At 35.0% G+C, this 144,179-nt stretch overlaps 1 protein-coding gene across 1 annotated transcript; it reads left to right on the top strand.

Moving 5' to 3' along the window:
• Nucleotides 1-28,628: 28,628 nt before the first annotated feature.
• On the top strand, nucleotides 28,629-106,517 carry OSCP1 (Organic solute carrier partner 1). Its single transcript, XM_081728867.1, has 7 exons — nucleotides 28,629-28,809; nucleotides 45,280-45,434; nucleotides 47,948-48,112; nucleotides 50,918-51,077; nucleotides 63,169-63,322; nucleotides 78,946-79,188; nucleotides 91,496-106,517. Exons 1-7 carry the CDS (start codon nucleotides 28,698-28,700, stop codon nucleotides 91,677-91,679), a joined length of 1,173 nt encoding a protein of 390 aa, XP_081584993.1. The 5' UTR covers nucleotides 28,629-28,697; the 3' UTR covers nucleotides 91,680-106,517.
• Nucleotides 106,518-144,179: the final 37,662 nt, after the last annotated feature.

Here is a 144,179-nt window from a genome sequence, read left to right as displayed (position 1 = left end):
TAACCTTTTGAAGTTTCAAAGGATGATAATGTCGAGCTGGACATATATTTTTGTCGTCATAGTGAAACTGATAACTTGAATAATCAGACTAATTGAACTCAGTACAGAAAGTTAAATTCTCCATTTTATAACAAATTGATTATGCTATTGTGCATAACTACTAAATTTACTAATCCAAAACCAAAGATTCTCCGTACAAGATATCAATTTAATTGTCTAAAAAGTTTGTTTTATAACAGTCGTTTGTATTGTTTATTTTGGTAATCAATTTCTGAAATTAATACTATGCTATTAAGATGCTTGTAATACTTCGATTCTAACTTTTATTTAGAATTTTAAAATTTATTTTGTATTGTGAGTAATAGAGATTTTGACAATTTTATGTAGATTTGGAGATTTTCAGATGATGGGCCCCTTTATCATACGGTTTCTATTCATTACTTTCAATACATTGTTCCTTTGATCCACTGTGTACGCATATATGATCCACTGTGTACGATGGTGGTACACAGTGAATCACTTTACAAGCATTAGCGTTAACTGTAACTGTAAAATACAGAGCAGCGCTTCATATTAATAAATTACTTACGAATGTAGTGGAGACATGTGTGCATGTTCTACACTAAACAAATTCCAGTAATAGTTGCATTAAACGGATTTATGCTGAAAGTTTTAAAAAATTGATCCACTGTGTACTACCCTCCCCTATATATATATATACAGAGGCGGATCCAAGGGGGCTATAGCCCCCCTTTCACACTCAAGTATACACTGCATAAAATGGGCTTCAATCCTGCTTTACACTGGATAAAACTGCAAACTATGGTTTAGCCCCTCCCTTGATCATATCCTGAATCCGCCACTATATATATATATATATATATATATATATATATATATATATATATATATATATATATATATATATATATACTGTATATAATGCTCAAAAAAATTAGGGGTTCAGCTGAAATATCACACAAGACCTTAAGATAGTGTATGAATAAGCTTGTGTTTGACTCATATATATCATACAAGAAGGAATGCTTTAAGATACACTAGAAAAATGGGGCACATACTGGTGTTGGGGCACGGAAAACCTTGTTCACATGGCTCATGACACAAGACGGTTATGTGTGCATCTCTCGAACTGCCCATAAACAGGCAAAGCAACAACACTGATTGTTCCTTAATATGTCATATGATCACTTCGAAATGCCAACAGAGCCTCGCACCTGCGTGGCATGGATTCAATCAGATTATCGATGAGTTCTTGGGGGATGTTGTGCCACTCATCCAGAAGAGCGACTTCCAGCTCTGGAATGGTTGTTGGATTTACTGGCCTAGCGGCAATTCGTCTGCCAAGCATATCCCAGACATGCTCAACTGGAATGAGATCCGGAGAGCATGCTGGCACTTCATCCGAGCGATACCCTCAGCATCTCATCCACTAACCGAGTTCTGTGAGGACAAGTATTGTCATCCATAAAAAGGAACGAATAACCAATGGCACCAGCATAAGGAAGAACAAGAGTTTTCATGATCTCATCCCTATATCTGAGAGCCGTCAAAGAGCCATTTCGGATGATGTGGAGCTCAGTACGTTCACCAATGCTGATTCCTGCCTACACCATCAGTCCACCACTATGATGCTGGGATCTTTCTCGCACAAACATGGAATTGTGTCGTGTTCCACACTCTCTCCAGATGAAAACACGTCGATTATTAGGCTCTACACTGAATCGAGACTCGTCAGAGAACAAAACATTGCCCCATTCATTGCGTCCCCACCCACGATGTTCCTCCGCCTACGCTCTTCGATCAACACGGTGTCGTGCAGTTAATGGGACACACACCATAGGCCTACGTGCGTAGAGACCACCTTCTCGAAGGCGATTGCGGACCGTTTGAGTAGATATTATGCGTCCTGTTGTTGTTGGGAAGGCTCGCGGTAGCAGAGTTGTATTCTGGTTTCGACGGGCTGTTAACAACAGATAACGATCGTCTCTGGCTTTAGTTGCTAGTGGACGGCCCTGTTCTTGTCTTCTTCGAACACTTCCAGTTGTTTGAAATCGATTCCACAATCGGGAAATCACACTTTGTGCCACTCCTATGGCATGTGCCACCTCCCGCCATGACTGACCAGCTTCCAACCTCATTGGGGGCCGCGGTGGCTCAGTGGTAGAGCGTTCACCTCTGGTGTTTGGGGTCCCGGGTTCGATTCCAGCCCCTGCCAAGTAAACTTTGTGGTGTACAAACACCGTGTGCGTGGGTTTTCTCGGGGTTCTCCCGTTTCCTCCCACTTTCTTCATTCCACCCTTTCACTCATCTCTCATCATCACCGTCTCCTTTAGCCTAACCGGCATAACCGTGGGACGTAGAAACTTAAAGATTCTTCCCGGTCCGCATACAATTATAGCTGAATTTGCATATCATCGCTAATGGAATTGTCACCATTGATTTCAGCGACTGCGAAAACTATGGATTTGACACTAATATCGGTCATTTTGGATTACTTTTACTTGTCTCGGTATCCGATCCCCCCGGTGATCCCCGGCCCGAATAGGGTGAATTTGTAAGTTAATGTGATCAGAGTTTTCAGCGACCGCGAAAACTATGAATTCGACAGTAATATCGGCCATTTTCTACCACTTTTACACGTCCCTGTAAGCGCCCCCTGAGACCTCCTGGTCCGAATTAAAAAAAAGAGAATCGTCTTGATCTGGGGCTTGGGCCAGGGTACCCCTGACTAAAATTTGGTAACTCTCGGTCCACTCGTCTGGTCGCCAGACCGCATACAAACAGACAAACACAAACAAACTATTTATTTTATATATATTAGACTAGATAGATTCTTGCAAATTACGCCAGATTTTCATATTATCTTTCCGAACTAATTTTAAAGACCCACTCCTACTTATCTTTATATATATATACGCAGTATCTCTATACATATCTATCTATATATGTATATAACAAACGTAGGAATTACACCCTCAATAACGCTCCTGGAGGACCCCTTTCTCAAAAAAAAAATGCTTGGGAAACACTTGTAGAAACTTCATTTTTCGTGCCAGACAATTACCGAGACCTGGTGAACAAAAAAAAAAAAAAAAAAAAAAAAAAAAAATAGCGATCGAATTAAAAAAAAATAGTTCTCCATAATAGTATTCACTGAGAATAATGTTATAAAATTTAAATTTTGTGGGTAAATCAGTAGACTTTGAATACATCCACATCGTATCCACTAAGTTGCTAAATTGTGTACCTCCAGACATGGACGGCCGAAGAAAATTTTCTAGGGGGGCATCTTCATGTTTGCTATATTAGTCTGGCATTTAATGTGCATGATTTGTTATATTACGTGTACATTTTCGTGAACCAGGGAGGTTCATTCTTATCAAACACGGAGATTAAGAAGGAGCAGATCTACTGCACAAAATATAATAAAAACATCTCTTTCGGATTTCTATCATCCCGCAGTCCAACCCCGAGACGGAAACATAAGAGATAGGCTTTTTGTTTTTAAAGATAACGTGCCTAGCGAATGCTTTACATTGTGAAGATTATATTAGTGAAAATTAAACGAATATAATTTTACAACTTAATATACATATCACTTAATGTTGAGCTCCCCGTTGCTATGTGGTTAGCGTATGCGCCTTTCTCGAACGAGTTTTGATTCATGGTAGGAGCTCATGTGTTTCAAATCCGACTTTAAACTGTACGTTCACGTCTTGTAGAGCTTTGCTCCTGAAAACGACGCTAAACTATAATCTAATTTAATATTACTAAATATTAAAAAATAATGACTTACCAAGGTGACGTCAATTTGGCAGTCATCAAATCCATTTTATTCTTTCACTTAATCCAGTGGATATTAATATAACAATTACAAGACACACGTCATCATCTTCTCATGTATCTGCATTATTTGATTCATCCATAGATTTGTTATTTGTACGCATCATTCATTTTTGCATTTTCGGGAGGGTTCAGGGTTCTTTCTTCATTTAAAGAGTCGGTTCTCTGTATTGGAAAGAGAATCAGGGGAAGAAATATATACAAAACATGCCGCTTCCGACGCAGCACTGAAGCATTTCTTTTAGCGGTCATACCCCCCTCCCCTCTCAAGTTGTAAAGTGAGAAGGGGCAGAAACATCCCAGACACTCAGGGTTCAGTTGACAATAATAAAACTATGGATAAGTAAACATCTTGTACAGTCACGTTTTGCTTATTTTTGAACATTTCTGTGATTTCAACAATACAACAGCGGAAATACTAACTGGTTTTATTACTCCAACCATTGCTTCAACTAAGGGTAATTCCCAACGCTCAGTGAGCCATCTAAATTTTCGTTCTTTTTCTGTTCTCCAGAGGAAACAATGAGATTTTGCCAAGATGCTAAAGTCAAGATGCTAGATGCTAGATGGGAGTGAATTATACTAGATCTAGCACCAAGATGCTAGATATGGCTTCACTGGCGGGCTTCGATATCTACAGAACTTTCTGCCAAAGCATACAAAAAAACACAAAGCACAATAGTTTCGATAACATCTGTGTGGTCCTTCGGTAGGCTACACATCCGGTAAGAAGCTCAATCCAAAGAGTAGTTTGCACTGCACCCGTAGCCGGCTAACAAAAGACTCGTAGCCGGCTTGTATAGATAATTGAGTTCAAATTTTCAAGTATCCATTTACTGAATGCCCATATCGTGTATGCATGCATTTGCATGCATTATTTAATAAGTAAATAAAGTACACACACAATTAATTATGTCAGTGATAAACGGTGTTTATTGAAAAAAAAAACTCTCCAAACAATGAAGATTAATCTTAGACTGGAGAAATGGTTATCCTTCGTTTTCATTATCATTTGGCCATGAAACAAACGCCTGACAGATATACAACCCCTATATACAACTATGTGATGTTGGAATATATAACTCGTAGGGTATGATGCTTTACTTTTTCAAAAATTTCAGTACTTCTAGTGAAATGAAATCTTTAGTTTTACGTCCTACGGTTATGCCGGTTAGACTAAAGGAGACGGTGATGATGAGAAATGAATGAAATGGTAGAATGAAGAAAGTGGGAGGAAACGGGAGAACCCCGAGAAAACCCACGAGCATGGTGTTTGTCCACCACAAAGTCCACACGGCGCGATCTGGGATCAAACCAGGGACCCCATGCACCGGAGGTGAACGTCCTACCACTGAGCCACCGCGCCCCCACAGTACTTCTTGTGTACCCCTATAAATGCAATAAAGAACTAATGGCCATGTTTTTTTTTTTTTACAAAAATATTGAATTAGAACTGGACAATTTACATAAAATTTGGAATCGACAAATGAAAACGGCACGTTTCTAGCAGTTGTGGGTTCGAGGTCTCATTGTTGAAAGGATTGGAGACAAACATATAAAGTTTTCTGTGAGGAGAAACATATACGCGTAAATCTAGTATTTTAATATATAGATAATAATTGGAATAATTTTATTTTCGAGTGCTATTTTTTAATATTCGCAATATTGAAATTTTTGAACTTAAATTTTTCCCGTGTTTGAAAAAAAAAAAGATATCATTACTAGTAAAATCAACCTAATACAAACATATTTATTTTTTTCAATTTTTCCAGAAAATCGAAAAAAAAAACTTTTTTTTTTAAAATACAGGTTCAAAATTTCCGGAAATTTGACAAAACTAGTTCAGATACACTTGTACTTTGCCCAGCATTAAACTCTGATCTTAGTTCCGACGCAGTTCGCCGGCTGTTCTGTTTTACCAATCTGCCCAGACTAGAACGTTCGACATCTGTAATGAGGTGGGGCACCCAACCCCTCGACATTTGGACGTCTTTTCCCCTTGGTTTCGCCACTTGCTGAAGACAATCACCACGGCACTCCTCGAACACCTGACAAGTCCTGCAGTTTCCGAAATACTCGTGCCGAGTGTTTCTGAGCGAGCACTTTCTTCAAAATAATATTAAAAATTATAGAAAAATTTTCGAGACATTCGAGTCGAGTCGAGATTTTTAGCAGCTGTCTCGACTCGACTCGAAAATTCGAGTCGAGAAATACGTTTGTCTCGACTCGTCTCGAATTTTACAAAGTGTGTCTCGACTCGAATCTCGACTCGAATCCGAGTCGAGTCGAGTCGAGATTCGAGACATGTCTCGACTCGTGCGCATCCCTAATTACTTCTAGTATGCAAACTTTAAAAAATGTCTAGAATAATGCAAGTCTTTGCAGGTTACGAAATAATATGTTAAGTTTATGGTTCCTAATAATACTGTGTAGGCTAAATGAGATGTATCTTTAATAAAAATGGATTATTATATCAGAATTGTCCTTCCTTCTGCCCCCAAGGTACCGCCACCCCTAAGTTCACCTGTTACGACTTCCTTAATAGCAATATTTACGTTAACACTTCCTCAATGGTTCTGTTTAGTGTTCCTACAAAACGATACATTTGTCATCTCTATTTTCGTCTCGATTTACAAGAAGCACGTTTTCAAATTGGACATGAAACAAGAAACGTGACAATTGTCGTCTTGTTTCTGAAACATTGTTGTGTTACATGTTCATAATATGAAGACTATAAATTGATAAATTAATTGTGAGAATACTATGAAGAGCATTTATCAACGTCGGAAGACATGCAATTCATTACACAATATACTCCAATAATACATATGATATAAATGTTATTACATCACACCCTTCATAGATCTATACAAAATACATTAAGAATAAATAATAAAGAAACATGGATAACAATAAGCAATGATATAGAATACAATGAGCTGATCAAGACAGTACTATATACCTACTTTTGTGCCACCCTATAGTGATGCGGAAAGAGTTTGATAACGTATAGATGAAACCAAGAAAAAATAGCACATACTTTATGCACATAAATTTACAAAAACGAGACGGAGGAGATTGATATAATGTAATATGATATTATCGTGTCTGTGTAATATAATATTAACATCATGTCCATGAGTTTTCTCGGGGTACTTCCGTATCCTCCCGCTTTTCATTCCGCCAATTCTTCCATCATCATTCACTTGTTTAACCATTGTCTCCCTTAGCCTAACGGGCATAAACCTGGGACGTTAAGCTCTCTCTCTCGCTACATATATATATATATATATATATATATATATATATATATATATATATATATATATATATATATATATATATATATATACAGGGGAAAAAGTGGATCTGAAAAGGTAGGGGACGGTAGGTAGTGGCATGATGTTACGCCTCCCCTGCGTATCTTTGCCCATTGTAATTTCTTAGGAACTAGGGGGACGCCATATATATTTTTTGGAGGTGGGGGACGGCGTCCCCCGCAATGCCCCACACTTTTACCCATATATATATATATATATATATATATATACATATATATATATATATATATATATGTGTGTGTGTGTGTGTGTGTGTCATACAATACAAGAAGTTTAGCCATTTCTAGCCATTTTTGAAATTCTATTTAGCCAGTTTTCGTGTGCAGCTGTTGGCACACACCTAAATTAGGAGGTTCTTGTTGTCTAGAGTTGGTGGTGAGAAGGCGAAGTGTTGTGCTGTTCAATCAAGGATGTTATAAAATAGAGGATCTGCCCATACAACAAAATCGTGAAGCCATACGTCACAACTTCGCCACACCTACTCTGCCCACTCTGCGCCACTAAAATCGCAATGTTTCGAGCCTACAATCATGGCGGAAAGGAGGGTAGCAAATCAGACGTGCCGGCTCAGACGATGCTCGGTTGTTCCTTGGCTTCATTGAGTTCATATGATGAAGATACGTATGGGCAAATCCTCTATTTTATAACATCCTTGTGTTCAATACACTTAGAGTAAATAATATACCTTAAAGGAATTTCTGACAGTTTGTTCTTCGTGTTAAAATTGATTGCAATAACTTGATATTCGGATACCTGTATAGTGAAAAGTTATGTAGTTGTGAACAGTGAAAATATTTTGTTCAACCAGTAACTGAGAATATAAATTAAGTGGCAATAAATACTAAACGGAGAATCTGACAAGTAAACCTTACGTTTAGGTGAATCGAGTTGCTGACGGAGACACATATGAGAAAGTAGTACAAAATGTGGTCAGTATTTCAGTGAAGTTATAGGTGCGAAGCTCCAGGGGTTTAGGAGATATAGCTACCAGAACATTACATGGAAGTACAGAATAGTCTTCATACAGTTGGAGGTAAAAGTTCTATAAGACCTCTTGTAACGACAAAAGATGAATAACAAATATATTGGTACATATTAGGACTAGTGGGAAGTCATATAGTAAGGGTATACCTGACGGCGGCCATCTTGAAATCCGCCATTTTGAATTAAGGTTAAGTTTTTAAAATAGGAATAGGGTCATGTGATATATGATTTAAGACTCGAATTTAATCAGAAGAACAATGGTGACGTTAATTTTGATTTACGCACAATTGGTAAAAAGTTACAGGGAAATTAAATATTGTTGCAGCATATGTATTAGTCCTTTACCCCACCTTGTAAATTTTGTGTTAATGATAATAATTAAATAAAAAGCAGGTGGATAAATATTAGGTCTATGGTAAGAGTTGCCTTGATGGCGGCCATGTTCAAATCCGCCATTTTGAATCAGACAAAAGTTTTAAACAAAACGCATAACAGTGACATCTTATTAATAGCAAATTTGCCATAAATCCAACGGTATAACCATTTTTGCCTTATCATTATTCAGCACAAAATTAAATGGGAATAGAGTAATGCAATAGATGACTTCGGGCTAGAAGTTAATCAAAAATAGAATGTTGGCGTTACAATGTTAGTTGTTTGATGCTGTACTTGCACGCCATTTCGTTGTTTTTCTTGTATCCTGTTCACATCTATTTCTCGTTCGCTATTTAAAACTTTGTCTGATTCAAAATGGCGGATTTGAACATGGCCGCCATCAAGGCAACTCTTACCATAGACCTAATATTTATCCACCTGCTTTTTATTTAATTATTATCGTTAACAAAAATTTACAAGGTGGGGTAAAGGACTAATACATATGCTGCAACAATATTTAATTTCCCTATAACTTTTTACCAATTGCCCGTAAATCAAAATTAACGTCACCATTGTTCTTCTGATTAAATTTGCGCCTTAAATCATGTATCACATGACCCTATTCCTATTTTAAAAACTTAACCTTAATTCAAAATGGCGGATTTCAAGATGGCCGCCGTCAGATATACCCTTACTATATGACTTCTCCCTAGTCCTAATATGTATCCATATATTTGCTATTCACCTTTTCTCGCTACAAGAGGTCTTATAGAACTTTTACCTCCAACTGTATGAAGACTATTCTGTACTTCCATGTGATGTTCTGGTAGCTGTATCTCCTAAACCCCTGGAGCTTCGCACCTATAACTTCACTGAAATACTGACCACATTTTGTACTACTTTCTCATGTGTGTCTCCGTCAGCAACTCGATTCACCCAAACGTAAGGTTTACTTGTGAGATAGATGCATACGACTGTTGTCACAACTGTGCAATTATATAGAGCAAGATCACCGAGTAAGTGTGTTGCTGACATGATAAATATTCTGTATTGAACTATATCATATTTTAGTTTTTTTTTAAAAAATACTTTTGATAAAAATTAATCAACGAAAATCGATAAGAGTGACAGTGGAAACAGTAAGAAAATAGTGATGAAAGTCAACTAACCTTAAAAAAAAAATCCATTTCTGCATCAAGAAGACTCATCGTTCTATCGTCAGAAAGGGAAAGAGAACTGTGTGAGAATTAGTAGAAGATTTAACTTGGGGACACTTCAAGAAAGAAGATTGAAATTGAAATTCCAAGTGCGCACAAACTTTAATATTTTTTAATTGATAAATCTTCAATTACTGCAGTGAAAATTTATATTAAAAGCGCTATATGAATAAAGTAGTAAAATGTGTTAAATATGATTCAGTATTGAATAAAAGTGTATGTATCTCATAAAAGGATTTCATCTATTGTACTTGGATTCTTCTAGCCGCTAGGTGAGTACTTCATTTATGTAATAATGTCTCTCTTTCAGATTGAGCAACATGATGTCTGACCAATGTTTCGAGTAATCTCCTAAAAATTATTTGGTGGAAAACTCTCCTGAATACTGAAATGGTAGATAATACGAAGTCGTAAATCCATGTATCCAGGAGGAGTCACTAACGGGGAAAGTGACTTAAAATCTGAACCCACATATACAGGAATGTTGACAACTGTGCAAATTATATAACATTACTACCTTTTTGGCAGAAGTCATTATTAGATATCGTTTGTTGCTTAAAATTATCTAAATCGTTTTAATATTTGACATGTAATTAGAAACAGGTCTCAATATTCCATGGTGCAGGACTAGCGATTCGTAATCTGAAAACGGAAAAAAAGAAAAAAGGAAAGAAAGGGCAGTAAATAAATAAAGAAACAAAGCTCCACTCGCTCTGTAACAAATGAGATGCATGGAATAAGTCGTGAGTGGGAACCCTTCACCCCTGGTGGGGATATTCATGAAGCTATCAGCTTATGTCTAATTATATATGAATATATTATCCATTTCTCAATTTCGAACATACTAGGTTCGACCAAAATGAGAAAACTTTTATATCGGACTTCTGAAGAAAATAAAATAAAATAAATACATGACCGTGTTTATTATAAATAGAATTCCCAGTCACGACCCCCTTTTCAGTTTTATTAAAAATAGAAGAAGTAAAGAAAAGAAGAGGAAGATGGGATAGGAGGAGAGGAAAAGAGGGAAAGTAAGGTGAGAAAAGAGGGAAACTGTTACTGGATATTTTTTTTGAGAAATATGGTAAAGGAAAGTGAATAATTATTAAATTGGGATCATTTCCAAGAGCTATTGGGTGAATATTTGGTATTAAGGTGATCAAAGGTAGACACATGTTAACCCCTACCCCCCAGACCTAGATCAATTTAACCCCAACTACCTAATTATCCCAATCGAGCTCTGAGATAGATGAGAAACTTTAGTATAACAGTTTATTCAATATTTCCGAAAGTTCTTAACTAGCATCCAGTACTTGAAGTATCAATGGTGAGGCTAACGGCATGCTATAATTGACCACAGAGAAGAACAAAAAAATCAAAGTAACACACATGTTTGTCGAAGATTTTGACTTTCGAAGTTCTCCCATGATGATCGTTCGTTCAGGTCCCTTTTTGCTTTCTTTATAGAGCCAACTTAAATTGAGTTAGTATTGACCTTTCAAGACTTTAATTGTCAACTACCATTAATTACAGTAAGTCACACATATATGCCAAAAGATTTGGTGCACTTAATACTAAACCTACATCTCACTCACACTCACATTCATACAGGACAATGTATACTTAAGGTTGCATTTAGTCGAATTAAACTAACCTAACTACATTTCTATAGACATTTATTACATTCCAAGAAAACGTAATTTGACAGCACAGTGAAAAAAATTGATACATGAATTTAAAAAAATAAAATAGTAATAATATGGTTCATAGGCATGCACAGAAATGTGTTCCTTTTCAATATCGAATAACACATTTCTCTTTGTAGATACATTAAGAGTTGGATTACGTTAAAAAAATCGACAAACAAAAAAAGAAGAAGAAAAAACAAAGGTTAACATTGCACATATTTAAGATTCAGTACGAACTAATACATATCAATGTGAAAGAGGAAAGAAAAAAATATAATTGGTTAATCATTTAAAAAAGCACTTTGGTAGCATTTTTATTCAGTCTCTGTCCCAAGAGGAGAAATTTCGACAATTTTATGAGTCCTTTTTCTCACGTCAATAATAACTCCTTTATCAACTCTCTTTATGCACTATGATTGGCGTCCATGAGAGTAGTTAGTCGTTTTTCTTAACTACAGACAAAGATAGTTGCTTCACATTATATATAATTTTCATTTCGTCACTTGACGCACTTGGTACGAAAATTCAAAATTTCTCGAAATTTAAAATATCGATTCCAGTCCCAAACATTGGGAACATATTTCCATTCTACTATACGATATCTCAATGGAGCTAGGTCTCTGGACCTATCCTAGGTCCTGTATTTACATTACGAAATTATTAATCAAATTTCAGTTCAATTTAATTTTATTCCTGGTCTAGATCGTGAAGTCAAGAGATTCTAGTCACTGAACTGGCGAATGACAAATAGTTATGTTTCCAGTCGTAGGGGAAAGATTTGGGGCACACTGTTTCATAATTCACTGATTTCGCTATGGTTTCACAAAATAACTTTAGATACGGATTAGGTTTTTTTACGACCTGTTACTTGTTCTACTTACATGCAACATTTAACATAGTATTAAAAAATTTAATAGTTACGAACATTAATAACAAATCCGTAAGATGTTATTCATTACAAGTTACGCGGTAATACTCTACAATCACAACTAGTTGGTCAAAATCGGGTGTCAAAAATCTATGGCAACCTAAAACAACCAGGGTATATTCGCTCATATATATATATATATATATATATATATATATATATATATATTACTCAATATAATAAATTTTATTCTAATATCAATCTTAGTATTGCGTCGACACTTAATTTTCTACATAATCTTTTAATATTCAATAAGTATTCATATTTTCTTGGCTGAAAACAAAACAAAAACCCTGACTAACAAAATTCTTTTCTTTTAATAAGGTTGCAACATTGAAACCCGATAATCAATAATAATTCAATTTACTAAGATCCGATATATATAAACCCGATAATCAATAATAATTCAATTTACTAAGATCCGCGTATAGAGAAATGGTTGATATTATTTAATAAGTTGGTACGAGAAGTGGAAATACAACAAATAGAACAGGCACGTAACTTTTCAAACTATGTAAGCATACATATATAAATGTATATACAGAGAAAGAATAATCAAGATTGTTTGAAATTAGTAGGCCCAAACTACTAATACATACACACCATATAACCAATCAATAGAAAGAAACCAGAAGTCAGTAATTAATGGGTATAGTTTGTACGATCAATGAGCGATAATCAAGCTTCTAGGAATCTGAAATCGTAGTGTACCTTCTCGTCAGTCCCTCCCATGGTGGGTTGAGTATCGTGAAAGACGGTAGTAAGTTGTTCTGAAATACCGGAAATACCTCCACGAATTGTATCCCTTAATGTCTCAGTTAGTACATACGATCGAAATAAGTGATATGAACATTGTGTACTTTCATGAGTTTCAGAACCGGGGGGAGGTTAAAAAATTAAAAACAAAAAATCTTGAAGTAAGAAGGAAGAAAGAGACAAGATAGAGAAAGTGACGCCAACGAAAGGAGAAAGATTGAGGTACTACTCACTACACAGACGAGTGATCGAATTTAAGTATATTACAACTCACAGCCAAAAATGTTCACATATGCCGAAAGAGGGTGACTTACTTAAGTACGTAGTCTCGGAGGCGTCCTGCTGCCAAGGATGCAAGTCTGTGTCCATCAGATCCCAATCCCACAAGAGTTTGCTTGTAAGATTGAAATCTGAGCCCCGAATCCGGCCCAGACCAGCAGGATAAAAGGAGAGGGGAAAGGGACCAGGTAACTGTGTCCCCAATTTTGAAATTTCTAAGTAAAAAAATATTCGACCCCTGAGAAGAACTAAGAAGGTTCAAGGACAGTAAAGAAACTAGAGTAAAAGTAATAGCTAAGATATCCCTAACTAGTAATTTGCCAAAGTAAAAAAAAAAATAAAATAAATTTTGGATCGGTGATTTCAGTGACCAAACATCACCGATGGCTACCCTGCGCAGACATGCCAAGGTCTTGGATGTCGATTAATTTCCATCATCATCTAATTAAACTAAGAAAAGAAACGAAAATACTAAGAGGACTAGGGGTCGACATCCGGGTACGCAATGGACCTAGATATTAATTTAGTAGCGGTTGATTTAATTGGATAGCCCCATCCGATCTATTAGCTATATGAACACTGTATGGTAAATAATGTAAGCAATGTAGAAAAGAAATCTCGGAGAGTCAATGAATGTTAAAGGTACAAATGACTTAATTATCATTTCTGTAAACCTTCAAAGGTAATTCCTACATGATGCTACCCTATCTGATGAAATTCTTAAGAAGTGGAGCTGTTAACATGAGATACTTAAATGTGAAGTAACATATAATTCCCACTACTCATTACTATCCAATAGCAAACTCGGTTGGATGAATGTATCGGTGTAGAAGTCAAAACGCGAGAGATTTTCAGTAAACATATTCGTATTCTCAATATATAATATACATTGGGCCTATATATTTAAGTACAGGTGTCCTATCATCTTATTCATTTTATATCATAATCGTATTATTACTATATCATTACATTTATTCATTATTTACTCATTTCCACGCGAAGTAATATTTTAGACACCCTAATACATACATTTACACGCAGGCCATACACATATTACATTATGCACTAATAAATCTATAATTATCACAATCCGTCACACTTAAACTACTATACGATAACATTCATTGAACCACGAACTCTTTGTTCCGAAACACCAACATTTATATTTACTTCGCAGTTTAAAAAAATTCATACGTGTATTTACTGAAAGTTAAATTGTCAACGATTATTTTATTTCTGATTTGCTGATAGAACTAAAGCAACAATGAAATCTCTCTACAGCAACGGGAAAAGAGAATTTAACATTGCATTTCGAAACAAACAGTAAGATCATGTAGGCTTACTTCTATTAAGAAAATATGCATTGTTGATTTCGGCGGATATTTAGGTTTCTAATTGAGGTAACGAGCTGTAATTTTCAATACTACAAAATCTCATGCTATTTCATCGAAACGCATACCCAGATGAACCGAAAACCATGTCCATTGGATGTAAGTTAAAAATAAGGGGCCAAAATCAAACAACCTAGATCGCTAACTCATGCAATTACGTAATGTCAACAAACAACTAATTGCCGAAAACGGATACGATGACGCTGCAGTAAAGAAATAATTTACTGTGTACTAAATTATACCCTTACACTTATTAATCAAGTAGTATTGGCCCCACTTCAGGAAACTTTTTGGCCCCTGGGTCCCTGCCTCAGAACCCATGGTCCCTGGCCCGGGGTCAATGACCCAGGGGTACATAGGACCACCCCCTCTAAAATTTGGCAGGGTACCATGGCCCATCCCCTAAATTTTGGCAGGGGTACATAGGACCACCCCCCTTAAATTTTGGAAATTGCCAAATCTAAAAATTTGGTATGGTAGCCTAGGACCACAGTATGTACCTCTATCCGTATTGGGTGTCTATGTCGTTCCCTTTCATGGGTAAAAAATTGCCAAAAAATCAAATTTCGGGGGTTTTTGACCTAATTTATCCCCTTTGATGAGGTGTTATTACCCTATATGGTTATATGGGCGTATACAGGGATCCATTCCCTTTCATAAGACATGGGTATATTAATGCACCCCTTGAAAAATTTGGGAGGGGTACCTTGACCCACCCCTTAAATTTTGGAAATTGACCAATTTAAACATTGGGTATTATAGTACAGAACCCTAATATGTATTATGATAAATTTGGGTGGTCCACCTTGTTCCCTTCTAGGGGTACAAAATTGCCAAAATATAAACGTGAGCAATACGTAGTACCACGTGTTTGGTTTTTGGTCGATTTTATCCCCTTTGATGAGGTGTTATTATCCTATATAGTTATATGGTCATGTATAGGGGTCCATTACCTTTCATAAGATATGGGTATATTTGTGCACTCCTTTAAAAATTTGGGAGGGGTACATTGGCCCACCCCTTAAATTTTGGAAATTGCTCATTTTATATATTTGGTATTATAGTACTGGACCCTAACATGTATTATAATAAATTTGGGTGGTCCACCTCGTTCCCTTCTAGGGGTACAAAATTGCCAAAATATAAACGTAAGCAATACGTTGTACCACGTGTTTGTTCTTTTGGCCCAATTTAGCCTCTTGGATGAGGTTGTATTACCTTATATGGTTATATGGTTATGTATACGGGCCTATTCCCTATCATAAGACATAGGTACATTTGTGCACTCCTTTAAAAATTTGGGAGGGGTACTTTGGCCCACCCCTTAAATTTTAGAAATTGCTCATTTTATATATTTGGTATTATAGTACTGGACCCTAACATGTATTATGATAAATTTGTGTGGTCCACCTCGTTCCCTTTTAGGGGTACAAAATTGCCAAAATATAAACGTAAGCAATACGTTGTACCACGTGTTTGATTTTGACCTAAGTTATCCCCTTGGATGAGGTCCTATTACCTGTAAAGGAATCAATGTGTCCTTGCTTCGATTCACAAAGACTGTTATTAATAATGCATTGAGTTATGCAGACAATGATGTTGGTGACAGGTTTCTATTAATTTTTATGTGTTTTATGGAGTTTCTGTGTAGAGTGCTTGCGTCCTGAACTGTCAACAGTCAACTGGTTGTTGTTTTGCTACATCAGCAATTTATGAATGTTATGCATTTATTGTAATAAAGTTACGAGAGACACCTTCCTGACTCCTCCCAACACCTACAACCACACGTCCTATGACGTCTGGGACTCGCTTTCGATATCAACCAGAATAGTCACCGAGCCTGGGGGCCCTCCTTAAATAGCCCCGGTTACTTCCGTCTCGAGGAGTAGCGATATAGATTTGAAGCCGGGAGTAACGGTGCGGAGTGGAAGCTAATCTCGGACTTCTCCTACGAACTGGCGGATGCCCGCGATATCCCGCCAATAGTCCAGGACCAGATCCATAGCAAGATACCAGGAGACCAGAGAGGGACCAACGCACGCCCGGACGTCATGAAGGTACACCTTCCCTAACCGATAAACCTAACCCTAACCCTGTCTCTCTTCTTTCATAGAATTTCTTCGTTATTAACTCTAATATCCCAATGATCTATTACTTCAAAGGACAGCCGTCCGAATCCAGTGCCTGTGAACTGAGCTAAATTCCCCACTTTAGTTCTTCTGACGGCTTGTGTGTAGGTGGAGTTTCCTTTCATTTTTCCTCCCCCACACACCCTTCATATGGTGCAGATGTGGCTTTTTACTCTTTCTTTTTACCCCTGCTAGTGTCCTAATTGGTGGAGAATTGTTTTTGCCCTGTTAGTTCTATCTCTACATGTTTTTAGTTCAGTCTTCTAGTAGTGCATGTTTTTTTGTTTTCTTTTCTGGCCAATAGCTGTTGTTGGAGCAGGCATTTCAGTGCCGAGTCTAGACTGGTTTTCTTGCGGGAGTGTAGCATACGCACCCCGATCGAGACCAGTTATTGGGCGTATCTCCGCAACAGACGGATGGTTTCACCAGAGTGGAGGCCAATAAGCTCTCTTGTCTATAGGGTCTTTCGCATTTCACTACTTTTGCAGTGAGGCATTTTTGCCGAGTCTGTGCGAGGTTTATTGCGGAGGTATGGACGTACCCCGAGCAGAACCTTGCTAAGGGCGTAGCACTGTACGAGGAGGGTTTCACCCTATTGTGAATGCTCTTTTGGTGTGCGTCTTACTTTCGAGCGAAAAGTACTACTTTAGCGTCGAGGCCTTTTGGTCGAGTCCGCACACGGAGGTCATTGCGATCAGATGGAACTTCTGACCGATCCGACTTCCTCGTTTAGGGGCTTTTTGCTTTTTGCTTTTTTTATATATATAGATTTTTAACGCAAAAGACACACCATATAAAGGGTGTGTGGGGGATCGGCGTTTTAATCTCGAAGGACGAATGCTGGAAATTCAAATTAATGCTCCGACTAGTGACACAGATATTGTTGAACAGTGAAACGTAAAATTTTTTTAGTTTGAAAATTTTTTGTTTGAAAGTTTAGACATAGGTACATTGATGCACCCCGGGAGGGGTACCATAGCCAATCCCTTAAATTTTGGAAATTTTTTCAATTTAAGCATTCGCTATCATAGTACATGACCTCAATATGTATCATGATAAATTTGGGTGGTCCACCTTGTTTCCTTTCATGAGTAAAAAAAAATGCCAAAATATAAACATAAGCAATATGTTGTATCACGTGTTTGGTTTTTGGCCCAATTTATTCCGTTTGAAGCGGTCTTATACCGTATATGGTCATATGGTCATGTATATAGGTTCATTTCCTATCATAAGACATGAGTACATTGATGCACCCTTTAAAAAATTTGGGAGGGGTATCTTGACTCATCCACTCAGTTTTAGAAATTGTTTAATATAAGCATTTGGTATCTTCGTACAGGTCTTCAATATGTACCACTATAAATTTGGATGGTCCACATCGTTCCCTTTCATGGGTAAAGAACTACCAAAAATCAAATTTCGGAGGTTATTGACCCTTTGATAAGTATTTATCACGTTATATGGTTTATTACCTTTATATGTTTATGTTCTCTTTTAAATTTGGGAATTATAAAATAACATAATTTGGTAAACGTTTTCTAGGACCCATTGTAGATGTTGGTGTTCCTCTTATGGCCAAATATTCAAAATTTAAAGGTTATTGACCGGCTTTATTATTGAATAAGTACAGGATTTATTACTTTTTCATAAGACACAGGTGTATTTGTGTACCAATCTTAAATTCGGGAGGGGTACATTTCTTATTGTCATATCAATAATTGGTAATTGGATAGTATCTCATTCATTGGGTAAATCATTATGATCACGTGATCAGTTATTGACCTATGATGGGATTAGGAGTCCAGGACATTGGTACATTTAAACTTTGTAGGATAATTTGAGAATGCGTCATTGGTATTGATTATTACAGCCAAATATAAACGTAAGCAATACGATTTACCACGTGACTGACCTTGATGAGGTAGTGTACAGGGATACATAGCTAACCTTATTGAATCTTATGACTCATAGTCTTAAGGGAATACATGCTACAACACTGGCAAAGTTATTGTTGATGTAATTTGATTGGTTGATCACTATCTTTCGTGCAATCTGATTGGCTGATCACTATCTTTCGTGCAATCTGATTGGTTGCTGATTTTCAAATCTTTGCTGCATTCAGTTTTAAGTTTTGTTTAACATTTAAAAAGTTTGAAACTTTGGTTTGACATTTTTTCGTTTGATATTTTTAGTTAAAAATGTTTGTTTCAGAATTTTGTTTGAAATTTATGTTTCAAAATTTTTTGTTTGACAATTTTTTTGTTTGAAAATTTTTAATTTTTTTGTTGCAAAATTTAGTTTAAAATTTTCGTTTGAAATTTTTCGTTTCCAAATTTTTTTGTTTAATTTTTTTTGTTTCGAATTTTGTTTTTTCAAAAGTTTGTTTGAAAATTTTTTTCGTTTTAAAATTTTGTTTGAATTTTTCGTTTCCAAATTTTTTTCGTTTCAAAAATTTTGTTTCAAAGTTTGGTTTGACATTTTTAAAAGTTTGTGCACTCATTAGTAAAGAACCGGAACTGTTTAGAACTAAAACCTCTGGCAACATTGTGGTGCAATAGTACACATCAGAATGTGGGGTTGTACTTGAAATGAAAAAACACAATTCATTGAAATGGATCATTTTATTACACTCCACATACATCCATACCAGATAGTGGTTCTGGATATTGTCGATACAATGTATTTTGAACTTCTTGCACTAGTTTGTCTTTAGCGTATAATTTTAATTCCAATTGAAGTCTTTTAAGGTCTATTGCGATATCAATTGGTGGAAACTCAATGTCCATTTGATCACAAATAAACTGTTTATCAATACAGTTATGCACCCACGAACGATGTTGACAACCATCACAATATCTAGATACATGTTGTACAATATGCATAACACATTTTTCAAAATAGTACTTTTTCAGGAATATACTTGTTTTGTTGCACACTTCCACTGCATGTTTCACACACTGAAATACGCTGATGAATTTGTTCCATTCCGTTTGTGTTAGATACACCATGTTGCGAGGGACATGGAATGTACTCTTTTTACGTAACAGCACCATCTTCTCTTCGAGCACTGTACGCAGTACCAATTCATGATTTGAGCCTAATGATTTGACTATGGTCACATTTAGCTCATCATGAAAATAATCGTTCATTTGGTCGATTCGTGAACATAATATTTGCCATTCTTCACAGGTCAGTTGTACACCAAATTGTTCTGCTTTGCCCAATCGAATTACTGGTTCAAATGTTCTAGCACTGATACCAATCATCACATGTTTTGTTTGAAATATATTTATTGGATAATAGCTTGCGAAAATGAACTCTTTATCGTTAGAAGTACACATCTTTCCACCTGAAAAGCACTTGCTCAAATGATTTCGTGGGATGACAGTGTATTGGTTGATTTATAGAACTACGGCTGACGTCATTGGAAAGGAATGTGCTGACGTTTGAATTTATAGTTTCATCACAGTTGCTGACGTCATGCTGACCAACCAAATTCATACAACTATGTCTGACGTGCTGACGTTTGAATTCATGATTTCATCACAATTGCTGACGAATCTGGCTGTGTACTAAATTCAAATTGATGACTTCGACCCAAGAATCCTTTGTAACATAAAGATACAGATCCAGTACTTAAGAAACGCAGCAGTTCTTCTTGTTTTGATGCTTCCATGGGTAAATATCTTGCTGGTAAAATTATATTCTTATCATTTTCAAGCTTCACTACGATTCTTAATCCAAACTTTGTAGGGATCATTTGGCTAGCTAAGATTCTATAAGGTACATTTTGTTGTAAATCAGTAATCTTGGTAAATGATTTCATCACATCACGTGTGTTTAGAAACTGCAGACAAGTAGCCATGATGATGTTATCATGAATACTAACTCGAACGATACTTATATATGATGCAAAACTGATGACGTTGCATTATCATGTTCTGACGTGTACTATTGCACCACAATGTTGCCAGAGGTTTTAGTTCTAAACAGTTCCGGTTCTTTACTAATGAGTGCACAAACTTTTAAACATGTCAAACCAAACTTTGAAACAAAATTTTTGAAACGAAAAAATTTGGAAACGAAAAATTCAAACAAAATTTTAAAACGAAAAAAAATTTCAAACAAAATTTTGAAAAAACAAAATTCGAAACAAAAAAATTTAAACAAAAAAATTTGGAAACGAAAAATTTCAAACGAAAAAATTTTAAACAAAAAATTTTCAAACAAAAAATTTTCAAACTAAAAAAATTTTCAAACAAAAAATTTTGAAACATAAATTTCAAACAAAATTCAGAAACAAAAAATTCAAACAAAAAATTTGAAAGCAAGAATTTTCAAACAAAAAATTTTACGTTTCACGGTTAACCGTCAAACTTTATCCGGTTTTTAACTATTCGATTAACAAATAAACGGTTTTGATCATATTTATCAGTGAGTGCAAAATGTTAAACGAAACCAAGATTTTTAAATGTTAAACAAAACTTAAAACTGAATGCAGCAAAGATTTGAAAATCATCAACCAATCTGATTGCATGAAAGATAGTGATCAACCAATCAGATTGCAGGAAAGATAGTGATCAGCCAATCAAATTGAATTAACAATAACTTTGCTAGTGTCAGATTACATCACCTTATGATTAAATTTCAAACTGTTGTAGCATGTATTGCCTTTCGTCTATGAGTCATAAGATTCAATAAGGTTAGCTATCAGATTTCAAATCAATCACCACCAATGATCTTATACTATAAGCTGTGACTAAAGTTCAATGTATTGTTTCAAATTTCACGCCTTATGTTAAAATTCTGTTTATCACCATTCCCAAATTTAAAGAATACTTCTCTTGATATACCTAAGTCTTAGAATTAATCATATCATTATATGTTCAATAAGGTCAATAATGTCCGTCAATTGTTTACCTGAGTAGAACCAACTGTTTAAGTGTGTACTCAAACTTAAGAAGTACCACAACAAAGGAAATGAATCCCTGTACGCTACCTCATCAAGGACAATCACGTGGTACAACGTCTTGCTTACGTTTATATTTGGCGGGAATAATCAAAACCAATGACGCATTCTCAAATTATCCTACAAAGTTTAAATGTACCAATGTCCTGGACTTCTAATCCCATCATAGGTCAATAACTGATCACGTGATCATACTCACATTTGACAATGATTTACCCAATGAATGAGATACTATCCAATTACCAATTATTGATATGACAATAAGAAATGTACCTCCTCCCAAAATTTAAGATTGGTACACAAATACACCTGTGTCTTATGAAAAAAGTAATAAATCCTGTACTTATTCAATAATAAAGCCGGTCAATAACCTTTAAATTTTGAATATTTGGCCATAAGAGGAACACCAACATCTACAATGGGTCCTAGAAAACGTTTACCAAATTATGTTATTTTATAATTCCCAAATTTAAAAGAGAACATAAACATATAAAGGTAATAAACCATATAACGTGATAAATACTTATCAAAGGGTCAATAACCTCCGAAATTTGATTTTTGGTAGTTCTTTACCCATGAAAGGGAACGATGTGGACCATCCAAATTTATAGTGGTACATATTGAAGACCTGTACGAAGATACCAAATGCTTATATTAAACAATTTCTAAAACTGAGTGGATGAGTCAAGATACCCCTCCCAAATTTTTTAAAGGGTGCATCAATGTACTCATGTCTTATGATGGGAAATGAACCTATATACATGACCATATGACCATATACGGTATAAGACCGCTTCAAACGGAATAAATTGGGCCAAAAACCAAACACGTGATACAACATATTGCTTATGTTTATATTTTGGCATTTTTTTTACTCATGAAAGGGAACAAGGTGGACCACCCAAATTTATCATGATACATATTGAGGTCATGTACTATGATAGCGAATGCTTAAATTGAAAAAATTTCCAAAATTTAAGGGATTGGCTATGGTACCCCTTCCGGGGTGCATCAATGTACCTATGTCTTATGATAGAAAATGGACCCCTATACATGACCATATAATCATATTAGGTAATAGGACCTCATCCAAGTGAATAAATTAGGTCAAAAACGAAACACTTGGTTGTACTAAAATTTGGCAATTTCGTACTCATGAAAGGGAACGAGATGGACCACCCAAATTTATAGTAATATATATATATATATATATATATATATATATATATATATATATATATATTAGGGTCTTATACTATTATACCAAATGTTTAAATTGGGCAATTTCCAAAATAAAGAGGTGGGCCAAGGTACCCCTCCCAAATTTTTAAAGGGTGCATCAATATACCCATGTCTTATAATAGGGAATGGACCAATATACATAACCATATAATCATATAAGGTAATAGGACCTCATCCAAGGGGATAAATTGAGCCAAAACAAACACGTGGTTGTACTAAAATTTGGCAATTTCGTACCCATGAAAGGGAACGAGGTGGACCACACAAATTTATCATAATACATGTTAGGGTCCAGTACTATAATACCACATATATAAAATGAGCAATTTCTAAAATTTAAGGGGTGGTCCAAGGTACCCCTCCCGGGGGTGCACAAATGTACCTATGTCTTATGATAGGGAATAGACCCCTATACATAACCATATAAGGTAATAACACCTCATCCAAGAGGATAAATTGGGCCAAAAGAACAAAACACGTGGTACAACGTATTGCTTACGTTTATATTTTGGCAATTTTGTAGCCCTAGAAGGGAACGAGGTGGACCATCAAATTTATTATAATACATGTTAGGGTCCAATACTATAATACCAAATATATAAAATGAGCAATTTCCAAAATTTAAGGGGTGGGCCAAAGTACCCCTCCCAAATTTTTAAAGGAGTGCACAAATCTACCCATATCTTATGAAAGGTAATGGACCCCTATACATGACCATATAACTATATAGGATAATAACACCTCATCAAAGGGGATAAAATCGACCAAAAAACCAAACACGTGGTACTACGTATTGCTTACGTTTATATTTTGGCAATTTTGTACCCCTAGAAGGGAACGAGGTGGACCACCCAAATTTATCATAATACATATTAGGGTCCTGTACTATAATACCCAATGTTGAAATTGGTCAATTTCCAAAATTAAAGGGGTGGGCCAAGGTACCCCTCCCAAATTTTTAAAGGAGTGCACAAATATACCCATATCTTATGAAAGGTAATGGACCCCTATACATGACCATATAACTATATAGGATAATAACACCTCATCAAAGGGGATAAAATCGACCAAAAACCAAACACGTGGTACTACGTATTGCTTACGTTTTATTTTGGCAATTTTGCACCCCTAGAAGGGAACAAGGTGGACCACTCAAATTTATCATAATACATATTAGGGTCCTGTACTATAATACCCAATGTTGAAATTGGTCAATTTCCAAAATTTAAGGGGTGGGCCAAGGTACCCCTCCCAAATTTTTCAAGGGGTACACCAGTATACCCATGTCTTATGAAAAGGAATGGACCCCTGTATACGCCCATATAACCATATAGGGTAATAACACCTCATCAAAGGGGATAAATTAGGTCAAAAACCCCCGAAATTTGACTTTTTGGCAATTTTTTACCCATGAAAGGGAACGACATAGACACCCAATACTGATAGAGGTACATACTATGGTCCTAGGCTACCATACCAAATTTTTAAATTTGGCAATTTCCAAAATTTAAGGGGTGGTGGTCCTATGTACCCCTGCCAAAATTTAGGGGGTGGGCCATGGTACCCCTGCCAAAATTTAGAGGGGGTGGTCCTATGTACCCCTAGGTCATTGACCCCAGCCAGGGACCATGGGTCCTGAGGCAGCGACCCAGGGGCCAAAAAGTGTCCTATAGTGACGCGATTACTACTAATCAGAACTCTAATATTTATTCTTGTTTAGTGTACTTCGAGTTAGACAAATGGTACTAAATTAACACATGTTATATGAACTGTCCTAACAGTAAAATCATGCACTCACACAGAACTACTACTATGTATTTCAGATGTAGAGCATCACGGACAATAGCCAATGGTGCGCGATATTCCGCGCGGTGTTGCCGGATCATGGACTCCCCTTTCCCTTCTCGCTCTTCCTCCAGTTAAGATTATGACACATACATTTACAACATTATTCGCAATGTAAATATACTATTCCAGCAAACTCAAGTATTTTGACAGTGCATCCTAGAAGTATATATAGCAATTAAATTACTTACCTATTAACTTTTCCAGTGGATATGCTAAACACTCGTCTTTAACGCTACTTTCACTATCGTCTATGTCAGTTAACTTAATATTTCGTCATTGTCTGAATCTGAGTCTTGTAAATTTATTATCATGGGCTAAAAAAATGTAAACACAAAAAATAATTCTTCGAGACTGATTTCGTAGCACTTTATTTTTTTTAAAGAAGGCTCCGCACTTGTACTCGGTTTGATTAAAAACATTGTCAACTATAATTTTGGAGAAGAAACGAACTACCACGAAAGAAAGTAACCCAGACACTGATGAATTCTGTTTATGCTAGAAGAGAACTTACGTTCCAACACAACTAGTACCTTTGTTTCCTTCTCAGTTTTCATAACAAATAACTTTCTTGGGCTTGGTCTAGGTCACACAAAAACAATCCGTCTGATTCCTTAGCAAGTCCATATGATCGAGTTCGTTTTGGGTTACGATAATTTACGACACCATTCAGACGCCTGGTGCTTTTGAGTCCCTGCTGGAGGAGAAAAGAGGGAATAAATGGTTGCATATATGTAAGGTAGTGAAACGTGAAGAAAAAAAACACTGCGTTTTTTCTGTCGAGTAAGGAAGAATTTATCCCGAAGTAAATTTCAAAACAATATTACGAACTTCCCATACTTTGTTCTTACGATGTTAGGCATGTTTTATATATATATATATATATATATATATATATATATATATATATAAATGAATGAATCAGATTCCAAAGGCGTGTAGCCACGGGGGAAAAGGGGGCTCTGTCTTTCCAAACTATTTCCAACTCCAAAATGAGGTTCGTGGTATGTGTTTAATAAACTTATTTAATAGTTAATGCAAATGAGGGACGTTTATAATAAAAAATGAAAATTTTAAAAAAATCAAACATCATCAATACGGTTTCTGTACCTAATTAAAACAACTAAAATTAACCATATGCTTTATATTCTCATTTCCCTAACTGGGAGCACACCGTATGAACTCTATTAGATTATTGCATAATAATATCTGAGTTGATATTTTTTCGAGTTTTTTTCCTTTACTGTTTTAACACATATAAATACAAAGTCAGATAAACAGACTGCTATAAACAGCATTTGCTTTCTTATGAATAGGTTATTGATTCATCTACAATCCGGTTTTCAACTCAGTACTGTCAACATCCGTCTTTTGATAAGGTAGCATCGTGAAAATATAACATGTGTATAGTATGTATGGTGAGTTAAAATGCTTTCATATTCTGAAAGAGATCATTTGTTCTCTTTTAAATGTGTGAAAAGCTTTCCTCCCCCTGAAAGTAATGTTCCCCTAGAACAACCTGCTGGTTACACCCATGATTATTCTGTAATAAAACTTGAGATATATTTCCAAATTGAAGAAAAATCCACTGGAAATTAGACGCGGGACTCATCGCTCGTTTTACTAATTGTTTTATATGGAAACCTTTAAAAGCGTGTATCATAACAACCAGTTGACATAAAAAGATGTAGTTTTCACGTATGTGTTCGTAATTCTTTTCTCTACTTCGTAAAGTGAGCAGTTGATGTGCTAATACAATATTTCTAATAAGCGCCTCTGGTATTGTCAAGATTCGCAGTAGCGCGAGAAGTCAGCGTGTAGGACTGCTTGTCGCGAATTGTCAACACCGCTCAAAGCCAATTGGACGCCGCGTGAAGCCAACTCAAGGCCATGCCGCTTATCATTTGAAATCTGTTATAACTACATACAACACTATAAGTACTACACATAAAACTACTAACTAAACAAGCACCCTTTATTATATGCATATTAAAGGCAAGTACCTGATATATTAGATTTAAAACACATTACTCCCTTGCCGGCATATAAAGTTGGCTCTATTGAACTTTAGGGGGACAAAATGAGAAGGGTAACCCTAGGTCCAATTGACCTGGCCAATTATTTAAAACATATTTACTGAAGTTTGATGCCCTAGGGGCACCTTAACAAGGTTTATTGAGGGACCTTTCCCACGAGAGGGGAAAAGGCCCTAAAACAAACAATAACTAACCCATCCCCCCGCTAGAACTGATTCAATTCGGAAAGTGAATTGGAGCCCTGTTTGTTAGATTAAGCTGCCGTTGTGATGATTAATATTACAACTATGAAATCTACTACGTAAATGCACTTACATAATAATAATAATAATAATAATAATAATAATAATAATAATAATAATAATAATAATAATAATAATAATAATAATAATAATCACATCTAACAAATACACGAACAAAATGTACAAAACAGGTCGTATTTTCCCTAATCCCTAACTGAGTTTTATGGTTTTTAAAAGAAAAGGAACATAAAAATCACTTTCACTCTGTCTATTCTAGCTTGGCAGCAACATGGCGTCCTGACGAACTGGTTCCTATTTCCCCTTAGTTTTACAGTTCACTCAACAAGAATTTAGGTTTGTTGGCTCCTAAATGATCATACGGCGTTTATTATAAGATTCAACTAACTTTTACCTTATTTTCACTCGAAACTCAAGCTCTTCCCAGCAAATATGTGGCAGTCGATGTCACAAGCTGTGCTTACTGAAATGTCTTCGGTGAGAATGATAACATTGCGCCGAAAACGACAGGGATAGGAGGATTCCTCCAATCAGGGCGAAATCTTTCAGCCGCGGAAATTACAAAGCAAATAGAAATTGGTGAAATCCAGATATAACCGGATCTGAAAGTGACTATGGACTAGTAAGAGGGGGTGAGGGAAAGTTTAGTTACCTGGCCAAATTCTACATTGGTCTGAAATTAAGAAAATTTATAACCAATGGCGGAACTATCTTTCGGTATGACGTCAGAATGGCAAACCTTGTAACTATTCAACTTGTATATGCGAAAATGGAATTTACAATTAATCAAAATATAAATAAATATATTATTCCGTGAAAATATGATTCCTAATGAGACCTTTCGATTCATTACATTTAATTTGAAGTAAAAAGGATAAATACATCGTGTAATTAAACCGAAATCGAATTTTAAAAAAAATCACTAGGTATAGGGTGAGTAAAAAAAATATTTGCCATTACTTTCATCTGTAATGGTACATTACAAATCTATAGTACCCCTAGTTACCTGCGTTACACAATATGGAAAAAATAGATATATGATTTATAAAATTTAATTGCTTTGAAATACCACCATTTCGTAGAATGAAATGTGTATTTGAATAAAAGTAGGTGGGCTACAAAGTACTTTTTAATATTTAACGTGGGTCGCAGTAACAACAAGTTTGAGAACCATTGATATAAGTAATTTGTGAACTGACCTTGGTAACGAAGAGAGATCAGAAGGCACCAAAATGTCCCCAATGTTTGGTATCGAAAAAGTAAAGAGGGAAAGTTTTAGTGTACTACAGAGGGTGACTTAGCAACATTGAACATTACAGCAAAAGTAAACAAACATTCATTCCGTCCGGTTCTGTGTGCCGTCCAAACTGTTAAAAAGAGACAGGAAAACAATATGACAAACAGAACATTACCTTTATTGTTTTTAAATTTAGGAGGAGAAATGATGTACATTCTGGATCAGAGGCTAAATGCGCAAAACGTTCCACCAGAAAAGGCTAAAAAAGGTAAATAAAATACAGAATTCAATCTGTAGGGTAAATAGAATGGTTCATGATCAGGAATTTTAATTGGAAATATCTATATACTTTTCATAATGATGTCATTTATTTTGTAATGAGTGTATTAGATTTCGTGATATCTTATTTTATGGGAGCATGCTTATATTCTTGACGTGTGAACTTAAGGAAATACAGTCTTATTGCCTTAGACAATCTTTCGTAAGGAAAGACGACATTACTCAAGCAGACGGTTCTACCAAATTTTGACAGGTTTCTTACATTTTCCGGTTAAGTTAGAGCTTTTAAAACACTGGCAGTAATTTTTACCTTCAAAATGGTTTTAGTGCTTACCATCTTTCACTACCATTCAAAATTCATTTCAACATGCTGTGCACTACCAGAAATTACTTATATCCATGCTGTCATTCCTTCACGAAGAATGTTGCTCATCGTATTTTACCTATAAATTTTCTTTTTGGTAGAATTGTCTGTCCGAGCGAACCCGGAAGGACTCGCATGAATATGAAGGTATCCACTTTAAGAGGACTGAATATAAACACGAACAAACTTTAAAACGCAAACCAACTTGTGCAAAGTGGTCACTAAAAAGCACGAATGCTACATGAGTTTGATCAGGGGGGCCTAAGCGAAAGCGTGCGCCCATAAGGAGCAGGCGCGTCAACGATGGCATGTATATGCTAACACAACTAACGTACCTTCCGCTGGAATTTTCATTGTAAATGTTTACCAGAAAGGGCCCAGAAAAAGTACATAATTTATAGGATAAATGGAAGATGCAAGTACTTAGACCTAACATAACATAACCAAATCTAAACTAACCTAATATTAAAGTGCGTCTAGTAAGAGAACGTCTCTGACAGCTCGCAGTGACATTGCCACTACTCGCGTGTCAAGGTTTTTTTCGGTGCAACTGTAGTGGCAATTTAATTAATGGTATAAGACAGAGTGATCGTGGTTGGTACCACTGGTATCAAAGTAGGGGCTGCAATGTCCCACCGCATGTGGTAAGAAACGTCAGAGACCATCTCTTGTTGGCCGTGCTATAGTAGAAATAAGCGAAATTTATTATTATTATTATTTGCGAAAATTATGCTAGACCCCCTACGCTAAACTAACCTAATGTGAAATACCGAAATTGTAACAGATTTTAGGGAAAATATCTGGACCCCTTGTGCTAATCATTGTCCATTTCCACTAATTCTTTTTTCCATTTCTCCGCACCTTCTCACTACAAATTGCTTTCTTTTATTTCACATCCATACCATGTTAAGACATCGACTGATTCATTTCTCTTTGTTAATGTCATATATTCGTCGCATTTCTGATATATTACATCACACTTAAGTAACTGACACTCATGCACATATTGGGTATTATTTACGGTTGTTATCTATGTGGATGAAACTGGCTTCACTTGCAGCTGTAAGATAATCTCGTTAATAGTACGGCAGATATCATTCTAGAAGTGGAAGGATATAAGAAATTGAAGTTCAAAGGGTTATATAAAATGCACTTGATACCATTTGAAACTTCGTGAGAGACTATTGTGAAAAGATACAAGCTTCTTTCAAAGTGGCACGGATACTTTTAAATTGGGTAGTTAGAGCATGTACGGGGAGGGGGATCAAGTATGAACGGGATTTTTGTTCCTGAACATCAACATTTGGTAAGACTTGCTGCGCGCTTCTGCTATGTTTAGGCTTGATCGCTGGGAGTGGAGAGAGCGTGATGTTAGGTATTTCCCGCCATTTCGTCAATACCGCTCATGATGTCGGAGCAACAGGTGCACTCCTTCACTGCGCAACGCATAATTATAAAATTTCTTGTTCTTGAAGGAGTTACAGCGGCAGAAATTTGCCAGAGATTGACTGCACAGTTCGGGGATCACACATTGTCAAGGACGCATGTGTATGCCTGGCATAAAAAGTTCAAGGAAAGACGAGAACATGTGGAAAATCAGCAACACGATCGCCGTCCTCGGACCAGCATTACGGACGAAAATATTCGTGCGGTTGGAGGCATTATTGAAGACGATTGACGAGTAACAGTATAAGAAATTGCAGAACAAGCAGGAATCAGCTATGGGAGTTGTCAAGCAATCATCAAAAACGACCTACAGTTCCGTAAAGTGTGCTCCAGATGGGTCCCTCACCTTTTGACTGAAAATCTGAAGTGAGACGTTTGGATGATGCATTTTTGAGTCGGATCGTCACCTGCGACGAAACTTGGGTTCACCACTACACTCCTGAATCCAAACAAGCCAGTAAGGAATGACGGAGGAAAAGGGAGGCAGCACCAATGACAGCTAAGACTCGACTGTCATCTGGGGCAGGGTTCTTTCAACCGTTTTTTTTTTTTTTTTTTTTTTTTTTTAATCGGCGAGGCATTTTGCTAATTGAGTTTTTACATGAGCGACGCACAATAAATGCTGAATACTACTGCGAGCTGTTGAACAAGGCGAGAGTTGCATATCGCCGCAATAGAGAGACCAATCGATTCGACAGATCCTCCTCCTGCACGACAATGCGCGACCCCATACTGCAGCTCGAACTGTCTCGAAACTACAGAAATGCACTGGACTACACTTGTGAATATCCTCCTTACAGCCCGAACTTATCGCCTGCGATTTTCATTTATCGTACCGCTTAAAGAAGCTCTAGGAGGCAACAATTTGAAGAAGACGAGAGTGTGGAAGAGTTCGTTTGCAACTGGCTGGTGACACGACCCTGTTCTTTTCACGATGAGGACATCAAAAAGCTGCCCATACGCTGTGACAAATGCATTTCCAAAGAAGGAAACTGTGTGGAAAAATAAATTGTAAGTGCTTTGTGGTGTTCAATAAATGAATTTAAATAAAAAATAAAATCCCGTTTATATTTGATCCACTCTCGTACTTCGTTTTTCTTCGAAGATGATCGGGTTGTTGAATAACTTTTCACGGTGGTAGAGACTTTTTTTTTTTTTTTTTTTTTTTTTTTAAATTTAGATTTACAGTGCATTGATGCACTAAAACAGCTGTAAACGTAGGCTTGAATAAACCCCTAGGCTGAATGTGATAGGCATATTTGGTTTCATTTCCCCTTCCTTATATATTGGAGAATAAATTAACTTATTGTATAGAGATTTTCCATCGGGGCGTTTCTGCATTACGGATCATATGCTTTTCCTTTTGTGCGTGGTCCTGCCGTGTAGAGACTTTCTGTAGTTGCGATGAGTGCTGGATTCATTATCGTTGATCGTTGTATTCTACAACGAAGTCTAAAAGCTCGATCAAAATATAACATTTTCTACACATTTTAAAAGGAAATAGGCAACAGCACCTTCACTTTTGGTAAGTCCGTATATTTGAAGTGATATTGAACCAGGGTTGGCAAAAACCAAAAACCCTGGTTTTTATTGATTTTTTGTTTGTTTGTTTGTTTGTTTGTTTAAACCAGGTCTTTTTGGTTTAAATAATTTGCTCAGATGTATTCATATCATATATGGACAGAAATAAGTTTGTTTCGCCTTGGTGTTATTATGCAACAACCGGTTATGCTGGAAGGGGTCACATAAGTTTAAAGCGGAATCCAAACCGCTTCTCGACTTACATCCGAGAGAAACTGTCCTCCATTTGAACTCGGAACCAGGACTAATTGGCCAAAAATTCAATACGTCTGCCGACTCACTCACGAAGGACTCCTGATAAAAATACGTTGCACTGATCTTTACGTAGGCCTACTTGTTAATATAACTGTCAAGAGTCATTTCAGAAGAACAAAAAGATAAACAGTTGCAGAAGTGAAACCATTATACAGAATTACATATGGACAATTTCAAAGTACCACAGAGTACAAAAGAACTAATTTAGTCCAAGTTAGTTAACAACGACTTCTATTAGTTCAAGTTAAAAAAAAAAAAAAAAATGCAACGACTTAATTTGTATATCAGTAAGAAAAGTGAATAAAGATACGAATTATTTGAGTCCACTTTGGCTCAGACACATTTATACATAAATAGATATCAAAGATACTTCTCATTTCACTAAATGCCTCTCGTCGGGTTTCAATTGGAACGGTTCTTTTAAATTATCGAGCCATTAAAATGCCAACTCCGCTGAATAAAAATCCATTTATTTATATCTTGTTGTCCTGACAACGACATTCCAAAATCCTATTATTTAAAAACATATAAAACATATGAATATCTTTTTATATCGATATTATAATTGACCTTTTTCTTTTTCGAATTACATAATCAGTCTAGTACATATTTTAAAATATCTTACACCCTAATAAAATAAGGATTTACAAGTAGTAAAAATATACAAATATACAACGTACTGTTGTATATTATGGCGCTTGACGGACTTTTCTTTTTATTTATTTACTCAATAAAAGGAAAAAGAACTCTAGACCGTTAACCTTTACATGTTAATCATTCGAGTTTTCGAATGCACCTCGTATACTTGAAAATTACAATTCATATAAATATACATATATATCATATTTAATTTTATAACAATATTATTATCATATTTATTTTAAATTTTATCATCGTCTTTATTTATACGTTTCAACGACGATAAGGCACATTCGAAATTTTATTTGGAAGTTATTTGATTTTAAGTTCCTTTATTATTATTTTTTTTTCTCTCGGGTCCATTAAATGATTGTTACAATTTGATAATTATTTACTTAGGCATCATGAAGAAGGTTTTGAGAAAGACATATGTGATATTCATATAGTTGTTCTTTGAACGTACAATGATCGGATATAAGGTATAGTTAAACAAAATATAGATTAAGATTGAAATATGATAATAATCAGAACATAACATAATAATTAACGTCTTCTTAACATCATAAAAATACGAATAACAAACGAAATCATAATTATATTTCAAATGAAATAAAGCAAAAATCAATTGTGTACGGTTTTCTCAGACGCCGTAACTTTAATTTAACTTACATGACCAACGACTTCATTTAAATTGTATTGAAAGTCATAAACAGAAATACAGTATTGTGCATTATTTACTTCTACAATTCTTCGTTTCATACTTTGAGAATTTTCGCCATCTATGAGATTTCTACGAAGTCCCCATCGAATGAAATTAGATCTAACGCTTACATGCTTCTTAAGTGTACATAATCGTACTACACTAAGATTAGGTTGATTTACACAGTCACTATTACTATTACTACTAAGGTTCAATTCGGTTATCTTACCGGTAAAATTATGTTCGGTTCTCATTCGTTTTACTGGTGGCGAGATGTCGTGTCTGTACCTATTCTTTCTACAATATTCACGGTAATCTGTCCTAACACAGTTTCTATTCCTATTGTAATTAGGTTCGGTTACATTACCGTTACTCGGTAATTTAACATCATCTTGTACATTGGGATCACACTTTAATCTCACATGAATGTATCGAATTTGGTTTCGATTAAGGTTCGTTTGGTTCAGGTTATTACTGTATAGCGCGATCGATGGATTTTCAAAATTTTGCAATATCTTACTTGGATGATGGAAACCAACACACTGCATCACGTTCTGTGAAAGCAACATCGGATTGTCTACTAACATCATTTTGGTGTTTTCGTTGAATGTACAATTTGACAGATTCAACTCAATCGGCCAATCACTACAAACATTGGTGGGAACACACGTTTTCTTTCTGAATTTCATGAATACTGGAATCAACTTTCTTCCTGCTACATGAACGAAAGTCGTGTACATATCATTAAATGATTCTATTACCATTACTTCATCTTCAGGATTAGTGTCATGACATGATATATACTCAACCTGATACTGTGAGTTCAAGTAATCAATACAATTCACTAGACGAAAACGATCGTAACTTTTCGCACATTGATACATACCAAAATCATCATTACACGCAGCATCTGCAAGACAATCAAAAATATTCAACTGAAAAGAAAAGTTAGGATAGTCTGTTCCAACTAATACAGCAGTATGATTTTGTGAAAACTCAGTAAATTTCACTAATGTAAATTCAAAATTTGCTTTCTCCGTTGTTTCTATAATGTCTACAGAGTCTTGAACTTCGTTGCATCTCTGTACTATCTTTTCCATTTCTTTATCATAGCGTTCAAATTTGGCTACAATTTACTGATTCATCTGTTGTAATTGCTGTTGTATGCCATCATTACGTTGCTGCAATTGCTCTGATCTTTCGTCAAAATGTTGAGCGTGTTGATTCATCTTTTGATCCAGTTTTTCAAATTGTTGATTCATTTTTTGGTCTAATTTCTCAAACTGTTCGTCACTTCGTCGAGTTTGTTCCTTAATTTGTTCCGATATTTCCTTTAAAATATCCATCATGTTTTCTGAAAAATTCATATCAGTATTTTGGCTATCCGTAGCACTCATGATATTTCGAGATATTATCTTGCCACTTCTTAAGATGGTGTAATTAATATCAGACTCAATGTTGCTCGTTTTTACTTTTCATCTAAACGATATGACCTATTCCCGGGTTTCCGGCATCACTTTTGGAACGGTTCTTTTAAATTATTGAGCCATTAAAATGTCAACTCCGTTAAATAAAAATCCATTTATTTATATATTGTTGTCCTGACAACGACATTGCAAAATCCTATTATTTAAAAACATATAAAACATTTGAATATCTTTTTATATCGATATTATAATTAACATTTTTCTTTTTCTTCTTCGAATTACATAATCAGCCTAGTACACATTTTAAAATATCTTATGCCCTAATAAAATAAGGATTTACAAGTAGTAAAAATATATAAATATACAACGTACTGTTGTACTATGACCCCCCTCCCCCCACACACAAAGTACGGCATTTCGAAATATTTTATCAATAGTAAACATTATTGAAACGAAAAAATATTTAGAATTTTTCTTTGATTGCAATTACATAACAATAATAACAAACTATAAAATAATCACAAAACAAACATGCATAAACTTATAAAAAAACAAAAGTTGCTTTTGTAGTATAATATTTTTGAGTAATGAATGGGGAATTTAGGCCTCAATATAATACGAATAATATACGGGAGTGAAACGTGATTGATAACCCAAAATGTGTGTTCATAAACATTTTACAAACACTTACACGTTTATGAACATTTTTCGTTTTTTGGTTTAACTTTTTTTTGGGGGGGGGGAACCATCTGGTTTAAACCAGCCAACCCTGTATTGAAGTATATTAGGTTTTTGTGTCTACTGACGCAGTGACATTGATCAGGATTAATAAAATTTAATGAGTGCGATAGAAAAAGAACTGATAAGATATGTGACGTTTAGTTCTCTAAGTACCGGGTTTGTCCGGGAAGTAATAGGACTGATTTTATTCCGCCATGACTGTACTTTGGAGCGTGCGCGCACCGACTGGATCCGGTAGAGGGCGTTCCTAGCTAATGAACGAGCGGCTGGTCAGTTGTCTCCGAGCACACGGAGAGTCAGGACAGGCTTTTTCGCGCGACGTGTTTCTGTGAGTGGTGCAAGCCGAAAATGCAGCGTTCGTTAGAGCAGAGGTACGCGATTAAATTCTGTGTAAAACTCGGTAAATCTGTGACAGAGGCGTTTGATATGATCAAGCAGGCTTACCCATATGATGCTTTAGCAAGAAGTGGTGTGTTTCGGTGGCACAAGGCCTTTTCGGAGGGCCGGGAAGAGGTCGCCGATGAAGACCGTGCTGGAAGACTTTCGACTTCGACAAACACCGACAATGTGACTCGTGTGCGCGAAGTTTTGAACTCAGATCGTCAACTAAGTATTCGTTTAATTGCCCAGATATTAAATTTACCAAAAACTGTGGTTCATGAAATTGTGACGGAGTATTTGAACATGCGCAAGGTGTGCGCGAAGATTGTCCCAAAAGTGCTCACTGACGACCAGAAATTGCGGCGAGTGGAATTGTGCCAAGAAAATTTGAACATGTGTGAAAGTGACCCCCAATTTTTGAATAACGTAATCACAGGTGACGAATCATGGATCTTTGAGTATGATCCCGAGACAAAGAGGCAATCTTCCGAGTGGCACACGCCGGCGTCTCCTCGCCCAAAAAAGGGAAGAATGAGCAAATGCAAAGTGAAAACGATGCTCATTGTCTTTTTTGACATCAAAGGCATCGTCCACCATGAATTTGTTCCTCCTGGACAAACCGCCAACGTCAAGTTTTACGTTGAAATGCTCAAGAGACTCAAACGAAGGGTCAATCGGGTCCGACCAGACATCGGAGCCGACTGGAAGCTGCCCGGCTCACACCGCCTTTCTTGTGAACAGCTACCTGACCAAGGCCGGCATCCCAACGCTTCCGCAGCCGCCCAACAGCCCAGATGTGGCCCCCCGGACTTCTTTTCGTTTCCTCGCCTGAAACGCCCGATTAAAGGCAAGCATTTTGAGACGACAGAGGGGATCCAAGCAGCTTGCACCGCGGCTCTCAAGGCTATTCCGGAGAATGACTTCCGTGACGCCTTCAATGCTTGGAAATCGCGCTGGCAGCGCTGCATCGACGCAGAAGGAGCCTATTTTGAAAGTTTTTAAAGAATTGTAACGATTGGCTCAATATTTTTTTTTTTAAATCTACTCAGTCCTATTACTTTCCGGACAAACCCTGTATTCTGACGACATAACTATTGGTGTTGTTAAAGCACTGACCACGACATTTTAACATTAAAAGGACCGTTCTGAATGCCGTCTTCAATAAAGGAAGCATCGGTTTTATTTCGGATATATATGACTTGAAAAATCTTGCTTGCAAGTATTCGCCTGCGAAAAGATCTAGCCAGAACGTTCTGCCAAGATAAACAAAAATCACTTTGCGACACAGCAGACGTATCACTACATTTTTATTTTGTTTATTGGCATGTCTCTTACAAATAAAATTAAAAAGAAAAAAAGAGTGATGTTGCTATCTATTCTTGAATTCGCGTTTTTGATTGATCGGACTTTACTCGCCAAATGTAAAAAAAAAAAAAAAAAAAGTACTCGCCATTGGCGAGCAGGCGTATGGATTTTTCAAACCTTATATATATATATATATATATATATAACATTAGAAAAATATACTCCAACCAGAACCGTTTCTGAGAATTATCCTTAAAAGCTCACTTCTAAGAGTAAGTACTTCTTGCAGATTTATTCAAGATAAATGGCTGTCTTATTTTAATGTTGCGAATGAATATTTATTTACGAATAACGGACAAAATTGTAACCACGTCTCAAAGAGTAAACTACTCATTCCGAATTTTCCCAAAGAAATTAGTACGTATATTTTTAACACTCATTTCTATGTTCCGTGAAGACAAATGTTAAACATACACGTTTCTTATGTTCTTTAAATTCCTTATATCATATAAAGCGTTAATGGTATATTGATGTATGAAAGATGCACAAAATCGTTAGTTTTAAGAAAATTACAATTTTCGATTTTGACTTTCCGTTAAACTACTCTTATTTAGGAGATTCAGAAGAAAATCAACGAAAAAAAAAAATACAATTTTATAAAAACCATAGGTTTAAAGTTTGGTTCGGATGTGTTGAGCGTTATGAACTTCAAGCGTGTGTACATACCGAGATGAACAGTCAGACGGGCATTCACAAGTCACTTTCTCGACATGAAGTGACCATAAAAGTATAAATCCGTTGAAATGTCGAATTCAGTTTTTTTTTTTTTTAAACAATCGCTAGACTTCCTTCTCACTTATCATCGCTTTAATAAAAATAATAATAATAATAATAAAAACACGAGTATTTTTTTGAAATCACAGTCATATTTCCACTTTTGTATTCATTTGCTAAATGCGGTATTGCTTGCTGAATCTCCACAATAAATTAAAAAGCACTCATCAGGGTTATAAAAATTTTTGCAATACAGTTAAGAGAACTTGTCAGTTTCTTTTCCCTAAACCTTCAAAACAAATTTGTCGTATTTTCGTAATCAAAGTCGATTTCCAGTCGAAGTATTGATGTATATACAGGGGTTGAACAAAAAAACCGTAAAACGTTTTCAAAAGTGTGAAAATCATACCTAGTATGGTGTGGGGCCTCCTTTTGTGTACAAAACAGCTTGGATCCAACGTGGAATGGACGTATACAGCTCCTGAATCGTGCTCCAGTTTCTTAAGGGATGCTGGTGGAGGGTAATGAGACCGAGCACGCCTTTCTAACTCAGACCACAATGGCTCAATGATGTTCAGATCTGGTGATTGTGGGACCCAGAGGAGGTGTGATAGCTCCTGGTCATGCTCCTCAAACCATGATTTCACCGTTTTTGCAGCATGACAGGGTGCCAAATCATCTTGGTAGATGTCATCACCATCAGGGAACAATATTTGAGCCATGGTTAGAACCTGGTCCCCCAAAATGGCCTCATATGCCATAGCATTCATCATTCCATGCAGGGCTATGATGGGACCTGCAGAAAACCATGATGTCATTGCCCATACTGTAACATAACCCCCCCCCCTGTAATAGAACAGTTGGGAGCAGACAGTCTGTATCATAGGCCTGCGACGGTGTTCTCCATACGTAAACACATCCGGTTGTTGGAATCAAGGTGAAGATCGATTCATCGGACCACATTACGTGTTTCCACTGCTCATTAGTCCACTCCTTGTGGTCCTTGCACCACTGGATATGCCTCTTCGCATTTACTATTGTGACCAGGGATTTGGCGATAGCGGCCCTCCCATGAATTTATAACCGCTACCAGGTTATAGAAGGATTTTTTGTGGACACTCTGTATATTTCGTAAAGACAGTGACTATTTTTTTCGATTTATACTTTATTCTGCAACGCATATAAGTTCTTTCTTTGGTGGGAATTGCTTCTTTCCCACACAATTGGACAAAGAAGTCTTTCATCGTTTTCTCATATATATATTTAAAACATTGCTTTTAGTGAGAACATTTCAGCTAGTGACGAACCATTTCAGTGTTTCTCCCTGACTCATTATATGCACAGTATATATTCTATAGTTATTGGGAACTGAATTAAGTGCTTTCTTTAATCGCTTATGGAAACATTATAATAGATTAGAGAAATACGGGCTGACCAGATGTTCAGCAACCAAAGTGGCACCAACTGCTTTGTTTCGTAGTTCATTATCTGTACTTTCTCACGCCAAAGTTATCGCCGTGTCTAGTGCATTATGGGCAGTTGACTAAAATTAACATAAATCGTTTTCTATATTCTGTTTGTATGTGCATACAGGTGAGTTAACTAAGTGATTTTTGAAATGAACTGCCAACACTTTCAGTTGGCCATTGCAACCCGTACCTTGAGCTTCGGTGCTCAGGGAGTTTGACTCCAGGTCTGGAAGCCGTAACCACGCATCTCGCGTCGAGCTTCAAATATAAGTTGTGTTAAGGGGCACAAGTTACTAGCCGGCGAAGGACGTTTTCTTACGGCTAGCCCCAACTAGTGAAGTCCCAGGTTCACAAACCTAGTGCGCTAAAAAGTTATATAAGTTATATAAGCCCTCCAACATCAGCATTCTACTTTGGATGATTTCTTGTTTTGTTTGCTGAAGACTCATCTTTACGCTGCATGGTTGTTGGCGCAGCAACTGGATTCATCGTGGGACAATCCAGACAACTTTTCCCCAGTGCTAATCTCCCAAGTGTGTCAATGGTGTGAGAGAAGCATTTACCGTGAAATCCAAATTATAATCTTATATATTTAAAGGGCTATCGCGCACTGAAAAGGCAAAGTGTGTTTTCAGTAACGAAAATTATTATCCATATTCAGTGTTCAGTGTTGTGTTCATTCCTCTTCGCTATTTTTTTTTTTATATGATAGTGTTCTAATAAATAAGTATAGTGTCATTTAATCCAGTGTGTTTTCGTTGTTTGTATGAGTGATATTTGTGTGCGTTATGGTCTGGATGACCATCTGATCGTCCGTGAGGTTTTCGAGACGAGACACCCGAACCTCTCGGCGCCTAATGCTCATCTCATTATTGAGACCGACGAGCGATTTGGAAACAGTTTGTAATCTCTTCTTGGAGAGGTCCTTCATCGTCCTGTCCAGGTAAGTTCAAGTATCAGGAAGATACTTATTGGTAGGACCACGAACCACGAACAGCGACCTGATTACACGAAGCGGTTACAAATAAATGACGCCCGAACTACCGACCCGAATCGAGACCGTTGGTGCTCGAATATACTTGTAAGATCAATATTTTAATACATCATTTCTTTTTCAGCTGAGAACCAGTAATCTGAAAAAAAAAAGAAAAAATCTTTTTCAGGTGATTTTAGTCATATGTTTTTGTGATAGTTCATTTTATTCTAATTGTATGTTTTAGGCTTTATCTTGTTCAAGATGGCACACAAGGAAGTAGACTTGGCTACTAAGCTAGATTTACTTTTACAAAAAGCAGATAAAAACGATGAGAATTTTGCTAGATTAGAACGAAAAGTAGATGAGAATAAAGAAAATTTTGTCGAGTTCAAGTGCGAATTAGGTCAGAAGTTAGACGCCGTGCAAAAAGAATGTCGCAAAAATAACGAAAGATTAGAGGAGAGTATTAGGACTGTAGAAGCCGAAAGTAAACGTAGGCACGAAATCCTCGAACAAAAGTACGATGGCATAACACTTAAGATTCATGACCAGCTTCACGAAGTCAGTCATAGTACTAAACAGGCAGTCGAACTCGCCACACAGACCAGCGTCGAAATCAGGCAACAGACTGAAGAAACATGTCATCGTGTAGAACAAATACAAACAAAAGTCAGTAAAATTCAGAATCATTTAGGAGGCTTGCACGAACACACACAATCCCTCCAAGGCCAGTTGGAATCAGCCCGAGATGTGTGTCAGGCTAATAAGGAACGCTGCGTTAGTTTACATACAATCGATAAATTAGATGAGATGCATGACCGTATTGAGGAAATTTCTGAACGCGTAGAAAGGCAAGGTAAAGACATTAAAATGGTATATGAAGAAGCGAAACTAATAGATTATAATATGAAGGTAAAAAGTGAATCTAATGCAGAATGTCGCGCCGAAATACGGGCAATAGATAAGAACATAAAAGAAATTAGGCGTGATATGGTAGAACTCGCCCAGAGAGTAGAAAGTACCGAAAATAGAGCGTCAGAATTCGAACCCCGAGTAGAAGCAGATACTCCCAGACAAGTTAGAAATAGGCACTATAGTGATTCGGCTTATTCGGAGTGTAAAAACACCAGTAGTAGTGATAGTGCAAGTGATGATTCAGAAATCAAGGTTGTATGTGACCGAAGGCGCAAGCGCGACAAAAATGTTACTTTCACTAATCGCCAGAGAAAAAATACGAAATTAAAAGACGATGTCATGCTTAAGGAAATTCAGTGTTTTCCTAAATTTCAGGGTGATCCTTCCAGTGAATCAATTCACAATTATTTGCAAAAGCTAGAGCTTACAGCTCAATTAGCCAACCTTTCCGATAAAGCTCTGTTTAAACTCATTCCACATTTGTTGCAAGGAGTTTCGTTAAGTTGGTACAGTATCAGGAAAGACGACTTTACTATGATCAAATCAAACAAGCACTTATTGAAGCTTTCGCGGGAAAAGCTACAGTACAACACAGGCTATCCACCTGTAAGAGTACTAGGTTCGATCCCAAGGTACATAGTTCCGTACATGATTTCGCGCTAGATCAATTCAATAAACTTCGTGAATTGACATCGCAATTGCCTGAATTTCTCATACTTACAGATGTAATACAGACTTTGCCTAATAGATTTAAAACTGAACTCTTTCTTCATTCATGTAACAATATCAGGGAGTTTTTGGCCGCAATTCAAAAATTAGAAACTTTACATGCTCAGCAAAGTCGTAGAGAAGAAAGATACAAGCAGGGTAATAATTATAATGGTAATCAAAATTTCAGTTTCCAAAGTAACCAACGAAATTTTTCGTATAATAAGAGTAATAATCAAAAGTACCAGGATCAGCGTGTAAATAATATGAAAATTGATAGGAATCAGAACCGAGGTCGTACGCGACATGACTATAATAGAAATAATAGGAACCGACCCTCGAGATCACGTGATCAGAGAAATAGTGAGGAACGAAACAGGAATCGCAACTCGCGCGATAATTCTAACACGAGACCTGAACGAAAGAACAATAATTCTAGGAATCGGCGAAACAATAGTACCAATAATGAAAGGAGGAATAATAATAGTAGAAATAACAACAATAGGCAAAATCATAACAATAGGAACTCCTGCCAGTTACAAATTTTCATTTTATGAAGTTCCCGTCGCATTGTTTTCGATGAAACCGGGTTCTGTAGGCTGGAATTGAGTAGGCTGGAATGTAATTTCCATTGCAGTGGTCTTCTTTTTAGCTGCTACAATCCGTTTTAATGCCCTTCGGTCCCTATCTGACAGGATTGATTTTCGACCACTGTTGTGCTTTCAGACGTCGTTTGCCCATGAATTGTGTATGCCCTCGTGACATTGGACACAGTGCCTTTCGATACCCCCACTATGTTCGCCACTGTTGCCACTGAAGCTCCAACCAGACGGGCACCAACGAGCATACCTCTTTTTAAGTCTGTCAGGTCGCCCATTTTACCGCCCTACTTTCACACCACGACACTCACAGGTGAGCTGGTTACTGCTGACGGAAGAGGAAGGTTCACATGAGGCATTGAAAATAAAAAACGATCGGCAACCGCAACACCTGTTGTACAGTGGAGGGCCAAACTTACGTGTCCTGTATGAAATGTTTTTAGATATTTTGTCTATCCCCTGTATATACTTCATATAGATACCTATTTAGAAGAGGTTCCAAAGTTTACTTCAGCATTAATTGTCTATGTGAGCAAATATAATTTCCTCAGTACTTCGGCTGGAAATCATCGACTTTGGTTACGAAAATACGACAAATTTTGTTTTGAAGGTTTTGGGAAAAGAAATTGAGAAGATCTCTCAAGTGCACTGCAAAGATTTTCATAACCCTGATTAGTGCTTTTTAATTTATTGTGGAGATTCAGCAAGTAATACCACATTTGGCAAATGAGTACAAAAGTGGAAATATGAGACTATGTGAGTTAAAAAAAAAAAAAACTTGTGATAATTTTTTAAGCAGTGATAAATGAGAAGGAAGTCTAGCGATTGTTAAGATATATATAATGTATTTAAATGAGGTATTCATTCCTATTAAATGAAATAAAGTTAAAATTTTCAATTTTACGTTCCACGACTATGTCATGTAGGCTAAAGGAGTCGGTGATAGTGAGTGTTAATGAATAGTGAAATAAAGAAAGTGGAAGGAAATGGAAGACCCTCGAGAAAACCTACACATAATGTGTTTGCCCGCCACTAAACTCACTTGGCGCGAGGTAGGATCGAACCAGGGACTTCATGCACTAGAAATGAATATAGTACCGTTAGGCCACCGCCACCTCAATATTCATTCCTGTGAGGAATGACTTGCGTACGAAACTGTGAAACTCAATCACGATATCGAAATAATTTGAGAACACCTTCACATGGAACGAAAATATTTCAAAAGTTACGTGTTTGAGAGCGAATAATACTGTAATAAGCTGCCAATAATAGTGAGAAGGTGCATAATAGTGCATCGTTTCACTGAAATTGTAGTAAGAATACATGGTCTGCTAATACAGCAAACTTATTGTTCAGCTTATGTTATAGATTACAGTTTGTTCTCCTAGTTTATTCTTGGGAATATTATGACTTCTGTATGCCATTTTTGAGGACATTATAACATTTTTTTTCTCTCGTTCAATGTAATTATGGAAAATACTAGAAAAGCAGTTTATCGTTTATACACTGTATTCTCAATATAACTGATAGAATACTTTAGGCGAGCTTACGATGAAGTTTAAAGAGTGAAAATGTATTGCAAACTGAGAATTAACTGAGGTTACCGTATCGGCACTTTTAACTACCATACTATCTAATTCTCTCGTGCGCCAGCCACATATTTTTAATCTTGTTCATAGATCACGTAGATTGTACTACAACTGACATTTCTTATGCTTCAAATTCTGTTATTAACTGATTTTGGTACTGTTACTGAGCCATACTGTTACTCCTTTTTGAAAAAATAAAAATTTTGAATTTGGTTTTCTCAGAAAGCCATTTTTTCAAATTTTTACAGCTATAGAATTCTGTGATTGGAGGAGGGGGTGGAGGATGTAATTTCGAAACCGTTTCACCACTCAACTATTTGAGTTTTCCGCTTGTTCCACACACTGGTGATAACGGTCAGTATATAACTCACTGCAATGTATAAGGGTCATTCGAAAACCTTTCGTTAATTTTACATGGAGTGTCCCTATTGAGAGTTTTTTTTTTTTAAACCAATTATCAGTTCCATTTCCATATTTATCCCAAACTGTGTGAAGCTTCTCTATTACACTCATTCATTCATTTCTTTTTCTGGTCTTCATTCTTGCAGTCTTTCATTGATTTATATATGTGTTTATCGTCTTTCTTTCAGTCTTGAATGATATTGTGGGAACAATGTTAAACAAGAAGTTCATCGAAGAACTATTCAAACCACAAGATATTTTTAGTAAACAGGCATTAAGAACGCTTTTTGAGAATCTCGCTCATGCCTCCATTATGAGACTAAATTCTGCCAGCATGGATAAGGTAAGCAGTATGGTTATTATCTTCCGAGTTTTGTTTTTCGGCATATCCTGACACGGGACAGGACGTTTGGGCGCCACCATTTGGGCGCGGACGTTTCGGCGCTGCCGTTTGGGCGCCGGATGTTTGGGCGCAAAGCCGTTTGGGCGCGAGGTACATAGTAAAAATCACAATTTACGACATATAAAGTAAGCTAGGCACTGAAAACTAAGCGCGAATCAAGATATATACATTTCCTACACTTCTATCTTTATCTCACCTCATTTATCTGTATATTTTCTATCTCTATCTTATTTATTCATCTAAATTAAATAGTTTAATAGGTTTGTGGCATTTGTTGCCTAACCTCGTCATGGATTGATTTTTCGCTTGTTCATGATTCTTGTACTTCTGATCTAATGTTGATCTAATTTTTGTATTATATAAGAAAGCTAGGAGATGAAGGAATCAGACGAACTGTTAATAATTTTCTTAATGTTAATTAAAACATATTGATTTAATTTTTGTATTTTTTTAAAAAAGTTAATAATTACATACATACGAATATTAAAATTTGTTTTCTTTCGTATTACGTTTGCCAAATTCTTCTCTTCCTTAAGTCCAATAAAGAACTACCAATAAAAGATTTCCGCGCAATTGAATTGAGAGAAGTGGCCCCGCGCAGAGTAGTCGCTAACGCTCTCGCCTTCGGTGCGAGCGGTCCCGGGTTCGATTCCCAGTAGGGGCATTCGGTGGAAAAAGTGTAACACGCTCTTTCAGGCCAGGCACCCTGAATGAGATTTTCTTTGGGTTTTCCTCATTCACACCAGGCAAATGCCGGGGTGGTACCTAATTTATAGGTCCAGGCCGCTTCCTTCCTTCCCCAATCCTTTCTTCCTTCCCTTTCCCCGGATAGTGTGCCCCCTCAAACATGACGGGCTAAATGGCCTTAGATGCCGAGAGCCCAGAAATCTAAAAATCCTAAATCCTAATCGAGTTGAGGGAAAGATGTTAATACAGGGTGTGTAAGACATTGAGTTTGGGAACTGCAGTATGCCGTATTTCTGGTATCACTTTTTTTTTTTTTATTAACATTCCAATATAAAAATCAAAACTTAACACACTTTTTTTCGTCCCATTGTAAACATTTAATCTGCATTAAAGAAAGTGGCGAAAGGAGAAAAAAAAAACGATTTCAAAGTGAAAAATAATTGTTAAGTGTACATATATTGGTTATTTAGCCACTAGAAATGTGTTTGACATTCACACTTATTGCATAACTACAGTAAAAGTCCTGTTTTAAGTTTTTTAAATGGAATAGGCTCACTATGTACGTAATGCAGTCAATCATATCTAGTCTGGTCTACTTACCTTTGACTTGAAAGTTATCAACTAAAAAGCACGCTTAACTTTGGTTGAAACTTAAATTTACAAAATTTAATTGTTAATTCAGTTTTTAGAATATTGAAATTCCAGTATTTCTAGTATGTAAAACAAAATCCGGTATAATTCAAGGACTTCCACTACAGTAGACACCTTGTGATATCTTGATTCGAACTTAGTACTCAGCGCCTAACATCATGACTTTTTAATTTAACTCGTGCCCAAACGTCTGGCGCCCAAATGGCTTCGCGCCCAAACGTCACGTACCGTCCTGACAAGGGTGCATAATTTACACAGAGACGCACCAAAATATTGAACATACGTTATAACGACATATGTTCTTACATTATCTGTAGATTATATTATATTATTATTATTATTATTATTATTATTATTATTATTATTATTATTATTATTATTATTATTATTATTATTATTTGTCAAAAATAACTGTCACCTATGAGAAAATTACATTTCAATTTGTTTATAGTAATGTCAATTGAAGATGACATGTGAACATCTGTTTTATTACAGAGCCTTATTAGTTCTGTTTTGTTATACCTTGCCTTATTCAATACCTAAGAAAAGAAAATGTGGAAGAAAGAAAGAAAAAAAAAGCATGTTCGTGGACGTGTATTTCGTATGTAGACAATGTAGAATAGTGATGGTTAGATTGCAATTTGATAGGTGGTTGGATTTAGTTCAATATTCGCATATATGTTTTCAGTCGAACCCCAAATGTGGCAATGTAACCACTATTCTATATATCTTTGTAGATATTGTCACAGGGTGATTGAATAATAAATAAAATGAAATGAAATATTTGGGTTTTACGTCCAACGTTTATGCCGGTTAGGCTAAAGGAGACGGTGATGATGAGAAATGAATGAAATGGTAGAATGAAGAAAGTGGGAGAAAACGGGAGAACCCCGAGGAAACCCACGCACACGGTGTTTGTCCACCACAATGTTCACTTGGCGGGAGCAGGGTTTGAACCCAGGACCCAATGCACCAGAGGTGGGTTGAATAACAAGTTTGCAGTCACAGATAGTTATCTTTCTTTAGTGAAAGCTTGCTGTTTACTATCATGCGTAAATGTATTTTAATTCCCTCGTTTTTTATTTATGTATGTATTTATTTACTTCTTATTATAGCTTTATGACCTTATGGTAATGGCTTTTAAGTACCAAATATTCATGGCTCCGCGTCCTATGGACATTCTACTCATCACGTTAAATCATATGGACGCAATCAGAAGTTACGTCTCGGTTTCGTCAATTCAGAAACAAGTTGATGCAACATACATGATGTTCATGAAAGTAAGTAAAACCAGCATTTTTGTACAGCTTTCTAACTTAATTGAAGTCCAATAGAAATATATATATAGGTTTATAGTACATAAAGTTACATATATATATATATATAATACATAAAGTTAGTGTTGATTTCCGTTAGCTCTTTATTATTTCCAATACATTTTCTTGTCAAAATTTATTGACTTACATTGCTTATTCTGGTATTGAAACTACGTATAATTTAAACAATACCAATAGAAGTATATATATATATAGGTTTATAGTACATAAAGTTAGTGTTGATTTCCGTTAGCTCTTTAATATTTCCAATACATTTTCTTGTCAAAATTTATTGCTTATTCTGGTATTGAACCTACGTATAATCTGGCAAAGCAAACCTTTATTTTTAATAATCTATGTTATTATCTATATATATAAAATTGAAAGTGATTATGTTTGTGACTTCATAACTCTTGAACCACCCGATCGATCTCGATCAAATTTTCAACATAGACGAAGTTCGGCCTGCGATAGTTTTTATCATTTCAATATATATATATATATATATATATATATATATATATATATATATATATATATATATATATATATATATGATCGAAAATGACCAATATCAGAGAGTGCTTCAGTAATAGTGAAAAGTGACTTACTAACGGAACATATAACTAATTTTTCTTATTTTAACCCAGCGAAGCGGGTTATTGACGCTGGTTAATAATATTAAGTGTGAGTTTGGTCCCTTGTGTTTTCGTTTACGCATTGACTTAGTTAAACACATATGTCTGTTGAATGAAATAAAATAATCGTTATACGGCTCGCATTTATGTTCTGTAGACTAAATAAGACGGATGATAAATATAAGAAAATGTTATGGAAGAAGGAGAAAGTGAGAAAATGGGAGAATCTAAAAAAAAAAAAAATACCGTATTTACTCGCGTAATTTTCGCACTTTTTTAGACGAAAAAAGTTGTTTTGAAACAAGGGTGCGTAAATTATGCGGGAGAAAAATTAGCCACATCAGTGAAGATCATCTAATTTTTTTCCCCAGTCAAAATAACATGAAAATACCGGTACACGTTTTCTTTGTAGCAAGAATTGACAACAAACAACTAATTCTAAATTTGTAGAAAAATAACATTAAAAAATTTATTAAGAAGTTTCTTACCTTAGAAATCACTGTCAAATCCTCGCGTGCGCAAATTACGCGATACAGAAAATGCCCTTCAAAAGCGCGTATTTACGGTATATAGTTCACAGCAAACTCTCACGTGTCAGTTGTACTAATAATAAACAAAGTACATACAAAACTTCATTCGCTGAAACTAAACGTGTTGCTTTGTTAGTATACGCCTATCACACTTATTATTACAATAAGATTCTTACCTCTGTGGTCTAGATATGACATTGAAGATAATATTTCGGTTGCTAAAATCCTGTAATCACCATCTGCAGAGGAAGTGAGAGTAGTTGATACGCTAAGATGTCTTTAAATATATGATTCTCTATTTACTGGTATTTATCTTTTGCAAATCATTTCGCTTTTGTTTTTCAATTCTTGTAGAATTTTCGATACAAGTTGTAATGTCTGTGATAAATATGTTAAGAATGCTTACTTAAATATTTTTTTTATGTAGTTACACTGTCCCTGCCCCGTTTTCTAATCTTCATCCATGAAGCTAAAATGTACTGTTCTCAGGTATTTCAATATTAAATTTAAAAAATCATTTACTGAACAACTATCTGTAGTACAGTGCGTGTGTATAAAAAATATAATTGTAATAATAAATGGATATTAACAAATTTGTGTGTCATTTTACCTACTTAAATTTTTTGCTTACACTTTTCTGTATCATTTCATGTCTTACGTAGATTACTTTTATCTATAATTGGTATTTACCTAGTATAAAAATAGCTCATTTTTAATATTAGATTCTTTGAGCAGTATTAAAGAATTATTTTTATTTATGTTCGAAGAGGGGGCACTAATTTACGTAGTATGACTTACTAATTTGTATAGTATGACTAACAAGAATAATGACCTGTATTTAATATGTTAAGAAACTCACCAAAAGCGTTCTTGTTGCTCAGTTGACCAAATTGTTTCAATGGACAACCTCCACCTACTTTATGGAGTTGCCTCCAACTCATCAATACTGAAAACTACGTACAAGTGAAATGTAGAACTCTTGAAAAATCTTGAACTGAAGATAAAAATAATTTGTGATTAAAATTTTAATATGTGGGTCAGTATAGACTTCTGAAAGGAACAATAATTGGAAATTTTAAATCTAAAACAAAGATAAAATTTAAAGAATTCGTTGATTTTTATATTTTAGTATATGAGGGAACTCAGTACAAAGTTTAGTGACTGCACAATTCTTCCTAAGTTGTAACCGAAAAAATATGAATTTGTAGTTTTCTAAACAACGAAGAAACTTTGTTTTTTAAGAAACTTCTTCAGAAGTGTACTTATTCCTATGTTTAAAAGTTCAATCACAATATATCTTTATCTTCAGTTTAAGGATTCAAGAGTCCTGCCATTTCATCTGTATTATATAGTTTTCCGTATTGATGCGTTGGAGGCAGCTCCATAATTTGATATGTTGTACAGCTTAAGTCTTTACCATCGATAAAAGCGTAGGTTGTCCGTTGAAACAATTAGGTCAGTTCCACAGTAGGCTGCATTAGGTGAGTTTCTTAACAGTTTATTTATGTCTAATACGTTGTTAGTCTAATTATAATAATTTTGAGCAAATAACTGCTAACATAAATCTAATAGCATTTTTTTCTTCAATGTTTTATTTTTAGACATATGCTGGTATGCAATTTGGAGAGCTGCAGACTGTGAGATACGCTATTTTGAACTACCTACATGATCTGCGGGTGCGAGTATCTGTTTTCCTTCGGGACAAAGTTCAAAATCCCACAGGGCACTTCGTATTGCCGACATGTGGACCTGTACCTCCAGGTATCTAGTTTAGCTTCTTTTCTCTCGTCATGAGATATGCATTTATATTTTATTCTTTGCATCAGTAGGGTTTGGCAAGTAATTATCTGCTATAGAGCATATTATCTATTGTAAACAAATGGTAAAATACACATTGGAAGTTACCATGAAGTATATCGGAAGAAAGACATTTATAGTTTAAAAGAAATTCTTACTTAATAAGCTTCCAAAAGAACACCCTCAAAGCATAGGCAGACTGGTATTGGATAAAAGTGAAGAAGCAGATAGCAATCCGCTTAAACTCACATAGTTGTTGGTCAACAGTTATGATAGTACCGAAAACAAGCCCAAACAAGGAAAACTATGCGATGAAATGTTGCCTGATCTTTCGATTAGAAATCAGATTTTTGTTTAACTTTTCAGCTAAATGAATATATAGATAATTCTATATCACAATATTGCGAGCGGTGATTATATTCAATGAGAAAAAGCAAAAAAGGCTACTACTTACCGCAAAAAATATGTAGCAGAATTTTCTTCTACATGCAGCAGGTAGCGCTTTTGGAAGATGCTACTTCCTTCTTCAGCTTGTAGTAGACTCCAAAAGGGATAAAAAACATGAAGAAAGGTTAAAAATGGTTAAAACGTTAGGATATGTAAAAAAAAAAATCTTCTGTCAAACATTAAAACTCACGGGAATAGAAAGAATAGAAAAATGAGTGTACAATGTCAGTGAGATTCTATTCCCGTGTGTTTTAATGTTTGACATTTATATATATATCTTAACGTTTTAGTCATTTTAACCTTTCTTCATGTTTTTTATCCTTTTTGGAGTATACTACAGGCTGAAGAAGGAAGTAGCATCTTCCGAAAGCGCTACCTGTTGCATGTAGAAGAAAATTCCTTCTACATATTTTTTGCTGTGAGTAGTAGCCTTTTTGCTTTTTCTCATATAGATAATTATTTTGCATTTGTAGCATAGCGTAGTGTAACTTCTTGGAATGGGTACATTGCTCTGTAAGTACTATATTATAAAACAGCATCTTCACTTGAGAAGAATTACAAGTTTCATGTTCATATTCAATGTACAAGAAGTATATAATTCCAGAACAATGAATATACCAAAACAATGCATGTACTACCATGAGCAAAATAAATGACGCGTCTCTTTATTTTGAAATTTTTTGAAAATATCTCTGTTTTCTTTATATGTTCGAAATTTCGGAAGGTTTCCCCAGCAGGACAGGTTAATAACAAACCCGTTTTTAATATTTGTGTTAGATATTAGCTTAAAATAAATAAATTAGAAGCAAAAAACATTAAATCGACAGAAATCTCGAGAAGTACCAACTCTGCTAAAGTGGGAAATTTTCAAGAACGCGAGGGAATTCTGCAGTTCAACACGAAGCAGCGACATCTATGTCACTGAGAGAAATGTGGATAAAATCTACAAACGAAACTTTTAACGAAATATTTCTGATATGTCTTATTTCGTGCATTATCTGCAAACTCCAAATATATGAATATATGCCACGTATTAACGTAAAGATAGAGCAAAAAGTGGAAATCGTCTATGGAAAAGGACGAATTGGTAGCGCGACCGTAATGAAAAATCGTCTTTACCGTAGAACAGGTTCAGTTAACGTAAGGAAACAAATAGCTCAGTTGGTTAAAGCAACTAGTCTGTATGCCGAAGGTAGCGGGTTCTAATCCAGATGGAAGTGACGTTGTCATTTTTATTATTATGGTTATCTTATTTTTTTTTATGTGGGCAAGAATCAAATTGTAACATATGTGTAAAATTCATGACGATACCAAAAAAAAAGAAAAAATGTCGTTGTCGCACTTGCATTACCATCCCTAATTTTGTTTGCAAAAAGGTTAGTAATTATTTCCCCTGTGCTCACTGCTCACTATACGTAATGCTCGCTGGCGCGTTGTTTCCCAGTAAATGTTAATCCTAATTTGGAAAATTTTATAAAGTTTCACAATATTTCTCACTAGATAGTCTTCTATCTACTTGTTTGGATATTTTGATAACAGATTTCCCTATTAAATGTTTAATTTTCCCTAGATGTTTAATTACGGAAAAGTTTTACAATGTATTTGTATTAAATTGAAATTGTTTTGCATTTACCACATGAGATAAGTAGCTCGAAGGAGGAAATCTCAAGTAATTGATATTCTACGTAAAAGCTACCTATTGTAGAATGATGATACTTCTTGCCATCAGCACATAATCTTCACGTTAGAGAGTCAGACAGAAAAAAAAATCTGGTTTTTCCTCCCTGTGACCACCCATCTTAAACCTCTACATTCCATTGTTCGTCTCACAAAATTTCGGTGCTCCAAAAACATTCATATAATAATAATAATAATAATAATAATAATAATAATAATAATAATAATAATAATAATAATAATCCTGAATATGCCATCCTTACATAATGTAAGGATATCTTAGTTTCTTAGTTTAAATCTTAGATATCTTAGTCTAAAGTGCTTTCTTTAGTAATTATTTGAACAACCATGTAGGAGGGGGTACGGCGTTTTATTTTGCCCCTCTCATTTCAGTACCCTTCCAACAGAAAGTAATTTCTCATAAGCAGGGTAGACAAAATGAATAAGAAATATATTTACAGCATCCTCTCCCCTTTCATGATTGGAATATCACGTAGCATTTTTTTATTCTACCAAAGATGGCCCTGTGCGGTTAGGGGTAGGTAACTAAAGAAATACCTAATATATAGCGCCCCTTGATTGTAATATTACCGCTTCTTTATTTGTACGAGGGAGCCCCAACAAGGTGATAAAAAGAATAGGAAAAATGTCTATTGAATCCAGTGGCGGATCCAGCACTAACTTCTGGGAGGGAGGGTAGTGAAAGATTCTTTTGATGATGTGAAGCTGTCACAAATTACCACTTTACTAAACTAAACATAATAGTGGGGTGAACTGGAACCCAGTCAGTTTAAATTGATGTAAAAGTTTAATTTTTGGCTTCATATTAAAGTTTTGGTTTCAAATGAAAATTTCAGTCCCAGTGGTCAAGGATCAAATCTCGTGGGGCTCTTCAGTGTAGGCTAATACGGGCCCCTTATGAGAAAAGGCAAAAATATTAAAATGTTTCTAACGTTCGAATTTTTCGTCTATTTTAAAGAATTGTTGGGCTTCGTATTAAAGTGTTGGTTCCAAATGGCAATTTCAGTCCGATGGAGAATGATCAAATCCTGGAGTCGGGGGGGCTCATCAGTATAGTGTGCTACGGCTCCATTATGGAAAAAGGCAAAAATATAAAAATGCTTATAACTTTCGAATTTTTCGTCTATTTTAAAGAAATTATTGGCTTCATATTAAAGTCTTGGCTTCAAATGACAATTTCAGTCCTTGTGGACAATTATCAAATCTCGGAGGGCTCTTTGGTGTAGGGGTTTCGGCTTCTTTATGGGACAAGATTCACGTAATTGATATTGCAAAATTGTTTTGTATACATTAGTGTAAACTTGGACCATTTGGTTAATTTTACCTCTTATATTTTGCAGATTTCAAATTCCAAGCATAGTTACTTCTCAAAGCTAAAAGGCACTTACTAGTTTCATTAAAAGGAAATGTCTTTTATGAAAAGTTGTCATGGAGTAGACGAACGAACAGGCACCCAAACATTGGTTGAGTCGGACGGTTGAAACTCGTTAAGCTCACTTCAATTATTACTATAATAATAATAATAATAATAATAATAATAATAATAATAATAATAATAATAATAATAATAATAATAGAGCATTCATGGGGTCCGTGGCTCGACTCCACTTCGCGCCAAGTGAAATTTGAGGTAGACAAATACCATGTGCATGGGTATGGGTTTTCTTGGAATTTTCCATTTTCCTCCCACTTTCTTCATTTCATCATTTCATTCATCATCATTCTCCCTTGACGTAGGTGCATAATCGTGCAACGTTAAACTAGATATTCCATTTAATTTTAATTTCAATAATAATAATAAACAATTAATTCAACTGAAAGAACTGTAATTTATGTTGACGGCAATTATCATAAATATGCAACCATTATAAAAACAATGCTTAGAGTAGAAAGATAATCCTTCCCAAGTGTTAACGAATGCGCACGAGATAAGACATGTCTCGAGAAAGAGACGAGACGCGCTTTGTGACATCCAAAAGAAGACGTAACAAATGTTTTGGACACGAAATAGCTTTTAAAATGTCTCGTCTTGTCTGGAATGTCTCGAAAACAAAAGTCTAAGTTTTAAAATTATTTTTCAAGATCTATTCTCTCAGAAGTAGCTCTCTGCCTTAAAATTAATAACGGCATTTGTGATTTTTTTAAAAAATAAACAATGTCTAAAGTTAATAGTTAACTTTTCGAAAAGAAGCTTCATTAAGGGTGAACCTGAAAGATGTCCACAAACTTCGGGAAATGATTCCAGACATCAAAAGGAGACAAATAGCCCTCTTGCAGTTTTCGAGTTCAGCTTCGTTGTCGAGATACAGTGTTGCCAACTGGTCGTGTTTGAGAAACTCACTGGAAATAAATTCAACTCCAAGAATAAGCTACTACAGGTCAATTGACTTATACCATGCTGCAAGGTTAAATATTTGTTTATGAAGTGTGTACAAAATTTGCCAGTGTCCTTTCTGAGAACATCGTCGAGAAAAAGTCACCTCCAAGAATAAACTACCCCTCGTAAATTTTTCTAAGAGAAATATCTGATACTGCAATATAGGGTTGTTAATTAAATATTGATTAATGAAAAATAAACAAAATTGTTAAAACCATTTTGGAGAAAATAGCTTTTTTCGATTTTCGGCTGTTAGTAAACCACACTTATTTTAGGGGTAGGAAAAAAATGGGAAAATCTCCTGTAGGAATACTATGTAAACCCTAAGTTTAAAATTTGGTGTAGATACGTTGAACGGTATGGCCTCTAGGCGAGTGCACAGAAAAGTGTACCGAACGGACGAACCGGAAGGACGGGTATCGAAAAATCACATTTCCGGTATGTAGACGCCATGAAGTATGTAAATCCGTTGAAATCTGAATTTGATATACTATTTTCACAATCACCATATTTTCTTCTCTCTTTTGTCGCTCGAAAAAGAAAAGCCTGAGTTTACCACAAAAAGCTAGGGTGTTTACCAAAAAATATTCAATTACAGGGCCACCGCACTAAACTTTTTCAATTCAATTTCTTAACTGTGTTAGGCCGCAGTTGTTACTGAAGTGTGTATTTGGATAATACGAAAAAAAAAATATCGTATTATTCAAATACATCGAATGTCAGATTATCGAATAAAAAACTTCGATTGAAGAAAATCCACACTACAAAACTAACTCACACTTTGAGCACATTTTCATTAGACATATAATAGAGCAATTAATGCAATAATTGTTTATGAAATATGAAAAAATCAAATGAGTCATTTTCGAGAAAGTCGTTCAAAAAGAACACGTCAGGAGTAACCTACCTCTTGTGAATTGTTTCGAACAATGAGTTAAGATATACTTTTGCTTATTAATGAAATATTTATTTGCGAAATTTGAACAAAATCGCCTGTCGTTCGAGAAAATTGTTGGGAAAAACCTTGACCCCCAAAATAATCTATCCGTCGTAATTGTTTTTCATAGAAATGACTTATACTAAAATATAGGGTTATTAATGAAATATTTATTTATGAATTATCAATAAAATTGTCCACGTAAGTTTTGAGAAAATCGTGAGGGAAAAATAACTCCCCGAATAAACTATCTCTTGAGGATTCTTTCAGGGCAAGCGAGTTATTCCATATTATTAGGTTTTTAATGAAATATTTATTTCTGAGTACGAACAAAATTGCTTGATTGATTTTAGAGAAAACCGTGGAGGAAAAACACCCCCAAGAGTAAATTACCGCTCGTATATTTTTTTTCAGGACAAACGAGTTTTGCCATATTGTTCGGTTATTAACGAAATATGTATTTTTGAAATACGAATAAACTCTTTTGAGTCATTTTTGAGAAAATCACCCAGACAACACACTCCACCAAGAATAAACTACCCCTCGCATTTTTTTTTTAGGACAAACGAGTTATTTATGCCATATTGTTAAGTTATTAATGAAATATTTATTTATGAAATATGAACGAAAACACTTGAGTCCATTTTGAGAAAATCACTGAGAAAAAACTCACCCCTAAGTATAAACTACCCCTTGTAGATTTTTCTCAGATAAATGCCTTATACCATAAAATAGGGTTGCTAATTAAATATTGATTTATAAAAAAAGAAAGAAAACAAGATCGTTAGAGCCAGTTATTAGAAAATATATTTTTTCTATTTTCATCGTACAGGAAACTACCCTTGTTTTGGGAGTAGGAGGGAAATAAAAGAAACTATAGGAAATACTATAAAAATCTTAAACTAAAATTTGGTGCAGATAAGTTGAACGGTTGGCCTCTAGGCGAGTGCACACAAAAGTGTAGCGAACGGAAGGGACGAACAGATGGACATGTATCAAAAAATAACTTTTTCGGTATTAGGGGCTATAATACGTGTAAATTCGTTGAAATCTCAAATTTGATTTTTTTTCGATCACCATACTTTCTTCTCTCATTTGTCACTTCAAAGTAAAAGGAACTCAGAACTACAGATAAGAGACACCTACTTTTACACATAGACATTTATTGATTTAAAACTGTTTTAGTTTGTCATTTCACTTCCAATTGAAAGGTTTTACCATGACTAACGGCACACCAATGACGAGACGGAAGTTTTGAGGAAGTAAATGCATTCAGAAGTCTAGACTACATTACGCCTATCAGCCTGTTTTTACTTTTGCAATTGTTGACAGTTGTAATTTCGTCCAAACGCTACATGAAATAATTCTTGGTTGACGTCATTGTGTTACTATTTTAGTATTGTTCTCTTCAGACTTGGTTGAAGTTTTGTCTTAACGGTTATACATTTTTTCTTTCTTATTTCATCGTTACACATAAGAATAAAATGTTCTGGTGAGTGGATAAATTCGAACCTACGAACATTGAGTTTTCATTCTTCCAACACATTACCAATGGACCAAGCTTTGTCTTCACGTTAACGCACGGTTACAGGGTTTATTACGATTTAAATAAAATGGCTGGCTGTTAGAGTTTCCTGCCCAAATATTTCGATAAAAAATTTTCATTGCTTCGTAGATACGCAGAGCAATGTTTAGATACACATTTTAGGATAGTGCATTTTAGTGTAAATAATAATTTCATGCCAGATAAAAGCTAGATAAGTTTTGATAAAATGTTTCATATGTAGTTCTCAATAATAGGCTTGCTGTTCGGGGTGAAGTTTCAAGGTTCAGCATTGACTAGCAGTTTTTGCTATTAATATCCCTTCTAACAATATTGGCAGTGGACAAAAGTTAGCCCGTGTTGAAGCTTTTTGCTCCTAATTTAATTATTTTACTTTATTATTTAACGAATATATTGAAAATTGTCAGCAGGCACGTATACAGTAATTTATTTCGGAAGGGGCCCGACTTCAATATTAGGATAAATTATAATAAAATTTTAAAAGATAATCCCAAAAATTAGGCTAAATTTACAGAAAAGTTGGGATTTCAGAGGGGGTCCGGACCCCCTGTACCCACCCCTAAATGCGTCCTTGTTTGTCAGTAACGTTTCCTCATTTTGAAACCCTCAAAAACTTCGGATATATAAAGGAAAAGAGTTATTTTCGTTAAAATATCACTTCAAGGAGGCGCGACAGTTTTATTGCACATGGTGGTATCCAACGTTCACAAGGGCAAGAATTCCTTCCCTTTTATTCTTTCGCTATTGTGCTCTATCGAAAGGTTAGGTTCGTAAAATATTACTCTTACAAACAAGCGTGATTGGCAGATAGGAATACTGAACAGAACTCCACAGAAATGCATGCTGAACTTACGTTTATAGCTACTCTTTGGTGATTTGGCCTCAAGGTCAATCGAGTGGTAATTCAGTTCCGTCTCTGTTCTTGAGCCATGTTCGTATTACTTCGAACAGTTTTGCTAATGAAAAGCATGCCTCGTAATATAACAGACTTCTTTCGCGTAAGAAATCGAAACTCAGTTGGTCACAGCAACTTTTGTTACCTAACCATAACGGCCTAGGGTCGTCTTCAGTAGAATAAAAAAATGTTACGTGATATTCCATTCACGAAGGAGGAAAGGTTACTTTAAATATATTTCTTATTCATTTTGTCTACTCTGCTTGTCAGAAATTATATACTTTCTGTTGGGACGGTGCTGAAAAGAGAGGGGGGGGGGAATAAAACTTCGTGCCCCCTCATACATTTTAAATTTTGTTACATGGTTGCTAAAATTATTACTAAAGAAAGCACTTAAACCAAGATATCTAAAGTTACATTATGTAAGGGTGGCATATTCAGTAATAATAATAATAATAATAATAATAATATTGCCAAGTGAACTTTGTGGTGGACAAACACCGTGTGCGTGGGTTTTCTCGGGGTTCTCCCGTTTCCTCCCTTTCTTCATTCCACCATTTCATTCATTACTCATCATCACCGTCTCCTTTAGCCTAACCGGCATAAACGTGGGACGTAAAACACAAAGATTTCATTTCATTTTCATAATAATAATAATAATAATAAATGTCTTTGGAGAGCCGAAATTATGTGACACGAATCATTACATGTAGAACTTTAAGAGGAGTGGTCATAGGAGAGGAAAAAACAGGGTTTTTCTCTGTCTGACCAACGTAAAGATTATGTGCTGAAGAAGCATAATAATTCTACAATAGGTTGCGTTTACGTAGAATATCAGTTACTTCAGTTCTCCTCCTTCGGGCTACTTAACTCATGTGGTAAATTCAAAACAATTTCAATTTAAGACAAATACATGTAAAACTTTTCTGTAATTAAATATATATAGGGGAAATTAAACATTTAATAGGAAAATCTGTTATCAAAGTGTCCAAAAAAGTAGATAGAAGACTATCAAGCGAGAAACATTGTGAAACTTTATAAAATTCTCCAAATTAGAATTAACATTTACTGGAAAACATTCGTTATGCACCAGTGAGCATGTAGTGAGTAGTGAGCACAGGGGAAATTATTACGAAACTGTTTGCAAACAAAAATTAGAGACACTAATGCAAGTGCGAGAACGGCATTTTTTTTTTTTTTTTTTTTTTTTGGTATCGTCATGAGTTTTACACGTATGTTACAATTTGATTTTTTCCCACATAAAAAATAAATAAAATAACCACAGTAATAAAAATTACAACGGTACTTCCATGGGGTTCGAACCCAATACCTTCGGCATACAGACTAGTTGCTTTAACCAACTGAGCTACTTGTTTTCGTACGTGAACTGAACCTCTTCTACGGTAAAGACGATTTTTCATTACGATTGTGCTAAGAATTCGTCTTTTTCCATAGGTAATTTCCATTATTTGCTCTATCTATACGTTAATACTTAGCATAGATTCATATATTTGGAGTTCGCTGATAATGCTTGTAATAAGACACATTAGAAATGTTTCGTTAAAAGTTTCGTTTGTAGATCTAATCCACGTCTCTCTCAATGACATAGATGTCACTGCTTCGTGTTGAACTGCAGAATTCCCTCGCGTTCTTGAAAATTTCCCACTTTAGCAGAGTTGGTAATTCTCGAGATTTCTGTCGATTTAATGTTTTTTGCTTCTAATTTATTTATTTTAAGCTAATATCTAACACAAATATTAAAAACGGGTTTGTTATTAACCCGTCCTGCTGGGGAAACCTTCCGAAATTTCGAACATATAAAGAAACTGGGGATATTTTCAAAAAACTTCAGAATAAAGAGACGCGTCATTTATTTTGCTCATGGTAGTACATCTAATGCTAGTTGTCACTTGTAGTTACCTAGACTTATCCCTTCTTCTCTAATGTCCCTAATTGTTGTATTATATTGGTTATTGTATTGTATTACTTGCAAGCCACAAAACTATTTTTGGCGAACTGTAGTACTTCAGCATACACAGTACCATGCCTGTGATATTGTGAGTAGCTAACGTTATGATCTCGAATTGATCCACACTGAATACTTTCCTTGGACGAAACCAGACTAATGTTTCACTTTATGTAGTAAATCTTGTGTTATGTAGTCTTGGTGCTGACACACAGTCGTTAAACTCCGATCAGTGCGAAGGCACTTGTTATTTAAAATTGAAAAATCGCAGATATAGTCTAGTAGATGATAATTTTAATATTCTCTCTGCTAAAACTGAAATTGAGGAGTTTGATACAATAACGGCTTAAGTCTGAAATATACATTTGGAGAAAAACGATGTTTAAAATTTAAGTAGTTTTTGTTTTTCTTATATAAAACACTGTAATATGCAGCATTTTATTCCGATATTGAATTGAAATTTTGACAGGAGACCAAACAAGCATGGTAAAAGCCACTTATACGTTTGGTGCAAAAAGGGTGTAGCCTCGCTTACGCCCTTATTACATCAAACTCCTCAATTATTCAGCTTCCTAGATGTTTACGATATACAGGTGGATCAGTTATACGCCTTTACAACTTTTAACTTAATGAACAAAAAACTATGTTTTTTTTATTATTCAAATATCTGCAGAGATTGGTATAACCTGTGATTGGTATACCTTGTGATATCACAAGATTAACAGGGGGCGCAGTGGCTCAGTGGTAGAGCGTTCACCTCCAGTGCTTGGGGTCCCTGGTTCGATCCCAGCTTGCACCGTGTGAACTTAGTGGTGGGCAAACACCGTGCTCGTGGTTTTCTCCATGTTCTCCCGTTTCCTCCCGCTTTCTTCATTCCACCGTTTCACTCATATATCATCATCACCGTCTCCTTTAGCCTAACCGGCACAACTTGGGACTTAACACTTAAAGATTTCATTTCATTTCAGTTTTCACAAGATTATCAGTGTTGCCAGCCCAAACTAAAATTGTATTTTTAAAATAACAGTACGTCAGGTTATTACATATTTCAAGTCTACATGTAAACTGAAAACACACAGTATCACACGTATCGTGCAGTGTTGCAAACTAAGGGCACTATAGTATCACAAAAATTTAAATTTTGGTAGCCTTTATGGCAGTAGTAACGCAAATGAGACAAACAAGGCAATGCACATGCAAAATATTTTAGTGTTTAATACTATGACTGTGGTCATAATACGACGGATTTCGAATGAATATAAACAAAGTTACAAGGAATTGAAAGACTTCTTTCAAAAGCATTTATTTCAAAAAACTGCTTAGATAAATACCTCATCTAATTGCATAGATGTTTTTTAATAGATGTGAAGATCACAATGCTGTTTACAGGAATTTGATATCTCAAACCGTTCTGGGGAAAAAATGTAAAAACTGCTGAAGTTAGCAACACTGCTTCAAATTGTGTAATACTTGAGAACAATGTAATTACGCGTTCCAAACAGTATTGTTGTATTATTGTAAAAGTAAAGTGAATCAAAAATTGTTTGAAAAGGTTTTCACAAATACGCCATTTTAAGCAATATATTAAATTTTTACCAGTTTTTCATATCCCAAATTTTGAGATATCAAATTTCTGTAAACGGCATTATGATCTTTATGTGTATTGGAAATCATATACGTAGTGGATGTGATCCTTACCTAAACACTTTTTCGAAATAAAGTCCTTTAAAACAAGTAAAATTTTCAATTCCTTATAACTTTGTTTCTACTTTTCGAAATACGTCATATAGTGGCCGCAACATTCGACGTTTAGGTACTTTGGATGTGCCTTACCTCGTCCATCTCACTCATGTTATTACCGTTGTAGAACCCTTCAAAATTTATTAGTTTTTCAACGTTTCTGATACTGTAGCGTTCTGTGTTTGCAACTCTGCACGACAAATATATCTGCACAAATCCACAAAATGTCAATGTCCATGCTTTCGTAATCTTTAAACCCTCAAAAAGTAAAAAAATAAAATTTGGAACAAATTAAACTGAATATAAACTAATTGTCTTTAAATAAAGATAGTTTTGTTCCTTATAGAGACTTCGCAGTATTATAACAATAAATGCAAAGTATCATTCCTGTTTTTTATTTACTGTGTCTTACTTGATTTCGTATATTTAAGGTCATGAGGTACCAGGAATCATTCGAGCTTTTAGTCCTGATGGAGAAGTATATGAAATACAACATTTTTACCCTGGTGGAGAGTATTTACCTCCGAAAGATCCTGGATCTCTTGAAATGCATGGTGACAGAGGAACGGATCTTGGTTGTAATATGTAAGTATGAGCAAGTTACTTTAATTTGCCTTTTATCTCTTTCATTAGAAAGAACTTGTATTCAATTGTGATAGCAGTCGTCTTCGAAATGATAGGAGAAGGAAAGTGTTTTAGATTTGATCTAGATTGTGAAGGAATTATCAATGGAAATTATTTCATACTTATTCTGTATATTCTTTTATTAGTAAACCTTCATTTCAGATACTTAGTTTCTAGGTCTTATGTACTCGCGATTCGTAATATGGGAGGACCAGAAACAGTTTTTCTTTTAAACTGTAAACTGTAGCACACTTAACAATATTTAACCATATTTACTGATAGATGCTACGGATGCATCTTAATTAATAAAATGACAAAGCTTACCTTTGCACCTGTGATCGCCTTCTTTTAGTTATTATGTTGATATTGATATTTCGACTTCCCCTCAAGTTATGTTCGCAGCCAGGCCATCCCTAACTAGTAGCTGTAAAAAAAAAAAAAAAAAAAAAAAAAAAAACTAAATATATACTGTAACTTGTATTAGTTTCTTGTAGTTGGATATGTCTTATCACTTAGGTAGAGATTTGCTACTGCAGTTATTTACTGCTTTATGAGGAAGGTGTTATTTTCACATACAAAAAAGTCGCCGGTATGTTTCAAACATTATCATGTTCCCACCTGCAGCTGCTCCAAAGCACTGCAAACTACTTTTTAACCAGACGAACGGCAGTGAAGGAAAAGAAATCCCAACAACCATTCTACTAACATTCGCTTATTGTCAACATACGTACCTACGTACAGTAAATACAAATTTATAATTTTTGACTTAAGGAAGTTTACAATGTAACTGTTCAATAATTAACATAAGCAGGCATTCATTAATTTATATTAATATAATAATTAATAAAACTAATAAGCGGGTGATTGATGGCTCAGTGGTAGAGTTTCTATCTATGGTATTCTAACCCAGGTCATGTGGGTTTTAGATGGCTAATATTGTGTTTGCAAATTATCCCGTGGTTCTCTTTCTTGTATTTCTTCCATCATCACTCATTAACGAATTTTGTTTACCAAAACTCTATAGCCCTATATTCATTCTGTCCGTCAGCGAAATAAACAGTCTCAAGAACTATCTGATGGATTACCATCAATTTTGGCCACGATGTACAGAGTCAATAGTTAAGAATCGAGTTCCCTGACGAATGTAATATTCAAACCGGAAGCGGTACAAATCAACCATTTCCGGTTTTAACGTTAATCACTATACAGTAAATATGGTAATAGATAGCGAGAAGCGGTTTCCAGTAGTCGACATACATAATATTCATGTAGATAGAATGGTACCCAAGTTGTGTATCTGCTGAAAATAGTGAGCTTAGGTATTTAGGGAGCATTTTTCCACTTTAGGAAATGCGTGCTTGGTAAAGAATGTAGAGAATTAACTGGGTCAGGCACGTAGCCAGAATTTGGTAATAGGAGGAGTCCGTGACGAAATACTGTGGTTATTATACCAGGGACTCGATCGGTCTAAACTATTTTACTGGCAACATATATCGGTTCGTTTAGCCAAGATTTCTAATGGGGGGGGGGGGGGAATGACATGAAATACTGTGGTTACACACCAAGGGCTCGATCAATCTAAATATTTTACTGATAACATACCCATATTGATTTGTTAGGTCAATAAAATGAGGATATGTTAGTAAGTATTTTAATAAGAAGTTATGAAGAAACTCGAGTAGAAGAATATTAAAAAAGTATTGAAAAAGATATAGTCTTCCGAGGTCATTCGAACTCAGTTCTTCTTGTCTTCTTTCTCTTATCTTCGTTTAATGCCGTCAAGGATAATAACGAAATCTCTTTTGGCAGTAAAGATATCCTATAAAAAAGATTGGTGTTGCCGTGAAATTGAAAATCTCTTTACTAAGTGTAACTAGAATCTATGTTACCAGACTCATATTATTGGTGATTATGGGCATTTCTTAAGTTCAACCTGAGAGTCTCTCTGATCGAATCGGTTTATCGATCGTCATTTGTAGTCCATAGAATTAGCATAAAGCTAGATGGACTTTGGAATGCTCCGTTACAATAATATCCATTTTCAACTTGACCCCCCCCCCCTTCCCGTTTCCTCCACACAAAGATCCTTGCAAGAAAAAGTAACCAAACGCTTGCTGTAGCTTTATATTTTTAACGCTGATTTTTCTTTTTCTCGTTTCTTTTTGTTCTATCCTTCCTTATATATTTTTTTTTTCATTTCTGGTTCCGGAGGGGGGTGTCCTAACCCCCGGACCCACCCCTTGGCTACGTGCCTGGCTGGGTCAAACGGGAAACAAATGAGAAAGTGTCAGAAATAGGAAGGAAAAGAACAATTTTAGGTGTAATAGAAACGAGGAAGAGAAACTGGTTGGAACATTACCTTGAAAGGAACTGTGTCATGAAGAATGTGCTAGTACATATGGTGGCAGGAGAAACAGGGAACGGCGAAAGAGGCTACAGTTGATGGATGGTATTAAAACACGAGTCAAGTAGTATAGGTTTGATTACTTGACCTGTTATAAGTCAAGTAGTGTAGGTTTGATGCGTATGCATTGTTTAAGCCTAGCTGTGACTTATTATATGTATTGATATATGCTGAAATTTGAGAATACCGAGGTGAAGGTTGACTAATCACATAACTTAAAACATGGATAATAGATGTCGCTTACCGTACAATATTTAGTTTTCCTTACCTGTGTGAATATGTTCCAAAAATGTATCATTTTCGTCGCTCATAAGTAGCAGCAATATAAAGCAGATCTAAATCATCGATTTCTTTGGTTCTTGATCAATTCATTCATATTTTCACCTTTTCTAGTTTCTCAAAATGCTATACTACAATCGAATGGTCAACGCATAGTTTTTTTTGCAACTTCTCGTGTTGTCTTTTTCCGCAGAACTGCTTCGGGGATCAGCTTCAGTTCGTAGTGTCTAACAACCGAATGACGTTAGTTATCTTCCCTATCCTCCAAGAGTACAACAGAATTTTTAGAACCAACCTTCAATTGTGTGTTCGCTTACATTACCATAATTTATATTTCTCTTTCATTAATGTTTCAATTTGTTTTGTGTCCTCTTCGACCAAATTTAAATAGTTACGCTGCATTAGAGTTTGGAAAATTGTATAATATTTTGGCTTCCTGTCGTCTCAGGCATGATCATATAGCCTCGCTGCTGAACGGGACGTTAAACTCAAACAGGTCTCAAGCATGAAAATAGATGAATACACATATATATTTCCTATGACATATATTTCTACAATCTGCTAAACATAAGCCTTCAGACGATATTAACAAGGGATACAACCAGTATATTTTATTAGGGATTAGATTTGTGAGCTGACGGCATCTATGGCTATTTACCCCATATGAGGGTGACATCCCTCGGCGAGCACACTATCCGAGGAAAGGGAAGAAAGGAAGCGGCCTGGGACCTGTATGTTAGGTACCACCCCGGCATTTTCCTAGTTTGAATGAGGGAAACTCAGGAAAAACCTCACTCAAAATGGCTGGTCTGAAAAAAGCCGTTACACTTTTTCCATCGAGTGTCCCCACCGGGAATCGAACCCGGGGCCGCTCGCACCAAAGACGAGTTGGCGACTACGCCACACGGGGCCAAAGCATATTTTATTATCAGTGATATGTCTCAAAATAAAAGTTCCCGAATTCCTACATTAATTTTGTGCAAACCAAGCGAATAGAACACGGGGATATCCTACAGTCCATCAGAATATTGTATCCAGATAGCTTCAAAGCAAATTGCTACTTCATTTTGCGTATATCATGCTGGGTTCAGATACGAGTCGCCACTGGTTCTATTAGTAAATTATTACACAAAGACTACTGTTTGCGTTATTTCCAAAAGTCAAGTACAGTAGATTCTGTACTTTCCAGCCTAGTTAAGAGACAGAATAAGAAAGAGAGAAAACTCCGTAATAAAATGAGAAATGTTTTGTAAACGATCTACTAAACTTGTAACGCTTTCATAAAAACGCGACTGTGCCAAGAAGAAACAGTAATTGATCAAGGACATTTTCAAAAACTACAAACTATATGTTTTGACTCTTTTAGGCGTAGTTAATTTTGATCGCGAGGCGCAAAGGGTGATCCGTACTACTTACGGCAGTACGCCAGTGCAAAAGTTGAGATCTCCTGACTTATATTGTTTCCATGTTTCCTGCAACTGAATTAGACATTATTAAATTTATTTTAAAATGTGTACACTACTTTTATTCTTTTTGACTTCCTTTTCGTATAATACCGTTTAAACGCATGTTACCATATTAACAAATATTTATAAATTACTTGTCTGTACTAAGTATTCATGTAATATTAATAAGACGGAATGTGATGTAAAAAGTGTGTTTTTAATGGTATATGTGGAGCAACAATTATAGTACTAATCATAGTACTTCAATGTACCCGGCAATTTTGTTATTCGGCTTACTCTTTTGCAACATTAGACCAGATAGTTGGTAGTCTACTGTATATACATTTACGACACACGAGATGAGAAATTTTCGAAGGCAGACCAAAAAGGCTTGCCTAGAATCGATTTAAGACGAGAGAGAATCGTTTGGGAATCTAGGCGACTTTTACAAAAAATGAGAAGAGACAATAAAACGTTTTTCTCGTCTCGTCTCGTTTCGTGGGTAACACTAATATGACATTTTAAGTAAGTAATTGCCATTCCTCTTCTGCTATTGCCCCGTCGAATCTCCAAAAATCCTTTCCTAGTGGTACCTACTGTATGTCTTGTCCAAATTTCAAGTTTCTAGCTTAAGCTGTTTGGCTTGAACGTTGATCAGTCAGTCAGACAGTCAATCAGTCAGGATTTTTTTCAAATATAGAGATATATGAATACAGGCCACTACTAAGGGGAAGGAACGTGCTCCGGGCGTGTGGTTGGAGGGGCGCCTAAAAGGACAATAAATAGATAGATGTACATATAAATTTGGGGACGCCGAATTTCATGTTTGCCCTGGGTGACATAAACCCTGTATGAATAAGGGAAATATAATGTCCGTGAAGTTGACAAGTCACTTACGTCAGACCCCAATTTCGACTTTACACGTCGCTAGTGTTACGTTAGTGTTCGGTAGTGACGCAAATCATTAGTACTCCACAGATAACGTATGCTTTTTAAATAATGGGTATAGGTATTCTAACTGCATGCCAACAGGCCCACGTCTAGGAATCATCTAAAAAATGAGGTTAACCGTTAGAGCAAGAAAGTGCTCATTAGTGCCATTAATATTAACGTTAATGCCTCCATCGTACAGCTCTTGGAGCAATAATATGACTTTAACACTTTATACATCAGGCTCACCTTATTAAAATTAGCCAAACGAACATTATAACACCATGCTCTTTGCTAGAGTCTCAATGCGTCCCCTATATTCTCGCGAACATAATGCGCAATGTGGATGTGCTGCCTCACGTGCCCAAGTTAGTTATTTTTTTCCTCCAACTATTGTTTATCTGTTATTTATTGCTGCAGAGTATTCCTTACATTAATATACCGTTGTCATCGATAGTCATTGCGTATTTACAAGCAGTATGTTATTACTGTTAGAAGATATAAAAAAAACAACAGATAAAATCTGCTACTTAACGGTTCATATTTTTCCTTTACAGTACATAAACTAATAATAATAATAATAATAATAATAATAATAATAATAATAATAATCCAGCATAAAAGTTATCAATTGCATTACACTGGCAACAAGCGACGCATATTTTAACTTCATAAAAATTTGTTTCTCGCGATTTTCTCGAAAAGTACGCATGATAACTTATCTTCATTATGTTATTTTGTTTATCTCGGTGTGACATATGTCTTATTTCTGGATAATATCACAGTAAAACAAAAATTAAATATTAGGAGTACATCGTACTTTTGGGCTACATCTCATTAACCATGGAAAGATTGAGTGGTGTATACTTTAGGATGTAAGTTTCAGCTTAACTTGCATCATACATTCTTAGGATTACAAAAAGAAAAATAATTTTTCCGATTCTAATAATTTAAGTCATATTAAAACCTAATTCCTGATAGAGTACTGTTAAACTTTGTGTGTTAATTTTATTGGCATGGTGAGAATATATGGTTCAATACTTTTAGAATTAGCTACGTCTTGTGTGAAATCACTGTTTCGAAAGAACGAGACGTAGAAATAAATAAGTTATGAAGATTGTGGAAAGCTTACTTACAATTCAGTTACCTCAATTTGAAAATAAAAATATATCAAACGGAGGGATTAGTTATGAGGAATTCCCTCTTTTCTATTTCGGAAAATTTTGTGTCAAATTATTGTGCAGCGTTATTTTTTTAATCAAGAAAATTAGAAATACGCCTCCTCGACAACTGAATTACCAACTGCAGAATACCGTATGTTGCAATAGTCTGCGTTCCGGGTACTAAAAGGCTCCACATTCGTTTTTGTTTGTAGTATAGCAAGATCTAATTCATCGAAATCTGTAAGGTGCATGCCAGTGATGAAAATTTTCCGGAAAATTTTCCGATTCATAAAAACATACTCCACTTATTCATTGTTTAGCCATGATGTGAGGTGGAAAATTTTCTTCTATATTTTTTCGGAAAATTTTCCATTCTTAACAAATATCAGTAATCAAGTAACAGTTCCTCAGTATTCATAAAATTGATTGAAATCATGTATAGAAAGTTAAAAAGTGAAAGATCGTTTAAAGAATCTGAAAATTTTCATGGCTCAGAAAATTTTCAGTACTATGTAGGAACAAGTGAAATAATTTTTCATTAATCGAAATATTTTCTGTCTTGTTTGGAAAAATTGAAGAACTTTTTATGAGTCGGTAAATTTTCATCATTTTGAAGCAAAAAGGAAAACAACTTTTCGTGAATCAGAAAGTTTTATTGCTCTGTAGAAACAAGTGAAAGTGATTTTCTTTAATCGGAAAATTTTCATCACGATGTAGAAACAAGTGAAAAAACTTTTCATAATGCGGACAATTTTGGATATTATGTATAGTGATGTTTGGTGGAAAATTTTCCACTATATTTAAGTGCACATTCAGCTATAAAATTTAATTCCTGTAGAGGAAAGTTAGACAGCAACAAATTATCATTTTCCAATTAGCTTTCGGAAATCAGAAAATTTTCTAATATTTCAAGTTGGAAAGGAAAAATATACAGTATTCCTCTCTCTCTCTCTCTCTCTCTCTCTCTCTCTCTCTCTCTCTCTCTGTGTATGTGTGTGTGTGTTTGTGTGTATGTGTGTGTGTAAAATGCAGGAAACATACATCGAGTTCGTAGAGAACAAATATCCCATTCCAATATTTAAAATGTAACAAGAAATTGAAAAGAAACCTTTGTCAATTTAACAATTCCAGAAACAGATAATTCCATTATTACTTCACATGTAGGCATGCTTCATATGTAGGCATTACTTCACATGTAATAAAATAACTACATAAAAGTTCCTTGTAAAGATTATTTTTGTAACAGAAAGTAAGAAAAAATGATTTTATTGTGTTTAACACTCGTAAATCATAATTTCAATATTGGAATTTTGTATAATCAACATCTTAGAGCAGATATTTGTATTGTAAAACTGCCATTATTATGTATAAAAATGGATTAGAAATAATGATGATTTGATAGAACAAGTATGTATATATATATATATATATATATATATATATAAGAAATGTTTTTTATTTTGGAAATTAAAATGAAATTACTTGTTGCTTTTAGAACGCAGCGCTAATAGTGCAGTTTTTTATGTTTCTTTTATTATTTTATTGGAAGAAAAACTTCACAAATCAGCTTCCTTATTTCACTTTCTCTTCTGAATGAATATATGAATAAATAAATGTTTATTTCCAGAAAATGGTCAGTAGTTTCTTTCATGAGTTACTTAAACTCGAATTTTGGGTAGTCAAAAATGTACAGTAGGCACTTTATATTATATCTACTTATTTATAAATGTTACAGTGTGTAAATCTATAAAAGTAGTAAAGCGATGAAAAAACCGTCTTGTGCGTATTAAAGTGACGAAATCTAATATTGTAAGATCAAAGGTGGATTGGAGTTTTTGAAACATTCTTGAAATGAAGAATCGTTAGATTTTCACTTCATGAAACTTTTTAAGACATTATTTATTGCCAATAAATTTTACGGCTAAACAGCGATGTAGGAATAAGTGGAGTATGTTTTTATGAATCGGAAAATATTCATGACTTTTAATAAATTGAAATTTTAAATAACAGAATGTGATATTTGTACTCTACGAAATCGATGTGTGTTCTCTGCACTTTGCGTACACACACACACAAAGAGAGAAAAATAGAGAGAGAGAGGAGAGTTGAATTCAGTTGATTTTGAGTTGAACGTCCCTTTCAGCAGCGAGAGTATATAAGACGGGACCAGCTGATTAACGTGGAATCCGAACTACATGAGCCCCCGCTGGGAATCGAAGCCAGGTCTTTCATGCCAAGGCGCGTATGCTAACCACTTAGCAACGAAGGAGCTCGAAGAGGAAGATAGAAAGAGAAACACTGTAAAATTTTACTTCCCAACTTGAAATATTAGAAAATTTTCCGGTTCCCCAAAGCTAGTTGGAAAATTATAATTTGTCGCTGACTAACTTTGCTCTACAGAAATTGAATTTTGTAGCTCTATGTGCAGTTAAATATAGTGGAAAATTTTTCACCAAACATCACTATACATAATATCCAAAATTGTCCGGCTTACCAAAAGTTTTTTTTCCACTTGTTTCTACATCGTGATGAAAATTTTTCGATCTATGAAAATTCCTTTCACTTGTTTATACAGAGCAATAAAACTTTCCGATTCACAAAAGTTGTTTTACCTTTTGCTTCAAAATGATGAAAATTTTCCGACTCATAAAAAGTTCTTGAATTTTTCCATATAAGACAGATAATATTTCGATTCATGAAAAATTGTTTAACTTGTTCCCACATAGTACTGAAAATTTTCTGAGCCATGAAAATTTTCAGATTCTTTAAACGATCTTTCATTTTTTAACTTTCTATACATGAATTCAACCAATTTTATGATTGCTGAGGAATTGTTACTTGATTATTGATATTTTTTAGAACGGAAAATTTTTCGGAAAAATATAGCGGAAAATTTTCCGAAATGGAAAATTTTCCACCTCACATTTCTAGTACATGCATTGACCTCACCATCTGAACGTTCTTTTTATTAACTTCTGTCACTTATCTGCTTATCACTTTTGTTTTCGACAAAGAACCAGAAAAAAAAAGTAAAATCAGTCGGCATTCTCATTCGCTTCGATATTGAAAGTTATACTAAAATAAGAGGTGCTTACTTACAAATAGTATGCACTGCAGTAAAATATTACACCTGGACGCGGCAGTAATGTTATTTTATGTAAAAGTGGTAGTTACTCCCGTGACCAGGTTGTATCATCCCGTTATCTGATGTTTAGTAATCAGAGAGATATCAGAAGTTTGTGGGACTGGTCCACATATATTCCATTCAGTAAGTTCAGTCAGTGAATATCCACTTTTATCACAGATTTATATTTGTTCTTTGTCAAAATATGCATTTCTGAGAAAATTAAACACTAAGCATTTCTGAGAAAATTACTTTGTAGGAATTATGCAGAACAGTAAATCAGTGGTGACATGAATTTTCAACAGAATATACTAATTAATATCCTTCCTTCAAATATAATCTCAAAACTAACAATATTAATTTAGCATCGACTACATTATAGTAGCGTTAAGTTACTTCAACTACATTTGAATTTACTTTAAGACTTTGAAACATTCGTGACTTAGGGGATAAAAATGAGGGAAATGAGTCAATAGGACCATAAAAATTTCCCTAATGACACCGAGGAAGAAACTTGATAAACTCCTCAGTCGAAATATTTACCCACGAGGGATCGATCACACCATCTTCCGAATCTTAAGCTGATGTTCTACCGCTGAGCTTTGGCCATTCAATGTGGGGATGAAGTGTTTGTGTATTTGAATTCACGTCAAAGTAAAAAAATAAAATAAAATAAATAAATAAATAAAAAAAAGTGAAGGTAAACATACGAAGGAAAGAAAAAGGCCACATATACTTCTTTTGCTGTAAGAAGTTCCCATTGGAATGTCTTTCTGATATTGTTTGATATTAGGGAAAGAAAAACTTTTCCTCTTTTTGGTTCAAAGAGTTTTCTCTTCATCATTTTAGTGAAGTAAAGGCAAATTCATTACTTAGTTTTAGAGCTCAAGGGTAAAAATAACCAAAAATAATTTAACTACGGCCAGATAGAAACAAGATGCTGCAACTGGGGCAGTTGCCCCAGGCGCCAGCAAACCAATCTATGTGTTTATTGGTGTAGCTGTAGATGAAGGGGATGCCAATCGTAAAATTTGTCCTGGGCACCAAATATCTAATTTCGTCACTGACCAGGCTGCCATATTTTTAGAGAGTGAAATCGGGATATTTTTCTGAAACATTAAGAATACGGTACATGATAATTATTTTCAGTTTACTTTAAAATGAAACTTAAGCTTCAAGAGCAAGGCTTAAAATTTAAAGTGTGCTGGGATGGCAAATCAGTGTCCTGTTAGAGTTCAGTTCTGTTTTTGTGTGACATTTGTCTCACAGAACATTTGTCCTTGCCCATCGCTTTTTACTTTATTATTATTAGTAATACAGTTTATATACCAAACAACTATATTATTATGTGGTATGAAACCAAATCTGGAACTCGTGATATTTATTTCCTTCCATCATTCCATCCGACAAATAAGTGTGATCTGTACACAAGAGAGAATGTTTTTGGGATGGTAAATTTTGCGATGACTGCTGGCATGCTATAACTTTGAGCTTCGCCTTATCTCAAGTAGATGCAAGTTTGATTCTTGTAGATTCACTAATTCAAACGCTGTCGAAGATGAGATCTGGAGAATATGACTCTCAACGAACAACAATCGAACAAATTTATCAAGAATGTTTGGAGATATGCAAAGAAAATAGTCTTAAAATTCCAGAGCCGGAAACAGATAGACTATATGTGGGTTCCTCGTGGAAACGAACTACACATTCCCCATCGAAATATCACAAATTCATTTTGGATGAATTTCTTCCTTCATTGAAGGCAGAAAACGAATTTTCTAAAGATAATATACCAAGAGACATTTTTCTGCCTATTATTGATAAGGGAAACAGCTTTAGCCCTTTTAAGGACTTCGGTACAATTTGTACCATACGGGTGTTTTATGGTACTTTGTGTTATAACTCTCCTATTTGAGCTTTTTCGTCTGTTTTTTTCCCAGGTGAAACACGTTACGTTGGTTTCACGCCCTCCTGCATTGAGACAGGAGGTAATGACGTCATAACTTTAAAAAATATTTTCGTTTGTTAGACCTATTTTCATTATTTTTTGGCGGGCTTACTTTTGCACCTAGAAGACTGAAATTTTGCACAAACATTCAGGCCACCGAGTAGTATTTATCAATTTTTTTTTTTCAGATCTCTGCTTTAGCAGAAGGGGGATCCAGAGGTGCAAAAAGAAAAAAGAAAGATTTTTTAACCAAAAAATCCCTTCTTTTCACTATTTTTACGCCTCAGATACATGATGGAGACACGTAGATAGTACCGTCTGAAAGACAGTTTTATTTTGAAGAGAATGATGTGCGAACCATAATCCTAGGATAATTAGGGATGTCTCAGGGAATTTTTACCCAAGATCCTTTTTTATACGGGAATATGTGGTATTATGAGTATATTTTTTTGTTTGGTGGGCTTACTTTTGCACCTAGAAGATTGAAATTTTGCACAAATATTCAGTCTACCAAGTAGTATTTATCAGATTTTTTTTTTTTTAGGTCTCTGCGTTTAAACAGGGGGGTCCAGAGGGGCAAAAAGTTGAAAAAAGGGATATTTTAATCAAAAAATCTCTTTCTTTGCGATTTTCCCGCCTCAGATACACGATGGGGACGTGAATGGTACCGTTTGAAATCAGTTCTATTCTGAAGAGAATGATGGGCGAACCATGATTCTAGGATGAATATGAATGTCTCAGGATTTTTTTTTACCTGAGATCAGGGTCTTTTGTGGCAATCTGGGGCATTGTGGGGATTCTTGACAAATTTTTCCCGTCGTTACTATTCAAGATAGAAGCTTGAAATTTGGTACACACATTCAGTCCACCGAGTAGTATTTATCAGATTTTTTTCATATCTCTACGTTCACACAGGGCCGTTCTAGAGGTGCCCAAAGTAACTGCTTGACTCAAAGTCTAAAAAATACCCCAAAAACCCAAGTCCTTAAAGGGATAAATCATGTAGCAAAATCATTAGATCAATCACAGATCTACATCCAAAAAGTGAAAACTTTCTAAATTACAACATTGTAGAGCCTATGGCCCAGCATTATGGAAGTGATCTGGAAACATCCAAATGTGAACTCAAAATCCTCTTAACATTTTTGCCTAAAACCACTTGAAAAGGGTGAAATCAGTGCCTACAGTAGCAACATTTTTGGACATTGGAGACATGTTTGGGAAGAAGCAGCAACTGACGTAGAGGTCTGAATTTGTGTGTGTATGTAGTCTGGGGTTATACATACGTTTATGCTCAAAAATTTGCAAACCTATAACTGCTCCCAAAGGCCTCAAAAATATCGTAAAGTTGGGGAATTACGCCAATTTGCCATACTTCACTGTCCAATATCTCCAATGGGCCTGGATAAAAAAAAAAAAAAAAAAAAAAATCCGAAATTTTGGGAATAGTTACTCCTTTAGCATACCATAACACACAGTAAAGCGCGTTTTGTGTTTTTGAACAGAAGGGGGTCAGAGTATGAAGGGATCACGTCATACTCTAGGAGGTGTTTTGTTCACAATTCAACTGGAAATTCGTTTTGTGAAGTATATAAAATAAAGTAGGATGAAGACTAGTCCAGTTAAGGCTCTCAAGCTCTTTTCTTTCCTCTAGTTGTGACTCACTGTCTTATCACCCATAGCAGCACTGGTGAAGAATGCCGCTATCAGCAGAAGGCGAGAAAAGTCAAAATGGGGACAAATTAGGGAAGTAAATTAGAATGTTACAGAATTATTATAATTTTTGTACAACGTACGCTTTGTTTAAAAAAGGCTTCGTAATTTCAGATTTCCTGATATAGATACGAGTAGTTTTTGTTTGGTCGTAAGTCGAAAACTCTGTGAAAATGGAAAATGAACTCAATATACGGTTTATCCGAATATACAAATGACGGATCCCTAGCACTAAGGTGAGCGCTCTATTACTGAACCGACATGCCTCCGCGAAAAGTTAAACTGTTAACGTAAAAATCAATTATTTCTACTAAATATAACTGGAGTACAGGATGCTATCTAAATGTCCGTGTTTTACCATCCTCCGTTATGGGTGAAGCGAACTGTAAAAAGTAAGTTGAAGCATAAGTATACTCCTTTAAGTACTAATGGTGCGTTCGCTTCGCTGGTACCGGTGAATTCTGAAACATGTATATTTAGGCAGAACGCATATTGCTTCCTGTGTAATTCCTTAAACCGCTTGGGATAGGTCCTATAGTTTCTTAGGGAGGGCGTTTCGAAACGTGATTTTTCGAATTTTCGCCGGTTAGTAACTCTGAAAGAAGACATTTTTTGACCCATCATTATTATAATTTTTTTCTTTCATTTCATATAAAGAATCACCTCCTAAAGTTTTCCGGTGGAGTTACCTACCACCCTGTATATATATATATATATTTGTATATAGTAAGAATTTCTCTTTTTTTTTCACGATATCTTATATCTTAAGATTTTACGAAGATTGCATTTTATAAGACAGCAAGGTACATTAAGAACGGTTAAACTACAACTTATTTGAATGTTATGCATTTTAATAGGAGATGGAACCAAGTCGTTCGTTTATGAAGGGAAAGAGACAAAATTGGAGGAATGGCACAAACAGTAAGGACGATTGCTACTTACATATAATCTTCTATATCGTAAGGCAAAGAAGACAGTCTTGCTTGTTCGTGGTTTGACAACTTCCTAGGGGGTATGGTGGCTCAGTGGTGGTATCTCTGGTGCGAGAAGTCCGAGGAAGAGAACTGCTAAATCATTGTATCCAATGGAGATCTTTATGTAAAGCTTGTTAATTAAGGCGTGGCTGTCTAAGGAGTTAATCAGATAAAATGCCAATGCCGAGGAATCTTTATTAGAATGACTGAAAGAATTTGAGTTCTAAAATTAAAGAACGTTCAAGGATTCCCAAACATACAGCCCGATGGCAGAACTTTCTTTGTCTTTCTGCGATGAGCTTTTGTAAGTCAAAAATTTTATGCTGAATTCCAAAATTAAATATCAGATGGTACTATCATGTTTTTACTACAGCGTTACATTAAACATGGTAAACAATTTTCAACGGTATCCCTAGTTCGAGTTACAAACTGTAAAGTCACATATTTTAAAAAAAGTTTTGCTAAAAGAAGCAGATTTAAAATATTTAAGAGAAGCACCGTATTTTGTAATGAGAGCAGCTTTAAGGAATTTTCTTGTTTTTTTATATCTTGATGGGGGTCCATTTAGGATAATGTATGTAAGCTGGTCCAATGTCATCACTAAGCTGCTGGCCTTTTCTCCATCACATTAGTAACCACTGAACCCCAGCTTTCACATATGGCCTCAGACAATGATATACTCAAACAAAAATATCTTTAGCTTTATTGCGACAGAGTATTTGACGTAAAACACAGGTCAAACTATATTTTGCGAGTCGTCCGTGCATTTAAGACATCTACACATAGCAAGCATATTTTTACAGTTTTCTGTTAGCTAATTTTTTATTTATTTATTTTTCCTCTGGCATTTTTTCTGCGCAGGCGCGGCAAGTTTTCTGCGATCACATCGCAGATCGCGGCACGTTCTGCTATGGGGCAGCTCTGTGTCATCTTACCTAATATTCAAAAGAAATATTATAATTTTCAAGATATAGATATCATTTTGAAGCAAGAAATAAAATAGAGAAAATACTTTTAGATACTTTACTATAAGTAAACGTTCTAATTTAAAAGTAGAAAAGATTTGTCAATTGACAAATAGTACTTAGTCTTAATATTTACATAAATGATACAGAGAATATTGACTTCTTTATAAATAATAATATATATTTTAATCAGTTAGTGACTTCTAATGTTTTATCTGTAACAGTAAACATATATCAATCAGTAGATCATCTGTCAGCTTATTTCAGCACTAACGTACGGAGTTTTTCATAACCATATTCCATATTCCTGTCCCTAAAATTCATTCGCCCCTTATCCATTAGGTTGTTTTGACTATCATTGTGCCAGTTCTTCTTTTGTGAAATCTTTCTAATGTTTAATTTTAGAAATTGTTTCTAAATATGTTACTTATATTTATGATTTCTTCCTTTCTCGTTCTCACCTAAAAAAAGAGAAGAAAAACACTTAAGGCAGTAAGAACCCGGTGTTTCGTGACTTCATTTTGCGCTAGGTCATGATTACAGGATTAGTAGTTTCGCAACTTCTGTTAATATTGCTGAGCAATATCTTGTAAAACTTCAAAATCAGTTATGTTCTATTCCTTGTATTCCCTATTACAGTTATGCAGCTGCTCCCGTCCGGAGTAACCAAGGATCCAGTACGTCAATTCAGAGTTGCAGTAGCAGTAGTGATAATCAGTCTCGCGGTAGCATTGAAGTAGAAGAGAGCAACGGAAGAAAAGAAGAATTGCTGATTGGAAAAGAAGAGTTAAAACTGTTGGAGCTTCTGTTGGGAAGTAGCTCAAAACCAAAGTCTGCACAAGAGTTTCAGTTAAACCTTTTCAATACAGAGAAAGAAGAAGAGTAAGTAGATTTGCTCTTTCTTTTTAAAGTTTTCTCACATGTGTTTGTAGTTGGGAGCATAAAAATTGTTGTTATTGCAAATTGTTGGAGATTCCCAATGATAAAAATGAGTCGCAGAAACGGAATACTATCAAAATCACAATATCTTACCATACAAATCTTCCGAAAATATACAGGACTATATCATCCAGTGTTTTGATCAATCATGATTCTTACTGAAGAAATATGAACTAAAAATATAGGTAAAGAAACAAAAGAAGGTAATAAATTAATCATAAATATTGAAGTACTGAAAAACGTAGCAGATTGTTCTTAAGTTTTAAACGTTTTGGTTTTCTTTGTGAGAAGGCTCAAATTAACAACTAATATTTGAAATTAGCCACATATGCATTAGCCCTTATAAGTACTTGATAGGAACTAGTCGCTTTGAATTTTGTATTTGGTATGTTAGTTCAACGAACTGAGAGCGCCTTAAAGCTAGTGAGCTCCAGTCACCATTAACAGCTAGAACCTATACAGTCTCACTTAATCTATAATACGAGATTATAAGTAATATGACTGGACGCTAAGTTAAAAAAATCACCATTTTATTCACTTCACTTCTTTTCTTCTGTAAACCTCCTATAAAATACTCTCAAACATTCTGTTAGCAAGATTGACCCCATATACAGATGATATTATTGGAGATTATCAATGTGGACTTAGACGAAATCGATCAACTATCGACCAGATATTTACCATCCGACAAATGCTCGAAAAGAAGTGGGAATACAATACCCCGGTACACCAATTATTTATTGATTTTAGAAAGGCTTACTACTCAGTTAGGAGAGAAACATTGTGTAACATTCTTACGGAATTTGGAATACCGCAAAAGCTAGTTAGATTAATTAAGATATGTTTAAATGAATCCCAAAGTAAAGTTCGGGTAGGAAAATCCTTGTCCACGAGCTTTCAGGTCAAGGATGGCCTGAAACAAGGAGATGCTTGTCGTTATTATTCAACTTTGTCCTGGAGTACGCTATAAGGAAAATCAAAGATAGCAACCAGGGTCTAGAGCTGAATGATATTCACCAGGTTATGGCGTATGCTGATAATGTGAATTTAATAGAGGATTATAGACAATAGAAAGAACTGCAGAGGTCTTATTAAACGCTTGCATGGACTTGGGTTTAGAAGTAAATGCAGAAAAAAACTAAATACATGGAAGTCCGTCGAGATCCTAATACTGCAAATTATAGATACGTTAAAATATCTAACAATATTTTCGATTAAATGTCAACTAAAAGAAGGGAATTCGTGTTATTATTCAGTTCAAAACCTTTTGTGGTAGCGAATTCTGTCGAGGTACTGGAAGCTTAAAATATATAAAACGATAATTACTTCTGTTGTGCTGTATGTTGTGAAACATGGCCACTTACTCTGAGGGAAGAACGCAGACTAACAGTGTTTGAGAACATGATCCTAAGACGAATATTCGGATCCAAGAGAAACGGGAATGGGGAATGGTGGAAAGTTCACAATGAGGAACTACATAATTTATACGATTTACCAAACATTGTTAGAGTCATCAAATCTAGGAGGCTCAGGCGGGCAGGTCATGTAGCCAGGATGGAAGAAAGTAGGAACGTTTTCAAAGCTCTAACTGGAAATCCAATCGGAAAACGACCATTAGACTTAGATCGGAAGACTTAGGCGCAGATGGGAAGACAATATTGAAATGGATCTCGCAGAAATAGGAATACAAATTAGAAACTGGATCCAGTTGGCTAAGAATAGAAGCCAATGGAGAGCTTTTGTGAACGCGGCATTGAACCTCCGTGTTCCATAGGCCAGAGAGTGAGTGAGTTAGTTATGAGTGAATGTGGCTTTGGGTCCGATATCAGAAGAGTGAGAAAAAATATTAAGAGCATTTTTATTAGCTTAGGCCGTTAATATTCATGTTACATTAATGTTTTAACCATGAATGCATTTTGATAAACCTAATTCTGCAGCAACCCATTCTTCTTTTTTTTTTTTTTTTTCATAAAACAATATTGTATTGTTGTATAATCAAGTACAAGAAAACATTTTAGTTTGTTAGATGTAATTTCCTGTATCTTCTTTCTTTCAGTTCTATGTAGAAAATTAGGCTTTCTCTTCGGTAGAAAAATATTTGACATTGTGAATTTTACTTGTAGTTTTCGTAGTCTGTGGGACTTTTATACTTACTTTGCTGGGAGAATAGGATTTATAAATAATACAGAAAGTAATTAATAATAATATAGTATGTAATTACAGAAAATAAGGAGGATTACAGAAAAGTGAGAAAATTAAGCAAAAAACACGAGCTTGTGTAAGCATTGTTGCCAATTAGTTTGGTATGCAACACAGATATAATTCAAGTTAAATTGTCGTATAAGGAAGACTTTTTTTTCTTTTGTAGTTTTATATATTTTAACTTTTCGTTTTTGTTCTTTATTTTTATCTATTTATTATTATTATTACTAAAATTTAAGTGAATGAATCGTGAAGATACAGTATCTCCTGGGAGCCTTTATCACAGCATTAATTGATCAAGATAGTCGAAGTTGCTTTATTTAGGGCCGCTTTTTGATCTCCAATAAATTTCCGATATCACTCTTATTAAATACTTGAGAGCGATAACTTCACATGTTATTATTTGTAGAATATATAGTAGCCACATTGCCACATTGAGATTTCATACAGAAATTACATTATTATTATTATTATTATTATTGATCAAGATAGTCGAAGTTGCTTTATTTAGGGCCGCTTTTTGATCTCCAATAAATTTCCGATATCACTCTTATTAAATACTTGAGAGCGATAACTTCACATGTTATTATTTGTAGAATATATAGTAGCCACATTGCCACATTGAGATTTCATACAGAAATTACATTATTATTATTATTATTATAATTGATCAAGATAGTCGAAGTTGCTTTATTTAGGGCCGCTTTTTGATCTCCAATAAATTTCCGATATCACTCTTATTAAATACTTGAGAGCGATAACTTCACATGTTATTATTTGTAGAATATATAGTAGCCACATTGCCACATTGAGATTTCATACAGAAATTACATTATTATTATTATTATTATTATTATTATTATTATTATTATTATTATTATTATTATTATTATTATTATTATTATTATTATACAGGGTGAGGCATAAGTCAGTTAACACCCCTGTAGCACACGAACGGCTTGGCGTTCACACTTGGTTCATTGTATATGTTGTTCGGGTGGGTAATGGACCTTGCACAACATGATTGCCATGGCGGCCATCTTGGAAGCCGCCATCTTGGATCCAACTTTGGATTTTTAAATGGGAAGTGGGCCATTTAAGGTGTCATTTGACACGAGCTCGATCTCAGGGAAACAGGGTGTAGTCAATTTCCACCTCCGTTATTGGTTAAGAACAGGGTTCTCACTCGTCCTGGAAAACCTGGAAATGTCCTTGAATTGTTTTGTCCTGGAAACATCCTAGAAATGTCCTTGAAAATGCATTTCTGTCCTTGAAATTTACAGAAATACTAAATGTCAGAATTATATTGAAGATTGTATACTGGCACTGCCTGAACAAGGTATCTAAGTCTGAACAAATGGATATTGTTGAGAGATACTGGAACACTAATGAAACATGGTGAAAAGTCAGTACCTTGGGTCCCAGTTTTTAGGTCATACAACGACAGAAGATTTACTGCTGGCTTTCCTCAAAGCAACAGAGGTTACCCCTTATCAAGTTAATTCAGGTATCGATAGATGGGCGACGTGTTAACTGGAAACTGCTGAATCTGTTAAGAGGTCACATTGTTGAAGACTTCCTTCATTACTGGACATTGGAAGTTCTGGTTTGCACACTCTAAATGGAGCTTTTCGTGTGGCATGTGAATCAACAGACTGGGACCGGGGATTAGTGTTCACATTCCTGTGGCGACTATTTAAAGACTCTCCGGCAAAACGTGAGGATTTTGTTTCTGTTACTGGCTGCGAAAAGTTTCCATTGAAGTATTCTGCTCACATGTGGTTGGAAGGCGCAGTAGTAGCTGAAAGAGCTCTGGAAATGTGGCCGTTAGTGGAAATTTACATTAAAATCATGTCTGACAAGAGTTCTGAACCAAACTCAAACGCATGAAAGTGTTTGAAAGTTGGTTGTGCTGATAGTCTAATGCAATGTAATGTTTTTTTTTGTGTGTGTGTGTGTGTGTGTGTGTTTGTGTGTGTGTGTGTGTGTGTTTGTAAGTAGTCTCTTAAGACCACTCCTCAAGCGGTACCAAAATGATGAGCCTCTGGTTCCATTCCTAGCTAAAGATTTGTATAAAGTTAGAATGAAAGAGGCACTCATAATCATCCAGCAGTCTGTTTTTGGGACAGTGTTTTCTGCTGCTAAACTATCACAATTCACCCCATCAAAGAGCAAGATGGCGAAAGCATCAAATGTGGACTTGGGATTTGCAACTTCACAAAGTTTCCGTTGAGAGGAACGTTACTGAAAGGGAAAAATTCCAGTTTGGAGTTGAATGCCAGACGTTCCTGTGCAAATTGCTATTGTATGTCATACAGAAGAGTCCACTGAAATATAGGCTTGTGAGTAGAGATGCAAGGGCTCGGAAAAAAACCGGCTTTTTTGGAAAAAAAACTCGGTTTTTTCTGCTTTGCTTTTTTGCTTCGGAAATTTTGGGCTTTTTTCAAAATACTGCTTTAAATTGATAAAACAGACTTTGTATCGCTTCTCTATAACACAAAAAATCATTTAATTAGTGGTTGATGCTGATAATAATATAAAACATCGAAAATAAACTATGAATTTCGAAAAAATATTTCAAACAATTTTTCTTCAACATATTTACATTATGAATTCCACAGGATTAACCAATGTATATAATAAGAATTTTTTAACCTCCTATATACAAAAGTAAGCAGAGTTGGCAAGAACCGTGGTTGTTTTTGAAAATGCCAAAAACCCGGTTTTTGGGGGATGTTTAAACCAGGCTTTTTTGGTTTAAACTTAGACTTAGATTTTTTGCTTTATGTATTTATATTACATATTTACAGAAATAGCCTAAGTTTGTTTCGCCTTGATGTTACTATGCAACAGCGTGGTTATGCCGGAAGAACTCCCATAAGCTTAAAGAAGTGCGGTCAGTAAATTTCTTAAGTTGAGAATCTCCCGCCCTAGCCATTGGGAAAATCCCGTCATTACTTGAAATGTAAGACAATAACGGGAAAATCTTGTTATTGCTTTGCATGTAAAATTTAAAGGTCAACGTACCATAATCAGTACGCTAAAACTGAGGTATTAAATTACAAATTTAGTACCGGTACGTAGATATCATTGAAAGTCCAATCCAAGCTAATGTTGGAAGCTACGTAGGCAATCGATAAATTTTGCCAATTTCTATCAATATATTTAAGCATTATTGGCTTCTTTATAAAACAACACGCATTTAGGCATGTAGAAATATACAATTTGGTTTGTTTCGTATATTTAGGCTTAACATCCTTACGAAATACCGAGGTTATCAAGGAGAAGACTTTCGCTTAAACTGACATCCGAACCGCTACTTGGGTTACGCATGAAAGAAGGATTGTGGTTCGACCGAGAATTGAACATGGGACACCTTGATTAAAAGGTGAAAGGGAAATAAAACTATTACAGGTGGTTTGATATCTGGAAACGTTACCATGAAGTTCACACGATTCGCATTTTTCATTCTTTTTATTTTTGTGGTTTAAACCAGTTATTAAAAAAAAAAGTTGGTGTAAATCAGCCAACCCTAAAAGTAAACACTTTTTTTTAAAGAATACACAAATAACTAGCAAAATAGTACGTAGTATTTTTACTTCAAAATATTCCATACCCTCTGTTTGAAACAAAATAAAATTAAAATAAAACATAAGAGAAATACTTAGATTTATATGATACACTTAAAGGCTGCACATCTAGAGCTTTTGGTTCTGTATATTCTTGAAATTCTACAGTTAAGTTTTATAGAACCACCATCACAGTTTACCCATTCCTCAAGTTTTCTGAATTTTTAACAAGAGGGATTCAACATATCATTACGGAACTCCCCCCCCCCCCAAAAAAAAAAAAAAGACTACGGAATATATTTAAGTTAAGCTAAATACATCTGCACAACAAACATGACTGAGTGATTAGCTTTTGCGCTTCTATCGGGAAGTCCGGGATTCAACCAGCATTCGACCATTCTGACAAAGCTTTTCTTCATTCCATCTGTGAATGTAGAAATAGTGCGTGTACTGTGAGTTGGGCGACTTCCTTTTTTATTGCTTTAAATCGTTATTATTACTAATTACCAGCAGTGACAGTTTTGCGAAGGTTAGGGGGGCGGTCTTTCGGACTGAAGGCCGTTCCCCAAAGTTACGGAATGTCTGCAGCAAACGAAATATCTATTATTTATGTCTTTACTCATAAACTTTAAGCTCCCGTCAAATAAAAATTACGAATGTTTAAAACAACGAAACATTAGTAAGAAACCCTTCCCAAAATACTTTTCTAAATCCACCACTGATTCTCAGTATAAAATGATTTTTAAAGTTGTATCCGGAAGATTATTGCTAAACATATAAACGAAACGAAATATTAGTTATGCCTGTACTCATAAACCTAAAGCAGTTCCCAAATAAAATTAGGACTTTTTAGGAAACGAAACAATCAGAAAAAACCCTCCTAAAGTACTTTTCTAAATCCGCTACTGATTATTTGTATAAATTGGTATTCAAGGTTGTGGCCGGAAAATTATTGCTAAATCACTTCACAGCTACAGTATAACAGAAATGTGGAAGTACGGTTTGACGGATATATTGAAAAACGTACGCTTTGACGGATAAATAGAAAAACGGGCAAGTTTAACTTTTGCGCTAGAAGCTAGAGTACTAAAAGCTCTTAGAAATGAAACACGGATGACAAACTAGAGAAGAAAAAAGATGTCGATAACTCAAAAGTTAAAATAAAGTTAAATAGCCTCTAAAATTACCCTCAAATACTACATTGTTCATGTTAGCTTTAATTCGTAAAACTTGTGCTCCATCCATCTTGATGGTGAATTTCAGAGCGAAATATCACATTCAGGTCATGGAATTCTTATCTAACTATAGAATATACTATAAGAAAGCTATTTAGATAGAAAAATCATGAAGTTGAAAAAAGCCAAAATTTCCAAAATTCTCGTTTTTTTCCCAAAAAAGCCGGTTTTTTATGTGAAAAAAACCATCGATTCAAAAAAGCCGGCTTTTTTGCATCTCTACTTGTGAGAGACCTTACATGCCTAGATCCAGATACTGTGTCATTCATAAAGTTTCGTGGTGTCCTTCAGTCACGGTTGGAAAAGAAATAGGCTACACCCAAAGAATGTGATCAGCTGTTTGTTTTGTATGAAAAATTTACTGAGCAGTTTAAAGATACACTGTTGGATGGTGATATATATACACTGTTGGAAGATGATATATACAAAACTGTTGGATGGTTCGAAGGAATTTAAAGACTTGTTGTTAATTATAAAGAAGCTTCTAGTTTTGTCTCATGGACTGGCTGCTGTCGAACGAGGCTATAGCATAAAGAGCTGCTTGTTGAAAATACGAAGGAGAAATCATTGGTCGGTTTGAGATAGGTGTATGATAACATTGCCCATAAATACCTTACTTCAATCAACATCACGAAAGAAATGCTGCATCATGCTTTCCATGCAAGGCAGCGCTATATTGCAGAGCTGGAGAAAATAAGGACTGTTGAAAGAGTAAGGCAAGTGCAGAGCAAGAGGAAAGAGATAAGTGAAAATGTACATCAGCTGCAGAGAAAGAAAAGGGAGTTCACGGAAACAAGTAAAACTTTGGAGACTAAAGCAAACTAGCTTGCAAATGAAGCAGAGCAAAAGTCTTGCTTTACTTTATTGACAAAGTCAAATTCTATCCGTAGAACAACTTCGCTAAAGAAGAAAGAGTTTGTATGTAGATGAGGAAATCACACAACTCCATACTCAGTTGAAAAACTTGTAATATATTCCTTTCATCCCCTGTCACACTGTCACGCAATGAAGATGCCATGTATGAAAAATAGATTTTTATTGTTTGTAAATTTGGTCAGTGCACAATTAAAATGTCATGTAGAAAGAATGAAACTACATGTGCTGGATGTGGGTGGATCGGGTGACTATAAGGGGAGCTGAGAGGCCACCCAAAAAAAAAAAAAAAAAAAAAAAAAAACCAGCACATTACGCTTCGCTTTGTGTATTTAATTATTTTTAATGTGTATTGTATATTAATATACTTTCATTTCACTGTTGTGAGTTTTCAATCTACAGTTGCAATTCTGTTATACCTTGCTGTGTCGAAGTCCTGGAAAATTTGTAATTTGTCTTGGAAATTTTTGGGGAAAAAGAATGGGAACCCTGTAAGAAGTTCTTGCGTCAAAAAAGGGTGAAAATTTGGCATTACAGCATGTGCTGTATGTACTGTCCTTGAGCAAGACGCACTGTAAGATGCCTCTGCCAATCCGCATGGACTCGTAACAGCATGTCCGGGCCGACGCATTCACAACATTGCAGAATTCGCTGCATCAGATGGTGGATATTACAAATGGGTTCTTGATAAATCATGTTCTGCAGATGGCCCCAGAGGAAGAAGTCTAGCGGCGTAAGATCTGGGGATCGTGGTAGTACTCTATCGGCCCCCGTCGCCCTATCCAATGTCCCGGAAATTATCTATCGAGCCATTGGCGTGGACATAACGCATAGTGAGATGGAGTCCCGTCTTGCTGAAAAAAGGATGGGAAAACACCGTCCTCATTCATGAGAACGGGGAACACATCATCCCCGAGTAGATCACCATATTTCTCACCAGTCAGGGTACCGTGGATGAAGTACAGTGAAGAATGTGCATCCCCCAGATTCCAAACCACACGGTCACCTTTTCCCCATCCATCTCTTTGCTGTCTTGGCGCCAATCTGGGTTTGTGTCACTTCAGTATCTGTGATTTTGTTTATTGACCTCTCCGTGGACGAAAAATAATGCCTCATCACTAAAAAGAACATGTTGTGGTAACATAGGATCTACCTCACACCTTTCTGTAGCCCATTCAGCAAAGTGTACTCGCCTGTCTGGATCATCCTCTGTTAACCTCTGCTGAAGTTACAGCTTGTATTGGTGCCAGCTTGTATTGGGTCACATGCAGCACCCGTAGCACTGATGGCTGACTGATTCCTGTTGTGGATGCACACGACGATAACTGCGTTTTGGGCTTTTCACAACAGCAACCAACACTTCTGTCGTCTTGTCGTCGGCAGTAGCGGTCCGTGGGCGTTCAGATCGATCCTTGTTGTGCACCGAGCCCGTCGCATGGAGTTTCTTCAACAACTTGCATTGTGTGAGATATTCTCCCTCTCTGGGTGGAATGCATTAAACTCAGTCGCAATCACATTGGCAGATCGTCCACCACTCTTCTCCACGATCTCGATTCGTTCTGGTATTGTTACCGACATCTTATATCATCTGGAACAACAGAGACAAACAAGCTGTAATGCCGAATTTTCATCCTTTGTGACTTAATAATTCTTAACCAATAATGGTAGGTAAAAATGGACTGCACCACTGTTTTTCTGAGATCGAGCTTGTGTCAAATGATACCCCAAATGCCCCTACCCATTTAAAAATCCATAGTTGTGTCCAAGATGGTCGCCATGTCGTGGAATATGGTCTATTATCCACCCGAACAACATATACCATGAACCGAGTGTGAACGCCAAGCTGTTCGTGTGCTACAGAGGTGTTAAACCGACTTATGCCTCACCCTGTATAAGTTATTATATAAGTTATAATAATAATAATGTGGAAGTTCGAAGATTTCAAAGACATGAGCTTGTCTTGTATATCAAAAGAACTCCAGCTGTTATCCGTAACCGGTAGGTGTTATATTTTCGATCGGAAACTTTTTCATAATATTCTTCATGGAGGTTTCTTTATTGATGGCTGATTTTCCATAAGAACTCCTTACCGTAATATCAGAAATTTTTGTTCTTTTGTCTTGAATGTTTCTACTCTAAAATCTCCTATTTGTAAAACTATAGATACTGCAAACAAATATTATTCTGTTTTAGATGTTTTCCAGACTTTGTTAAACTTCGTTCAGAATTTATTAAATTTCTAAAGGATCTATAATGTTTACTTATTTAATTTAGCGAGATATCATTTGAAAGGTCTTCCTTAAGTATTGGTAGGTCGTAATTTGGTCATCTGTCTTTTACTTTCCTATCATCTTTTTTTTTTTTTTTTTTTTTCTTCTAGGTTTAAGCTTTCATTTTTTTCATTTTCAGATACTGCACTTTTTCTTTTTTTATGTTAGTTTGTCTTTATTTACATGTAATATAATCTTTTTTAATTTTTTGTATGTTTATTTTATTATTGATATTATTATTACTTTACGATATCGATTGCATGTATAGCTTGTATTGCTGGTGTATTTTGCGTCCTGTTAAATATAATCTAAGACTGTTGTGTATGTATTGTTGCATGTATCATGTGCCTGCTGTCTGGACGCACCTGTGGCTATGTATGATCTTTGCTTCCTAACAAAACATTATTATTATTATTATTATTATTATTATTATTATTATTATTATTATTATTATTATTATTATTATTATTATTATTATTATTATATCAATTTATCAGTACAAATTTAACAAATACAAATGGTACAAGTAGTACATATCACTACTAATAATTTCAACTATCAAAGATGTTACTATTGTTATGGATAATAAATTAGTGTACATGTTGATAGACTTTATTAAAGGCCAAAAAGAGCTTAGGTCTTATTAAATGGGTTACAAGAGGTTTTAAAGATGTTTTAACCTGTAGAGTTCTGTATTGTGCTTACGTTAGATCCCATTTATAATATGCTGCTTTGATATGGAATAGGAATTTGAGCTCGATCTCCCAATCAACTGAAGCTATTCAAGTTTTGTTCTTGGCTTGACTCCGATTTAAATTTAATATCTTAACTAACGATGCTATTCTTTCGAAACTTAATTTAACTTTTCTTGTTGAGAGAAGAAATTTACAACAAATTGAGATTATTCACAGTATAATTCATGTTAAGATTGAACTAACCGATTTTTTGTACTCCATCTTATAACCCTAGAAAGTTTCAACTTTTTCCTTGTAACGATAATTTGATTGGTACTCTAATATATAAAAGTATTCAAAAGATCAACAGAAAGCTTTCAATATTTGATATTTTTTAATAGGCAATTTCCACAAGTTAAAAACCAGTATGTCAAGAGTATTACTAATAAATAAATCATAGTTTTTTTTAATTTTGTGTACTTATAGTTTTGTGTTGTCAATTTCTACAGAAGTTTTGTGTTTTACTAATTATTATTTTATGTTTTATGTTTTTAGTTTTTGTGAAATATATTTCCCATGATTTATTTATTCATGTATCTTTTTTTTATTTTGAGGTGATCAATTGAAGGCTTTAATTGTATGTTATTTTCCTTAATAATAAGTAAAAAACTGTTGTTATAAATAATTTTTATAATTAAAATCAGTATGTCAAATTATTAGTTAATTCTTTCTTTTTTCTTCTTGGACAATTCTGTTTAAATACAACATATTGTGTTGTTAAAATTTACGTAACTTTAGTGCTTTATAAATAAGTACTTTGTTGTTTTCATGTTTTTAAATTTTGTGCAATATACTTTTCATGACATGCTTATTTATGTATCTATAGTGTCACTTTCAGCAAATAATAATAATAATAACCCGACTAGTAGAGTGGTCGTGTAATTCAGTTTTCATGGAAGTGAGGTAATCTGGTTGGGAACGCCTGTCTTTTGAAAAGTTGGTTTTGTGAAAAGAATTTTCTGTGTAGCTAAAAGTCGCAGATTTACTGATACGTAAAGATTTATACCTATGATAAGATCGTCAATATCGTAGATTCGGCTTTGTGCTTGCGGTTAACTAAATGTCAGCCAAATCTGCAGATATGGTCTTTTCCTTTGGACAGCAGTACGCCTATACTATGAGGTTTTGATTTTGCATGATAGTTTCTGAACCGGCAACTGCATTGCGTTTAAGCCCCAGTCGTAATTCGGAGCCCACGTTAAATAGTAGGTTGTTGCATAAAGCTTTGTTTGTATTTGCACTAGTACATGAGTAACAAAATATTTAATAAATTACTTTACAGTTTTTAGAATGTACATGCAGGTTTATTATTATCCATTTTTAATCAAAACCTCAACCTTAGTAATAACATACTGTGAATATTTCAGAGAATTTGCTCAGCAGCGATTGACTGTGCTCACTGGAAACGTAATCAACATTGATGCGAGATTACATAGCAGTTCCTTGGAGTTAGACAGAGTGTATAATGAGATGTGCGCAGTTGAAAGTTCATCCAACAGGGAGAAAAGTGAGGAAGAAGAACTGTTAGAGTTAATTGATGGTTTGCAGTAATCACATAATTGGTTTTGTTTTACAAGTTTAAGAATTTATGATACTAGTCATAAAGAGCAAGGGTATTGTGCTCAGGTATATAATTTGAAACTGTGTGTTTGTCTGTTGTCACCTTGTGTTATTGGCAGGTCAAAGTGACTGCAGGCGCAACAGTCTAAAGAGATGATTATTTTTGTGTACGGATGAAGCAGATACACATCATAATTGTCGGTAAATAGTATTGGTACAATTGGAGAGACAAAGAAATGTTACTGATCATTTGAAAACCAAACGCTTATACACATAAGTAGGAACAGATACAGTAGTCTAGCGAAAAACGTATTAATTTATATGAATTATTCCTTCTCATGACTTGAACAACGCAATGATTTTCAATTTTAGTACGGGTTAAGAACATTCTTCTTATAGAAGTAAAATACCTATGAATTTGTATTCTTTTCCGTGTGTTTTCCAAGTTATGGTCTGGATCGTAAAACGGTTTGAATTTTTGCACTATCACTTTTTAATATGAATCAGGAGAAAGAATATAATGGATTTGCAATATATTTTGAATATTTACATCACAGTAAGACATATTTGTCCACTGCCTTTTCTTTATCTATAATACTGTTAAATTACAATTTTTGTAGCGTTAATATAATAATAATATAACAAGCATTGATCATATCGTTTAAATTCAGATGCTGTTACATGAGTTATAGCAGATTGTCATATCAACTAACACTCACCTATAATGTGTTTTGAGAATTCTAAAATGATTTTTATATTCCTAATACGAACGACTTCGGCTTCAGTTCTTTGTCTTGACGGCTGGATAGTAACCAGGAGCTTCAGCTTAAGAAATAGTTTTTTTACACTGTTTTCACCTTAGTCCTTTTTCCACACAAAAACTAAAGTCAGCCGCAGGTTATTGAAATGTTAGTGATCATTACACACACTAGCTAACAACTAGTGATATTTTTCACACAAAACATCAAAATCAAAAAATAAATTATTGAAAGTTCAGTGATCACTACACACACTAACTCACAACTAGCGGTACCGTTATAAAAGCAATTTACAATGTTACTATTTACGTGTATTTCAAGGATACATTATAGATAAGTGTTAGTTAATCTTCACAAAATGTGGCACATTGTATTTATATTAAAGATTTTCATATAGTTGATTCGTGAACTACTCAAGAATGTTATGTAAAATTGATTACTTTCTTATGTCGTAATTATGAATCAAATTTTGCTATATTTTTGTATTACTTTATATTACTATCTTCCTCCAAAATTTTAGCACGAAATGAATTAGGATTTAGTGAGTAAAGATTTTCTGTGATGAGGAAAAGCTATAAAGTCTAAGATGAATACTTGTAGTATATAATTACTAGTTGACGTGATAGGATGCGGTATCTACTAGCATAAATAAAAGCTCTTATACCTTAACCAAAAGACATATAATCTGCATACGGCTTCGAAGCTCTCCTCACCTCTTCCTCAGCATATCTAAAACTTGTTACTACATAGAAGACATGATGTATGACATTTTACGTCTTTTGGGTGTTTAAAGGTATGAGAATTTTTATTTAGTGTTTCCTGTAGTATATGTTGATTGAAGATCGTATTCTCTTGTTTTCTGTCTCATTTCTTCAGAATTACGAATTTTAACCGTAAACTCACTAATTGAATATGGTTATAGTATATGTTAAACTTTTCCCTCTTGTTTCTTTCTTTCTTTTCCATAAAATTATTTATTTATTTCCCTTTTATAGCACTTCTCTGATGATTTTCGTTATATATATCCTTTCAATCACTCTCCAATTCTAAATTCTTGAATCAATCACAGATGTTATAGATTAGTATATTTTGTTTGTTTACTAAATTCGATTCGAAAAATATTTTAATTAAGAATTTAACTTTTGATACGGACTAATGTCCAGATTATCACATAAGAAAATCTTGTATAACTGTAATGCGGTAGTGCTGTACAATAGGGGGCATTACAGTCTCCCCGTAGTCTAGTAAAATTTATGAGAGGTATATAACAATAAAACTTGTTTTAACACTTCTAACATTGTACAAGAACTGCAATTATCAAATCATAAACAAGTATTCAACAAATTAAACAAACTGTTGACATTATAAATATATTGATAACATTTAACTTTCTTTATCGGTGTTATACTTCGTCAGAAGTTTTTGTTTTTCTTCATCCGTACAATTAAATAGTTTTAGGTTTCTTAAATTTTGTGTTCCAGCGTTATTATGATCTAAAGTTTGCAGCACTGCACAATTCCGTAATAATTTCGTGACTCGATAAGGACCTACATAACAATTTAAATGTTTAGCAGCTTCGTTTTTAAACGATGAGTATAAGGGATGAGTTCTTTTAATAACCAGGTCTTCGCCTTTTAGAACAATAGTTCGACAGTCCCCATATTTTACTGCTTTTGGTTTTGACAATACTAGATTATGAACTGCTAATATTCGATCAACCATATCCAAGGGATATAATTCAGTTGGCCAGTTGTACTGGGACTTAAATGAATCTGTACCGAATATGAAACAAATACTTATGCCGGTATCTATTGAATGATTTAGTAAATCTTGAATTTCTTTTAGTTTCCTACTCCATTGGCATTAATGTTCTGCACAATATGTTCGGATTAATCTATTTAAGTCTCTATGCTTTCCTTCGATAAGGCCATTTCCTCTGGAGTTATATGGCGACGTTGAAGTATGCTTTATTTTATGTTCCGTACAGAACTTCTTCCATTTCATAGATAATAATTGTGGACCTTGATTCGTGACGATGGCGTTTGGGTATGGAATTACATAAAATATTGTTTCTCGAGAATTCGTATTATTTCAAAGCTACTGGCATTTCGCAATGGATAAAAACATACAAATTTTGCATATACATCGATCACTGATAAAATAAAATGATATCCATAATATTCGGTAATTTTCCTTCTAGATCTAAACATAGCTTCTCATGTATATTGTTGGCAGTTACATGGAAATTTTCCAAAACTATCTTGCAATTCGCATTTTAGTCGCAGCACATTGTAAACAATTGCGTATACAGGAAATCATGTCAGTCTTTAAAGTACACAAGTGAAATAGGTATCTACAGAACACTAGATGTTTCTTTTGACCGAAGTGTCCCTTTTCATGTATTCTATATACCAACATTTCTTCCATTTCTTTTGGTATCACTAATAACTAACTTCGTCTTTTGACATTCTTAACAAATAACACCGAGTTATCCAGTTTTAATTATGGATAATCTGTATTCTGATCTAATTTTCCTTTTAAATTTTGACAATACAAATTATTATCTTGGCCTCTCTTTTAACTCATTATAATCAAAAAGCTTAGGATCCTTAGAAATAAAGTAACCATAAACTTGGAAAATATCTTTTGATAAACTATTAGTGCAATCCTTTTGACTTCATGGGAAATTTTCGGTTTCCCAGTCTTCGACTCCCATATCAATAGACCGCGACGTTAGTTTACCGGTCTTGACGTCACTGAAGGTTCAGGGACTGCTACTCCATTTGTATATGTTCCTACATTATTTAAATTATGTAACCGCTCAATTCGACCTGGTGATTGGAAATTATAATTGTTCCAATAGTAGGAATGGTTCTGGTACCATTTAGGCGGTGGACCATATCTCGGACTTCGTCGTCTCCTGAATCAATTTCTATAATTTCTTGCTCTTCGATTATTTATATTAGATATGGGCGTTGTAGTATTATTTTCCAAATTCGACATTGACTGCACATTCGTTATTTCTGTTTGAACTCCGGAATCCCTTTTCATTCTTCTAACGAAGTTTACTTGAGGTCTCTGGAATTGTCGACGATTAGGGTTCCTATAATCCATTACATCATCATTAATACTGGTTTCGTTATACTCGTGAATCTCCATAATTCTCAGCATGAGATCCTCTAAGTTTTTATTGGGAGTGCTCCTCAGGATCTTTGCTTCAAGACTCGGGAGGCTATTTAACAGCAAAACTATTAATTCTCATTCGTCCGGTTTACTGCATATTCTCTGATAGGTTTCTACGAGTTTAAACGCAAAATCAGATAAAGTGGCATACTGGTTTCGGTTATAACGCATTAATATTCCGACAGATATTGCCTTTGGAAGCACCTAACAAAATCTTCAAAAGTGTTCACACTACGTTGTATACTTCGAAACCAGGCTCCTGCTGTTTTAACTAAGCATCTCGACACTAAAGTTAGCATTTCAGCATCACTGAGCTTAAATAAGGTCAACGTTTGGGAAAATTCGTGCAAGAAAGCTTTAGCAGCTTCGTTATATTGCCCGTCAAACTTCGGGAAATCTCGTAGATCATTATATCTAATGAAATTTCTGGACTCCATTATCAGGCTTGTTCATTTCGGGATCTCTTCTAAATTTCCCTTCGTAGATTCTCCCGCTGTAATATTGGCTACTACTTCTCCCAATACCGTAGAATTACTGAAAGTTTCATAATTATCCTTCACCAACGATTCATTAGGCCAAGGTATCTTTAATTCGGTCGGGGAAGTTGTCAAAGTTTGCTGTAATATGGGTTGTGTATTTGTATTATCATCACCAGCTGGTAGTTCAGGTGTAGTATGTATTATATAACAGATCCTCTATTTTAGTTTTCTTCTCCAGTTCTTAGCAAAGTCAAGTCTTGAAAAGCTTTCTTCAACGTTTTTACACGTCTGTCAACATCACCTTCTCATTTCAATAATTTTAAGCTGTACGATCTAACAGATCACGTTGTTGCCTCTGTTCCGATTCCACTATGGAAAACTTGGATTCGAATTCTTCCTGCTTCTGGACTACGGTTTCTAACTTAACCTCCAGTTAGTTTCGACCTCCTCTAACTTCGCTTCTCTTTCCATTTCGCTTTTCTTCATCTCTTGCATTATTACCTCCATTCAAGTGAACTTGTTCTCTAATTTCTCATGTAGCTCTTTATTAACATCAACTATTTCATTCTTGAATTCTTTCAACTTTGCATCTAAATAACTGGAAAAGTTAATAAAAGTCAAATCTATACTGGATTCCACCATGCTTCTGAATTCTCGTAAAATAGCGCAGTGATCAAACACAGATCGCCTCATATCCTTTGAGAATACACTTCAAGTTTCGTCTACATTATTCTGGGAAACTCCTGTAGATGTTTGTTTCACTTTTATTTAATCGATTTCTTTCATGCTTTTCTTCCTTTTTTTCTTAATGAATTTAATTTCTTCGTCACTTTTTATACTTCGTTTTCTACCTCTGTCTATATCCTTACTACTTTGTGAACTGTCTCTTCTTTTCTTACCTTCCTTTCTCGTGTGACTTGTGTTTCTTTTCTTTCACGTTCCAGCGGTTTCGTCCTTAGAAGAAATAGTTTCAATTTCCTTCATTTTCTTCTTTTTCTTTTCATTATCATTCTTGTTAGTTTTCTTACATTTTCTCTCGTTCCTCATGACTATGTTTATTCTTTCTACTAGATTTTTCTTTTGTCTGTTCTTTTTTATTCTCATCATCTGTGTTTTTCTCGCTAGATAAATTCGGGTTTTCCTGTAGTACTTCCTCTACTTCAACTACTTTTGCCGAAGGAACGTTTTCTACTTCACTTTCTTTTCGACAACACGGATTGCCTATCTACACCACAGATAGGTTGCTCATTCCATCATATTTTTCTTTATTAATACCGACACATATGAAATGATACCATTCATCACAACGTTCACATTGAATTATTTTTCGTTTTTTTTTTCACCTTTTCCGCACAGCAGACACACTATACTATCACTACTACTACTACTCTAGAGTGACATTCTTTCTTCTGATTCTAGCTTCTAGCTCGGAAGATCCTTATTCTTCTTTCTCCTGTCTACCACTTTATTTATTGTATTGCCATTCCATTCAGGCACATATAAATCCTAAAAGCTGGGTTAGCCAAATTTACTATAATACTCCTCCATTACTGGGGTGGCAGTTGCCAAATTACCATAACAGTACACCATTACATTTTTAACTACTAACTGTGGTTTACCGTAGATAATTATGGATGTGGCGATACTTCTGGTTTTATGTAAAGTTTTATAATATGGGTTTACTGCAATTAGCAAACACCTATTGGTTTGGCCCTGCATCATCGGAGTCGCCATCCTTGCACGAAATCCGTGGGAAATCTTATTAGAAGATATTCAGATTCAAAATTTTGTTAAAACTGGATAATATGAGGTGATTGTACTTCAGAATATATGAAAAACAAATAAAACATGAGATACGTATGCAGCTTTTATCGTCCATTGCAAAAGTATTCTATATGATATAATAACAGTTGTAATCGACCGGCATTGAGGATTATAATGATTAAATAATTCAAACATTTGGTTTATCGACTGAATACCATTAACTTACGGTGAAAATATCATATACTTCAATGTTTCCACGACATCTCGATACATACACATTTCATCTCATCAATACTTCTTATTATTATTACTATTTGTAGAACTACTATTCATCTCCGCCGCATTATAAATAATAGTTTCTCCTCTCGTATTAAATGTTCATCATATTCATAAAAATTCATCGTATTACTTATATTCTTACAAATATATCATTTATTCATTATATTATATTATAACCATATTTCGTTTATATTTTCTTGTACCCTTTGTACCCTTTTTAATATTAAAATAGCCTAGATAGCTTTTCGGATTGATGTATACCATCAAAATTAATAATAATAATAATAATAATTTTTTTTCTAGATTAAAATACGTATAGGCTACTATCATGATATTATTTTCAGGTTATAAATTATTCGTTATCATATAGGAAATATTGCAAGTATTATGTTGGTATGAACGCTTAGGTTAAAATTTGCATCAATAGAATCCAAATAATGAAACCTAGATACATGAGAATTTAGAAGATTACTTAACTGTAAAATTTTGTATTCAATTACTCCATTTATATTTGTAGTGACATCACATTTACGGAGAAAAGGGAGAGGGAAGTCTCTCTCGACCTAAACTTTAAATTAGTGCTGCATTTTGAATTTATTACTTCTTCTCAGCAAAATTAAACTTTTCTTTATTTACTGAGTTACCTGAAGTATTTATTTCCCTTTTATAGCACTTCTGAGATGATTTTCGTTATATATATCCTTGTAATCACTTCCCAATATTAAATTCTTCAATCATCAGTGATGTTACAGATTAGTTTATTTTGTTTGTTTATTAAATTCAATTTGAAAAATGTTTTAATTACGAATTTATCTTTTGATACGAACTAATGTCCACATTATCACATACGATAATCTTGTATAACTGTAATGCTGTGCTGACGTACGATAGCGGGGCATTACAAACCGACTTAAATATTACACATACGTTGTAACTAGATTGAATTGTTTGGTCTTGTGGTTAAATGTTGTAATTGTAAAGAAAGAAAGGGAAAAGAAATAATCTTGCACAGCAGCTCATAGGGGACCAGGATCCACAAACCAGTTAGTGGCACTCACGCCTTAGGAGTAATATGTCATCAGCACATCGGTTCCCTTTGCCCTTCGCCGTTAATACTGGTATCCTGGACTGGAGTTCGGTACATTTCTTTTAAGTAACTCCCCATTTGTCCTCACGATGCTGGTGGAGGTCACAATGCCAACACCATCTCGTAAGTACGAACTTGAAACGGTATTCCAGTGCGGATAGACCATTGGCACAATTGTAAGGCAATGAAGTAAAAGATAATACGACAAGATCTTCAATCATCATATAATTACAAGTATTCTTATGAGAGCTTATTGCTTTCATTATCACAACAAATATACAAAACGCATCAAAGTATAATCCACTTCGGAAAATAGATGTTCAGCTGTGGTACTTTGTTCAAATTGGTGGGTGATTTGAAGTGTAAGCTCTTTTTGAGACAAGGACGTGCAGTTTAACATATAAGAAAGGTGCAGAGTAAACTGATGGAGAATTCAGTAAAATTTGATTTACAGATAGGAGACAAGAAAATAAGGCAATCTTTATTAATTGATTAAAACAATTACATAATACTTCATACATAAGTAAGGGGTTGCATTAAAGTACATGACAGTACCAACGGAAAAAAAGATAGTTATGTAAATATGCAAAGGTTCACTTGTAATTACAGTAGTTACAGCTGCGCTTTAAAAATCAAGAATTGTGTATAGTTCTTAATATCTCTTGAAACAGATTTCTTCTCTTTAGGTTCCATTAGTAGTTTCGTCACAATAGGATACATAAAGTATTTCGTATCGTAATCATTTATTTTCTGGTTGCACAGAACAAAAAATTGAACAATTATTGTGAATTATTATATAACGATTTCTTTCAAACCAACATATAGTCAGGCTGATGCGTAGTCATGCTGTCTTGGTGCACTTTAATTCTGCAACAGTTTAAGAAGGTAGACTTCTTAATTCTACTACTGTTTAATTCTAACAGTGTTCACATTAAATTTCATTGTATTAGCTTCTGAAGTAACTTTGTTTTATATTTCCATACAGATAAATGAAAGTGAACAAAGCGGTGGAGCTCAAGTAATATTAAACTCTATTACAGTTTAATAATATGTTTATTTATTCTAGTGCTCTGTTTAAATTGGTTAGTTGATTTGGAATTTAAGTCCTTTATCAGCATTGATGAGACATGAGATATGTATATACAGCTTAACATGGAATCTGAACACATCAATCCCACCAGAATAGGACCCGAGCCACCCATATTGAAAGAGCGTATGCTAAACATTAGCCGCAAGGGAGCTATACTTGGTTCGAAGTTTTACTTATCGCAATAAGAATTCAGTAAAGCTAAGATATGATATTTTAAAATGTAGGCCTATGTGTGTTACACCTGAGAATCCTTAAATAGAATTCTGATATTTAATTTGTGAAAGAACTATATAAATATATTTATATTTGTATCTGAGCTCAGGAAATCAATTACAAATGAAAATAAAGTAAGATTTTTTTATTTGTACTGTTTTCTAATCACTAACAAAACACATTCAGTCGATATATTTCGAGTACATATCTGTATTTATCATTAGGACGTGACAAAAAGATTAAAATCTTAGAATTTTATCTTAGTTACTGTCAGAAATCTTCTATCATATCCTAAACAGAAAAATGCGCTCATGTTACAAGTACTTCATGAAGTATCACAGCGTACAAATGTATTGGTTATATTTGATATACATATAAAACAATATTTTGAGCATATAATGTAGTATACAGAAGAAATATTTGTGAATTGTAAACCATATATGTACTGTAGATTGCTGACACTGTCAGTAGGTGTTGTGTTCAGTTTACAATAAAATAAAGTAAAAAGTAAAATGCATTGGGAATCCGATTGAGACACGTGTAGGAAGAAAACTAAACTGATTAAATTTTATAGAATTCCTGTGGTTGGTGTGCATAATCTTAGTTGACGGCGAACTAATCAGATTAGCTGTAATAGAATTCTTATTAATTTTTCATGTTCCCACTTAATTCCTAATTATTATTTATTTATTTGTCCTAATGATAAATGCAGACTTTTATATTGACTGAAAGTGTTTTGTCAGTGAGTGAACAGCAGTAAAGCGAAGAACAGTGTTATTTCCTTTTATTTAAATATTGTGATGAAGGAAGAAATATATTTTACGTAGATGTAGAATGTAGAATAGAGAAAAAAAAGTTTTTAAACCATATAATATGAAATTCTGAAGTTGTATTTACAAATATTTAGGACTATTGCTCAAAATTGAAGTAAAACGAAAAGTGTTGTTGCATTTATACAGTTCTGTCCAGTTTTCTGTAATTAAATTGTAAAGCGGGCCAGACCGTACAAATGACATAAGTCATAAACTAACTGAAGATGAAAACTGGCATCACCTTGTTGATTGGTTTGGAGTTTAATTTTCCTTTCAGCATGGTGTGTGGAGACGTAAACCCGCACCTAAATGTAGGATACAAACCACATGAACTCGCTTTGAAAATTGAACCCCGGTCTCCCGCACCAAAGACATCGCTAACCAAGAAGCGTCAGAGGACTACTACTAATTTCTAGTCATTAGAGGTTGTGTTCTAGCACCACTCTTAAACCATAGTTACCTATAATATTGTGGTCTTAGTTCACAGTGAAATGTTAAAACAAAATGAAATATAGTTGTAACAAAAAGTCTAATAAAAATGACTTCTATAGTTCTGTTTAATAAAAAATGGCTTCTGAAAATGTAAGAAATGCTTATAAAAGTAGAACGAAATAGTTTCTTTTATTAGTATTAGAGAGAAGTGGGTGAGTGAAATCCTGTTTCTAATCTAAATGAAATGCACCATTTCCATAAGGCCTAAAGGAAATAAGATTCCGTACTATGTAAAAAGACTTCCCTCCAAATTAGTGAAATAATGAATGCATTATTGTATGTATAGGGTATTCCTTTGACAAAAATGCATTTGAAATAAATTATTTATCAACTACGAAACTATGAAATGATTACAAGTTATACCATAACATTAAGTAAGGTATCTAAATCAAGTGTTCAGCCATAGTGCATTATTTACGTCAATCAGTTATTGCTTACTTTATCTTATCTTTCCTACCTTACAGTTCTACAGCCCTGGGTGATCTTTGGCTTCCTTCACCAAGCGCCTCCATTCTTCCCTGTTCTGTACATTTTATTTCCAGTTCTTCACTTTCATTACTGTCAGATCCCTGTTTACACCCTCTTGGACTACCTTTTCTTTATTTCTTTTGGACTACCTTTTCTTCTGGTTGAAAAATATCGTCTCATGTAGTATTTTCTTTGCTATGTGGCCTTCTTCCATACTCTCTACATGTCCCGTCCAACGCATCCTTCGTGCCTTTATAAACCGTACATCTTCTCCTCTTAAGATGTCTTCTATTTCATTATTGGATTTGTGTCTCCTTTCGTTGTTTCCTCTGATTAGCCCGGAAAATTTTTCTTATTTTTTTTTCGTTCGTATATTCGTAGAGTTTTTTCTTCATTTTCCTTTGTTAGCATCCATATTTCTGCGCGGTGACTGTCATTCTAATTGTCGGTTTGTACATCTTTAATTTGGTTTGCCTGCCAATACTTTTGTTTTTAAGTATCTGAGCGTCGCTACGCCGTGTTTTCTGCTAGGATTAATTTTCCGGTTGCAGTTGTCATGTTATTCTTGTTATCCATTATCATTCATCAATATTTAAATCTGTTCACACGCTCAAACGTTTTGTTTCCTATTGCAAACTTTTCTTTCTTTCTCTTCCTTTTGTCAAGTGGTGAATGCTTGTATTTTGTATTTTCGATGTTTACTTGCAGTCCTAGTGAGTTCATCGCTTTCTCTAGTTCGTTGTAATTCTTCCTGAGTTCATATTCCGTTCTTGTCAAGATGGCGATATCACCTGCCTAGGTGCGTATTAGCTGAATTTATTGATGACTGTGCTCCTTTCGTCTATTTTTCGTGTTGCAATATACAGGGCTATTATGAATAAAGTTGTGGCCTACATTAACTTTTGCAGTAATTAGTTTCAGAATTATTTTAAACAAGTTTCTCAGTTTTCGAGGGATTTTGAAGTGTTGTAGTACCTGAAGTAGGCCATTTCTAATTATACTGTTGAATGCTTGATGGTAGTCTATGAACAGAATACGTATTCCTGTTCCATGTTCGTAGCATTTTTCTGTTGCCTGTTTCATTACAAATAGCTTATCTGTTGTTCCCCTGTTTATTCTGAATCTACTTTGGTACTCTTCGATTATCCATTCTCTAAATTCTTTTATTCTGTTATAAAATGTGCTTGTGAAAATTTTATAGACTCCGTTCACTAGTATTATTCCTCTGTAATATGAGCAGTCTTTTTGTCTCCTTTCTCATAAATTGGGTATAATATCCCCACATTCCATTCGGATGGTAGTGTTTCTTCTTTCCAAATCCGTCTTATATTGCCTATTTGCTTCATCATTTCTGTACGTGCCGCCGTTATATTGTCTTCTCCGGGCGCTTTGTTGTTTTTAAGTGTTCTGATAGCCTTCTGTACTTCTTCATTGCTTGGAATTTCTACTTCTTATTGTTGCTCTACGACACTTCGTCTCTCAAATTCTTCCGATTTTGTCTTCCTTTGCTTCTAATGTGGAATATAGCAGCTTTTTCAAAGTATTTGTCCATCTATGTAAGATGCTCTGTTCCTCCAATGTTATTTTTCCCTTCTCGTCTTTCCATTCTTTCGGTTTTCCCTGAGATCTTTTATCCATATTTTTGACTCTTGTATATAATTTTCTTGTTTCGTTTTTGATACTTATTTCTTCAATTTCTTCCACCTATCGTTTTACCATGTCTCATTTCTTGTTTCTGCATATTTTGTTTGCCTGCCTTCTAATTTCTCTATATGCTTTTGTGCTTGCTCTCGTTGATCTTTGTATCATTTTCTTTTTTGCTTCATTTTCCTTTTTATTGCTTCTTGGTATTCTTCGTCAAACCACTGTTGTCTTTTTTGTTTTCCTCTGTTATCCTCCCGTTTCTTCCGTTGGGTCTATAATTATTTCTTGGATTCGATTATATTGTTCTTGGTATTCCTCCTCATTGTTTTTTGTCCAATTTTCACTCTTAATCTGCGTTTGTATTCTTGTTCCTTTTCCTTATTTTTAGTTGGTCTATATCCCATTTTGTTTTCATATTTTCCCTAAATATGAATTTTCTGCTAATCTTCTTTTTAAGCCTAGCTTTGACCAGATATTGGTCTGTGTCGCAATTATACCCTCTCTAATGTCCTGTGTCCGTTATAGATAAGGAGCGTCTGTTTATAATGAGAACGTGGTCTATCTGATTGACCGCCTTGCTATTTGGTGACGTCCAGGTTTCTAAGTGTATTCTCTTATGAGGGAAGCATATGTCTTTAATTGTGATGAGGTGGTTCTTTGTTGTAAACTGTATGAGAAGTCTGCCAGTGTTGTTACTTTCTTCATATGGTGAATATTTTCTTGTAACTTTGGTTCATGTATAATTTCTTCCTACTTTCACATTGAAGTCTCCCTATTATTATTGATATGTCGTACGTGGGAATCATGTTATATGCTTCTTCTAGTTTCTCGTAGAAGTTTCCCTTTACTGCCATGTCTTTATCTCAGGACTCCACAATTAGGGAGAAGCAAGCGGAACACGTGCCCTGGGTGTGTGATCTGAGGGACTCCTAAAAACGCAATATAAGTATAAACTGGGACGCCAAATTTCGTGTTTGCCTCAGGTGAGGACTCGTTTATCCTCCGTTGCGGCATGTGCCGTTATAATGCTGATATTTCTGAATCTTCCTTTTATCCTTAGCTTACTTATTCTTTCGTTTATGGGTGTAAATTGTAGTACGTTATTTCTTATATGTTAAGTATCATGAAGCGTGTTCTAAATTGACCAGTTTTTCCTGTGTTCTGCTGTAGTAGACGGTGATTTTCTTCGTTAATTTTTTCTATGCTTGTTCAACTTATCTCTTGAAGTACTGTGACATCTGTGTCCTTTATTTCTGTATCCGGTGCTGTTTCTTCTTTTGATTGGACGTTCCACATATCTATACTGAGAGCCTTCTCCCGTTTCCTAGTCTCATCCAGTGAATCCTTCCCATTTTTCCGAAGCTCTGGTTTCTGTTTCTAAAGGATTGCATTTTTTCTGTGACTGGGTCGTTAGTCCTATGCACAACCCCCAACCTGAAGGGCCAGGGGTTTTCTGTCGGTGTCCTCTTCCTCTAGTTTGTGTGGATTTCTCCACTAACTGCAAGGCAGCAGTGCTGGTTTTGGTCTACTCCGGAGATACCCGGTACCCACAATATCTGATAGGCTTTCCCGTATCCGCCACCTGTGAAAGCGCCTGGTGGGAGTCCAGCAACTCTCCCGGGAATCACCTATTGCTGTTTAGTCAATATAGAACTGAACTACTGCTAATGGCAAGCGACTTCTGGCCCACGCTGTATTCTAAGGATTTAATGCATATGTTTCAGTCATTACCACAAAAAGACAGAAATATACTAAACTGATACCACCCATACATTAGTCTGATTGAAGCTCAACACAATGAAAGTATAGCTATTATATTTTAATGAAGAAACAGTGAAAATAACAATTTATTAATGAAGGTATTTTGAATAATTCGTTATTGAAAGACTTTTTTCTTAAATATTTTCAATAAATATGCAAGCAACTGAAGATGTAAACAGTTGCTTATGGTCAGTTGTTAGTTTTTTCTCCTTCCTTTTTGTTTTTCTTAAACTTTTTGACATTCCTTTCACACTTACTCGAAATGATTATCCAACTTCCGATGAGCGAGCCAGCAATTAAAACTGAAGAAAATATTTGAGTAAAGAGACTTTCAACACATGCTAGAGAATTATTGAAAGAGTGGAATTTAATATAGCTATTAGTTTCCTGTTAGCACTGTAGAAATCGAAGAATAGAGGAAGTAAAGAAGCTCGAGAGAAAAGAGTTTAGAATTACTATGTTAATATTTAAGCGTACACAAAACTATTTTTATATGCAACACCATTACGATGGAATTTGCACAAATTAAAGATTTGGCATATCATGTAATATTACTGTCCTTGATTATGTACTGTACCTGTTTTATTTTTATAAAATTATTTTACTGACATGTGTATGATCTCACTCTTAGTATTATTCGATTCGTGTTGTATTAGTGTGTTATTTATAGTTATATTTTTGTTTTCCAATAGAACCTGCAAAATGTTGCACTTTGGTAGTCATTTACAGTTGAATGTTAGAATTATTTGTTTTCTTAACAATTATTTTGTTGTGAAATAAATTGTTTTTGCTTTTGTAACAGTCGACTTGTTAGTTTAAAATTGTGCGACCGAGATTTCAATTGAAAAGGAGTAGTTGCGGCCCTTGAGGGACGTCGTATTCTTGAGAAGTTACTGCTGTAACTTTCCTCAAGAGCCGCCACTCAAAGTATAATATTTAAGAATATAAAAACAATCCTATTTTAACTATATATAAAAATACATAAACTCATTCACCGACATAAAATAACGGGTACTTCCGGTTGATGTGGAAAGTTGAAATTTGGCATGGTTGTAGCTTTTCAGGACTAACCCACACACAAATTGCCAAAAGTGAATATTTTTTTAATTTTTAGCATGTCTAAAGGAGAGATGAAATTCTCCATCTTATTTCAATGGGCCTTTTTTTCTCGACCTATAATCTCATGTTTTAGGTACTTGGTATAAAAACTTGAAAAAGGATATGCTTGTACCTTTTCCATAGGATTAATTAACAAAATCACTAAAAATAAATTACTTAAAAAGGAGTTTTTAGAAGAAGCCAACTCCTCACTGAAGATACACCACAAATGATCACGACGGTCTGCAGTGGAAGATGGCTCGAGAGATCTTCGTGATCAACAAGTATTTTCTTAGCAGCAAAGTGTTTTTATTTTTATTTAAATAAAAGAGCTCCTGGACTCGGATTGCCTTCGTTGCTTCCTCAGGTGAGGGTCTGTAAAGGAAAGTATCATCACAGCCAAAACTTGATGGAAGTCCGGGGATCAAAACCCAGCTTTGATGTATGAGGAAAGTTGAGGTGTAACTCCTTATCAACCAGGGTCGCCTCTATGATAGAATTGAGTAAGCTGCCAATGCTACCAATGCTAGGTGGAAAGTTCAAGTTGCCCTTACCGACTCCTTCCTTAACCACTTTTCTCAATCCAACGCCGCTCCCGCAGTAGCTTGAGATAATTTTAGGGAAAGGAGAAGCGGATGAAGTCCCGAAGTTTGTTTTCGGAAATCGATCACAAGGCAAAAAATCTGGTACACAGGTTTCCTGTGGCATTATATGTAAATGATGAGGTGACTTCGGCTAGGCCTTTGTAAATTCATAAGTCAGCAGCGAACCTCCCCACGGGTCATCTGCTATTATTTTCAAGTGTCTATCGCGCATTTACTCTTTTGTTAGTCTCTTCCGGGCGTACACTATAAACACCCAAGCTTATTTTCGTGCAGAAGATTCTTGTGCATTACTCTGACTCAGTGTGACAGTACAACTTTGTTCAAATCTTCCACGCAGATTAGGTGTAGGAGACTCCATTATCTTAATGTATCTCCCTGAGAAATACTATTGTGTATATATATTTTCTCTTTTAGGGCACTTAATTCTAGTTAGTACTGAACGTACATTAATGTTTCATATAATAATGGTCTTACAATTCATCATTCCGCCAAGAATTAGCACCATGAATAAAGCTGGAAGTTACGGAGCTGTTCAGAGCCTCTATTGACGGTAAGTGTAAAATCCCTTGGATTAAATTTTATGAAGGATTCCATAATGATAAAAGATACGCATTTTCCCGTATTATATCACAGTCACAACTGATGTGAGATTTAGAACCTTTCTTTTGGAAAGGTTGCTCTTTTCCCTTGACAAGATTGTGCAGAGATGAATTGAAGAGACTTATGTGCTCCTGAATCAGATAAGGAAGTTGCAGGATCTCGGATTATTTGTGGAACCGGCTCTGGACCTGACGGCTAACTGTAAATGTGTTCAATGCCATTCTAATTCGGCTTCAGCTAAAGTTGTGTGATCGTTTTCTCGTGTATGATGCCTTGCCTTTATGCATCAACTTTTCTTAGACAGACTTCATTCCGAAAACAGGGCGACCTTTGACGACATGCAATTACAGGCAAATTTCCATCGTGTTTGTAATTTAGAGGCAGCACCATAGAATCTAGCTGGCTGGCCAGTCAAGGCCCCCATATTTGGTAATAGACAGCGTTTTTTCTTTCTTTGTAGATTATATCTTGGAGGACATAGCGATAATCCTTTCGTCTACATGCCAGAAACTTAGGCAATGTTATCACCTAGCCTTCTCCAAGCCCCTATCATCCGCACCAGCTGTATACACAAATTCAGAGACTTATCTTGGAGCCTCTGAAACTGTGCTGGTGAGCAGAGGTGTGGAATAGGGGTAAATCCTTTTCACTATTCTTCAACCTAGTAATGCATAAAGTGCTGCGCATCTTTTCTCCTGAAATCGGAGATTCCGTAAGGGTTAACTCTCTAGACTTCGGTAGAGCTCCTCCGTGGCTAAGCAGTTAGCGTACGCGCCTTTGGCCGGGAGACCCGGGTTCGATTCCCGGCGGGAGCTCATGTGGTTCGGATTCCACGTTAATCAGTAGGTCCACGTCTCATATAGCCTCGTTGCTGAAAAGGGACGTTAAACTCAAAATCAACTCAACTCTAGGCTTCGATAGTTATGTGCTCTGGTTATTATTTCATCTACTGCCTCAGGTATGCAGCTGTTATTGAACTCCGCAATAAGGAGCTCAAAATGGCGCTGACTTCAACTCGAAGGAGAACTCGGCCCTTTTAATGAAACTTGAAATTAAGAAGAAGAAAATAAGATCTTGATGCCACTTGGGGGCGATTTTTGTATCTTCGGAACTTCAGATGTCTCCATGCAATAAGAAGAGCTTTCAAATGGATTATAGTAATAGAGAATAAATATCGGTGTAGTTTAAAGAAAGCGAGGAATAGAACAGAATCCATGTTTTTTCTTCAGGATCGACATCTCAGATCACAATCTTATCTTCGTTGAAGTAAATATTCAACTTTAAAAAAAAAATAGCTAAGAGAAAATGTAATTAATTTGGAGTTTAGTGTCCATTTCAACAGTGAGGTTATATAAGACGTTAACTTACATCATAACGTGGGATCCGAACCACATAAGCCACTGCGAATCGGACCCAGGTCTCCTGTACCGAGGCCGCGTACGATAACCATATAGCCATGTGAGAACTCAGCTAAGAGAAAAGAGAGAAAAACCTGGAATATTGAAAAGTTGAAAGATGAGGAAATGAGAAATATGTTTTCTAGAAAATTTGAAGAAAAGTATTTAAATTCGGAAAGACAAGAAACAGGAACTAACGAGCGGTGGGAGCATTTCAATCTATCTCTGCGTGAGGTTGCAGAGGAAATGGTAGAGTATCGTGAAGAGAGTAACTCTTAGATACCATGAGTTACAGAGAAACATTTATTTGTATTTAGCAGAGAGTAGGGGAGTACGAACAATGTACAGGTAGGTCAGATAACTGGAAATACGAAAGAAGCTAGGGAGAATAACTGACCCTAGAAACTAGTAATGGAGGCTATAAATGAGTGAAATGAATTTTCAGCCAATTGAAAGGATTGCATTGAAAAATTATAATAAAGTAAGAGTGAATCGTTTAGTCTAGGTGTTGAAAAGCAAAGCGAGGCTGCAAAGTCTACTGCTGAACATTTTGTTCTGTCTCTTTGAATTCATCCCCAGCCTACATGAAGAAGCGTTGGACATTGGATCCACTGGATCTACGTGGGAGGATTAATATTCAAATCCACTCACTTTTCTTCATATTTGCCACCAGTAGGACGCTTATAACGCTGTGTGCAACAGCGGGCGAATGAATCTTAGTCATTCTAAAGGATAAATGTGGAAATTACATGATGTAAAAGTGGAGATAGTAAAATAAAGAAAGTGAATAAAATGGATAGTGTGTCATTCCTTGTCAACAACAAAATTCGTTGGCACTTATATAGAAGTGTACTGTCGCGTTAAAAAAAAAAAAAAAAAAAAAAAGGTTTCTACATTAAGGGCCATATTCTTATAATCATATGTAAGGGAATTTAATATTTTGGCTGAAGTACGAACTCCAGACAGTCAAAGAATATTCGCATGTGTTTGTTTTATGTCTACTTATAAATGAAAGTAGAGACCTTTTCAGGGGCGGATCCAGGACGGACTACTGGGGGGGCGGTGGGTTGTAATACTGCTACTTAGAACTTCAAACTCTTGGAAGGGCAATCGCCCCCCCCTGGATCCGCCCCTGGACCTTTTTCTAGTGAAATGAATAGTCAGATTTTTTGAATAAGATTGTACACCGATTATCCATCATGCTTTCACAATTGGAACCAAATCATTACTGCGGAATTTTTCATAATGAACTATGTGAACTAAAGAATTGAATTCTCAAACATGCAACATTGAGAAATATATATATATATATATATATATATATATATATATATATATATATATATATATATATATATATATATATATATATATATATATATATATATTATATATATATATTTCTCAATGTTGCATGTTTGAGAATTCAATTCTTTATATATATATATATATATATATATATATATATACAGTCAGTCGTGTTGACAAAGTTACGTATATTCAGGGGTTAGCCATGGGGGGGCCATCGGGGCCCGGCCCCCCCAAATGACTTCCTGGCCCCCCCAAATGACCAGCTTTTAAAACATCATTGTAAGATTACATCGCTTCAGTCACTTGAAAATAACAAAGTTTGCATATAATTGATAATTTACGGTAAAACAGTATGGGAAAATACTATTTTACTATACCAATCGAAAAATTGTATGGTATTTCCTCCTTATACCAGTCGGAAAACAGTATGGTTTATTATTTTTTTTTACAGAAGATCACACAGTTTACTGCGATATATATTTGACACTTTGAAAACAAACGTTTCAACAATTTACTGTAAATACTACCATAAAACAATGGTACTAAACTGATTTGTAAGTAGGCCTGCATTACATTTTTTATATGCTGTAACTCGTATTTAAAAAAAACAACATATTTATATCAGATGAAAAATTTGGTGAAAAACAACGTTTTTCAGTATGGATTTCAATTAATCGGTAATTTTCAATTATTTTTACATGTCACCATCCCCCTTAGGAGTAATAATGGGGACTAAATTTGGATTTAAACGGCATCAGAAGTGGCACTGTTCGTATCAGCCACTCCGAAAACTATAGAATATTACAAAGTGAATGGTAACTATGTGGACAAATTTGGGCGGGTGATAGTACATCTAACAAGAAGCAAAAAAAAAAAAAAAAAAAAAAAAGTGAACATGGGAAATTCCGTCCCGTTTAGGACTGACAGAGTGTCGAAAGCAATGCATCATAGAGAGTGCGGTTAAAAATGTCACTTAGAAAGTCATACCTACTCTGTTGAAAAATGCATGTTTGGAAACACAGCTATGCGTGCGCACGGAATTCCCCAAAAGAACGGAGGGATTCCCGGATATGCTGTAAAGGAAAGAAGTGTCACACGTTGTTAATCCCGTGCGCACATGTAGCTGCATTTTCAAATATGGATTTTTCAATAGAGTAGGTATGACTTTCTAAGTGACGTTTTTAACCGCACTCTCCACGATGTATTGTTTTTAAGCTGTTGGCCTCTGAAGTACATGTTCCCACGTTTTCAGCACTCTGTCATTCCTAAACGGAACGGAATTTCCCCCATGTTCACTAGGACATCTTTGCTTTTTTAAAGATATAATATCACCCGTCCAAGTTCGTCCACGTAGTTACCGTTCACCCTGTATATATAGATATATAGATAGATATATAGATAGATAAATAAATAATCACATTATTTCGGAAAGTTTCGAACTATAGCGTATATAAATTGAATCATACAGAAGTTATTCGAAGACGCACTAGACACCAGCATGACTGGTGAAGAACTCTGTGTTATCACAATACAATAAAACTCGGTTTTGCGGCTATCGCAGCATTGCATTTACGTCACACGATTTTCTGGAGTTAGTTGTTAGTGATTGTAACCACCGCACCGCTTTAAAATTCCTTCGCGTTCCCACTTGTATCGCTATTTCTGAGAATATTATTTAAAACTTCTGATTCGAATCATTACCCACTCTTTCCTTCGAAGAAGTTTCGCATGTGAAACAGAAGAAACTTTTTTTTCTTGAAACATTTTTTGACGGAACAATGCACAATTTGCAGACCTAAAGATATTAAAAACCTAATTCGTCGGATATTATTGTCGTACTACTTTATTATTATTATTTTTGGATTTGAATATTTCTGAAGAAATCGAGTTTATTCGCATTCTCGCACTAATATTTTAAAAAAAGAATTTGTATAGTGGTAAACTGAAGTCCGAAGTGCAAAGAAGATGCTCGAAAGCTTGTTTACAAACGAGATGTCCCTGCTCTTTCACGTGTGCAGCCACTTCGAATCTGTGGTCGACGAGGAACAGAACTCTGCATCGTTAACACTGGCGAACTTCAAATGCACGAAGCACCCTGTATCTCGGAAGAAGAGGTCGATGTTATTTCTTTAAATCCTGTTTTAACTGCATCTTCCGCAGTACTTTCTTCTTGCCAATCACCAGTGACCTAAAATGATGGGTGCGACCTCCTTGGTTAATTAAACAACCTTATGGGGATAAAAGATTATTACGAGTCTACCATTTTCTAATACTTTGATTTGTTGGCGAAAAACGCTATAAATATATTCACAATAATATAAGCATTTTCTAATAAAAAGTTCTACCATTAAAAATAGTTTTTTTATTGTAATAACCCCTAAAATAATCAAAATAATGAAAAAATAAAGATCAAAAAGTGTTACGTATCAAAGGGGTAGGGTTCGGCCTTGCGTTACGAATAGAGATGCAAAAAAGCCGGCTTTTTTGAATCGATGGTTTTTTTCACATAAAAAGCCGGCTTTTTTGGGGAAAAAACGAGAATTTTGGAAATTTTGGCTTTTTTCATTTTCATGATTTTTCTATCTAAATAGCTTTCTTATAGTATATTCTATAGTTAGATAAGAATTCCATGACCTAAATGCCATATTTCGCTCTAAAATTCACCATCAAGATGGATGGTGCACATGTTTTACGATTTAAAACTAACATGAAGAATGTAGTATTTGAGGGCAATTTTAGAGGCTATTTAACTTTATTTTAACTTTTGAGTTATCGACATTTTTTTTTCACTCGGTATCATTTCAGTTTGTCATCTGTGTTTCATTTCTGAGAGCTTAGTATTCTAGCTTCTAGCGCAAAAGTTAAAACTTAAGTTTTTCTATATATCCGTCAAAGCGTACGTTTTTCAATATATCCGTCTAACCGTACTTCCACATTTCTGTTATACTGTAGCTGTGCAACGATTTAGCAATAATTTTCCGGACACAACCTTGAATACTAATTTATACAAATAATCAGTAGCGGATTTAGAAACGTGCTTTGGGACGGGTTTCTCTGATTGTTTCGTTTTCTAAAATGTCCTAATCTTATTTGGGAGGAGCTTGAAGTTTATGAGTACAGGCATAACTAATACAGTATTTCGTTTCGTTTATATACTTATCGATAATCTTTCGGATACAACCTTGAAGATCACTTTATACTGAGAACCAGTGGCGGACTTAGAAAAGTATTTTGGGAGTTTTTTTCTTTCTTACTAATGTTTAGTTTTTCTAATTTTTATTTGACGGTAGCTTAAAGTTTATGAGTAAAGGCATAACTAATAGATATTTCGTTTGTTTTAGACATTCCGTAATTTTGGGGAACAGGCTTCAGTCCGAAATCCCCCCCCCCCAAACCTTCGCAAAACCGCCACTGCTGGTAATTAGTAATAATAACGATTTAAAAACAATAAGAAAGGAAGTCGCCCAACTCACAGTACACGCACTATTTCTACTTCACAGATGGAATGAGGAAAAGCTTTGTCAGATTGGTCGAATGCTGAGTTGAATCCCGGACTTCTCGATGGAAGCGCAAAAGCTCCACTCAGTCATGTTTGTTGTGCAGTTGTATTTATCTTAAATATATACCGTAGTCTTTTTTTTTTTTTTTTTTTTTTGGTGGTGGTGGGGTGGGGAGAGTTCCATAATGATATGAAGGGTATGAGCCAAGAACATGGTAACTAACAAATTTTCAATTGCTGAGTTATGCAGCACTAGATAGACAGCAACGCATACCGCTTCGTTTAATCCTTCATGTATAGTCTTATGTGAAAAATCAGCTTTCCGACTTTCAAAATGGATTGTGCAGCAGAAAATTTCTAATTTCTTAAAATAGTAAAATTATGGGTTACCATGTTCTTATCTCACACCCTTCATGTTCAATCCCTCTTGTTAAAAATACAGAAAACTTGAGGACTGAGTAAACCGTGATGGTGCTTATATAAAACTGTAGAATTTCAAGAATATACAAAACCAAAAGCTCTAGGTGTGCAGCCTTTAAGTGTATCATATAAATCCAAGTATTTTTCTTATGTTTTATTTTAATTTTATTTTGTTCCAAAAAGAGGGTATGGAATATTTTGAAGTAAAAATACTACATAGAATTTTGCTACTTATTTGTGTATTTTTTAAAGAAGTATTTACTTTTAGGGTTGGCTGGTTTAAACCAGCTGTTTTTTAAATAAACAACTGGTTTACCCCCCCCCCCCAAAAAAAAGAGAAAAAGAACGAAAAATGGGAATCCTGTGAACTTCATGGTGACGTTTCCCCACAGCAAACCATCTGCATTAGTTTTATTTCCTTTTCACCTTTTAATCAAGGTGTCCCATGTTCAATTCTCGGTCGAACCACAACCTTCTTTCATGCGTAAACAAAGTCTTCTCCTTGATAACCTCGGTATTAGGTAAGGATGTTAAGCCTGAACATACGGAACGAAACTAAATTGTATATTTCTGCTTGCAAAACAATAAACCATGGTTGTTTTATAAAGAAGCCAGGGTTGCTTAAATATATTGATAGAAATTGGCAAAATTTATCGATTGCCTACGTAGCTTCCAACATTATCTTGGATTGTACTTTCAATAATATGTACGTACCGGTACTTATTTTGTAATTTAATATCTCAGTATTAGCGTACTGATTATGATACGTTGACCTCTAAATTTTACATGCAAAGCAATAACAGGATTTTTCCGTTATTGTTTTACATTTAGAGTAATGACGGGATTTTCCCGATGGCTAGGGCGGGAGTTTCTCAATTTAAGAAATTTACTGATCGGACTTCTTTAAGCTTATGTGACCTCTTCCAGCATAACCCCGTTGTTGCATAATAACACCAAGGCGAAACAAACTTATTTCTGTCAATATGTAATATAAATACATAAAGCAAAATATCTAAACTCAAAAAAGCCTAGTTTAAACCAAAAAAACCTAGTTTAAACTCCCCCCCCCCCAAAAAAACGGGTTTTTGGCATTTTCAAAACAACCATGGTTCTTGCCAACCCTGCTTACTTTTGTATATAGGAGGTTTAAAAAATCTTATTATATACATTGGTTAATCCTTTGGAATTCATAATGTAAATATGTTGAGAAGTAAAACTGTTTGAAACATCTTTTCGAAATTGATGGTTTATTTTCGAGGTTTTATATTATTATTGGCATCAACCACTAATTAAATGACCTTTTGTGTTATAGAGAAGCGAAACAAAATCTGGTTTATCAATTTAAAGCAGAATTTTGAAAAAAAGCCCAAAATTTCCCAAGCAAAAAAGCGAAGCAGAAAAAACCGAGTTTTTTTCCAAAAAAGCCGGTTTTTTTCCGAGCCCTTGCATCTCTAGTTACGAAGTGTGACAAGCAGGAGGGTGGGGTAAAATTGGTCAAAAATAGCGTTACGTAATATGTGGACGGCCCCTAGAACAGGAAATAAGACGTACAGTACTGGCACAATTATTATGAATTTTTGGAAAAAACATAATTTTTCTACAAAAACTACATTTAAGCAAACAAATAATAATGCAAATCAATTTTATTCACAAATAGTGAGTACGTCAATTGTAAACAACTATTTTAATATTTAGTTTGTCCGCCCTTTGCATTAACAAGTGCTTTAACACGTTTGGGTGTTCCAGTGGTCAACTTTCTGCACAATTCCCTGATTCTACCTGAATGAACCCATTCTTCGATAATACGTTATGGGAACTTCATGTATTTCATCTTTCAATACAGACCATAAACTCTCAATCGGATTCATATCCGGGGAATTTCCAGGCCATGAGAGCACTTCTACACCATTTTCTTCAAACCAGGTCTTCACTGACCTTGCCGTATGACACGGGGCAGAGTCCTGTTGAAAAATCCAAGGTCTATCGTCAAACCAGTCCCTTGTTTGAGGTAGCAAACGTCTTTGTAGTACTTCTTTATACTTATACTGGTCCATGGTGCCATCAACAATCTCCAAACGAATTGTTCCATGCACAGAAATGGTTCCCCAGACCATGACCTTCTGAGGGAATTTTACAGTCTTCTTTAACATTCCGGTGTAAATTGCTCACCTGATCGAGTTCTTACAGTCTGCACACGGTCGTTAAGCACTGCAACGATAGACTCGTCACAACACAATCTGCAACAATACAGGCCACAAAATAAGGCGTTGAACAGCTGATGAAAGTGATGAAAGCAATTGAATAACGAGTAGGCTTAATGACGTGAAAGTCTGCAAGGCTTAAAATTGGAGGTTAAGTTTAATATTTTGCATAATTTTAATTATTTGTGTTATTAACGTTTTTACATGAATATTTTAAACTCTTTCCTTCTCCCATTGCTCAGATGTCCAGTCAACGTGAGCCTCTGCCCAGGCCTTGCGAGCCTGTTTCATCTTGTCAGTAAGGAGAGGCTTTTTTCTGGGACGATATGCTTTTAGACCACCTTCCAGTAGTCTCTTATTTACTGTTCTGCGAGCAATGGTAATGCCCTCTGCTGCAAGTTGGTTGGAAATCATTCTGCAAGATGCTCTTCTGTTGTTAATTGCCATTTTAATTATTTTTCTGTCCATTCTCGGTGTTGTTTTCTTAGGTCTACCACATTTTCCAACCCTATTTGATGCCAAACTGTGGCCATATTCCAATTTCTTCTCGATATTACTGACGGTTTGAGTTGAAACTTTAAGTTTCTTCCCTATTTTTTTCTGTTTTAAGGTGGTTTCTTTCAATAAAACACTAATCTGTCCAACTTTGCGAGAACTCAAATCACGAACTTTGCCCATGTCTGCTCAATTGCATAAACACATTAGAAAATCTGGGAAAAAAGTTGGTATTAAACTTGAATGCACAAACACACAAAACTAAAGTGATAACATGCAAATGGCAGGCGGACAATGCAATAAACACACATTTCTCCACGCAAATGCCAGACTATTACTGAGCTCTGTCCAGACAATGCAGTGATTGTGTCAGGGTTGTCAGACATTTTCTCTCTGTATTGCCAGACACTCCCGTATAAGACTGTAAAACCAACTTAAAATAACTAATAAATATTTGTTTGGTATTGGTGTGGTAAAGTAAATAAAATATTAGTTAATAAAATTGTTTGCAAGACATTTTTGCACAAAAGTTTTGTGTTTATCAAAAATCCATAATAATTGTGCCAGTACTGTAGATGTTAATAAAATAATTATGTTTTTTTAGTCACGAATAATAAATAATTATTTTTGTCAGGAAATCTTAAAGAAAATAAGTGAAATTTCAAAGAAAATTAGCCTTATGTAGATAGGTTCTACGTACAAGGGCTTAAACTAGTTATGCAAAAGGTATATTCCGGATCCGGTAAGGAATTTGGTCCGGGACAGTGATTATTGGTTAAACATAATAAAACTACCCGGAATATAATTTATGCACAAAAAGCAAATAATAATAATAATAATAATAATAATAATAATAATAATAAGAAGAAGAAGAAGAAGAAGAAGAAGAAGAAGCTGGAAACCAAAATTTGCCGGTTTTTTCATGCCTCAAAAACACTAGCTGCAACATAATTTCTTTTGGCTTTGTAGCTGGCCCCCCCTCAAAAACGACGGGCCCCCCTACATAAATCTGCTGGCTACACCCCTGCGTATATTATAAATATGTTTGTTGCAGGGTCGTATTTTTGTCCACACTTAATATAAAGACAACGTAATCTCTTGGTAAACGGATGTACAAACCCTCCTACATGTTCCATTATCTTACCTTCTACTAATTGCCGGTTCTCTCTTCTCTTTCCACGATTTCTTGATCCAGAGAAAATTTGTTGACAACAGAGACCTTGCTGCTGGCACTTCCTTTCCGCTACTGATTTTCTTCTCCGTGGGAGCACTAATCCCGCAGAGCGATGGCTACAAAAACATGGATGCGTTATTTTGACTAGAAATATAGGAGGAAACTTCGATTTCTATTTTCGTCGCATTTGAAAATCACTCATATTTCTAATTCTCTTCCACGGATAGTAATTTTTCCGGGCATCTTCCGTGGCCTTTGCTCTCCAGGACAGCGCCAATTGGTCCGGAGCTAAAATAAATTATGATTACACATCATTCTTGTGCAGGACGCTTCCTTTAGCAAATCATGTCCACAACACCTCCTCACATTTTGATTTTGCTCCTCCTCTCCCTCCGACAAACTTTTTTTTTTTGTGAAGAAAACGTATTCATGAGCAGGAGGAAACTTACGACATATTCTTCCTTAGAAAAATACAGGGTGGCCCAAAAGTAGGTATACACTACCGTACTGACCAGTTCATTGCATTTTATATCATTTCTTATTGTTATCCAAGAGGTAGACTTAGTTTCTTTATTATTTGTTCTTAATGTGTTTTTATTTATATCTTAAGCTCGGAAGAGCCGAAACAACTAAACTCATAAATTAGTGTGTTATACTTGATCAATGCAGGGGTGTATATCTACTTTTGGGGCACCCTGTATTTTTTAAAAAATCAAATATTAAACATTTTCTCATCTGCCTATTTTAACTTTCTAATTCCCTACAATTTTATTTCACTTCTTGATTACGTAATTACCTTGTTGCTCCAAAATACAATTTGATACGAATACAGATCAAGAATTCTTTCTTTCCTTTAATTGAAAAAATTAAATCTTAAAATGGCCTCAACATCGATTGTAACATGTAATTACTTCAGTTAAACTTGCACTTACTAGCATGATGGAATGGTCTAAGGTTGCCGATCGGCAGATCTGTCCATGTAGGGTCGAATTCCTCTCAGGTATGTATATACTATGTCATTTTTAAGCAGCTTTAAAAAATAGAGATTCTTAGTTTGACATGTACGTATGTTCGCTATTAAATTTACACCTGTTGGTTATATTTCGCTGCGGTTCGCACAAATTGAATAAGTTAATCTTAAAGAAGGCTCTTACGTAAATTTTTAATAACTTTTTAATTATTTGAAAAATTTAATTAATTAATTATAGTAAAAAAAAAAATTAGATACTTCCTGCAACATCTAAGGGAAAAAACTCATCCTAAAATATGCGTTAGCGAGAAAATCAACAAAGCAAAGTGGGTTGCAGATAACCAAGCGGATAAGAACATTTTTGGACCGAGCTTTCTCCAAATGATTTAACACTGGTCATGAGTATTTTAGTCATTGACGATGTCGTGATTGCTTACATGTCAGTTGTGCTTGACTTTTACTAGAACATCACCCACTTTCTCTGTGACTGGTTGAAAGAAGAGAAGCATCTTGAACATCGAAAATGGAAAAATTAAACAAAGTTAAAAGAAAAATAACCGAGTTTTAAAAAGCACTAAAAAACATAATTTTTTAAAAAAAGAAAAGTAACCGACTTCAACAACGCACTAAAAAGTAGAAAATAACAAAAGCGCTAAAAGCAGATAATAATAATATAGCACCCTAAAGCGGAAAATATTTTTTTATTATTTATTAAAAATTGCAGTTGTGTCAAGCCAAACATATTAACGCCTCATAAAATTACCATCAAAATGATTTTATATTAGGCATTAATTTGTTCCGCTTGGCACGACTTCAAATATTTTTATAGATAATAGTATTAAATTATTTTCCACTTTCAAGCATTTTATTATTATTTCTACTTTTAGCACTTTTATTATTTTCTGCTTATTAGTGCTTTTTTTTTTAAAAAAAAATAAAGTTTTATCATCGTTGTCATCTTTTCTTTTTCCTAAAGAACAGCCTAACTAATGGGGCGTTTACACTTGGTCGATTTAGTCGCACTACTAAATCGATTTAGTCGCACGACTAAATCGACTCACTGCATTTGCCACTAAATCGAGCAACTAGGCCGAATCAGATCGATGGATGTGTTCAATTATTTCAACCAAAGAAAATAGAACGTCTTTCAATTCAGTTGCCAGTCTATTAGTCGCCTTTGATCAACGAGCGATTAAGTTGAAGTCCCGTTTACATGGTCGATTAAGTTGAAAGTGACGTCAATTCAACTGAATCGAACGCAAATCGACTAAGTGTAAACGCCCCATAAGGCATAAATCTCAATTCAATTAAGTTGAACTGAAAATACTAAATTCTTACAGTGAAAAGCATACATTCGCGTACTGTAGCATATGTCGAGTGAATTTTTACCTTCGTCCTGTATGTATAGTAAGTCAAGAAATTCATTTGGAAAATGAAAATCAACTGGAGTGGAGAAATAGATTAAAAACTAGACGGATGCAACATCAACAAGAATTGTCATAACAATTACGTACCGAAATATTCATTTGCATATCAATTGAAACTTGCCATATTTGCTGGGGTAACGCATTTTCTCCCCTTTGAGAATAAGCCCAAAAATAAATGTGTCTTGTATGCCGATACAGCGATTTTGCTTACTTTAATTTCAATAAGTAATTCCATGTCTATGTTGTTCGGTATCTTCTTTGTTCCCATCCGGTGTGCGAAAGCATTTCAGTTGCGTACATCTTAGTGACCCAGTAGCTATCTTAGTGACCCAGTAGCTAAATGAAGTTTAGATACTTTAATAATAATAATAATAATAATAATAATAATAATAATAATAATAATAATAATAATAATAATAATAATAATAATAATAATAATAATAATGTCCCATGAATATGCTTTGAGCATAAGGAAGACGGTGATGATGTGATGGAGGATAATGATGAAGTGAAAGAAGTGGGAGAAATGGAAGAACCTTGAGAAATCATGTACATGGTATTGTCCACCACAAAATCCACTTTGCGCGAGCTGGGATCGGACTAGGGATCCCACGCACCACAGGTGAGCGCTGTACCACTTACCCCCCTCCCCCGCACACACAAAAATCATTTTATTTACCGTTTCACAGTATGTATACTTTTCTTTAGACGTGTAGAATGCGCTATAAACGTTTCTAGTACCGGTGCCATTTACATCAGCTACAGTAAGCATTTTTAGTCTACATACGAGTATTGTCCTTGCTAAATTTTCACTTTGTATTTTGTAATATGCACTGAAAACATATTTTCCTCAAAATTGAGTACAGAAAAAGGAGTGCATCTTATGTATCGGTTCTCTATATAATATACATGGCAACCTGATTTCTTACAGCCAGATCGTATTGGAAGTTGCAAAACAAAGCAGATATTTTCAGTCAGATTAAGACTAGTTTCAATTATGCGTAATGATTTGCAATGATAAGTTGCTTTATACGCAATTTACTTTTAGAAACAGTTAAAGTGGACATATATTACATTTTTCATTACGCATTTTTCTTTGTTTCAAATAAGTACTGTTTAGCCCAGTAAAAAAAGGACCAAAAAGGGTGCCGAGCTGAAATAATTTAGGAAAAGCTGAAAATTTTGAGGATTTGTTTTTCATGTGATCTTAAATGAAATATCAAAAATCCCCTAAAATCCCGTGTGCGCTTCATCCTCAAAATGGCGGCCGTCCGGAATGCGCATGTCTCCGGATTTTAGCTTGTAACTCTGAGACTATTTAAGATATTCCAATTCTGTAAAAACACTTTTGTTCTAGAAGCTCTAATCTATGACTTTTCTTAATACTTCTTTCTCGTAAAGTTTGACACAAAGCCACCATTTTCCATTAAAGAATAAAGTGATAATTTTGAAAGTCCTGTTCTTGGATTGGTTGTAGAAAATCTCCAAAACCGTTAGGAATTCGCAAACAATGCTCGGAATAGTTTAGATTGAACATTTAATTAGCTTTGTTTTAAAAAAAGAATAATCTAAATCGGAATACAATTAGTCAGGAAATTCGATGTTTTTAATTAAAAGTAGTTGGATAAAAAATTAATCGCTATTAGTCCAACACCTAAAGTTTTGAAATTCATAGTTGTGCTGGATTGCTGTAATAACTTGCGGAAGTTATTACAAAATAAATAAGTTATTACGAAATAAATACAAACATTATTTAAAAAGTAGTAAACAAGGAACCAAGACAACATGATAATTAATCAACTACCGTTGAGTTCATTTTTCTAGTCGCTGCCTTAATCTAGATTTTTGGGTAATTCAAATTTTGGACACACTGTAATTTCTATGGATGGCAACACTGATAATTCTTCCGATTCGTATTTTCGGATGTAGAATACCATTATCTATTATTGTGGTAAGTTACATTTCATTATCTCTTTTCACTTACGAAAAACGGGCAAAAGAAACTTTGTTAGCTTTTCAAAAATATTTAGTAGTCTGCCCCCTTAATGTAATAGACCCTGTGTAACATTTTCTTTAAGGTATCACCATCATTCACTCTGTATGAGACTGAAATCAGTAAAGAATAAAAGTGGCATTACGCCGTCCTACTGATTTTTTGGAATTCTACAATAACTTACATAAAATTCATACGGTTTTGATACAATATTATGTATTTCCTTTGACTTTTCCATAATCCTCCTCTACTTGAGATTAAAACCAGGCAAGAATCAGCGGTGAATTTAAACGCCTAAAGTGATACTGATTACTGCCCCCGGATTAAAAAAAAATATGATCCATAAGATATATTCCGTAAAATATCGTATTTTCATGTGTATATTCAGACATACAGCCTGGGATAGGTTTCATTCCCGTATTCTCAGTGGATTACAACTTTAAACAATAGAGTCATTAATGCAAGTTGAAAGAATGCACATACCAAGTTTTTTCATAAAAATCGGATAAGTTTTACGAGAGTTATTGTGGAACGGAAGAACGGATACACAAATGTCGATCGAATGGAATAGTTAAAGCTTTGCTAAAGCTTGTTTCAATTAGGGTGAATCCCAGATTTTAATTTCGTTTCTTTTTTGATTTTGAAAATAAGTAAAATTAAATAACAAATTAATGGAGATAACTTAAAGATAAGGGACATGGTACTCCGTTAGTTAATGATGTATCGTTACCTGATGAGTGAGAATTGCGCTTGTCAAATAAAGAACGAATTATATAGGCTATCATGAAATTGGTCTTAGAACCTTTATCTTCAATAAATACAAGTAAAAAAGTATTATTATTACTATTACTACTACTAGTAGTAGTAGGGTCTAGTAGTAGTAGTATTTAACTCGAGTTCCGTTTTTCGTCTAGCCACTGGTTGGCATGGTTGCGTCTTGTGAGGTGTTAGACTGATAGGAGGTTAGTCATGGGTCTGTGACCACGTACGGTTTATTTTGTTTTATATACCTGTTGATGGTTTAATAGGAATAAGGAAAAATGTTCGGTTGATTACTCAAATAAAGAGATAGCAATTTCCGATCGAGAAAACCGGAAACAGAAACGAATTGAAACTGATGTGCTGACCACACATAATCAAAAGATATAGTACATGCTCGACCATATCCTTTCATGGGCTGCAGTACCAGGGGCCTTAGTTAATACTGTATTTTCTTCATACGAAAATTATCATTTGCAGAATTGTCTCCTTTAAAATCTTTTACCTGTAATTTATTATCTCCACATGACTTGTTTTTAAAATATGGAAAATGAAAAACAACACAATATTTATTCGGTAGATTTTTCTAGTGATTACAAAAAGACATTCATGCCACTATACTAAGTCAATTAATTCCTGTTGATTTGCCCACGTGCGTTTAGCAAAAATAGAAAACAAAACAATTAAAAAGTAGCGAAAGAAAAAATTGCAAATTCGTTTTCTTTCTTTTTGATGTTAAAACAGCTGCAGTGTGGACATGTTTCAAGGTGACCTTCAATACCACGTGCAATGCATCTTGCGTGACTGGTGTTATGTTTCTTTTTACTTACTTTCTTTCTTTTCTGTCAGCACGCAGAGGGATATAAACATTTTTTGGCCACCATATAACCATAAAATTGCTAAAGGCAACAACAGTACGGGAAGTTGTTTGGAGTTTGAAAGAAATCTCAAAAAAAGAAATATTAAAAGATCTATCATTTTTTTGATTTGACAGCTATCAAATCGATTTTACATCGACGATACAAACCTTTACTTGGTTGACTCATTTATTGATTAAGCCTGCTATACGTCCCGTAAAAAAACGGGACAGTCCCGTTTTTGGATCCGAGTGTCCCGCGTCCCCGTAAATCTAGTCGGGACAGGCAAATGTCCCGTATTTTGGTCCCGTTCCATTTCCGCTCTCAATATCAGTTTTTCAATGATGAAGAGTCAGGATTGGAGTTGTGGTTTGTGCACAATCAGCTGAAAATTTTTGAGATAAGTATACGAGAAATTGAAAAAAAAAAAAAAAAAAAAAACATGCATGTATTGCTTGCGTTTTAGCAATTTATGAACTTCTCACAGTGAAGATGAAAAATAAGAAAAGATTATAATTCTTGAGTCTAAAATTTAAATCTGTGTTGGAGGACATGCATGAATCTGACAAACCAGCTGAGGATAAATTTTATTCTCTTGTTCATACATTCTATACTATATCGTATGATTAATTAATTTCATGGGGAAAGCAATTTTCAGATCTTTGCACATTAATTTCAAAAACGATCAAACGATCTGGCTCAATTCCAATTGAATTTTGTTACGTGGGGGGGCTAACAGGTCACCGGTATTGGATGTACATGTACTTCGAATTTAGAGCCTGAATGGAAAAATGATTCGTGCAGTTCCGAGGCGGCTCTTGTCCGTTTACAGCAAATCCCAGAAAACTTACAAAAAAAAAGTAGGAACTGCATGTTTTGTAGAACGGAATACTTCAGTGTAGGGATGGCCAGATCCGGATTTGTATATGAGAAAATAGTAAAGTTTATTTTCTAAGAATAAAATAAATATTTTCAATGTGAAGCTAACATTAAGTTTTGAAGCGGAGTTAAACAGAAGAATTTGTTACCATTTACATCAGTTTTCAGACAGTTCACTATACTCTGAAATGGGAAGAAGTCAAACTTGGAAACATTTTACTAAAGAGACTTCGACAGAAAGTGCAACATGTAAATATTGCAAGGTTAAAATAAAATAAAGAACAAAGGTAGCATAAACGTGTTATGGAAACATTTAAAAACACAGCAACCTACTATATTAGTGAATCCGAAAAAAGTATTGACGAATTTTAGATATTCAATTTTATCATCACAATTTCAGATGTAGGTTTGGATACGAATCAAAATCTGAGATTCGAATTTCGGATCCGAGATCCGGACCAGATCCGAAATCCGAATTTCGGATCCAGATCCGACATCCGGACCCAGATCCGAGATCCTAATTTCGAATCCAGATCCGAGATCCGGATCCGGATCCGGATCCGGATCTCATTGGGTCCGGGATATCCGGATCCGAAAATTTTTGGCCATCCCTACTCAGTGTGTTCATGTGAAAAACTTGAGTGAAAAAAAATTCAGTGTTTAAGACAAGAAGATTATATTTCATACAATATATGAGTAAAATTTCATGTACTAATTTTCTTTGTGTGAAAACAACCTATTATTCTTATTATTGTTGTAATAACAACACTTAATTTTCTTGAGTCGTTGTATATACAATGCGCACAATTATGTCTATGATGTCTATGTATAACAATGTAGGTGCATGATTTCTTTCGTTTGCTACATTCTTAACATATTATTTGGGTACCATAATCAAGATGATAAAATATATGTAAATGCAAAACACTCATAAGAGTTCTCCAGAAGCATTAAGTCTACTGAGAACAGATTGTACTACAGATTGTTCGTTATTTCCTTGTATCCATTTCAAATAATATAGTGAAAATGTTTTCAAAAGATGTAATGTGTTGGAAAGTTTGGAGTGGGAGGGGGGAGGGATCGAAGGGACCCATATTCTTATGAAAAAAATATGGCAGGCTTATTATTGATTCGTTTGACTAGATTAATATTCAACTCCTGAAGTATGATGCGTACAGAAGTCCGTCAAGAGTAGTGAGGGGTGTTTCAAGCTTCCAGGGTGTTTGTATATGTGGTAAATATTGTTTCCTGTTTGATATCGTGCTCAAGAGGGTGTTAAAATTCCGAAAACCCCTTTGCGCACGCCACTGGCGTACAATTTAATGGTGATAAGAACATGTGAATTTACCAAAGTTCGAATCAGGGGCATGCTCAAGGGCATTGGCATCAGCACATAAACTTTTCCGAGGAAGAGACTACCGAAGGGACTGAGATATATAGAACGCCTCAGGAAAGCGGGGGAGCCGGGAGTCTTCCCTCGGAAAATTTACAACAAAAATAGTCTTTGCACTTTGCATTTTAAAGCATTTTTGAATTAAAAGGCAGGTAAAAACTTCAACATTTTTGTTTTTTGTTTTACCTTTGATTGCCTAATTTTGGAAAATGTGGTACTAAAAAAACATCCATTTTACAGCTTGTTTGCTTATTCAAACAGTAAAATTCTACCTTGTTTATAACTAAATGATACCAAGCGTGTCAAAAACAAAACATTGATAGAAGATAGTGTAAAGTGAATACTGAGAAACAATAAAGTTTTGAAAACAGGTTTTAGGTCTATAAGCCTACAACTAATGTAAATTGTATTGTATTGTGTTGTATTTATTTTGTCCTTTTATCATACATTTAGCACTGTATTATTGCAATGCATACGAAGTGGACACGTCATTTATATATAAACACAAAAGTAAAATAATAATAATAATAATAATAATAATAATAATAATAATAATAATAATAATAATAATAATAATAATAAAATTACACACTAGGTTAATAATTAAGCCTTACAACTTACATCTTATTATACATTACATTTTGCATGATATTATTAAAAATAAAGTTGGAGTAAATAATTATTACTTGCAGTGTATGTAGAAATCCTTGAATATATGTACCGTGTCATGCGAAAACGAACTAAGCGCCACTTTCATACTTTTGAGAAAATTACGTTTAAAGGTTGATGTCCAGCATTAGTGTAGCCGTAATCAAAAGTGAAATTATGTTTCTTTTTTTGGAAAGGTGTTGGTTTCAGTAGAATAGAGCCCTTTTTTCACCAGAATTGGAGAACAGTGCAAATTTCTCACCAGAATTGGTATAATTTTGCCTTATTTCTTACGAAAATTGATACAAATTTCCCTTATTTTCACGAGAATTGGTCAACAGTGCAAAATTCTCACCAAAAGGCATGCAAATTTCCTTCATTCTCACAAGAATTAATCAACAGTGCAAATTTCTCACCAAAATGTATGCAAATTTCCTCTGATCTATTTTATCATATATTTTAATACAATTTTATGTTGATTTATACAATTTATGCTGATTACTTACTGTTTTTTCCCAAGCCTTTAAGAAACTTGTTTCTTGCTTCCTTACTCCTCGCTCAAGAGGTGTAAAATAACCGAAGGAACTTTAAAACATGTACACACAAGTCTTTTTGTTAATCTTGAACGCAGCTGGTCTTGGTATTCAAGAAACTAATTCTAAAGAAAGAAGACACCTATAATGAAATAATGGCATGTCGTAAGGTGACCTAACTAAAGGAGAAATGCAGAAAACAAAAGGATAAAAAAGTAGTCTTGGGGCTGTTTCTATCCAACGTGTGTGTTCTTAGAAAACAATGGATTGCCGACAAACACCATTGTAATCGTAGCAGATGCTTCTTTTAGAGCTGTCTCGTAATTTCATCATTGTGTCAATTAAGGAAAGAAGGAGCTGTCAATTTAATGTGAGATATGGATGTTTGAAAATAGTCTAACCGTAGGAGGTGAGAAAAAACATGTGAAATGACTTTTAGAAACATGGGAAACTCTGGATAAAGAACAATTGTTAAAAGATATTGACTGTCTAAGATGGAAGGCGTAGGAGGGAGAGAGCCCTTTGACGGGTGAAGAGTAACGAAAGGAACATAGACACCTGCTTGTATGTGTGTGTGTTCCAGAATGCTGGAGGGGTGAACTGTGCTCTCCTATGGAATAAAAAACCATGTTTAATGGGAGAGTGAGACTTCTACCGCATGGAAACTGAAAAATATACGAAAAAAAAGAAATAGGAAATCATTATTCTAAGGACAGAGAATTGAAGAATGAGATAGTTAAATGTCACTTTTTAAAAGTTAATGTATTGCTTCCCCATACTCAGAGACCGCACGTAGGATTGCATATGGGAACTGTGTTGTTCTTTTGAGCAAAGGACCAGTTTAAATTAGCGTTTGACTTGTTACGCATTTTGTTAAGACCTTGCCACATACGTAGAGGGGAGAGAAAGGGTGGCCCTTCCTACCTGAGTTGCAAAGAGGAAAAAGATGGAATGAATTGTATACATAAGGGAACTTTCACTTTTGTGCTTTTGGAAGAAGTCTTCAAACATGATTTCTTTAGGTATTTCCACATAAATGATTTTATCCTTTTAAAAACTAGATTATTGAATTAATTATTTATGAATATTAATGAAATGATAATGAATATTAATGAGATGGTAATGAATATTAATGAGGGGGTATTTTATGTATTGATATTGTATTTTCAGTAGCTGATATATGATTTTAGCATAGAATATCATCTTTTGGATACTGTAGGGGTCTAATGGTGTACGAAGCTTAGACGAATGACAAATTGCATGTATTTGTGATTAGTTTCTAAGTGGGTACATCTATGTGTAGGTGATATGGGATTTTAGCATAGAATATCATGTTTTGGATACTGTATGGATCTAAGGGTGTACGAAGCTTAGACGAATGACAAATTGCATGTATTTGTGATTAGTTTCTAAGTGGGTACATCTATGTGTAGGTGATATGGGATTTTAGCATAGAATATCATATTTTGGATACTGTATGGATCTAAGGGTGTACGAAGCTTAGACGAATGACAAATTGCATGTATATGTGATTAGTTTGTAAGTGGGTACATGTATGTGTAGCTGATATGTGATTTTAACATAGAATATCATGTTTTGGATATTGTATGGGTCTAATGGGGTACGAAGCTTAGACGAATGACAAATTGCATGTATATGTGATTAGTTTGTAAGTGGGTACATGTATGTGTAGCTGATATGTGATTTTAACATAGAATATCATGTTTTGGATATTGTATGGGTCTAATGGGGTACGAAGCTTAGACGAATGACAAATTGCATGTATTTGTGATTAGTTTGTAAGTGGGTACATGTATGTGTAGCTGATATGTGATTTTAACATAGAATATCATCTTTTGGATATTGTATGGATCTAAGGGTGTACGAAGCTTAGACGAATGACAAATTGCATGTATATGTGATTAGTTTGTAAGTGGGGTACATGTATGTGTAGCTGATATGTGATTTTAACATAGAATATCATCTTTTGGATACTGTATGGGTCTAATGTTGTACGAAGCTTAGACGAATGACAAATTGCATGTATATATGAATAGTTTGTAAGTGGGTTTATGTATGTATGTATGTATGTATATTGGTTTTGATATCGGGACAGGAATATATGTATCATATTGTAGACATATTATCTTTCGTTTACATGTAAGTGTTTTAAGCATGTGTTGTTGGTTGCGTAGCTTTAGGGGCTATACTAGGCTGGATGCAAACACCTAAAGTGTTTCTATTCTATTAATATTGGATTGTAGCCTTATTTTATCGTATTGTAGAGTTGTATATGTTGTTGTGGTGATACGCTATGTGAATGCAAACACATGAACTGATTGCTTATGTATATAGATTACCTTGAATACCATGTTAGAATGTATATATTGTGATTTTTTACGTACGTAGATGCTTTTTAGACATGACCTAGTGCTATTTGAAGCACAAAGGATATCACTGTGGTATAAGTCATTTACATATAGATATCTTTTCACTACAGTATTTTAATGTCATATATTGCTACCTTTACTGACTTCTAAGATGCTCTTTACTTTGTAGAAACCATTATGCCGACAACATAATTTCCAACTTAGTCATTTAATGTAAGAACATAAAATACGTATAAATAACCTTATATGAAGCATACGTATTCTTCCTTTATTTTATATAGAATACATATACTTCGTATTATATGAATATTTGTTGGAGAAATAAAACATAATATTATAAATTGTAACGCTTTATTGTATTTATATACTCTACAATATTGTATTTTAGCATATTGATATACATATATAGTTATATTTAAATAAGATATTTACATTATATATACGTACAAGTACCAACATATAGGAAAAACTTATGGACATATTTGATGATATTATGACATCATGCTACCTTTAGACAGTTTACTATTTACATATATACAAAATACCAATCATTTAACACACTTATTACTTTGATAACCATATGGCAATGTTCTATAGTCAGTAATACTGTTATGATTTAATCGTCGTCTTTTATTTTGAACTTTTTGATGTGTTTTAGTTTCAGACTTGGATACGATGACAAAACCAGGCTTACGAACAATTCTTCCTGGATTGTGTAATTGTTTTTTCTCAGCTTTATCCCGAACTAGTTGATAAAAATGATCAAAGTTAATTTCTTGTCGTGTACGATGATTTAAAGTTATTCCTCTAATTTTAAATACATAATCTAATTTCCCTGTTTGAACTTCTTTCATCCTATAGGCATAATTTTTTGGCCCTAAGCCTATAAATGCATCAATTTCCCACCCATCAGGAACTTCATTAGTTAACTCACCTAAATAGGAACCCAAAGAAAGTGGAGGCTTTTCATTACGTGGCTGTACAAACATAATACTATCAGTGTCGCAGTACAATACACGATCAGGATGTATAGCTGTTACTAATTCGTAAAGTTTTAGACGTGCCCAAGAGGTGATGAAGGCTGCAAGGACAACATTGGAAAATTTCCATGGCTTGTTTTTGTTTTCAATGTTTTTATATGATACAATGAGATGTCGCTCTCCAATAGGCAATACAGTTTGTACCTCATATTGGGGTGCCCATAGATAACTTAAAAATTTTTCTGGAGTATCTACAATTATAGATTGAGATAAATCTGTTCTTTGTCCCCATTTGCCGTATAAGGAATTGAGAAATATTTTGGAAATATATCTTAGACCAGGATTTGATTGAATGTTATTTTCCGTTAACTGAATGCATTCATGTTCATAATAGTCTGCAATATATTTTTCTTGATCTTGTTTAGTTTTGCACCAGCTAGGAAATCCTGAAGACTCCTGTTTCATTTTTAAGAAGGAATTGACATAATCTTTAAACAGATTATTTTCTGAATCGGATAATTTGAATTCCCAAATTTCAATAATTTGTAGAATTTTGTATCCGAGATCTAAAGCCACATGAAGTTCAGGAGTACAGTATGTACCAGTAAGGACACGCTCGGCATCATTATGGATGCAATTGTTGTCACTTTGTTCCATACACGTACGGCATAACCCAAACAAAAGGCGATCATTACATGTATATGGTAAAATTGGAAAATATAAGTCTTTGGGAGGCAAGATACTACATTTCACTAATCCATGAATACTTTGCACTTGTGGAAAGTCAGGCCCCTTGTATATTATAGGTTTTCCTATAGGCAACGGCTTACGTGCCATTACCCAGGGGTAAAGACTGGTAACATCATAATATGACACAAACTCTTCGCTGGTACATTCGTACAAGGCATTAAAACATTCTGTACGTCCCCCATGAAAACTATCTTTAGGTACCAGATGATCAACAAGATCATGACACTGTGTTTGAATAAACTGTTGTAATTTTTTATCATTTTTTACCATGTGGTCCCATTCACATTCCCACATTTCAATGACATTAAGATTTAATTTTTTAAGAAATGCTATTTTTGTGGTGGTGTTTTCATACCGATCTTGTAGTGATGTACCTTGCTTAGAGGTAGAATCTAGGGACACGTGTCGTAGTGTAGGATAACAGTTTAAACATCCGTGATAGTAACATCCATGAAATTCGTAAACTGTATTTGTTTTACTTTGAAATCCATCAACCTTATACCTCCCGAATCGTTTTTCCAAGCCATTTCCAGAATGAAGAATTTTATTACCAGTAGTACGTTCTAAGTATCGCAGCCAGTACATTGCCTTCAGACTTTGACGATCACGATGGTCAAACCCATAAGGTGGAATAATTGGAATAATTTCTTTGGGTAAATATAAGGTACGATATGTTAGTATTGCCAAACTAGCAATAGTTGACGAGACGATAAAACATTGGATACCATTTGTTTTGTCTTCAATTAAGTTTGAAAATTTAATGACAGCCTCTGCTAAAATTTTAACATCATTCCGACAATATTCAATCATTTCCTTTTGGAGATTATACTCCTCATTACTTGCAGCACGTTCTTTGTGCCATATGATAAGTTGCTCTCGATCTTCAGTGCTCCTTGAATCAGGATCAAAATATTTTAGATCAGGAATTTTGCCTATATAATTTTGGTTTTCTAATGTATTAAACAAGTACGGGAAATCTCCCTTTCGTAAATTTGCAGAAAGACCTAACGTCTTAGGTAATTTAGATAATTTAACTCCCATATACAAATATGTGTCACGGAAGTAAATCTTTTGTCCTAAACGCATTTCAATAATTTTTTGCCCTGACATTATTACTTCAGGTGTAAAATGATGGTTTATGATCAAAGTTTTAGCACAGAATTGCATATCATAATTACTGCCATTATGGGAAAGCACAATGATTTTTTTAAACATTGGTCGAGTTATTAATACATGATTAACAAATTCTTCAATGTTGTTGAAATCAAACGAACGGAACCCATTTTTATCACCGCATACAAAACATGTATCATCAAGCTTCATGTCCTTACACTTGTAACAAGCATGAATACAATTTACAAAATTTACATGATGTTCTTGTTCTCCCTGTTCATTTTTAGGAAGCAACATTGTTTCTACATCAAAGATAATATACAAAAAGGTATCTACATGTTGCATCATAGCCGTTTGAACAAAACAAATATGGTCATCGCTTACATATGTGTAACATATTTTACAATAACGTTCACCACATTCATGTTCAGACTTGCGTGAACGCATGTCATTCATAGTACCACAACGGACACAAATTTTCTTTGTTTCGCATAAACTTTTTCCGCAAACATTTATCGCTTTATGATTAGCAAAACATTCTTCTGAAGAAAACAGTCTATGACAATCAAGGCATTCAACTTTAATATTATTATCATTATTAGAAACATTATGATACTTTTCGCACATTGGACATTTGAAGTTACACTTATGATTTTGTGTATGATGATAACCTTTCAAACAATACTGACAATATTTCCGTTTGTTTAATAGTGTTGTAATGTTGGTAATTAATTCGTAGTGTCCTTCACTGTACAAAATCAAAATTTTCTTTGATGCATGTATTCCAGGATAAATTACATTATAGTTTCGAGTTAATCCGTTCTTTTCGTAAACAACAATTTGATAATGAGGCGCTAGCTTATTTTGAAACTTTTTTACATCATCAATAGTACATCCATCATGGATTTCAATGTCAACTTTAGCATTGACACACAATTGCTTTGCTTGTTTGATCAATCGTTCAGGATGATTTTTCAATTGATATACATAGTTATAACGATGATCAGCCTTACCCATTCCAAGAATAATACTTTTAGGAAGACAATACACATCCTTTTCTACAGGAATAGTACATTGTTCCATGTGTGTTACAAGATCAACAAATTTTGATGAACCCCTTGTTCGTCCCATACCTTTACGTGAATCAACAATATTAATTTTGAAATTTACTTTATCACCTAATAAATAATTTTCATTACTATTTAAAACATTTTCAATTTTACGAAATAGAATGTCGGAGCTTAAATCCGACTTTTGACGCCACGAAATGTATATTGGTTTATTAATGGTAGAAGCAGAACTTTCTATTGTTATACCAATATACATATCATCATCGGCATCATTTAAAACGTGATCCTTTACAAATTCAAATAACAACTGAATATATTTTTCAGGATCATCTATTCCGCTAGTTTGCATACGTTCAATTGTAACTTCCTTTCCTGTAAGTCCAAAATAACTATATTGTTTGATTCTACTATTAACAATACGAAAATATTCATTTGTTTTACCACTCCCATACATGGTAGGTTGTGATACAGTATCAGTATTAGGACTTGGAAAGTTTATAAAATTTTCCATGAACACGCTAAAATCATTTGTAGTTAAACTATTAGCTTTTCCTTCAGACACAAGTTCCATAAACTTTTCACGAGCTAAATTCTTTATATTATCTTGACGAAAGAAGCCTACATGATATAAATCAATAATATCTTTTGCAGACTTACATTTTTTCAAAACAACATGAGGATCACAACCAAAATGTATAAACAACGCTTGCAATAACTTGGAATAAGCTTCATTGCTTACCCTTGCACCCGTAGCATGACATTGTGTTATCACTTCCCATGTAAATAAAACTTCGTTTGGATTTTCATATCCACGTGCTTGTTGTGCTGACAACATGGTACAGATGACAGACTGTCCTTCCATTGTATGATTGACACACTAAATATGTAATTGCAATTTGAATTTTTGTTTTTATACAGTAAATATTTTATACAATGATGTACACAGAACTTTAATAATTGTTATCACAGTTTTAAATGACAAGATTCGTAAGTAGACTTTTATGATACACTTTTTAAGAATTTTTACACTTACCAGTAAATATAATAATAAAACTTTTCCCGAACTTGATTCAGTTCACAACAAATTTAGTTGTAAGTTTACCGACACTACACTTGAAAGCTTGACGGGAATTGCACTAACACTTGCCGTTAATTACAATCATAAAACTTCCCGTAACTTTTTTCAGTTCAGTATCGATGCACTACCACTTGTCACTCACTAAGTATATTTTAGTTCACCGAAGATATACTTTTAAGTTTATCGGTTAATCCTTTAGCACTTTCCGATAATTGTAATTTACAAAGTGCCGTAATGAAATTGTTTTAGACTAATTACAGCACGCAAAGTACAAACAGGAAGTGTGTTTACTTTTTATTGATTGTTTATTATCAACACTAATAAATGGAAATTCCAAGAACTCCACACGAAGATTCCCGAAGATTGCCGAAGTTTTCCGAAGTTTCCCGAAGTTTTCCGAACATTGCCGAACCTAACCGAAGATGAACATGAGAGTTTATCCACAATTCCTGTACATGTTGGTTAATGTACACCTTGTCTCAAAAAGGTTGAGCGCATTCTTTATTGGTGTTTTGAGGCAAAAATTTTCTAAGTCCAGCTTCGGGTATCTTCGGGAAAAAGTAAGCCAGGTTCGAACCTCCAAGCCAGCCTTTGCAATCGGGAAAAAGTTTGCAGATGTGTTTTTCTTCTTTTAAATATAATAAGACTTGTTACCAAGTGTTTAAAAAAGCAACATTGATTGAAATACTTAATGATACAATATTTCGAAACCTTGCACATGCTTGTTTGTCATTTAGCTCTCTATACGTAATGGAGCATTTACATACGTTAAAGAATCTTTCCATATGTAAAAGAATGCTCAAAGTTAAGAAATAGAACATAATTATCGCCTGAGTACTAAAATAAAAGTCAAAGTAGAACAGAAACAGCGTTTGTCATGGATATGAATGTCATAATTATCTTGAGATCCGTTATACATCGCTAGAAGCTTAGTTCTAGAAGTCCTTGTGTTAGCTCATTGGTAAGCTGTCGGATTTCAAATCATAACGTTGTGGGTTCGAATCCCATCTGGGTCAATCCTTTTTTTAAAATTATATTTTCCGCAATGCATGAAAAATTATATAAAATAATTACATTAAAATACATAAGTTGTTTATATATAACATAATAATTGCAGAACATAGTAATTATTATGTTTAAAATATAACATCTGAGATAATTTTCACAGTAGGTCGGTATTATATATGAGGATGTAAATACAAGTTAAGAAACTCGTTCAATAGCAATAAGTAAATCATGTAGTATTTATTTCCAGCTATTTGTCATATAGAGAGTAATTCTCAACATTCATAATATAGAATGTCATTTATGTTCTTGAAAAGTTATTCGATGCATAAACAGAGGGTATAAACAGAGAATCCAAAGTCGGAACGCTCGCAAAAAAATTCATGAACCCCAAAGGTCACGTGAGCAGACTGGAATTGTCCTTATGAAGCATGCCACAGCAGAAAGTCTTTACATAGATTTTCAATTCAATTCCTGATATATGCTTTTGCAATGTGGAAGTGGTGATGCCTTGAGTCGCCCTCTCTCGCTCGCTCGCTCCCTCATTCTCTCTCTATTTATACAGAATATAAAAGTGGATTTATGTGTGTGTTTCAACATAATTCTGATATATCTAGAGCAATTTTAACTATATTTCTTACAGTCTGGAAAAAGAGTACTGTCGGGATACATATCAAAAATGCTAGAAACGGGTCGATATTATTATTGAATCCATAGTTTCGTGGTCGCTTAGGTGAATAGCTCTACTTTCAATTCAAGTCCAATTAAGCTCCCATTAGCACCCAGGGTGGTTACGTAGCGACATAAAGATATCGAAATCAACTGATATTAGAATCGAATCATAAGTTTTCAGCGCCGCTAACAGTGCAGCATTTCCCATTAGTCCACATTAGTCCCATTGCCTAGAGGGCAACATATTTGCAGAGTGCAAATTTTAAAACTTGAATAATATTTTAATTTTTTCCGTATGAAAAAGTTAAAAATCATGAGCAAATATACTATTTCACGAACAATCCTCTTTTACTATTCTAATATGTTTAATAATAGCGTAAGAAATGTAATAGTAATTCAGAACATGTTTCACAGTTGTTATTTTTTCTTACATAGTTGTAGCTTTAGCATGTAGTGAGTGGAATTTAACTGTAATAAATTCACTAATTAACCATATTCGAATTAAGTTTTATTTTTAAGTTCGGAATGAAGGGGCGGAGAAATATGGAGTTATTGGGGGCACCGAGCTTTTCTACATTTTACTTTCAAGATCTCCATTTTTCTTTTGTCATTTGTTCCTAATAAAAAAGTTCAGTCACTTTTGGATTGTCATAGGATAGTAGGAGTTGGATTTTGGGATGCAGCCTGTGAGATTCTAGAGGAGCTAACTGCTTGAAAAAATATTTTTGAATCATCTGTAACATATGAAATAAGGATATGTATCATAAAAAATTGAAAGTAATTATGTCTGCGTAATCATCACGGTCAAATTGCAAAGTTAAATGAATTGACGTTTGGTATATAATCAGGCTCCAATCCCAACTGGGAAGTTATCATACGCGTGTCACTTTCATTATAATACATATCCTTAGGGGGAGTAGAAGTCCGAATTTTTGCGAAAAATTTAGTATCTCACAAGCCGTTCAACTGAGAGCTGAAATTCAGCATATAACTCTTTATTAAAAATAAAGAGAATATGCCCTGGCATTTTTTAAAATTGTCTTTTATGAGCGGGGGGACGGGGGTGCATTTTCTATATATTGGAAATTGGTAGTGGGTTGATTTGTAAAAATAATCGAAAACGATTGATATTAGTTGAGAAAAAAATTGAGTAATGCAAACTAAAGTTCTTTTTGAATTTTATACCCACTGCTTTCTATTTATAATTGCTGAAGCTGGTGTTTAATATATGGAGCGTTCCGAGCATAAGGCAATCAAGCCATAAAGTTAGAGAAAAATGGCCATAAAATTTGTATTCTAAACTTAATTACATGGGCATTTCCAATTAGTACGGCATGCTTAATTATATAGAAAATTAGTTTCTCTCTCTCTCTCTCTCTCTCTCTTTTTTTTTTTTTTTTTTTTTTTACGTTGGTCTACTTTTCCTTGATTCGAAACTTTTAAATTTCACCGTATTTTCTACTGAAATGTGTCTGTAAGGCAACAAAGAAATAATTACATATGATAAATTTAAATTCATTTTAATTCGGAAGATGAGAAACACTTTGCCATTATATATCGTAAAGGTCAGACCCACCAGTATTGTAACAAAGAGGTGCTTGAGCCAATGACGGTAGAAATTCAAACTCCGATAAGTGATAATTTCACAGTCTTGTTTTATTACAAGTGTAATCTCTTTAGTCAATGGAGAGGAGGACGTGGGTCATCGGTCAGAGTTGATGTCGATGGGTTTTGGTGGGTCGGAGTTGGTCGCAATGGTTCAGAGTGGTTCATAGTTGGTGGTGGGTCAGAGTGGATCACGATGGTTGATGGGTCAGAGTGGGCCAATGGGTCATTTGGGTGGTGGGTCATAGTGGGTCATGGTGGGTCGTGGATCAAATTTTCATTGACCCACACCATCTCTGGTTAAAATTGTACTAAAGATAAGAGGCACCGAAGATGCATGTCGGCTATTATGCTCAAATTTTGCGCATGGATAGTACTCCACCAGAAAGCAATAAATCTGAAACGGTTCACGGTATGACCTCCTAGAACTCGAGATGTAGGGGTTTGTCTGATTGGCTAAATTAAGACGTCAATGATTTATCCTTCAACAACCAAGCCTTTTATGATCGTTTCCGTGGGGAAGTCAGAAGAACACGTGCCTAGTAATCGTAATATTGATAGTTCGCGTCCACCCCGGGGTATTTGTTTTGTGTTTTTTTGTTTCACCTAAATATAAACAAATCACACATATAGGCATTTTAACATATTTTGGGAGAGTAATTTTGTGGTTCGTTGGCGTTTCATCGCGTCTCTGCCGCTGGTAGTAAAGTTTTCAATATGGAACTTGGGCCATCACGGATCGTCGCTGCGGGGCCACCAATTTCTGGCGAGAGGTTAATAGTTGACCATCTGTAGTCCACCGACGCTTACAGCTTAGGGTAATGAACGATGTCCTTGCCTTGTAGACTTCATGACTACCGACGTCGGCAGTCAACTAGCTTTTAGTATTCCTTTACTAACCATCTATCGTTCATGTTTGTACACGGTGTTGTCATAATAATAATAATAATAATAATAATAATAATAATAATAATAATAATAATAATAATAATAATAATTATTATTATTATTATTATTATTATTATTATTATTATTATTATTATTATTATTTGTAGTAACAGTAGTATAATTGATGATAGAATAATTATTGTCTATGTATTGTCTAGGTAGGACTACACACAGGATTTGGCTCGTTTTGGTTCGACTTGACTCTAATCCGAGTCGAGTTGGAAGATATTTTTCGCGCTGAGTCCAAGAGTAGACCTCAAAGATGTCTGTTTCGAGTCGAGTCGAGTTTCAAAGAAAAGTCGTTCGTGCCCATCCCTACTAATGAGAGCTTAATCGGAGTTAAGCGAAATTGAAAGTCTCACTATTTATCTAAGCGACCCCGAAAACTATGAATCTAATATCGATCATTTTCTAGCAATCTTTTATATGTATTCCCCTCCCATTCACCATAGGTAACCCGACAGCACTCTTTTTGAAACTATAAGAAATGTGGTTAAAATTACTCTAGGCCAGTGGTTCTCAATCTAATTCCTATCGCGATCCCCTTTTATCACACGCTCTTGCCAGCGACCCTTTTATAATTTGTTTTATAATAAGCTTGTGTGGGATTTTTAACATACCTATTTCTATAATAGTAGAATCCATTTTTTTTTTGTTTATAGTGAACAGTGCCATGGAAAATCATTGCCCGGGGCGAGAGTATAGTACGATGTCACCGTATATATGAGTGACGTCGAGAGACTAGCTACGAAGCGCCACCATGGTTGGCACGAAGCTTAATAACATTTTCAAAATAAACCCTACCTTTCCTTAATTTTGAGCACATTTTATTACGTTTTTCCTTCTATTTTACACATGTGCACATGCACTTTCCTAACTTGAGTAACACACTTCCTCCGAAATGTGTGGCCCCTCTTTTCGGCGCCCGGCACTGACAGTGGATACAGTAACTGTAATATCTATATTCCCAACGACGAAGGTGCTGGTTCAAGATGGATGTTAAACTCCTTCATTGAAGAGGACATTAACGTATCCGATTTAAGCCCACAACTTCTTGACCAAATAATAGAATGATCATGCGACAAGTCTTTGCAACTGGTTTTCTGTAACGAAGACTTGGACAAGTTCTGCCTGATGAGGAGAGAAGAATATCCTGGTCTGGTGATTGCTGCTTTAAAAGTAATAATTCCATTTGCTATATCGTACTTGTGCGAAAGTGTTTTTTTTTTAATGGTAAACATTAAAACAAAGATAAGAAATCGCTTATCAGTTGAAAACGGCTTGATAATATTCGTCATGAAGATTGAACCGGGCATTGCTGCACTAGTGAAATTACACCATGCTTAGGTATCTCATTAGGTTTCAATTTTAATTGTATTTCAATGTGCAGGTTTTGTTTCATGTGTATTTTTCTAGTATTTCTATATACAGTTCTCATTAGTTTTATATCATACCTCTTTGATTTAAATTCATTTTTAAACAACTCTACTAACTAACTAACTCTATGGCCTATGGAACCCGGAGGTTCAATGCCGCGTTCACAAAAGCTCTACACGGACTTCTATCCTTAGCCAATTGGATCCAGTTTCTACTTTGTATTCTTATCTCAGCGAGATCCATCTTAATATTGTCCTCCCATCTGCCCCTAGGTCTTCCTAATGGTCGTTTTCCGTTTGGTCTTCCAGTCAAGACTTTCAAAGCGTTTCTACTTTCTTCCATTCTAGCTACCTGACCTGCCCACCTAAGCCTCCTAGACTTGACGACCCTTACAATGTTGGTTAACCGTATAAATTATGTAGTTCCTCGTTATGAAGTTTCCGCCATTCCCCATTCCCGTTCCTCTTGGGTCCGAATATTCGTCTAAGGATCTTGTTCTCAAATACTTTCAGTCTATGTTCTTCCCTCAGAGTAAGCGACCATGTTTCGCAACCATAAAGAACAACAGGCATGATTATCGTTTTGTATATTTTAAGCTTCAAATTTCTCGACAGAATTCGCGACGACAAGAGACTTTGAACCGAACAGTAACACGAATTCTACACCCTTTGAAAATGTTCAGTAGACTTATTTTTTATTGTTCTTTACAGTGTGTATAAAAAATAAAAGTATGCCTATCAGAACAAAATTAAAAATAATATTTAAAAATAATTTCTGGTATTAGACTCTAACTATATTTATCTCTTCCGCCTATCTTCGCGATCCCCTAGGGGCCGCGACTCCCAGGTTGAGAAACCCTGCTCTAGGCATACATGAGTTATGATGGAACATACATACATACACTTTTATATGTATAAATGCAGATAAGAGAGACTTGAGAGAGAGCGATTAAGGAATTACCGCTCTCAATCTCTTCACTTTACTTTTGCGATTCGTGAATTTCTTACGTCACAGTTTGGGGCTAGCTAGTTTTTTGTCTTGAACCACGATCCGATTTTCGATATGCTCTACCTAAATGCTGTAATGCGAATATTGAGAAGTTATCTGCTATGAAAGTAGCTGCAAATAACCTATATTACATAACTTATTTATTGCTATTACACGATTTTTTAAATTTGTATTCAATATTCACACATAACACACCGACGTTCTGTGAATACCTCAGATGTTATATTTTAAAGATAAGAATTACTTATGTCGTGAAATGATATGAATATATATATTCAACTGATATATACAACTGATGATATGAATATATATATTCAACTCATATATACAACTGATGATATGAAAATATATATACAACTGATGAATTGTAATGTAACTATTTTACATAATTTTCATGCATTGAGGAAAGTAGAATATCATAAAGGAATCTCACCTGAACGGGTATCGAACTCACGATTTAAACGCTCGGTGGTGTATCACTGAGCTAACATGACCGCTTTTCGGAAGCTGCTTCTGAAATATAACTGAGCTCATACGTAAATGCTCTTTTCCGTATGGAAATCACAATGACGAAACGAGAGTGTGAATACATAGTCTCGAAATATTGTATCATTAAGTATTTCAATCAATGTTACTTTTTTCTACACTTAATACCATTTCAACATGTCTTATTATATTTAACAGAAGGAAAAACATATCTGTACATCTTTTCCCGATTACTAAGGTTGGCTTTGGAGGTTCGAACCAGCAGCTTTAGTTTACTGTTTTCCGAAGACACCCGAAGTTGGTCTTCGAAAGTGTTCGTCTCAAAACAGCTATAATCATATCGCTCAATCTGTTTGGTATATGGTATATGTTTTTATACGTGTAAAGTCAGTATAACAATTCATTCTTTAAACAGCTTTTCGTATGTATTAATATTCCTTTATAAAAACTGTTTTTTTTTATTATTATTATTACGGTGCACCATTTTCAGATTTCTTTCGCGAGTCGTTGACCAAGTCGTTCGCCACCAGCGTTGCCAGACTCACAGCTCGGAATTATTCCAAAACCTGATCGAACTTATGCTAGATTCGGTCAAATTATGCTAGATCCTCATAATTACTAATTCAGGAGTTAAAAAAAAAAACAAAGTTGAGATACGATAACGTAACTTAAAATACACAGAGAGCAAGAATGCATGGATAGAACTCAATACTTCACGCACCAAAATTTTAACTCAACTAAATTAATGCAGTCGTTGCCAAACTCAATCGCGTATATATCGTATAAATGAATGCAAAGTTTTTGTTTACATATTTTGAAAGAAAATTACTTCGCAGCATAAGCGGAGTTGGGAATCGTCTGCTGGGGAAGGGGGCAGATTTTTGGTCGGTCTCGGAGCTGTCATTTCAGGAATAAATATGATCATGAAGTCAGAAGTAAAGATGGTGAAGTTGTCAAAAAGTTGGGGGGAGAATGGCCCCCATAGCTCCGCCCATGCCTCGGAGTTAAAGGATTAGAAAACCCTGGGTGGAGTCACAAAAAAAAAAAAAGCCCAAAGCCATTCCGAACTTACTTAGGAAAATAAGACTGCCTGTATGGTTTACCGAGTGTATGAATCAATGGAAGAGGATACATTTCTGTCGTTCTTTTTCTTCCCACGACCAACTTCTCCAGGTTTTACGGCTTTTTGATAACTTGCTGAAATTGTGCTAGATTTGGGCAGGATGCTAAAAGCAAGATGCTAGGTGCTAGAGACATGCAAATTATGCTAGATCTAGCATCATTATGCTAGATCTGGCAACGCTGTTCCCCACAATAGGCTTGTCGTGCAAGTAACCAATCACACGTCAGGTACTAGCTTTTACCTATTGCTTTCTTCTCACAGCTCAGAACATTGGTAACTATGGATAGACGTACAGCAGTAATTACTTTATGGGAGTTGGAAGGTTATTCTGCAACTGCAGCTAGCAGGCGAGTAGGTGTCCCGGCCTCTACAGGAAGGCAATGGATTCGGAAATATGGTGCTAGAGGTCAGACTGGTAATTTACGATCTCCTTGTCGTCCGCATGTGTCAACCGAAGCCCAAGATGCGAGATTAGTAAACGAAGCCCGGTTAGACCCACTAAGGACGTCTAGACAGATAAGGGAAGCTTCTCTCTTTCCTGGTAGTAAGCATACAGCTCTGCGAAGGCTTCGTCATGCTGGGTTACGTGGCCGTGTT

The sequence above is a fragment of the Thermobia domestica genome, chromosome 10 (genome assembly GCF_964235325.1).
Source record: "Thermobia domestica chromosome 10, izTheDome1.hap1.1, whole genome shotgun sequence".
In the NCBI taxonomy this organism is placed as follows: domain Eukaryota; kingdom Metazoa; phylum Arthropoda; class Insecta; order Zygentoma; family Lepismatidae; genus Thermobia; species Thermobia domestica.
Note: the sequence above shows the minus strand (reverse complement) of the source record. Positions and strands in the feature narration are given on the sequence as shown.

Bases quoted from the DNA above. Each gene is read 5' to 3' on its own strand.
- OSCP1 (XM_081728867.1), top strand. From the start codon at position 28,698: ATGACAAACAGAACATTACCTTTATTGTTTTTAAATTTAGGAGGAGAA. The intron at 28,810-45,279 runs GTAAATAAAATA...TCTTTCTTTCAG, and splicing joins ACCAGAAAAGGCTAAAAAAG to TCTTGAATGATATTGTGGGA. The intron at 48,113-50,917 runs GTAAGTAAAACC...TTTTATTTTTAG, and splicing joins CATACATGATGTTCATGAAA to ACATATGCTGGTATGCAATT.